Source organism: Squalius cephalus (assembly GCF_949319135.1).
Source record: "Squalius cephalus genome assembly, chromosome: 19".
Taxonomy (NCBI): domain Eukaryota; kingdom Metazoa; phylum Chordata; class Actinopteri; order Cypriniformes; family Leuciscidae; genus Squalius; species Squalius cephalus.
Window position 1 is genome coordinate 5,151,962 of NC_137140.1, and position 143,506 is coordinate 5,295,467.

Below are 143,506 nucleotides of genomic sequence, written 5' to 3' on the forward strand. Positions count from 1 at the left end.
TTTATCAAGTTTGTGTTTAATTTCTGCAGGTTTGTGTCTCCATTTTTTGTGTTTACATATGATTAAATAGTAGTTAAAAACGTGCTAAAGCAAGTGCGCGTCTTTCTTATTTACACTCGATCCGTCAGTTTCGACGCCGCCCAAAAAATGACCCTATTCTACACTACAAAAGAGCCCGCCCCTCGAGCATGTTCTCGAATCCCATTGGTCAATCCACTTACAAGCGTACCGTCGATTGGTAGTTTTGCTGCCTTTCAAACACAATACGGAAGAATACAAGGAAGTAAAACGGTGGTTCGTGATAGCGAAGAATAGACATGCTTTGAAAGAACCGCTCCGAAATTCCACTGCTTCCATATATTACCAGGTAATTGTTACCGTTTTCATAACCCAACGTTTGCTTTTATTTGTCTTTGTTTCAACATGAAAAGAAAGAAAGGGTACATATATATATGTGTTAAGCTGTTTGGGGCCAGCAGTCTCTCACGCCCCTGCGGCAGATAAGCAGGATTAATTACACACAAACGCCAGCGACGCCCTGCTGGACCTGTAGTATGTTAATCCATTATGAGCAATTACAGTTAAGTGGTCAGTAGTGTCTGCTTTTACAGTCTGCTGTTAGTTTATGGTTTCATGTATAACGTGCTCACACCTCTGTGTGCACCATGCATTATTGTGTTCCTTAAAACATTAAATACACAAAGCTTGTTTTTATATTTGGATTATTTATTTATTTATTTATTATCATTTAAAACAAATACTCAAAAGAACGTGTTACATGAAGTGGGGCTGTTTTTTTTAAAATTCTGTAAATGATTGTCTGTTTTGTTACTGATTAAAAGGAAAGTTTAGTTAGATTGTGCATTAACTGTCTGGCACTTTGATATTGTCCATTCAAATAAGAAAGTCAAATTTACAGTCTTGACTTTAGAACTTTTCTCTGAATGTTTGGTTTCAGAATGTCAACCAATGAGAGGGACGAGACAAATGACTCTCAAGCAGGACCGGCCTGTAAAGCATCAGAGGGCGACACTGACAACAACCATCACAGAGGCGTTACAGAAGGACCGCCTCAACCTAGCGATGACACATCCATTGTAACGGATACAAGTACTGTTGCAGATAAGAACTTGGCTCTGCTCAAAGCCCACTCCTTAGATGTGAAGTTTGAAGTTGGCGAGGAATATGACGTTATTGAGACCATTGGCACAGGTGCTTATGGTGTGGTCTCATCAGCCCGAAGAAGAGACAATGGTGAGGTGCCAAGATGCATGTGTTTCACAATCTAACTGATTAGACTAAATCTCTGATGTTAGAATGTATTATTATTATTACAGCATTATATTAATATTATTACAGCATTATTGATATATTATTATTGGGGTGGGGGAAAAAAAATCAATTCACATATAAATCACGATTCTATCTTCTGCCGATTTGCATCGATTCACAAATTTCAAAAATGTATCTTCTAAAGTGTTACATTTCTTAAAGTTCTCTTTCCTACTTAAAGTTATTGACACATTAGAGTGTTATTAATCACAATAAGCCGTGAAAAAGGACTCTATGAATGAACACACAGCCAAAGCGCGCACATAGAATCCGCCTCTCAGATGCATGCGATCCCGAATTCAGTTCTCTTTCACTGCTTATGGCGCTTGAATGATCAAATACACACACAATTATGTCAAAATGCACATCATGAGGAGTATTCACGTAAACACAGCCTGTTATGTCCTACGCAAACATAAACAGTTAGGAGAAAATCAGATGTCTAACAGTATATTTGATCTGTGCGTTCATTCTTAAAGGGACAGCAGCCTAATAAACCTTTGCTCTCTGTATTGTTAATTTAATCACAGAAATCACTCACTGCTTTTGACTGAATCACTTTTGAATCTTTGATATGTATCAATGTATATTGAATTCATACAGTGTAGACTATACAGTTTTATTTTTACATTTGATTATTCAATTTATGAAGTATTTCTTACTACATATTAAATAAACCTTGGCTACTGTACCTGAAAAAAATATTGTTTTTCTATTGTTTTTCTACTATTGTTTGTAATTTGCATCTTTGTTCCTTTAAATAGAAAAAAATGAAATAACTTGGGTGTAATGACTGCAGTCAGCTTAATGGCATTTGTTTTATAAAATGGGGTTGACTGGTTTACATTTAATTGAGTGGGATTTTTTTTTCTTCAAGACCTTTTAAACTGTCTACCGCAGTCAAATAGGAAAGGTAACACAAAACAGTAAACTAGAATCAAATCTATGATATCGAATCGAAATTTGAATCGAATCATGAGGTACCAAAAGATTCCCACACCTAATTATTATTATATATTAATGCTGTTGTTGTTGTTGTTGTGGTAATAATAATAATATATTAACAATGTTGTAATAATGCTGTAATAATGATATTAATAATAACAGTAATTATTGTTATTATTAATATTACCAAAGACATTATGTGCTGTTTATTAAAATGCAGTAAGTATATTTTGTATAATTATTTATGCAAGTAGTATATTTTTAAGATAATGTATTATATTTAGGGCTGTGAATTTAACACGTTAAATTAGTGGGATTAAAAAAAAAAAGATTTAGAAAATAATAAACACAATGTCCTGTGACCTGTATGTAAATTCGTAATATGGGATTTGCTTACCATTGAAGAAATTCAAGCTCCACCTTCATATTTTTGCTATGCAATAAGTACACAGAAAATAATTTGGTGTAGGATTTACTTAAAAAAAACACACTCAGAAATAGCACACCTCTTATGACAAAATATCAAGGAAATGTTTGTTCAAGGTTCAATTCATGACCCCTTTAATTCTAATGTTATTTATGCATTCAGGCCAGCAGGTGGCAATAAAGAAGATCCCTAATGCCTTTGAGGTTGTGACGAATGCCAAACGCACGTTGAGAGAGCTGAAGATTCTGAAACACTTCAAACACGACAACATCATCGCCATTAAAGATATTCTCCAGCCTGTGGTCCCTCACTCGGCTTTCAAATCAGTGTAAGCTTGAGTACGAGGTATCATGCGATGCATATTCTCTCTTCATATATGACATGCTAAAAGTGTCTCTTGTTCTTTAGGTACGTGGTTCTTGACCTCATGGAGAGCGACCTGCATCAGATTATCCACTCCCGGCAACCTCTGACTCCAGAACACACACGCTACTTCCTGTATCAGCTGTTAAGAGGCCTGAAATACATCCATTCGGCCAACGTCATTCACCGCGATCTCAAGCCGTCCAACCTGCTGGTCAATGAAAACTGCGAGCTGAAGATCGGGGACTTTGGCATGGCACGGGGATTGAGCGCGTCCCACTCGGAAGAGTCGCGTTCCTTCATGACCGAGTACGTGGCCACCCGCTGGTACCGCGCTCCTGAGCTCATGTTGTCTCTTTACCACTACAGCTTGGCCATCGACCTCTGGTCTGTGGGCTGCATCTTCGGCGAGATGCTCGGCAGGAGGCAGATGTTTCCGGGGAAAAACTATGTGCATCAGCTGCAGCTGATTCTTTCGGTTTTGGGCACGCCACCCGAGAGCATCATCGGCTCGATAGGGTCGGACCGGGTGCGCTGTTACGTGAGGAGCCTCCCTTTAAAAGCGGCAGAACCGCTCGCAGCACTGTATCCACAGGCTGAGCCCAATGCGCTGGACTTGTTGGCCGCGATGCTCCGCTTTGACCCTCGTGAACGGATCAGTGCGTGTCAGGCACTAGAACACCCCTACCTCAATAAGTACCACGACTCGGACGACGAGCCGGTGTGCGTTCCCGCCTTCGATTTTGAGTTCGACCGGCAGCCCATGGGCAAAGAACAAATCAAAGAAGCTATACTAACAGAGATCGGGGACTTCCATAAGAAGAAGCAGGGTGTCAGAAAGAAGATCCACTTTAAACCGCTCCATTCTTCAGGTTCGGCGGTGGTCGGCGTCTCCGGTAACACGCTTTGCACGACTCCACAGTCTCAAAACCTGACTGATACAGCACAAACGTGCCAACAGCACAATCTCAAGTACAAACCGACAGACGGTACACAAACTCAAGCGAATGCGAACTCGTTTCAAGCCCGACATCATCTCGCTCAGATTTTCCCACATTTGGCTCAGTCGGTAAGCTGCCAGGATGTGGACATGCTCAGCGCCAACTCCGACGGCCAGCCTGAAACCATCGATCTGACCACTCCCACAGACAAGGACACTTTTACTGAACCAGTCACGGACTGCACAAAGGACGAGCTCGTCTCGTCCAATCACTCTCTTCCCAAACAAATGGTTCCGCCCCATCCCATCTCTCAGACTCCGCCCACTTCGAGTCTTCCGCTGTCTATCCCTTCTCTCTCTCTCACACAGTCCCAAGCTCAGTCGCTCTCTCAAAGCCTCACTCGTTCCCTTGGAAAAGGAGGGAAAGCGACAACCGGGGAAGGCACGAAAAAAGAGGGAGCAATTTCAGAAGACACAAAAGCAGCTCTCAAAGCTGCCTTGCTCAAATCAGCGCTAAGGCAGAAGGCTCGAGGTGAGAGAGTGTGCAGTGTGTGTATGTGGCCATAGACTACTTAACATTTATGCCCGGTTTCACAGACAAGGCTTGAGTCTAGTCCCAGACTAAAATGCGTGTTTGAACTGAAAGCAACTTCACTGACAGATCTTAAAATATGTCAGTGCCATTGTTTTGTCTAAAGATGCACACCAGTAATGTTTTAGATGTCCTAATTGAACTAAGGTCTAATCCTGGCTTAATCTAAACCCTGTCTGTGAAACCAAGCTTTAGTGTTTATCAAACACAGGAAGCCACTTCTTAAAATATAAAATCTAACTAATTCATGTATAAAGATCCATTTTACTGAGAAAAAAATCTGTATAGATTTTGTATTTATACTACAGTTCAAAAGTTTGTGGTCTGTAAGGTTATATATATATATATGTTTGTGTTTGTGCTTGAAATTGATATTTATCAAAGACTCAAAAATAATAATAAAAAGAAATGTTTCTTGAGCAGCAAATCAAGTAATGATGCTGAAAAATAGAAAATATTAAATTCGAATAATATTTTACAATATTACTCTTTTTACTGTACTTTTGATCCAATAAATGCTGCCATGAGAAACTTCTTTCAAAAACAATTAAAAATCTTACGGACCTCAACAATTGCAACGATAGTTTATTTTATATTTTATATTTATAATAAATAAATATTATGAGTACAATTTGATCTGGTAAATATTTAGTTTCTATTAAATTGACACTTTAGAGAAAATTCTGTAAACTTAACCTTGTCTTGTCTTATGATATATATATATATTTTTTTTTTTTTCTCTTATCCATGAAAATGTCAGGTCTGCTCATGATAACATTCACTGATTCTTTCTTCCTCAGATGGAGGCTCTGCAGCTCTTGGTCTAGATTTACTCAGAGGAGCTTCTGCAGGTTTATCCTCGTCGCTCTCCTCCTCTAACTCTGGTCCAGAGCATAAGAAGCCAGTCACGGCCCAGGAGAGACAACGAGAGAGGGAAGAGAAGCGGAAGAAGAGGCAGGAGCGTGCTATGGAGCGAAAGAGGAAGCTGAAAGAGAAGGAGAAAAAGGAGGGGAAACGAGGAGAATCTTTAGGCGGCGTTTTGCTCAGCGACAACGACAAGAAGCTGTTGGAGCGCTGGGGGCGAATGATGGACACCCGAGGGGACAAACCGCAGACCGCAGAAACCAACGGTGCCAAAACCAATGAGAGCAAGACAGTCCAAATCCAGCCAGCAACAGGAAGCAACCTCGTAAAAACAAACTCAGTTGGGGGGGAGTCAGTGCCGCCAAAACAACCCAACGAAGTGCCACAAATGCTGCCTCAAATGGGACAGTGTGTCACAGCTGGAATATTCCATCCAACTCCGACCCATAATGCAGCACCCGTCGCTTTAGGTCCGTCTCAGAATGGGGACGTTGGTTTAGTTGCAGTAGGAGGAGGCGGAACTGTTGGAGGTTTAGGTGTGGTAACGGGCCCGTGTGCCTTTGCCAAAAACAACATATTAAAATCTCAGTTTCTGAGCGTTGGAACAATGTTCACCGGTCTTGAGAACTGGACAGGAACATCTCCACACAAAACCCAGCAACCTCCACTAGAACTGAACAATCCTGCTCACACGGGCTTCGCGCACTTGCAAACCCAGCTGAAGCCCGTCCCACAGTCCAACGCTCACATCCAGCTGCTGCCGCTGGAACCCTTCATGACTAAACCACCAGCCTTGAACCCCGGCATTGGCGTCTCGGACACCAGCACGAATCCAGAGACCGGCGATGGTCCTCAAGCCTTGGACAAACTTTGCGTTCTGGGGGACAGACAGAACGGCTCTCATTCACAGGGCCCTTCAAAACAGCCTCCAGGAGCCGCAGCTCAACCCTGCCTTAGTCTCACTGACACGGGACAGTCGACAAACAGCATCCCTGATATCCACACAGTCACACAGCAGCTCTCAAAGTCACAGGTGAAGTTTTAGCCATAATGTTGGACTGTGGGCCGCCTTTAAATATCAGATTAATTCTTGGGTTTTTTAAAACGAGTTTCATGAAAGTCTGATCGCTTAGAAAAGTGATACCTGTTGTCAACAGGACACTTAATTTGAGTTATGGATTTATCACGATTAATGGATAACCTGGAACCATTAGGGAAATTTAAAATGGATATTTCTAGGCCTGACAAAAAATGGAAACAAGTCTTAAAATGTCATGGAAATTTCTATAGTTTCTACGTTTTTTTTTTTAGTCGTTCTCTGCTCCAAAATATTACATGAGCAAGATATAAAGTTAACCGCTAGTGATCGCAAGCCATAATTGAGGGTCTTATTGTACACAAATAAATATAATATAATCATTATATATAAATATAATAATTTTAAACTATTAATTCGCCATTATAATTATAATTAGGCCATTATAAGACAGAGAAATGGAAATCAAGACCAACAACCTTTAAACTTAAACTAAAAAACCTTTATCCAGTAAACACAAACTAAGGTTATGGATATAAATAAAAATGTAATTTTAATTAAAATTATTTTATAATAATAATTAATTAATAAAGTTTCATTAATTAATTAATTTATATACATATATCATTTATTTATTTATTTATTTATGAATTATTAAAGAAACTGTAGTAATAATCATGCATGGAGGCCTGTTTCTACCTCAGGGTAATGAAGAAAAAAAATAATTTTGAGATAAAGCAAAAAAAATAATGTCACATTGTAATATATAAAGTCACAATTGGGAGAAATTAGAATTAGTTACCTTTTATTTTTACTTTGTGATTAAAATTGGCATCCACATTTATGTGATCTTCATTATGTTTGGAAAACATAATCACTGCTTTACACACTGCAATGTATTTCTTATTTATTTATATTTGATTTTGAGCTTTGTTTCATTCTTCTCTTTAATCTCAACTTTGTCCTTTTCCCTGCCAGGTTGAAGACATTTTGCCGCCGGTTTTCTCGGTGACCCCTAAAGGCAGTGGAGCTGGATACGGTGTAGGCTTTGACCTCGATGACCTCCTCGCTCAGTCTCTTACCGAACTCCAGCACTCTGACCTCAGGGAAAGGTCAGTTCAAATCTCACTGACTGCAGAGTGCACACTCTATTTGTAAACTCTACGTCACTGCAAATTACGATGCTTGACTCTTATGTACATACTAGTCATTGGTTCTGTGATGAATTGCTTATACCCATCTATTGTAGGTCACTTAGGATAAAAGTGTTTGCTACATTTCAGTGGTCTCCTTTCTCATTTTCATTAGTCACAATGACTTGGCCCCCCTGTCTGCATCCCTGCTCTCTGATTGGCTCGAGGTGCACCGCATGACCCCTGCTGACATGGAGTCACTTCAGCAGGAGCTCCAGCTCGGATCTCCCATGATCCTCTCCGACAACTCAACGCTTCCTGATACCTGATCAGTACCTGCATTCCTTCTCCATCCCCTTGTAGAACCGGTTGAGGACCATACACAGAGGAACTTGATAGCTGTATTGTTTACCAGTGTACTAGACCTAGAGTCAGTAGAGGGAATATCTTTGAGGCTCCAAATTATTAAGGTCTTACCCAGAAAAGTGCCTTTATCTTTAATGGGTTCACATACATTATTTATTTGTGCCAACATTAAAGTACGATGCTGTTCGGTTCTTAAGGGGGTTTCCATTCTCGGAATTTCAGTGCCATCACAAAGCAATTCAGATCAAGGGAAGAAGAGTTGACTTCAGCTGTGCTAGTGCCATTGATTCACCAGCTGGTTTTATAGAATATTCAAGCCAATAGCAATGAAATAGCAGCTGTTTTGAAGACCAGAGTTTAAAGCTATTTTCTAGTACACTACAGTAGGAGTCGCCACCAGGGCAGCAGTATTATGATGATGAAACACGATAAAGGAAGCAGATCACGTTGGCATTATTACTGCAGACTGTAGAAAGTAGTGCTGAGTAGAAAAACATTTCATTTGATGTTGCATGAATGTCTTGTAGAAAATAGTGATACTTGCTGCACTAACATGCAGATTTGCTCAGTTTTACACCAGCAACGAAAAAAGTATTGTTGTCTTGAATAAAGCTATCAAAGGGATATTGTCGTATTATTTTGCAATGTTTCGTTTTTTGTTTACATACTGTAGAAGGTGCTTAGTAGCAATATGCAAATTCACCTTGACTAAGCCCTTTGTTGTTATTGTAGGATTTCCAAAGAAAACAATTACTGCTTGTATCATCTCTGGGTACCTTATAACACTAGTATAATTTTGATCATTTTTTTGGGATAATTTCTATAAAAATTTATGTTTAATCCTCTGGTACTGTTCGCATGTCAGTCAAAAATGACAGATTTTTTTTTATTTCAATGAAATGATTGTATTATATTTTAGTTTGATAATGTTTTTTTTATTTAATATCTGTATTTTTAGGGGATTTTATGGTACTAAATTATATTTGTGCAGTAGTTATAATCCATTTATTCACTTTTTGAGCATAGATATGAAAATTAAATTTCCAACTCAAACGGTTATAAATCTTGAATGCTTTGGAGCACAGACTTCAGTTTGGTCTCTTTTCAAAGATGACACTTGGCAGATTATTGCTGAAGTGAAAAAAAGTTTAAAAAACTTAAAGCTATAGAATTTTATATTTGTTATGAAAAGATTTTATAATATAAGTATATATTTTCCAAAACACATTTTACTTTAATACTTTGAGAAAATCAAAGCCATAAATCTAAACAAGTTGTGTTACAAATGAAGTTGATATCTAGTAAAAAAATAAATAAAAGCTTTCAGTAAGAATTTGTTTGGCCGCCGTACCAAACGTTTCCAAAAGATGAAATTCGCCTCCCATTCATTTCCAATGTGGCCATTTTTGACCACAAACAATACAAGTGACTTTTCAGGACCATCTAACCTTTTCATGTTTTGTTTTTTTGGGGGTTCATACACTAAGTGCCAAAACCTTTACCAAGTTTCGTAGCATTCAGATGAAGTAAAAAATTCAGATGAAGTAAAAAAAAAAAAAAAAAAAAAAAAAAAAAAGAACAGCACCAGAAGGTTAAAACGCATATCTTCCATAGACTTGCATTAAACGACACAGAAGCTTGTCTGAGAAAATGCCAGACGGCAACAGTTGCTATGATAGGATTGGTCAGTAATGTTTACCTCTACCATAAATAAGCATACAAAATATCAAAAACAAAAATCACTTTATTACAAAGTTTTATTTACAACATTTCAAGAGAAACAAGTTTGGCTCAATTGTTAAGTGGCCATTTAAATTTTAGTTTGCATCATGACTGTCAAATCTCACAGATCTGTTCATCTGTTTTAAGTGGATTTGAGTTAAATTACGCAGTATAAATCATCTGTGTTAATCAGTACACTTGCACAAATTTCAGATAGTAACAAGATTATAACAATCAAGTGAGCAGGTAAAAAAAATCTTATTTCATATCATTCAGTATGTCTGTTTGTGTAACTTTACTATAAACAAAATAGGAAACTACATAATATAGTTGTTTAAAAAGAATTATTAAAAAAGCCACTTATGGCATTAAAATCTCTGTTTATGTAGGACGGTATTTTGGGGTGGGCTTTCCGCTTCTGCAAGGATAAATGTGCATCTATCTCAGAATCTGTACCAATACCAGCAGAGTTAGAGTCCTGATGAGCACCATGACCCGGTCGGCCCAGTTGTGACTCGATGCGCTCTTGAGCTGGACTCCTCCAACGTGGCCTTTGATGAAGTTACTAAAGCTGGACACTTTAGCATAGACTCCGGGTCGGTTTGCTTTAGCACAGCTGAGACCGAAGCTCACGATTCCAGCTTGCACCCAACTACCATCACTGATCTCACAAACCAGAGGGCCGCCGGAGTCACCCTGAAAAAGCACGAGAACAGAAAGATATTATGAACATGAGCAATGCACAAATAAGGTGCAGTTGCATTTCACACACCAGCGCTCGATGCTCCTCACCTGGCAGGAGTCTTTGCCCCCTTCTGGGAAGCCAGCACACATCATGTCAGCGCGGATGTCGACATTCTCTGAGGGGTTTGTCAGATACATATCCTGACAAGTCTTGGAGTCAATGATTGGCACTTGGACTTCCTGCAATGGGCCGACCCCCTGTAGTGAAACTAAAGGAGATGAGAAAATCATTTGAAATTGCTTTTGCGTCTCCTTTTATACCTTTTAAAGACTATAGACTAATAACACCAATAAATATTTTTCATTTTAATTTCAACCCTCATCCTTCCATCGGGTCATTTTGACCCAAAAATAATTTTCAAAAAATGTTCATCAGAGGGGTCCAAGACCCTAGGACTTTTGAATGGATTCGAGGAGTTTTGTGGTTGAAATTTAAAAAAGTAACAAATCCTTCCCTCACAGGGCAAACTGACCCCCATAGGAATGAATGGAATGCTTAAAAATGCTCAAAATTCAAACTAAAACTGCTAAAACTTTACCAAAAAAATATTTTATAATGTCTACATGTCAGTGGCGTAACTTTGTTTTAAAAAGTGTGTGGGACAGGTGGTGCTAATACAATGCTAAATCAGATATGTACAATAACATTACGATGTCCAGCAATCGATTTAAACAGTAGGCTACATTTGTTGTTTAATGATATCGGGTATCTTAATGGTCCAGTGGTAGAATTTTCGCCAAGCGTGTCAGAGGTTCTGATTTTTTTTCTCGTATAGTTTTTTTTTTTTTCCTCATCAAAACAGATTATGTTCATCAGTGGTTGTATATCAAGCAGGGGTATGTTTGTGTGCATTATGTTTTGTGATTTCACTAGAACGAATAGAGTCTCCTCAACGGATTGAAGCGCGCGTCGAGTGAAGACAGTGCAGCGTGTGCGCGAGCCACACGAGAAAACACTGTATCCGCGGCAACGGGCACTTTGATCACTTGATTTAAAAAACACATTTCAGCGCTAGAACGTCTCTTATTTAAAAAAACCAATGAAATGAATGCTCTGCCAGTTAACTGGAGATGTTTTATTTATTTGTAGAATTGGTACATTCGTGCTGCGAGATGTTTTAAAAGTGGTGGGGACAATATCGACCCTGGCAAAAATTGGTGGGGACATGTCCCACCCGTCCCACCCGCAAATTACGCCTATGCTACATGTGTATCTGAATGCATCCTGAATTGAACTGACTTCAGGACCCAGCGGAAACTGATCATTTGCTCCAAATAGTTCTATAAGGCCAGCTAGTGGCAAGAGTCAATTTTATTTTTCACAAGAGGTCGGCAAAGACACCCAATGTATAATTTGAGCTGAATTAAAAGGGTTACGCATGAAATTGTGAGTTATTTTGAATTTAAGTTGAAAGAATGTGAGGAATGTGCTTAAATAACTATGCATTTATTATTTATTGATCAAATCTAGTAATTTAAAAGGTAAATGAAATAAGATAAAAAATTGCATTAAAAAATAGAAAAAAAATATTATCAAAATGAAATAAAATAAGCTTTCTGGGAAAAAAAATAAAATAATTTTGACCCGCGAGGGAAGGATGAGGGTTAATTTTTTGATGCCTAAATTCACTTGACACAGAGATTTATTCTTGAAGGAATGATTACCTAATCATTTTCTTGAAGTCATACACATGATGTACAGTTAATCTATGCCGTGCATTAATTTGCAGCTATAATGCGTGTGGCTTGATGCAGCGCAGGAGATGCAGATAACCCAGTCAAAAATGCTGTCTGCAGTGCCATTACAAAAATGTTCTTGACCCTTAAGAAACTAATTAATGCTGACACGTAACATCTGTAAAATTAAACGAATTGCTATTTACAACATTGAAGTAAAAATATAAAGCCTGTACTAATACTAGAAATCGTGAAATAGTGGAAATAATTGGGAATCATGTAGCAAACAGTACATTTCATTTATCTATTATAACTTTTATGTCGTTTTGGTCGCTTGGTTGTTTCCTTATAAAGGTCCAGAAATTCAAGGTTTTCGTCAGGTGTGTGATGTTCCTTTTTAATATGTCATTACGTTGCTGTCTTGCCGCCCGTCAATCGCTGCATTGCTGGTCATGGTTTCGAGTATTGATATATCTGCCCTTTCCAATGAACACAAGAATGCGCAGTAATCTCAGACAACTTAATCCAGACATTTTAATCACATCCGCAAATTTGTTTGAAGAACCAAATTAGCCAGAGATCAGTTTTCACGATTAGAAGAGCTGGCATCTGTCAAATCATCTCAGATGTATTAAGCGAGGTACGAAGAACGGACCCCAGTACAGGGTTGATTTTAAGCTCCTTGAATGGGTTAGCATCCTCCTACCAGTCAGAGCTCTTTAGGAATTTAAGGTCTTCTGACCAGTCTGTTTTAATTGTTCATTGGACTAGGTATAAGTGAAGGAGTGATCGGGCCTTTGCAGTGGCAGCACCGAAGAGACGGAATAGCCAACCATCTCACATTAGACTCGCTCCAACTCTAAACATTTTTATAAGACGTCTGAAGGCACATCTTCTTTGTCTAGCTTTCGAGACTGCAGTGTGTTGAGGCATTGGTTTGGTTTGTACTGTTTTTAGGTGTTTTCGTCTGTGTTATGATGTTGTTGTTTTACTTTATTCGGAAAAAAAAAAATTGTCCAGCACTCTGGTCAACGCTCTGTTGTTTTAATAGTGCTTTATAAATAAACTGAACTGAAAGCACGCTTAAATAACTGTACTCACTCACCTCCCTCTCTGATGTCACCCCATCCGGTGACCATGCACTTCATGTCGCTGCTGAACTCCACATTATCATATGGCAAGCACACAGGCTGAACGCGGTCGGACCACACAACAGGTGGGTTTAGCTCTACTAGAGCAATATCCTGACCGAACTCAGGGTGCGTGTAACCCAGCGGAACCACCACACGACGGATACTATGGCTCGACTCGTCCGGGTTCCAGCCGTTCAGCTGCAATCGGCCCGCGTAAATCGTGTAGGAGGAGATGTCATTAGGGCTGGACAGAGAGGAGAAATTGTTTATTTGGACATAACTGTATAACTATATACACACACACACACACACACACACACACACACACACGTCAACATTTGAAGTGGATCAAAAAAGTTCAAAGACAAGAACAGGTATTGTTCAAAATTCATGTATAACTTTGATGAAAGGTTTTGATCCACATATATATACACAGTACAGGTCAAAAGTTTGGAAACATTACGTTTTTTTTTATTTTTGAAAGAAGTCTCTAATGCTTATCAAGGCTGCGTTTATTTGATCAAAAATACAGAAAAAAAAAAAAAAACAGTAATATTGTGAAATATTATTACAACTTAAAATAATAGTTTTCTATTTGAATATCCTTTAAAAAATAATTTATTCCTGTGATGCAAAGCTGAATTTTCAGCATCATTACTCCAGTCTTCAGTGTCACATGTGACATCCAGTCTGTCATGATCCTTTAGAAATCATTCTAATATTCTGATTTATTATGAGTGTTGGAAACAGTTCTGCTGCCTAATATATTTGATGAATAAAGCGTTAAAAAGAATTGCATTTATTCAAAATAAAAAAATATTTTCTAATAATATAAATCTTCTTTACTATCACCTTTTATCAATTTAACACATCCTTGCTGAATAAAAGTATTGATTGATTTCAAAAAAAGAAAGAAAAAAAATTACTGACCCCAAATTACTGACCAGTCGTGTACATTGTTGTTACAAAAGATTTCTATTTTTAAAAAAATTGCTTTTTTTTTTTTTTTTTTTTTTTTTACTTTTTATTCATCAAAGTATCCTAAAAAAGTATCACAGGTTATGAAAAAATATTAAGCAGCAGAACTGTTTCCAACTTTGATAATGAATCATCATATTAGAATGATTTCTAAAGGATCACGTGATAGACTGGAGTAATGATCCTGAAAATTCAGCTTTGCATCACAGAAATAAATGATAATTTAAAGTATATATATATATATCCAAAAAATAAACAAACAAGGATTAATTGGGTGTTGAAAAAAAGTGCACCGAAACTTACTTGGGAAAGCAATGTGCAGCAGACAAGACCCAGCTGTCCGAGATGATACTTCCTCCACACACATGTCCTTGAGTACTAGTCTGTATGTACACATCAGCCAGCAATCAGAGGAATATCAATAAAAAACAGATTCGACAGACAATAGACCTTATTCGAGGTAAAGCCCTGTTTAATTTTTGACAGGAATGAAAACAAGGCTGTGAGGGACAGAAGTACAAAGGATTCTACTGTTATTTAATAACATACCGACTGTCCAGCTGACGAAACGTCTTTCCAAAAAAAACGGTGTAAGTTTTGAAAATCATGTGATCTTGCCATTGTAAAGAGTGTAAGTCTATCCTTCACAGCCGCGTTTTCTTCAGCGTTCAATTCAATATGCCGCCAAACCTGACTAAGGTCAATTCAAAGCGTATCCTAAACCTTGCCCTTAAAATAATAAGAACATTGGTTTGACTGAAATTTGGATTCAGTCAAGATCCAGAGGCTGTTTGTTTGTTCGTTTGTTTATTAAAAAAATTAGGCAAGGACAAATATAAATCGCCAAAGGGTTAAAATGTGGAATGACTGTGGCAGGGAATTTAAAGGGGTCATGAACTGGATTGTTTTATTATTTTATATTGTTGCCTGGGGTGCCCTTATAATGTTAGTATGATTTTTACATCAAAAATTGTCATAATTTATAAATAAAAGCCATTTTTCCAAGCCTGATTTCAGCTTCAGATTTGAATGTGCGTTTTACCATTGCTAAGAAAATTCCCGCTCCTCCGTGAGCGATGCGAGACCCGGCGCGTCTCAGTAATGATGCCACCGGCCTCGCGCCGTTCTCCCGCGGCCGTCAGCCTCGTCCTGCTCGCCACAGTAAACATGATGAATGGCGACTGTAGAACGCAAAAGCCGAATCCCGGACATTTTGGCCGATCTCTAAATCACTGGCAAACTCATCACGTAGGCTAGCCTTGTTGTTTTCAACTACGCACTCTTACCGGTAGGCGTGGCCTCCTAAGGCAGCGAAGCAAGTGCATTCTGGGAGTTGTTGTCTTTCATCCACATAAGCCAAAAATACATTTTCTGGCTTTTCTCAGTCTAGAAAGCTCCAAATTCAAAAATTTCTTCACATTTCTTCTACTTAAATGACCTATTTTAAATACACATTCATCTTCCCAGAGGTGAAGTATCCCTTTAATTTTAGTTATGTATAAAGGTCTTAAGTAACTGTTTTGTTTTTGTATCTTTTGTATAGTTTAAATTTAGCTGTAAAACTGAAGCTTTGTTTTATCTACCCTTTTGCCATAATACACGTGGAAAAATACTATGGAATTCAATGGGGCCCATCAACTGTTTGATTACCGATATTCTTCAAAATATCTTCTTTTGTGTTCAGCAAATGATGATGAGTAAATTACAGAATTTTCATTTTTCGGGTAGCTATCCCTTTAAATATCTTGTCTAAATACATAGCACTGTTAAAACATCCAAGGTTTAACCAAAGTGCTTTACATAAAAGTTCTAAAATAAGTTGGGATGCACCGATACAAAGATTTTGGCCAATACCAATAACTCTTTATATTTGAAAGCCAATAACCGATATATTAGCCAATACATCTAAATATATCATTTTTGAGAGCCTAGTTACAAAAACAAAAGTCTTACCATTAAAGCCATGTTTAATCCACACAATTTTTGTAGCTTCAATCATATTTCAAGCAATTCAAAACCATCATGCTGAACAGTGCACATCTGAAGGAAATAATTCATTATTTATCGGCTTTAATATATCGGGCAAATTTTCTTATTGGCCCGATAACATTAAAAATGACCAGCCGATACCGACATGGTGCATCCTTAAAAATAAGGACACACATTGACCAATAAAATGACAACATATAAAACACAACATTAACCATTATACGCTACCAACATCTTTCAGCACATTCGACAACGATTTGGCAGACCTGATAGGTAACGGCAGCTCTTTACACAGTCTCTGCGCTATTACAACAAAGGCTCGATCGCCTTCATGTAGGCGATTGGTTGTAGGCACTACAAGGAGTTTTTGACTCTCTAAGAGTAATGTTCTGGAGGCATTATACAGGATTAAAAGGTTTGCCAGATGCGGTGGGGCCTGCCTGGTTATTTAAAGATTTATACAAAAACAATACAACGTTGTACCTAATCAGAGACAATTTATATAAGAGACATGCCACTTCCTCAATCCTCAATACAACTATATAAGGAAAACCCGTAACGGCAAAGATGGCGGTTGTGTGCACATGTCCCGCCCCTCCCGCTGGAAAGCCAATCATCTGCTTTTAAAAGTCAGCAGCTGACCACTAAGCAGCGAATGTACAGTGACGTGACATAACTGCCATATTCAACCTGTGCTTTCGCGCTGTGGCTGGCGCTGAGCCAAAGACGGACGCGCTCAGCGCTTGTCATAGGCTATATCACAACTGCTCAGTGTTTTTAACCACATAATGTTTATTTTAGGTTTCAGACATTTAAATATAATTGTTTAAGTGCTTGGCACAACACCGGCATTCTGGATAGAGACGTAAATGAAGTTGGTGTCGTGAACGTGAACCCTTGCGCATGCGTAGTAAAAGTATAACCTGTGGGGGAAAAGGCGTTTTAAACCTTATTTTGGGGCAAAGTCATCAAACTTTTTCAGCGATTTTTATCATATTTTACTGCTGTTTCTATATATGCAGTTTTTATGTCCCGGTGACCAGTGAAAGTGCAGTTCTGACTCTCTGCCCATTCATTTAGATAGGAGCCTGGTCTTGTTAGTCCGAAATAGCTGCCCGGAGGCGTTGCCAAGATGGCGGCCGAGTGGCACGACTTGCCTAAAAGGACTTTGACCTAATTCTAAGATGGACAGGGAGCCATTTTAGAGAAGCTAATACAGGTGTAATTGATTCGTGTTTCTTTAGCCTCCTTAAGAGCCCCGCCACAGCATTTTGCACTTACTGTAATCGAGACAAAAGTGCGGAGGTGATGCCAGAATACAGAGAGTTACAGAAATCCAGCAGCGATTAAATAAATGTATGAATTACTCTTTCAAAATCTGCATATAATAAAAATGGTTCAGTTTTAACTAACAAACTCAAATTATAAAAACAAGCCCGGACCACTGAGTTAATTTGCTATTCCATTTCTAGGATATCAATTAAAAAACCTAAATCTCTTACTGACATTTTCGAACATGATGCCAGGGGACTCGAATCTAATAGAGCTTTTAAGTTATTTGGGAGGCCAAAAACAATTACCTCAGTTTTATCCTGTTTTTCACCTACTCCAATTTTGTATGTTCTTAAAACACTAAAAGTGACTCAAATTAATTGGTAGAGTGCCTGAGTGGTAGATACGTTTGAATGCTGTCGGCGTAACACTGGAATGACACTCCATACTTTATAAAAATCCAACCCAAAGGGAGCAAATTTAAAGAAAAAGGTGTGGAAGAATGAATAGCATCTTGCAGAACCACTCAAGGAAGACGTCTTTTACCCGAGGTCGCATTACATTTGGCTTTATGTCAAATTGTGTATAGAACGGTGTATGAGGACCAAAATAAAAAACAAAATGATGATGATTTTGCTTTAAATTAATACTGTTCTGATCAGTTCATGCATTCATGATCTTGCTGTTTCTCGACTGTCTGAGCTACAGGAATGTATGCTGTATGTAAATGAACTCGTTTTACTTTCAAAATGCCTGCCATTCTTACCTGAATATCCACCTGCCAAGGCCAAGCACCTTCTGACGCAGAAGAACCTCCAACAATCCTGTTCATCATTGGTGGCCGACCACATTCTGAGAAAAAGACGTTGATTCTGTTGACTTGTTTGCTTTCCTCTCACAAAACAATTCACACACAACAGGGATCTTAAAAAGAATATATATGTAGCCTATCACACAAAATATTGGCCTATTTTACAAACATACAATTTTGTACACACTTTTATACGTATTTTAACTATATACTTAAGTGTATAAAATGATATAATAATATTTTAAGTATAGATTTTAGCTAGCATGTTTTCCTCATACACAACGTTAGTACAAAATTAGGTCAATTTCCTACCTTGAGCCTCGCCCGTCCATAAACCTGAATGGCGCCCGACATAAAGCAAAACAATGAAGTTACAATCCAACATTAATTATCAATCCATTAGCAAAAAAAATAGATATATTCTTATTATAAGGAAAGTTGTGCACCTACCAATCAATATGACGAAGACAGTCCAACAACATTCGGCGCACCGCATCTTATCAAAACACCTGTATTCCGTGGCGTCTTCACAAAAATCCAACTTTGTTGATAATTCAGCGGAGATCGACGACGCAACTCTTTAAAACGCTGATGTTTCTAGAAATAGCCTCCTCACTGCCTTGGTCGACGAAATAAGGCGAAGAGACGATTCGAAGACGTCGAAAGTTTCGCTCAAGAAAAAAACATTAACGGTGATTTGTTCTTCAAAAGTGGTCTTCCTACCTGTCCTACAATGACCAATCGGGAGCGTTCGTCTCACCCAGAGTGAGTATTGGCCCCGCCCACTTGTTCACCTCTAGCAGTTTTGGTTTCTCATGGTTTGTTTCGGGAATTTCTCCGAGAATGTGGTAGGGCAAGTTTGGTAGTGGACTAATGAATACACGTTTTAAAATAGGCTCTCAGTAAACATGTGTAATCTTAACAACATAGTAAAGCTTCAAGGTCTACTGTTCTGCCTTGTGGTGGCTTTGTTGATTTAATTGTTTCCCATAAACGCTACAGACTTTATCTCTGTCTATGGCATATCATATGTCTTCTAAAACTGCTGTGTGGTTTGAAGGTAGGCTACATAAACAAGTTTTAGCAATCAGTCTCTTCTTCTATGCACATGACTGAGAAACTGGTATAACAGGTTTAAACATTGGCCTCCACACGTAATGCCAATGAAGTTACTGACAACAAAGAATCATTACATTTAGTTTATTTGGTGATCATGACTTTGTAATTCTGTGGTGTGCACATGTTAAAGTTTTAAAATTAATTTGGAGTTCACAGCTAAAAATGCAATTATATATAATTATTATAAATTCTAAATAAAGTATTTAAACAAACAAAAAAACAGGTATTTAAGAATAATTTATAATATTACTGTTTCTTTAGTATTGAAAATAAACCCTCACAAGGTGATCAGGACCATTGAAGCACATGATCTGATAAACAGCTGACTGTTCATTCTCTCATGAAGTAGCTATGCAAAAAAAAAAAAAAAGAAGGTATAAATAAACAAGCATGCAATACTGATTTAAGATAAAAAATATTTCTGTGTGTAATATGAGTGACATGAAACCAGCAGTGCAGGAGATTAGTTCCCAGGGGTAACAGTCATAGAGTTTAGCAGCCATATTACAGGGGTCATGAATTGAGAAATCAAATTTTCTTTGATCTTTTGACACATAAGAGGTCTATAAAAAACACACTGTAAATTGAACTGAACCCAAACTTTATTGTTAGTCCAAAAACTGTTGTCATTGAAACCAAGCTAATTTAACTGTCGTCATCATCACACACACGTATGTTTGTGTATTATATTATGTATGTTATGTATGTATGTACATTATGTATGTGTGTGTGTGTGTGTATATATATATATATATATATATATATATATATATATATATATATATATATATATATATATATACCTATATATATATATATATATATATATATATATATATTCGTCTTTCTAAGTTGAAGCAAAAAAAAAAAATTTATTTGAAAAAAAATGGTACAAGACAATTAATGGCTTTAATTAGGAAAACAACTACAATCCCACAAAGCATTGTAAATGACCCAATAAAAAATAAAAATGATAGATGAATATAAAACTATTTATTTAAAGATGCTGTAAACAATATATTTTAGGTGCATTTATACACAAACATTTTAGTAGTTTGAAATCGTAGGAAGTCATTGGCTGCATCTGAAATCACATACTTCCCTACTATATAGTAAGCGAAAAACAGTGTGTAAAAAAAGAAGTATGTCCAAACTCACAGTACTCATAAGAGTAAGCAAAATATCCCCTGATGACCTACTTCTTCCGGCAGATTCTGATTCCGGCAGATCACTTTACTATCCCATGAGGCCACAGGAGAGGGTTTATGAATGACTGTGAAGCAATGCAACTGAGGCTTGAAGGTCACATGATATTGACAACATGGCGGATGTAGTACATCCATACTACACACATTCATACCATATAGAACATACTTTTTTTAGCGGTCTTATTACTTATTCAAAATAAGAACCTACTCAAGAGATAATGCAGAGGCAGCATTTTTCAGCCAAAGAGTCAGGCTGCGTTTAAAAGCTGAGCGGAGGAAGAAAGACAGCATCCGATGATGTCACATCCTGTTTACTGAGATACCTTCATCTATACATGATGAAAGGCAGCATAGATGTATCCTTCACTGTCTATCATATTCCACAACTCATCTGAAAGTTGTGGTTGGTGGTCAGTTTATATATGTAGCCTATGTTTTTGACCAACATTTTCCTTTAAATGCCACGTCTAGTGACAGTAGTAATTAAATATTTGTTTATTATCATCAAAGCTCTCTCTATTCTGTGTTATAAATCATTAATGCTGCCTCATGTGGAAGTCAGGAGTTTAGGCATCAGGTCATAGATGATTTTTTTGTAGATCATCTCTCTGCTGACTATCCCAGGAATCCTGCTGTTACACACAATTAAAAAAGAAATAATAATAATAAGTTGAAAATAATATACCACAACAACAACAACAAAAAAGATTGTGAAATGAATTATTTTCTGTTTGAAATTCTCGGAACTGGCAAAAGATGGCGCTAGCACTTTTATAAATCGGTCAAGCGGCCAGATGCAGATCATCACTACATGACTCCGTGTTCACATTCCCCTGCCTCTTCTGTTAATAATAATACAAATAATAATAATAATACATTTGATTTATAACGCGCTTTTTTCACATTTTACGCCCTAATGTGCTACTGCTGTGCGTGCGTGTGTGTGTGTGTGTGTGTGTGTGTGTGTGTGTCCCTCTCATGCTCTCTCTGGCCTCGGGCTCTGTGTCTGCTTCTACAGCACGATTGAAGGTGACAGGGACAGAGAGGAGGAGGAGAGAGAGGAGGATGAGCCACGGTGTCGCCAGGAGCAACAAACACTAGAAAAAAAAGTAGAAAGTAGAGCGCGCGAAACAGAAAACAGGATAGACACGAGTCAAAAGGTGTTGAAGGAAGCCTCGGTTCCACCAAGCAGCAAGAACACATAAGCTCAAAATATGGGAAAGATTCTTTTTGATAACCAGAAGAAACCCTGCAGGCTGAAAACTGTTCTTTCTCTTACGTAGTGTGTTGTAGTAGATCATCTCTGCTGGCTGTCCCAGGATGAGCTACACGAGTTATTTGATAAAGCTGCTCTGCTCGGCTTTGTTTTAAGGACATGATGAATATTTGTCTTGGCATTGTTGCTATGGTGACCATCCCTTCTCTCGTCATAGCCCCCTTTAACGTTTAACCCCCAGCGCTAAGAAAAGAGCTAGAGAGGGATGGAGAGATGGTGGGGTGGGGTGCTAGTTAAAAAATGCATGCCCTAAAGCTATGAATCTCAGCAAGAAATTACACGCGCGCGCACACGCACACGCACACACACACACACACAGGCTTGTTCTCACAAATACACACAAGTTGCACACACAGTCACATAGTAAAAAAAAAAACAATGCATAACTGTACTTAAGACATAGGCTATTTAGCCTACCAAAAATCTGAATCTAATTTGTATTATAAATTGATATAATTCTAACAGGCTATGTATTATAACTGTACATAGGCTACAACATAAGACTAACACAACCAAAAGGTTGACTTAACTGTATGTTTCTTATGATTTAAAAAACATTGATCTAAAGACTTATGCTTAAATAATAATCATAATTATAATAACAGATTTATTATATCTGAGGGGAGGGGGCATCATAATGTATTTTTTTTATATCGTTTTATTAATAAAATAATGTTAAAATTAACAGTAAATAAATATTTACTTACTATTTATGAGGGGGTCATCTTACCCCAGTCCTTATATTTAAAAAAAAAAAAGTGTAAAAATTATAAATGTAATAAAATTATAAATAATGTAAAAACCTAAACGTATTATATATTGTACAACATCATGGCATTAACAGAGTCAAAAGGCTGGACACACTTGATTTAAATGTATGTTGCTAATGATATGAAAATCATTGATTCAAAGATTAATGCTTAAATAGGCCAATGCAATTTAATATTGTGTATAATAATTTGATAATATTGGTATTAGTATCAATAATTATACAATATTAAAATTAACAATAAGTATTATTATTAAAACAAATGTATTCATTTACTTACTCGTCAGCTTATGGTTCTAACTTTAATTTTCCACTTAAAAAAAAATATTTAAAAAAACATATGCTACTGTACATGTGTCACTCATAGAAGGGAACAGGCAGATGGTAAGGTGAAATGGTTTATTCAAGTAAAAGCAGAGTGATGGGTCAACAGCAGGAACCAGACGATGGAGACTGAACCGGCGATGACTGAAGTGGAAACTCGGTGCAGATGAAGGATGACTAAATCTGGATAGGGATGACAGACAGGAGCCAGGCGGAAGAAAGAAGACTTGACAATCTCAGGTGAGTGTTCAGGTAAGTCTGACTGTTTAGCAGAGACCAGACACTGATGTGAGGGTGATGCAGGTTGATATAGGCTGTGTTGATGGTTGATATCTGGTGATGATCAGCAGCAGGTGTGGTAATGGCTGAGTGCAGGTGGCGACCAGAAGGGATGCTGGGAAATATAGTGCAGACAGGTTACAGAGTTGGTGACTGAGCTGGTGACTGTGACAACATACATCGTGACATTACCATACACAGTCAAAATAATAATAATAATAATAATTGTTATTATGAATAATAATATAAAACATTTATTTATTTACTAGCTATTTCTGAGGGGGTCATCTTACACCAAGTGTCTAACTTTAAAATAAATAATAATAAAAAAAACTCCCTATTGTTGTCTTCTTTTTTCCTTCACAACCTCTCTCTTCTTACTTATTTTATTTTATTCTTTATATTTTATTGTAGCACTTTAGAGCACAGCATATGATTCTAAATATAACTGCTTAATAAGGAAGAGTGTATGAGAGAGACAGAGAGGTAGGGGATGTAAAGTCTTGTCAACTGGAAATAAAGTAATGTGGCACCCCTGTTCTCCAACCTAAAGTCACACACACACACACACACACACACACACACACACACGTTTAATTACCCTCATCCAACTCTCATTGTGCTCTTATTCCTTTCTCAACATATAATTAGAAAATTTCACATAATTCTCTCTTCTTACTGCTGTAATCTATCTCTCAATATGTTTTTCCCTCTTTTGAAAAGTCACAGAAATGCTTTCATGGATTATTATTTTTTTACGTTAAAGTCTTTGACGTTAAAGTCATGTGATCGTGATGTAGCCTATTTAGTTAGCCTACGCTTAGCTTTTGAATTCTGCTGATTGTATTTACGCTTCAAAATTCATAAAAGTTGTGTTCATTTGTGAAGATTATCATGATGAACAAAACGAGTAAGAATCATAAGCTTTTGTTTGCCACAGATCTTATTTTCTGCAATTATCCAAAAGCTAATGGAAAAATCCTATCGGGTTTTTTGTTGAGGGCACCAGGGTGATGCTAACTTAAAAATACGCTAACCCTGCACCACTCTATACAGTAGTGTATCTGTATTAACACAGGCATCATCTTTCAGAGGGGTAAAGTGCAATTGGACTAGACTATTTACAGCACTATTTAGAAATGTTCACATTAAATCAGTATTTATTATTTATACGTCAATGACCTCACATTTCCCTCCCAGATCCCACTTTTCTTTTAACGTGTGCAAGCTAATTAATATTAAACTGTGCTCTTTGCTGCCATTCCCCTCTTCGTCTTTATCATCACTCCATTATCTCTCGAGGGTTTTTGCTGCTCTCTCTCTCGCTGGCATTAAGTTCAAACTTGACACTGATGTTGACTCGCTGTGTCACTCTTCTCTGCTCTCTCTCTCTCTCTCTCTCTCTCTCTCTCTCTCTCTCTCTCTCTCTCTCTCTCTCTCTCTCTCTCTCTCTCTCTCTCTCTCTCTCTCTCTCTCTCTCTCTCTCTCTCTCTCTCTCTCTCTCTCTCTCTCTCTCTCTCTCTCTCTCTCTCTCTCTCTCTCTCTCTCTCTGGACAATTGTGCCTGCAGATGCATCTCTGTCACTCCATGCACACAGGTCATTGTTAACAAAGCAAGTGGGAAGTAAACCTAAATAACACTTCAAGAGGGATAATATTGTGGACGTGCTGCTCGTAATGTAACAACTGGTGAGTCAGATTTGTACTTTGTACTTTCTTATAATTGTATTAACTGCTGCACTGAATCCACAAATGTTGGTAAAAACAACAGTCAGAACATCTGAGTAACAGAATTCAAGCTTTATCTTTGAACATGGGCTAGTTTTTCTCAGAGTACACTGTAAACAAAATGTTTGTTAATGTTTAGCTACCAAAAATAAAATAACACTGTTAGAACCTGTAAAGAAACCTTAAAATAACATATCATGCGTCATTTTACTGTCATGCTCATATACTGTCAAATATATGTTTTTAAATTAAAACCTGTATAATTATAAATATAAAGTTACTGTATAATTTACAGTTTAAAACAATAAAAGGATGTTCCCTGCATGACACATATGGTTATATTTTAAATGAATAATTACGTTTCTTCTTATTTTTGTTATCCGTAATGTGCATTAGGGTGTTATGTTGTTAGAGAATGTTTACTGCATTTATAGTAAAGCCACTTATGATGAACTCTGATTTATCATGTGACTTTCTAATTTACCAGCTGTATTATCATTAACAAGCATTTTTTGGTTATTTATGTATTTATTTTTTACTATGAATTTATGGCAACCAGGTGACAGTTTTTACAGCAAATGTAATGGGATATTTAGGTTTATTTTTTAAAGTAAATTTCTGTGTCAGCTTAAAAAAAGCTATTGAACATTTTCTCTGTTATTGCCCAGGAAAAAGGTACAGTTCATTGAGCACTTGTGTTATTATGGGAACTATAGAAACCTGCTATAAAGAAAGCCATTAAGAAAAGACAGAATTTTAGACATTTCAACCCTTTTTTTTAAACTAAATCTAAATAATAAAAAAGAGCCTCAAAATAATTTGTGTAAAGGCAGAAATGTAAAAGGAAACTTTATTATAAAACTTGATTAGAATCTGCCTTTATTAGGCCTATATCGTTGACCATCTAAATGCATGTCAGTGTGTTTTTGATCTGGGCAAGCAAAGGACGAGGAGAAGTGAATTAAAATGCAACACAAAACATTAATTAAACAACTAAAGCAAAGAAGGCAATACAATATGAGGGCTAAACCTTTACTGTCTATGGCTAAAACGTAATAATTTCACACTTAAAGCCGACACTATGATGGGCGCTTTCACACTTCGTGCGAACCAGTGATTCACATTTCACAGCGCGTATCAAACTATCAGTAAACCCTTCGTTACGTCATAACTATTTCGAAACATTTCGCACATCACAATGGTTCACCGCAATTAACCCATGAACCATTGTCTATGTTTGTTGTTGTTGTTGTTGACGTCATTTTAGTTACTTATTGGACTGATTAACCAAGCTCTCCATAAATTATTCCACAATAAAAAAACAACAAAAAAACATATTATACTGACACTTCATAAGTATATTGGATAGTTTGTGAATTGCACTTAATAGATACGTTTTCATTAAAACATTTGCAACTGGTTTGCAAAAAGGTGTTTTTATATGAAGGTTTTCGTTGCATTTACACCGTTTTGACCAGCAGGAGTCACCGGCAGGTGGCGCTTCGAGCTCTTCAAAACAGTGAATCATAATTCAATTGATTCAAATTTTCGAAAAAGCTTCGTTCCTCCCATAACTACCAAACAAAGGACTGAACAAACTGCATGGGGGTCTATGATAAAGAGGAACATAACAAGAATCAGGTGCTCAACATAACCAGTAATTATAGTAACGAACAGGCAACGCCGGGAATGTAGGGATCAAAGGAAATAGGAACAAAACAAAAACAAGCACATACAAACTAAAAGTCTGGTAACACTTTACATAAGGTCCCATTAGTTAACCTACTAAAAGCATTAACAAACATGAGCCAACAATGAACAATATATTTTTACAACATTTATTAACCTTTGTTAATGTTAGTTCACAGTGCATTAAAGCCACAGTATGGAATTTTTCTCCACTAGGGGTCGCTAACCTCTTTACAATAACAAAGGCGTAGTTTGATGACGCAACACATGCTAAGAATTATGGATGTTGTCGTCAACGTCAAGCCGACCGATCTAATAATGTTTATGGTTGACTGAATACATCGATGCTTTTATCATGACTGTGATATGAAGCAGTTCGGGATTGCTAAGAGACAGCTTTCAGCTCCACACGCGACGCGAGTCCCGCGGATATAAAAGGAATATGGACATTTCATTCTACCGAACTATACACAGAATTACAACTCACAGGTCAGTTTATTAGACAAATTAAACTTGTGAGGTAACACAGTGCTGTTTCACTTGCTCTAACATTACACTATCACACTAAACTGCATTTGAATGTGTTGAAATAGTTTGTCTATATGAGACTAGCAGTAAGCTAGATCAACATTAGAATAACATACAGATCATATTCTAACATTTTATCATTGTTGAACTATATAACATTGATTAGTTTTATGTAAATGTGCTCACCTGTTTAATAAAGTACATGTAGGAGCGGTCGAAGTCTCGGACATGATGGAGCTCTCGTTTATATACTGTCGCTAGGCATCTCGAAAACACCGCGCTGATATTGATTCTCCTTTTAGTTCTCATTTTTTATCCAAAGTCTGCTTGCCATGGTCCGTAATGTTTGAACGAAACAACAACAGCGTGCAAATAGACATTGCGAACTCCACAGTTGTCTGCGTCTGTCGCTTTGGTTAATCAGAGGGCTCTGCTCATAGCTCTGGTTACCAGGCAGTACGAGTGGAAATCATAGGCGGAAACCAGGGACAACGCGGATATGACGCCATTGACTGCGACAAACCGGAAATAAAGAAACGTCCCGTGTCTAAAAATTAAATTAAAATTTCTCCTGGTTTGAAAGTTGTTGGAAACAGTCGGGATAATGTAAGTACACAACTAAAAAAAAATAATAACATAGATATAGTGATTTTTGCTAATTTTAAAGCAAAAAAGTTACATATTGTGCCATTTTTTTGTACATTTGGAGTGCTGTCAATACAGAGAACAAACACAAAAATCGGTGTTGCCTACACCGTGTTATCCTCTTTTTAAAATTTGCACTTGTTTTTTTCGACCGAAAACAGGATGTAAATACAGGTATGTGCGCTGGCTGAATAAACATCATTTTTATTCATATCTTTCACATCTACTGCAGTCCGATTGACCCGCGTTCACTCCGAAGGAATCACTCACATGACCTGTGCACTTGTAATAACACATCAAGGATGTTAAGAGGCTAAAAGCAGGTTTAAAACTTGCCCCATTGAAGTCAACAGGGTGCAAATTTTAAAAAGAGGATAACACGGTGTAGGCAACACCGATTTTTGTCGTTGTTCTCTGTATTGACAGCACTCCAAATGTACAAAAAAATGAGCTCAATTGACCGGAGTTCTCCTTTAACAAGATAACAAGGGGGCGTGGTTAATCAGAAACACCTGGGGAGACTAATCAACATAACAGGGCTGAACACGGGACAAGACAGAGGAACACAGACATGAATCATTGCTGTATTGTTCATGATTAGTTCATGTTACCTAATGTAGCAAATTAATGTTAACAACAATTGTAAAGTGTTACCAAAAGTTCACAAAACTAAACACTGAATCTAAACTAACCGTTGCACCGATATCACATTCACACTGACAGAGCTTCTCTGTAATAATATGGAGGCATACAGTAAACACTCCTAATGTTAGATAACATATTATAATATATAAAAATATAGAAATAATACAAACCGTCTGTGATTATTAAATGGTGCCGTGTAATTACAGACAGTGAACGTATTATTTTTAATCCACTTTTTTTCCCCCCGAATGCACAAATCTGAACTGCACGGATATAAATAAATCAATACTGCTATACAGTGTACTATCAACTTCATGTAACAGACTCTTTCTTTATATATAGAATGATGGTACTGTAGTTCACTTTAATGTGTGTGAACTCATGCTTCATCCTCGCACAATTTGATACTCTGTCTCCGTTGTTCAGGGTCAAAAGAGAGTCTAAATTAAATCGAAACAGCCTCTTTCCATTCTGAGGCTGTAGTGGGCAAGCGCATGATGTTTGAGAGGTTAACCATGCTGAATCTCCAGAACACTTCAAACTGGAGTGGATCCAATGACTGGTACCATCAGCAGAGCAACGGTCCCAGCCAGCAGCACAGCACGGGTGAGAGGAGCTAGGCCTGGTTGAAAACACTGTTTTACCTCCTCTAGGCCATATTAGGTGGCCTATATGTACATATTATATATACATTAAAATGTGTGCGTACAATTGTTCATTTAAAAATGAGTAATTTAAACCAACCTTCCTACCAGTTAAAATGTAACTTTTGGTTACATATACAGTAAATCCCATACTTCTGCTATTTCTTGGTTTATATGCTTTAATGTTATTGTAAAATAGTAAAATGTCAAATCAAGTCACATTTATTTTCTGCAATGAAAATTCCACACACACCCATATGCCGAAAACCATGTTTTTGAAAATGTATGTTTCTAATAAGTAACTAGATAAGGCAGTTTGGGGTGTGAGTGTGTGTAGTTTACATTGTATAATGTCAAAGTATCACCAAGTTATGTTTACCACAGGCTTTATTTTACTCATAAATTGAAAAAACCCTTTATAAAACCCTATATAGGAAAATCTTGAGGGACCAGGGGTGAATTAGTCTTCCGGGTTTTGACGTCATACCTGCACCAGATTGTTTCAAAGCAGCTTCACATTAATAAACAGGAAAATATCAGTGTTAATGTTGCAAAATTTGTCAATTTAATCTGTAAAGCAGAAGAAGACAATAGAGTTGTTATTCAGCTCAGGTCAGTTCAAACAACAGTGTCAACGTTGCAAAGTTACTGTCATTATCCAGCTCCTCAGCTTATGAAAATATATTCTAAAAACATTTAGCTAAAGTTCCCATGAAATTATGAAAACGTTATTATGTTCACTCTCAGAAAAAAAGGTACAAAAGCTGTCACTGTGGCGGTACCTTTTCAAAAGGTACACCTTTGTACCTAAAGAGTGCATATAAGTCCCTCAAAGGTACATATTAGTACCAAACGTGTACATATTAGATCCAAAATGTACATATTAGTACCTAAATGGTACATATTAGAACACTTTTGAAGGGTACTGTCCCAGTGACAGCTTTTGTACCTTTTTTTCTGAGTGTTCAAAACATCCATTTTCAAAATGGTGATATGAATGTTTAGGAAACATTCCATTTTATCATAATGCAAACATTATGGAAATGTTACTTTTGAATGTTCTCTGAACATTCTAAAACAAATAATATTGAAATATTTTAAATATTTCGTTCAATGAATGATGTAGGCCTATGAATAATGTTTTTTGTGCTAACATTTTGAGAACAATATTAAAGACCACATCACTTTGAATTAACTTTCTATTAACATTACTGGAAGAACATTTGCTCGTAATTTTGAGAGAAACTTGCCACAACGTTAGCTAAAGTTCTGAGAACGTTCCCTGTTGGCTGGGCCAATTCAGTTCAAATTTTGTTCTCATCCAATAGTGTCAGTGAGGTTAAATCGATAATATTGTCTTTTAATCCCCAACGGAGCAAGCCAAAGTGGCTATGAACTATTGATTATTATTAAGAATTCATAAAACCACACTTTCAGCTTTGTGAGGTCAGCAGTGCACCGAGCAATTGACTTAGATCTAAACATTTATGTATTTCTGTTATGCGTTCTCGATCGGTAACAGTTTTTGTTCCGTTTCAGATGACTGCCTGGTGGACATGGATGGGCGGATGGCAGGAAGAGGAGGACACGTAGAAAGAGTTGAAGGAGAAGAGTCTCAACTGAGACTGCAGTTAAAGAGAAAACTTCAGCGCAACAGAACCAGCTTCACAACAGAGCAGATCGAGGCCTTGGAGAAAGGTGAGAAAATAGACAATAAAAGCTTAAAAAAGTATTGCATTAAATGAAAAAAACTTATAAAAGCTGTCACTTAGAGGATACCTTTAAAAAGGTTCTAATATGTGACCACAAAACCACTCACAGGGGTCAGTTGGAAATTGAGATTTATACATCATCTGAGACCTGAATAAATAAGCTTTCCATTGATTATATGGTTTTTTAGGACAGGAGAATATTTGGTCGAGATACAACTATTGAAAATCTGGAATCCGAGGATGCAAAAAAATCGAAACATTGAGAAAATCTCCTTTAAAGTTGTCCATTTATGTTGGCGATTGTGCTGCATTCACTCACAAAAATAAATGTTTTATATATTTACAGTAGGAAATGTACAAAATATCTTCACGGAACATCTTTACTTAATATCCTATTGGTTTTTGGCATAAAAGAAAAATCGATAATTTTGACCCATACAATGTATTGTTGGCTATTGCCACAAATATACCCGTGCGACATGTGACTGGTTTTGTGATCCAGGGTCACATATGTACCATTTAGGGACTAATATATACACTTTTGGTACCAATATGCACTAATGTGCACTCTTTAGGGACAAAGGTCGCACTTTTGAAAGGGTACGAAGTCACAGTTTTTTTTTTTTTTCTGAGAATGTGACATTTATTTTATAGAAAGATTTAAGTACACTCAACTACTAAACTTCATCTAACAGAGTTTGAGAGAACACATTACCCGGATGTTTTCGGACGAGAGCGACTTGCGAACAAAATCGACCTTCCAGAGGCACGGATACAAGTAAGTTACTGTCCTGGAATAGAATAAAATGCTGGAATAGATCATTTCATATATTCTTTCTCTGGACCTTGATTGACAGGTGTGGTTTTCCAATCGAAGAGCCAAATGGAGGCGCGAGGAGAAGCTGCGGAACCAGAGGCAGACTGGAGGCGGGACGTCCTGTGCTCAAACACACGCTCCACTGAACACATCCTTTAATTCATCCGTCTATCATCATCCGCATGGCAACAGCGCAGGTGAGAACGGACATTTACATTGTAAAATTTGCATACTGTACTTGCCGCTTAGAATAGGATCCACCCCCCCCCCCCCCTTCTCGTGTTCTTTGTGTGACTGAATGTTTCTAATAAACAAAAATATTCTTAAATGTTTAAAAATAATTTTGACCTATGGTTGCATTTGAATTTATCTCAAATTACATCAATTTATACTTTTCATACTTAAACTAAATTGTACTAAACTTTACCTAACTAAATTGTTATTTATTTACTTTTAGGATTTTTTAATTGTGACTTTGAAGAAATTAAAATTGAATTTTGGTTACTTACATAATTCCCACTTCCCTTTGTGTTCTTTCATGATTCTGTTGTTTTAATGTTACTGTAAAATAGTAAACTAATTCTATGAAATAATGATTATTCTTAAGAATTCATAATACTCAATGGTTGAGGTAATCTGTACTTACAGATGTTTTTTCCTATTCTTCTTTTATGTGTGTGAGACTGAATTTATGTTTCTGATTAACTTAAAAACATTTCGAGGAAACCGTGTGCTTAAACGTTTGAAATGAATTTTGAAATTGTACCTGCATATACATTTATTTACATAACTCAAATTTATAATATGTTTTTTTATACTTTTCAAAATGGTATTGACTTTGAAGAAGCTGACGTTTATCTACATAATTCCTGCATTTCATTTGCATTCTTTCATGGTTTTGATGTTTTAATAATGGTAAGGGTATAGTGCATACTGTACTTGGCGCTGAGAATATAATGTTTTTCTCTCATCTTCTTTATTTGTGTGTTTAGCATCCATGATCAGTCAGAGTGACACAGCTCTCTCCAGTTATAACTCTCTCTCAGTCTATACTGGGCTCCAGGTGAGACTGCTCATTTCATGAGATTCATATTCATATTTAGCAAACCATTGCAATGCCAGTTTATACTGCATATGTACTTGTGTGCTGTTATGTATTAGTGCCCTCTCGTGGTGACAGTTGAACTGTTATCAGTGAGCACTAAAAAATCTGTGTACTCACACCAGGATACTGGCTGACTTACTGAAGATGCACTGCCTGCTATTTTATACAAATAAGCAACATTTTAGGCTTTATTCAATGATTAAGGTTTCAAAGAGTACTGCATTGTCACATGACATCGAGTTATTTTTGTATAAACATCGTTATTTTACATTTTTCTTTCAATATTGCATAAAATGTATTAATTTTTATCAGTCGAATGAAATAATGAGTAAAGAAAAAGATTAACCTGTTAACTGTCACCCCCCTTTTTGACCATAGATCTGAACTTAAATGATTGTAATGCATAAATGATTTGGAAAACAGATCTAGATTCGTCTTTTTAAAAACCACTCACCGGATTATTTGCAGAAGGGAAAGAAATTAAAAATAATTTGGACTCTAAAATTGCTAGAAAGTCAGAGCCACATGTCTAACCAAGTTGTATTCTGATTTTGAAGTTGATATCAAAAGAAACTGAGCCTGCTAAAAGGTTTTAAAGTAGCCTACTGTTTCCATAACAAAATGGCCAATTTTGAGTGAAATTTGAGATTTCGAATGATACCAGATATGTGATAGGGAAGAGAGGCAATAAAAAAAGCATGCCAAGAGTCCCGCTACTATTGGGACACTAACAATTACCAGGATAGTTAATCTCACTGGAAATGGATTTGGAAGGTCGAGTTTAGTGCATTTCATTGGGGGACATGCAGTTCTTATTTTTGTACATTTTGGCAAATATAGTTGTATAGTGATATATTATAGTATGTATACTGTGCAGAGTACATGCGTGTACTATGCTTCTGTTCTTCAATGCATTTGAACACTATTTTAAATGAATGATTTTTTTACATACACTGTGTCTGGGTGTTGTTGTCTCCCTCTACTGGTGTTTCGTGTGCAGTCTGCTTCATCTCCATCTTCCTCCTCGTACTCCTGCATGCTGTCTCCGTCTCCGTCATACTCCTCTCCTCATCTGACAGCTCCTCCTTCAACCAACACCAGCACAGGTCAGTCTGAGAGCTGGTCCAAGATCCTAAAAATATCTTTTACTTTTATTTGCATTATTTATTTACTTATTATATGACTTATTTTTACATATTACAGTTTTTTCCAATTGCTAAACGACAGTGTGCACAACTGGAGCTACATGTGCAAAACTCTAACTACAGTCTGCACTACCAACAGTCACCTGAGTTAAACACTTCACATCACCTGCAAAACTCACTCCAAGCAACACAACTCTTAACACATGGCTCAAAACAGGCTCAGTGCAGCTAAACACTATGCACAACCCTCACTGAGATAACACACACTGTCACTCAGAACACACTGAGAGTAAAAACACTAGCATCAAACACCAATACAGAAAATACAAACTTTTCATCTTTACAGTTTGAACAAGTTCAGTGACTTCATACAAAGTAATATTTTCTTCAAAGAAAAGAGTGACATTCTTTCACATGATTTATTTAAATTTTTAGAACATAACAATTCTTTAAGGTAAATGAAAATGAGCAGTTTGCTTCAATAGTCTGTAGTAATTTACGGAATTACAGTAATGAGAAAAAAAGGTAGAAACTAAAAGTACATACTGTAATTCGAACAAATAATTGAGGGGCTAATCCTGAAATTGCAATCAGCAGTGTTTGAAAAGCACAAGGCTGAAATCTATTCTGTTTTGAATGTGTGGTTCACAGTTTTGACAGCAGTGTGTTAGCATTTGAACAAAGTGCTGTAAATCCACAGTGTTGTGCAGGTTGTGGTTAAAGTCATGGGATAAGTGTGTAGAGTTTTGAAAACTGTGTTCAAGCAATGAAAAACGAACTAGAGTTTGGTCCACATGAACTGCTGCTGTGCAGACTGTAGTTAGAGTTTTGCACATGTGACTCCAGTTGTGCTCACTGTCGTTTAGCAATCGAAAAAAACTGTAATTACTTAATTATGTATTTATTATTTACTTTTTACTTATTACTCACTTATTATTAATATAATTTTTTTTTTTTTTTTTTTTTTTTTTTTACTATGCCATGGTCTGTCTGAATACTCGATTCTGATTGGTTGGAAGGTATGCAATAAAACAGTTTAATGCACAGGTAGTTCCAGTCAGTTTAATCACGCTCTATATTAATCCACTGTTTTCACTGAAGTGCACACACTCGTACTCGTGCTCACGATGCACACACACACACATACACATACACAAAAACATTCAGGAGCACAGAAACGTGTAAGGCTGGAAGCTTACGCTGCTATTTTTTAACTAATAATCGGAACAAAAGGTAGTTGAAGGATGATGTGTATAATTCAAATATTTATCTGACTCCAATATAATTAATCTGACTCCATTAAAGTTGTTGTTATTCTTTAACCTCTTATTCTTTAAAGGTAAAGGTCTTTCTTAGAACTGATAGGAAAACGTAGGATTTAACCTGAACGTTTAGATAATGAAAGTTATAATCACTTTAGCTTTCAACATCATCAGTGATAAAAGGAAAGATTCTCAAAGCCTTTAAAGCAGGCAAAGTCATTTATTAAGTTACATGTTTAAATACAGTGCTATGCATACGTTTAGACACCCATGCTAAAGTTGACTAAAAAGAGGAATAAAAAATCATCTTTTGGAAATTGAACTTAATGCCTTAATTAAAAAAAATTAGGAAAAATCCAACCTTTAAGGACATCAATTTTCTTTGCGAATGAATAATGTATCGTAAATAAATAAATGTTCTTCCTTAAAATAAGGGTGCATAAGTCTTGACACCCCTATGTTAAATTCCCATAGAGGCAGGCAGATTTTTATTTTTAAAGGCCTTTGGAATTAAAATAGCCCCACATCATCACATAGCCTTCACCATACCTAGAGATTGGCATGGTTTTATTTCAGTTAGCCTAATAGCTGATTTGATTTGCATTGAGAGATGATCTTATGGAAAGTACCCCATGCCAATCTCTAGGTATGGTGAAGGCTATGTGATGATGTGGGGCTATTTTAATTCCAAAGGCCAAGGGAACTTTATCAGGATGCATAGTATCCTGGATCCATGAAGTAACTAAAAATCTTAGGCCTTTAAAAATAAAAATCTGCCTGCCTCTATGGGAATTTAACATAGGGGTGTCAAGACTTATGCACCCTTATTTTAAGGAAGAACATTTATTTATTTACGATACATTATTCATTCACAAAGAAAATTGGTGTCCTTAAAGGTTGGATTTTTCCTAATTTTTTTAAATTAAGGCATTAAGTTCAATTTCCAAAGAACCGGTTCTCGGCCAGGAAAATTGGTTCCAAATCGGCACCAACTCTTTGCTGGACTAGAACCGTTCTTTTACCACATCATGCTTACGTTGGGGGCTGGGGGCGGGGTTATTGTTGAACTTCTTCTCGAACGTAACCGTCTATAATCCAGATGAGCAGCACAAATGTGTTCTAAACGTCTTATTCTGACCCCAAAATAGGATCGCAAAGCCAGGAGAAACATTTGCAGAAAGACGATATAGTCCAACATTGTAATTGTTATGCTTGAAGTTGGGAAAGCTAAGACGTATGGCAACCTACACAGTGACGTAACAACGTCGTTCACTGGGCTCTCTAGTCAGTGGAAAAACAAACAGGTTCTGAGAAGGTTCGCAAGTTGAACCAACTTTGAACCAGCACCAGTTCCGAACCAGTTCTTTTTGGTGGAAACCAAGTGTGTGTCTCTGTCTCTCTCTCTCTCTCTCTCTCTCTCTGACAGAATGCTTGATCTAACAACAAGCCATAACTGACGTAAATAACCGCTATTTTTATCCTTCCAGTCAAATTTTGCCCTGCAAACATCAATAACAGCTTTGAGTTGTCAATGCTGGCAAATGACCAGGCATAAGTGGGATAATCCGTGGATTCAATAAAGACTGAATAAAAATAAATAAATTCAATCAATAAAGAATTTAAATTCAATCAAAAAAGAAATGTTGAAATTTTTGAATACATTATTAAATACATTATTAATGTTAATAAAACAAAATCATATTAATTATTAAATCACCAAACAAATAAAACAACAGATCTTTTACTGTACTATGCTGAGCCATATTGTGATGTGAAAAACACAAACTAGACAAACACGCTTAAACTAGAAAGACCAAAGTAATGGATTTTGATTGTCCACTATTGTTGAGTGACGTGCGGACAACCGAAACTCTGCTGAGACTGAAAATTAAATGCCATTAAATGAAAAAGCAATTAAAAAAATAATAGTAAAAATGTAATTAATATATATATATATATATATATATATATATATATATATATATGTATATATATATATACATTTTATTTGAATATTTCTCCATTTATTTATTTAATTTTGAGTAATTTGTCCTTCCATAATTATTTACTTATTACTCACTTATTTCTATATTTTATTACATATTTATTTATTTACTTACTTATTATTTACTTATTAGTTATTGATATCACTGTTTTAACACATTAAATTTTTCTCCTTATTCTGCTTTAGGTCTGATTTCTCCAGGTGTTTCTGTACCTGTCCAGGTACCGGGAAATGATCAAAATATGTACTGGGCCAGACTGCAGTAAGAAAAGGGGAGGGAGATTTTGCTTTAGAATATGAAATATTTATGTTTACAAAAGGTAAAAAACAAAACAAAAACCTTTAGAACAAATTGTTCTCAACTCAAAGGAAAGCGATCCTCTATTGGTTGAACCTAAAAAACAAAACTCAAAATGATTATTTTAGCCATATTTTTTTTTAGATCTAATGACAGTGTGTCATATTTGTTTCCATTCAGTTTCAGACAATCAGGAATGTATATGATTTATATGATGATGCATTGTGCAATGACTTGTGTTTTTAGAATTCTGACTCTGATTTCCTGTGAGCAACTTCTCTAAACTGGGAAGCATTGTATGTTTTTTTAAGAACATGATTCTGGTTTCAATTTCTTTTATAATTTCTCAATTCTCCACTGTAATCTCACTCATTATAGTCATTATTTTGTTGTGATCATTTTTTATAATCAGATATATGATAACACTCAGTAAGCTTGTGACAATCAAGGCAGGGACTGAGACTCAATCATGTGATTTGCACTCAAGACCAATGAACAAATCAATGATTTAAAAGGCCATCAGCAAAGCGAGGGTTTAGTATGCAACATTTTTTGCCAAAACAATCTCCAGCATAAAGCTCATCTGCAAATCCAAAGTGTTGTTGTTTAAATACAGTAGTGTTGTGTTCAGTTTCTCTTGTGTTCTTCATTTCTTTGTTCAAATTTATATTGTCATACAGCAAATTTATGAGGAAATATGTTTGAATATTGGGAAACTATATATCTGTACTTAAACTATAGAGTGTGTGTGTGTGTGTGTGTGTGTGTGTGTGTGTGTGTGTGTGTGTGTGTGTGTGTGTGTGTGTGTGTGTGTGTGTGTGTGTGTGTGTGTGTGTGTGTGTGTGAGAAAGAGTGAAACCACAAGTGAAATAGCGTCTGTCTTCATTCCTGTTTAATTTAACTAACACACACACACATTCTTCTACATCTATCTATCTTTATGAGGACATTCATTGACACAATGCAATATCTAGCCGCTTACCCTAACCTTACCCATCACAACTAAGTGCCTAAACCGAACCCTTACCCTAAACCTACCCTTAACCTCATTATAACCTTATCCCTAAAACCAAGACTTGACCCTCAAACAGGACTTTAAAGGCTCTCAGAAAGTGAGGACCGGCCAAAATGTTCTCACTTTACTCTCTTATCCTCACTCCAGTGGTCAAAAACTCAAACTGGTCCTCACAAAGATAGTTGTACAAGTACACACACACACACACACACACACACGCACGCACACACACTTTGCTTACAAAATTACATTTCCATGAAAAGTTGAACTGAAAAAATTAACAGAACATCTTTGTATGTCTACCTTTTTCTTTAATGTCAACAGCATCTTCTTTAAAAAAGTCCTAAAATATTGTTTATTTAAAAAAACAAAACAAAAAAAACAACCCAGGTTGTGAATGTTCACTTGCTCCAGTCAATCCTTTTCATTTATGCATTAAACCCTTTAATAAAACATTTATCTTGCAATCATGTAGCCTACTGTGATTTGTAATAGTCTGAAATGCAAAATATAGCATCATCCCAAATGATTGACCATATTATTTTAGTTAATTTAACCAAATAATTAAATATGAAAATTAATTTGTTAATATTTTTTGCTCATGGTTTTACTTGCATAAGGGACTGCAAAACACCAATCATGTGAATTTTTATATCTATCGATGCATGTCCCTTTTTACTAGCTTCATATCTGAGTGTTAACGCAATAAACTCAGTCTAAAACAAAGCCGCTTGATGAGTACACTATATATTAGCTTTAGTTAAAGTGAAGCAGAAATTAAGCCAGATTTTCTGACTCTCTCTCTCACTCTTCTTTCTTTCTTTTTCCCTGTCTCTCTCTATCTCAAGGCATTAGCGATCCCGTGTCATGTCCCACTAATAGCACTTTCAGATGCACTCTGCCAGTAGGGGGTGGGGGAGTTGGGAAAAGATGGGAGAGAAATACAGCTGATGGTTTGCAGGCACTTTCATGAAACAACAGGAAATGAGCATTCAGGCGCTCACAGATATGATCATGCATGTTTTATACTGTCTGGTGTGTTAATAACTTTGTTACTGAGTATGTCTGAGTCATGTATAGGCTAACTGTAACAGAGGTGGCAGGAAATTACTTTTGCCGATACAAAAAGAAAGATGGAGACTGATGTGATGTGAAGTCAAAATGAAGACATCAAGTCTCACACATTTAGGCCATTTATATCCACTATAAAAATAGCAGCAAAATTTCCCCTAACAACGGTAAATGTGACGCACTTACTGTAGCCTATATTGGGAACAAACAACACTTTTGCTATATAAGGACTAAAGTGTGGTATATTGCTAAGTCGAGTTTTGCATCGTTTACCACGTTCATGTGTCTGACAGTCAGCGAAGGGCAGTATTTCAGATACATGTATTTAAAATACATATTTGAAATACAAAATACTATTTTGTATTTTAAAGCCTTTGGAAAAAATATAATGTAATTTGTATTTAAATTTAAGATGAGTATTTTTGTATTTTCAAAATACATAAAATAGTTTTTGCCTGTCAACCTCTTTATCAAGTAGCCTACTGATTTCGTGCATCAACTAGTTCAGAAACACCCCCTCCCCCCAACCTCAACATTCATGTGTGTGAGCTGCTTTAGCCTACAACTCAACTCAGCATTGGGTCAGCGATTTTTCTGGAATAAGGTGAGGATGTCATGATCAATTCTAGTTGTTGATTAAAGTTAAAATAGTGCATTATTCAGATTTGCCTTCAGTTAACATTAAAGAATAAAAGAGCACAGGCAGAAATTGGCTTTAGCCAATCAGTCTTGATCGGTTGTTGTTTTTTATCAACTATCTTGTCAAATGTGTTTAAAGCATTAGTGCATGTTAGGGCTGGGTGATATGACACTACATACAGTATCATAACGATGGTATAAAGTGTGAATCGATGGAACTTTTTCTAAATCGTTTACATAGATGGGCCTATTTGTGGGGTAAGCAAATGTATCCGTGCAGCTTTTAGTGGGCAGGAATTATTGGAATGTTGGAGTGGAAAAAGAAGCACTGATGAATGATACACCACAAACATCTTCAGCTTTTAGTTTTATTCATAAAAAAAAAAAAAAAAACTTGAGGTAAATATTGTCAAATGAATTCTAATTTTAAATTTTAGATAAACTTTCTGATTTGAATAAACTTATAGAAACAAATAAACTGTACATAAAATCAAATTACTAAAGGCTACTTAAAAAGCATTACTACCTGCAAGAAGAAAAAGAAAAAAAGGGCCTCAAAAGAGTTTGAAATTCAGTTTTTGCTGTGGTATCAAAACTGATATTGTGAATTGTGAAACCATGATATATTTTGTTACTGTGAAGTAAAATTAAGATTTTGGTCTTATCGTCCATCCATATTCTTTGCTAAATAGCAGAAAAGGTTCCCACATACATACAGTATGAATATTTTAATAGTGTTCACCACAAGTAATAGACTACATTGTAACCTGGTCAGAAAGAAAGTATATAAATGGTTGCTATTTTGCATACGTTTATTTGTAATTGCCAGCCAGAAAGAAAGAAAGACAGAGAGGGCAGAGATAAGGTTAGGAATTAAATGTCAGTAGGCCTATGTAGTTTCTTCATTCATTGTGACCTATACCTGCACTGGATGGCCAATTTCACATGTATTTTGTGTATTTTCAAAATAGAAAATACTGTATTTGTATTTAATAGATTATTTTTTTTTTTCATTTTATTTTAAATACATTTCCATGTATTTATGCCCATCTCTGCTGACAGTGACATACTTTGAGCAATAGGCTTTTGTTGAAATGTGTCCTATGGCAAGTGTTACAAAACTACTGTGGAACTGCATCTTACATAGATTAGTGCGACACACTTCAGTTAAACACACTGAGACCTTAAACTTCAAAGTTAGCGTCATGAATTAATTCTTTTTTTAAACACATGTGTACATTTCCTGAACCCCTGTGATGTTATTTTCCTGCCACAGCGTCCGGTCACACAATCACATTTAGGCAACATTATTTCAAAGTTTTTTTTGTGTCATTGATGTAGGCTTGTCCGCAAATGATTACATGATTTATTTTTGATACATTATTGATACATGATCATTAAAAGTAGCTTTCTTGCACAACTAGAGTGATAATAGATTTTCTCTAGATGTTGTAAGCAATATTAACCTACATATTGAAAATAAAAGAAAGAATAATTGTAATTGTTATCATTGCAGTGTTTGTTTTAATGAGGGTGACAACTAAAACAGAACAATATTAGTGTTGTAACAGTAAAATTGAAACATCCTGTGGCTTTCAGTTATGGGTGTAACCACTGCACCTTATCCTCAGTTGTATTTTGTGGTGTTTTTTTAACTGATTTTTTAACTGATCTTTTGCAAAATCTGAGAATGGCAAAGCTTAACTTATTTGAAATAAAGGCATAATTGAATAGTTAATGTTAACTGCCTGAACTTCGTATTTCATATTTTGAGCACTTCTTGCGTCGTTTTTTGCCTCTTCACGATGACGCGCTTAATTTAGTCCTAATTTGTAAGTCGCTTTGGACAAAAGTGTCTGTTAAATGACTTAATGTAAATGTAATTATGCATTTTAATACAGTTAAGTAAGTTCAGCAGGGAGTGCGAGATTTTTCAGATACTGTATTTCAGATTTCATCACAATGCAGAGAGAGAGAGAGAGAGAGAGAGAGAGAGAGAGAGAGAGCTCTCATCGATTGGTCTGCCCAGCCTAGTCCTTAGAGAGATAAATTGAAAGTAGAGCAAGAGAAACAGAGCAAATAACGGTATGAGGAGATAAGGGCAACATTAACTTTAGAATAAAGGCAGATCCTTTTAATTGTTGGCAGCTGTTTGTTTTTTAATCCGTCCATGCAGATGATTTCCTCAGGATGTCTTTGCTTGGTTCACCTGACCTGCACTGTGCTTGTGTTTATCTCTCCGGTTCATTTGGCTCCGATGCCGGACCAGTACTCTCGGGGTGTGGTAAGAGGAGCCTACTCTGCATTACTACAAGTTAAACTCTTTTTAAAAACAGAAAGAAAAAAAAAAAAACATTGTGCCATATGTAGAAAGTGTGGTTGTTCTTTGTGTTTTTTGTTTCATGTGCATATGTTAATTTTGTATATGTGTAAAATCCCTGTGAGACAGATGTAAATAAATTATCAGTGGAATTTCAGGGATTTTTTTTCTAGAGAAGTGGTTCATTTCTACGAGAACAGGGATTTCCACACCACAACAATACATTATAATGACACAGAAGGATGAAAATCTTTTTCATTATTATCTTTTTCCAAATGATGAACGATGATCATCATATTTTATTGTACGTTGGTGTGGATGCTAATATAGTTACTGTTATAGTAATTGTTCTTATTGTGAACTGGCCTTTAAACTTTAAACGAAAATGATAAAATGTCTCTATTCATGTGTATATTTGACTAAGTTAAGGCGAGACACGGCAGGCAAAAACATAGTTTTTTTTTTACTGGTCAATTTTGAGATTTTTGGATATTTGTCTTCTTTCAGACTTGTGGTGAAAAAAAGTCAGAAATACACATTTAGGTCTTTATTTTACTACACTTTGTCTGTTTGCGTCTGTAGATTTCTCATAAATTCAACAAAAGTTGGCGTTAAATCATCCCGCTGCTCCACGATCGCTGTCTGCACTCTGTCATGACATACACCATTAGAAAGCTCTCTCTCTCCTGTATAATGCTGTCAGATTTAAATATGGTCATTTCCTTTTTATCAGCAACCAATCGTGAAAGTAAAAGGGCTGAATGCGCAATCTCATTGGCTGATGATAAATCTTTAAAGCCCGTTTTCTCAAAATGACTTTTCTCTCACACTCCAAGTCCGTAATCTCCACTTCAGTAGCACCGATATACACCAAACTTTCCAGTCTTGTACCTAGTTATATTATGAAGACATTTACAGGGGGATTTGTAAATATATTATTCCTAGCCTGATTAATATAACATTTTATTCCAAAAAACATGGCGAAAATAATTTAAGGCTATTGACAGTATATTTTGATTTACAGGATAACAAAAGATATCCATAAATCCCTCTGTAATTTTTTCCCATCTAATACGTGAACAAAATGAAAAAATAATTTTTAACCTGGCTTTATCCAATACTCAGATTTCGTTTTTTAAACTATATGCAAATTAGTGCATATTTAAATAGATATTGCCAAATTTGCATATTTAAACATTAAATTACAGATAACTTGTAATACATTTTTTTCTCATCTTAATGTAGGTAATCAACTGCAAGTTTCATGGTGATATCTGCTAGTTAAAAATTGTACCCTATTCACCTGTAGTGTCTCGCCTTAAATGAACATTTAGTGTGTGATTTCTCTTAGGACTGGTTGAGCAGGTATGGGTACCTGCCCCCCCCGGACCCCCGCACAGGGCAGCTGCTGACGAAAGAGGGCATTGAGAAGGCCATCAAAGAAATGCAGAGATTCGCTGGCCTCAAAGACACGGGCAGACTCGGTAAATGCAGTGTGTGTGCCTCTCACAGAAAGTACTTCATCACATGCAGGAAATGGTCTAACGGCTTTGTTTCACAAAACTTTGAGAAGTCTTTTTCAGTGCCTTTTTTTTCTTCATTTATTTGTTCTTTTTTGTTCTAGATTTCCCTGCTTTGTTTCTAATCAAATTAAATCAAAACTCCATCCCAGCTAACAGAAATATGTTCGAAAAACGTTTTAATAATGTTCACATTAAGTTTCTGAATGTTCTCTGAACGCTCAAAACATCCCGTTTTAAAAACTTTTCTTGGTTCATTCTTGCTTATGTGAACGTTAAGGGAACATTACATTTAATCATTTTGCAGACATAAAGAGACATACATACATACTTTTGAATGTTTGAGTAGTAGTTACATTTAAAAAACGTCATGAAAACATCCAACCAAATGTTTCAGGTAGGAACATTCCATGAACAATGTATAAATAATGTTTTTGTACTAACTTTTTAAGAACATTATTAAAGATCAGGGGCCGTATTCACAAAGCATTTTATCTTACCACTAGGAGTACTCCTAAATCGCACTAAAAGATTTTAGCTAGGAGTTTTCTCTTAAAAATTATTCACAATGCCTTTCAGACCTACTCTTAGTAAAGAAAAATAACAACTAAACTAAGAGTGAGTCTTTGTTGCTATGGGGATGACGTCATTACTCATGCACGAGCTTGACTGAAGTGACCACCTTGATTGGCTGATGATTGTAACGTGGGAATGATTCCTAACACCTCCCCTACGATGATGAGTGACAGGTGACAGGTCTGAGAATGCGTGTGCTACACAAGTAGTGCGAAGGACATTCATTTTTAGTGCCAAAATTCAAGATGGCAGACAATATATGCAGAAAAATCACAGAAAATAAAATATATAATCTTTTCACTTCTATAAAGGCTTTAAAATGGTAAACTTTTTGATGAATGTATTCCTAATAAGGCAGACAAGTGAGACACAGACTATTTTCAAAATATTTATTGGATCATTTGCCCCAAAAAAAAAAAAAAAAAATCTGCATTTTGTTTCATTATTGAAGAGTTCAACAAAACAGTCAGTCATTGTCACTCAAGTATTTATCCTCATCACTCTCACTGTCACTGTCTGACTTCTCAATATTGGTGCATGTCTCCTCAGAGCCCCTCACACCTGCAAAGTTGCGTACATGGTAAGTTGTTGCTCTTGCAAGAACACCTTCTACTGCATTGGCTGGCAAGACAAGAGCACTTCACAAGCTCCACAACAGCCTCTGGTGCTGGTGGAAGTTTTGACAGGACAGGAGCCCATTGCCCATCATCAATTTCCCTCCATCCCAGTGATAGTGCGTCAAGAATCTTTGGAGCAGGCACTGTATCTTGTGCCCAAACATTTGCTTGCCAGTGTACTCTCAGAATGTGCTCTGTAACTGCTCCTGAAGTGGGACATAGTTTTTCCACTCCCTGGTTGGGTTTTAGAGTTTTAAACATGTTCCACCGAAGGGCTTTAGCTGTTTCATAACCAGGTTTGAAGAGCTGACACATGAATTTCTCACATCCAGCTAACACGTCTGGAGAGGGATGAGGACCTACACCAAGCCTACAAAGTGCATTAATGGCATCATCATCTGTCTCCATGAATGACTTGAAACAAGAAACCTTTCCTTTCCCACGGATATGGCCTGTGGTATCGCAACCTGTGAGTGCATGGAACCCTGGTAATGCTGCTGCACGCTCTGGGCCAAGAGCCATGTAAATAGGTTGGAGTTGTATCTTTCGTCGATGATCTCCAGTGCCCATGATAATGAGACTGTCTTTGTTGAGGTCTGGTACCCTGCGTAGGGCAAGCACCAAGACATCTGTGTTCTATGCTCTATGCACTATGCTCACCATGTTAACTTTTGAGGCCATAAGGAGGAGCATTCTGCATGAGAAGCTCACAAGAAGAGGCGGACACTCTACTGATCATGTACGCAGTAGCAGTAAGTCATTTTGGCAAAACCCCACACATATCTACACATGTGACACAGATGTCTTGGTGCTTGCCCTACGCAGGGTACCAGACCTCAACAAAGACAGTCTCATTATCATGGGCACTGGAGATCATCGACGAAAGATACAACTCCAACCTATTTACGTGGCTCTTGGCCCAGAGCGTGCAGCAGCATTACCAGGGTTCCATGCACTCACAGGTTGTGATACCACAGGCCATATCCGTGGGAAAGGAAAGGTTTCTTGTTTCAAGTCATTCATGGAGACAGATGATGATGCCATTAATGCACTTTGTAGGCTTGGTGTAGGTCCTCATCCCTCTCCAGACGTGTTAGCTGGATGTGAGAAATTCATGTGTCAGCTCTTCAAACCTGGTTATGAAACAGCTAAAGCCCTTCGGTGGAACATGTTTAAAACTCTAAAACCCAACCAGGGAGTGGAAAAACTATGTCCCACTTCAGGAGCAGTTACAGACCACATTCTGAGAGTACACTAGCAAGCAAATGTTTGGGCACAAGATACAGTGCCTGCTCCAAAGATTCTTGACGCACTATCACTGGGATGGAGGGAAATTGATGATGGGCAATGGGCTCCTGTCCTGTCAAAACTTCCACCAGCACCAGAGGCTGTTGTGGAGCTTGTGAAGTGCTCTTGTCTTGCCAGCCAATGCAGTAGAAGGTGTTCTTGCAAGAGCAACAACTTACCATGTACGCAACTTTGCAGGTGTGAGGGGCTCTGAGGAGACATGCACCAATATTGAGAAGTCAGACAGTGACAGTGACAGTGAGAGTGATGAGGATGAATACTTGAGTGACAATGACTGACTGTTTTGTTGAACTCTTCAATAATGAAACAAAATGCAGATTTTTTTTTTTTTTTTTCATTTTTTTTTTTTTTCTTTTTTTTTTTGGCAAATGATCCAATAAATATTTTGAAAATAGTCTGTGTCTCACTTGTTTGCCTTATTAGGAATACATTCATCAAAAAGTTTACCATTTTAAAGCCTTTATAGAAGTGAAAAGATTATATATTTTATTTTCTGTGATTTGTCTGCATATTGTCTGCCATCTTGAATTTTGGCACTTAAAATGAAGAAAAAAATCGGAAACAGGTTGTTTTGTATTCAGTGGGGTCCTAGCAAGTAGAAAAATACCAGTTGCCCAGGCTGGAAAAATAATTTCCCTCTTCCTGCAAAAGCTCAAAAGTTTCATTTTGTTTATCGTTTCCTAGTAACAAGGGCTGGCTATCTTTCCCATTGGCTTCATGTAATCCATTCTCCCCAATAATTTTCCATGTCATCTGATTGTTAACAGAATTATTGTGGTGAGCGCAGAACATTATTTTAATTAAAATGATTATTAGGTTATATGAAGGAAACTTTTAACCAGTCAATGTGTTTTTCCGGGTATGCCAATAAATAGCATAATGGTGGTTACACCCATCATTGGTTGATAATCATGATAATTGATGTTACCCATGGTCGTATTTATTACCTAAGTCATTCAATTAATTAGAAAATGTATGTATATAATGATATACCTAACATATATCCATTTGAAATGTTTAAAAAGGCGATTATTTGCTATTTTTGGTGATATATCCGCCATCTTGGATTTTGGGCCTGTGGAGCCCGGGAAAAAATCGGAAACAGGTAGTTTTGCAAACTATAGGGCCTGAAGAAGTCAAAAAACATAATTTGCAAAAATCTATATGAAATGTTCCAAACACTTTATTTTGCTACATATGGCCCTGCACTATTTGCAAAGAGAAGAACATTTTAATTTGATTCACAATGAAACATTACAATTAGTTTACATGCAATGAGTAGCCTAGTTTTGGTTGTTGTTGGTGGCGTTATTGCATCCCTAGTTATGCCTACAATGCAAAATTGTTCCCTCGCGATTGGAAGCTCCTGTAGCCGCCGCATACGCATTTCAAAACATCGCAACGTGAAATGCCACAAAAAGCGGTTTGTGAATAGGTCTTAAGGCCCGTTCACACCAAGCACGATAACTAAGATAACGATAAAGATAACTATATATGCGTCCACACCAACGACCGATAACGGTCTAAGCACGCGCGCGCCCGGATGATCCAGATCCATTTTAAATGCGCGAGACCTTTAAATTAGAATGGATTCTGATTGGCTGTCAGTGTTTTATCGTTCGACAGCTGGAAAAAAATCGTTCTGAAAGTGATCCCAACGATATCGTTCCTCATATCTTTATCGTTATAGTTGTGGTGTGAACTCTGTTATTCTTTAATATGGAGAACGATTTTTAGAATTATATCTTTATCGTTATCTTTATAGTTATCGTCCTTGGTGTGAACGGGCCTTTAGTGAGTTAGGAGTCCTCTCGACTTCTTTTAATCTGTCCCAGGCTTAGGTGCTACTTTTAGGGCTAAAATGCTTCGTGAATTACTCTTAGTCAAAAAAATTAGGAGTCCTAAAGTTACGAGTGACACGCCCATTATTTTTAGGAGTTGCTCCTAAATTCGCCAATTAGGAGCTACTTTTAGCCTTAAAATTCTTTGTGAATACGACCCCTGATGATTTTGAACGAACATTCTGGTAGAACATTTGTTGATAACTATGAGATAACCTTGCCACAACGTTAGCTAAACTTCTGAGAACATTCCAGGTTAGCTAGCTAGTTTTCAATTATTGATATATGCAAGTGTAATGATGAGATTTAGAGTGACTTTTTCCTCATGCTGTGGTTGGTGGGTTCAATACATTTCCTCTAGAGAAAGAACTATTTCACTGTCCCTCCTCCTCACATGGGGTTTTATTACATGTACTGTAATGGGCTCTGTATCTCTGAAGTCTATATATTGATCTGAGACCTTCTGTTCTGTGCTTCTCTAGACAGTGACACCCTGAAACTGATGAGCACACCACGATGTTCATTGCCGGACATTATAGGGTTCGGGGACTTGCTGAAAAAGCGAAGGAGGAAAAGAAGATATGCCACCGTTGGACTCCGCTGGAAAAAGTCTGACCTCACATGGAGGTCTGCATCGCTAGACACACATGCCTAGCTAACAAAACATGCCCAGCTCATAGTAATGTTAATAGAATGTTTGTTCACAGTTATCTGGTGTTTCATAATTTTCTCAAAATGTTTGCATAAAAACAGAACAAAGTTTTCCATTCCACTGCGCTACTTTTCCATTATTTTTCAATGTAAACATGCACTAGATGGACGTCTTCAACCGTTGCAGTGTCTCGCGCGGCATTCTAAAAACACGGCGCTCAAGTTAAAATGAGTTCAACTTTTTTTAAAACTTGAGAACTTTTTTCTGTTTTTTTCACTGAAGAAAAATGCTTAAAAATATAGTTTAAGTCAAACTAAGTGAAGTCACATTTATTTATGTATTACTTTATACAATACAAATTGTATAAAGTTGTATAAAATTGTAATAAGTGTTAATATTGTCAAATTCATCAATTATGAAACATGATATCTTATTATTCAGCTCAGTTTCAGTGTTGTTTCAGCATTGCAGCGTCTCGCGCATGACACGGCATTCTATAAACCGTGGCGCTCAAGTTAAAATTAGTTCAACTTTTAAAAAACCTGAGCTTTTTTTGTTCCATCGACCTGCGTCTCGCATTTTTAACAGCAAAAACACATTCTGTGTGAACCGACCCCAACAGCCTTTTTAAAACGTTTTAGTTGAACTTTGTTCCAGAATGTTGAGAACATTCAAAAGTAACTTTTCCATAAGGTTTGCCGGATAAATATTTAAAACAACTGGACATTTTGAATGTTCAGAGAACATTCAGAAATAATGTTATCATAACTTAATGGGAACATTAGCAAAAGGTTCTTAGAACATATTTTTGTTAGCTGGATGGTCACTGCCGAGCGTAACAACTTACAATAACCCTTTTAAATATGCAATCACTAACTTATCTCCGTTTTGCCTACTAGCATCCAGAATTACCCATCTCTCCCTCCATCCCTTAAACCCATTGCTGTACAACCTATAATGGGCTATGCCTTTAAAGCCTGGAGTGATGTCACCAACCTCGAGTTTCATGCTGCTTCCTCGAGCGAGCAGGACAGAGCCGATATTAAGATCTCTTTCGTCCGCTCGCTCCACGAAGACGGATATCCATTTGATGGGAGGGGAGGGACGCTTGCTCATGCCTTCTTCCCAGGGGAGTATGATCTTGCTGGAGATACACATTTTGATGATGAGGAGAGCTGGACCTACGGAGGCAAGATATACAAGCATTACCAAATATTCACTGATTGATTGATTTATTTATATTTTACTTTATACAATACAAATTGTATAAAGTTGTATAAAAATGTATTCATATTGTCAGAGGTGGACAGTAACAAAGTACATTTACTTCAGTACTGTACTTAAGTACACTTTTTGAGTATCTGTACTTTACTTGAGTATTATTTTTTCTGGAAACTTTTTACTTTAACTTCACTACATTTGAAAGACAAATATCGTACTTTTTACTCCACTACAATTCTGTCAAGGTCCTTGAGTAGAAAGTAACATCAGTCCGTGGATGATTCTGGTTGCAGGGGTTGCATTTTGGTTGAAAATGAAAGTCGGGTTGACGTCAGAACCCTGCATCTGATTGACATCAGAACCCGACGTCAGATTGACGTTGGATATTGATTGAAAATGAAAGTCGGGTTGACGTCAGAACCCGACTGATGTTGGTTTCTGACGTCAACCCGATTTTCATTTTCAACCACAATACAACGTCTGTCCAACGTTGGAGATCAACGTCAATCTGACATCCCTTACGAAAAAAAAGTATACTTCAAGTTCATTTTATGAAGTGTACTTGAGTAATGTTCAAGTATATTTTTAAGTATACTTTATAGTAAGTATACTAATGTCAATATGTACTAGTAGTAAACTTGTAAGTGTACTATTTTAATACCGCTTGGGACTAAATTGGCCCACTTGAAGTATATAAAAGTATATGTTTAAGTGTACTATAAGTGTAACAGTAGTAAACTTTAAGTGCACAACTAGTTCATAATTATGTTTCTCATTTGTACTGCAAATGAACTTATGGGTATACTAGTAGTTTACTATTTTAATACTTGTAGCAACTTTGAAGTATACTCTCAGTAAACTACTAGTTTAGTAGTTTTATACTACAAGTTTTCTTTAAGTGAACTTAACATCATACTTATAGTTTACCATTTATATATTATTTTTACTCTTTTAGTGTACTCTCAGTAAACTACTAGTTTAGTAGTTTTATACTACAAGTTTTCTTTAAGTGAACTTAACATCATACTTATAGTTTACCATTTATATATTATGTTTACTCTTTTAGTGTACTCTCAGTAAACTACGAGTTTAGTAGTTTTATTCTACAAGTTTTCTTTTAATGTACTCTCAGTAAACTACTAGTTTAGTAGTTTTATTCTATACATTTTCTTTAAGTGAACTTAACATTATACTTATAGTTTACTATTTATATACAATTTTTGCAGTTGCAGTAGGCCTATACTACTATGTTCAAATGTTATTTTTTATACTTGAAAAATACCTTTAACTCTAGTTTTAAAAACATTTTATTAGCTTCATGCATCCTTTTTTATCAACACTTGAATGTCAGTAAGTTTCATAAAGAAAGGCAACATTTTGTTAAAATGTTGAGAAAATAGTTGAGAAAATCACATTTTTGTCAAAGACTACGCCTTGATCAGATCCAGAACGATGATCAAAACACAGGTGGAGTAGATCGAGTCCGACACCCCCAAAGCTTCACAGTCGTTTTCTCTTCATGGGTTAGGCCTACGCTTCATTTCATTTGGAAACATTAAGCAGTTTTGATTTACAAGCTGTTTAATGTTTGATATCACATTATTTTACATTTGAGTGAGCAATCTTCTATCACATGTTTCAGGTTCTTCTTCTCCTGTGTTTTGATCCAGAGATTCTGTACTTGAAGATGTGTCATAGCGCCCCCTACCGTATACCAGTGAAAACATGGATAGCTGGAAAATTCAGTCAATGGTGGGGAAAAGTTTAATTAAAGTAAATATGTACACTACCAGTGGACTAGCCTATCCAAAAATTCAGATACGCAGAATTAGAAACATATCTGTTTTATATCAATATTTTAATCAATATTTTCAAACAATGTAAGTTTCATAAGACTGTATATGAAAAACTATGTAAAAAAAGTATATTTAATAGGCTACTCGATCAAAAGAGTTAACTACAAGCCAAGTATACTTTGAATAATTAAAATTTTAAGTATATCTCGATCAAAAGATTGAGTACAAGTATAGGCCAAATATACTTGGACTTTTCTCTCAGTATAAGTCAAGTACACTTAAGTGTAATTAAGTATATTTTTGAGAAGTATATAAAATGTAGACTGAAAGTATGCTTTCTTCTTTTTAGTTGAAAAGAAGTATACTAATAGAACACTTGAATAAACTTATTTTCCATGCTTATTTTATTTACTCTATAAGCTATTCCACCCGAAAGTTTGTTACTATATAAAGCTGAACATGTTAGTTTATAAGACAGTATGTAATATTATGTTTTTAAAAAAGTATTTAATAAACTACTCAATCAAAATAGTAAACCCAAGTACAAGCCAAGAATACTTAGAATACTTAATTATACTTTTAAGTATATCTCGATCAACAAGTATAGGCCAAATATACTTAGACTTTTCTGTCAGTATAAGTCAAGTATACTTAGGTGCAATTTGAAGTATATTTCTGAGAAGTACATAAAGTATATTTCTGAGAAGTATATAAAAAGTAGACTGAAAGTATACTTTCTTATTTTTAGTTTAAAAGAAGTATACTAATAGAACACTTGAATAAACTTCTTTTTCGTAAGGGATTGGATTCTGACATAAACCTGATTTTCATTTTCAATGTTGGGTTTGGTCTTCTAAATGCGAATTTTGTAACTTTTTTGGAGCACACTAGCTTATAGATAACAGTAAGGCTAACATATTCCTACTAAAAGCCAAAAAACTTTAAATAGGGCAGTATTTGAGGGAACAGCCATTTGGGTGTCCGAAACCATTGTGAAGAATTTATTCAATCTCACAATCAATCCCGCTACTGGAACTGTGTTCTAGAAATAAATGTGATATTGATATGAGGGTAGGTATGCAGGCATAGATTCAGAGGCATACAGTACTTTAAGTATTACATACAACAATGTAACAATAATAAAACAATGCATTAACATTTACTTTTTACTTTTGATACTTTAGTGTTTTTAAAAACGAGTGCTTCTGTACTTTTACTTAAGTAAAAATAGCTCTTTACAACTTTTACTTGTAACGGAGTAATATTTGACCAGTAGTATCTATACTTTCACTCAAGTAAGGAAGTTGTGTACTTCGTCCACCTCTGCATATTGTTTCAAAGCAGCTTCACACATTAATAAACAGGAAAATAACAGTTAATGCTCATGAAATTATGAAACAAATGACATTTAAGCTGAAAAGAAGACATCTTATTATTGAGCTAAGTTTAGCTCAGTGTTGTTTCAGTTCAGTTCAAGTGTAAAGCTCATCAACAATGAAATGAGTTCAGCTATAAGCAGCTCTACAGAAGACAATAGTTTCATTATTCAGCTCAAGTCAGTTCAATGTTGATTCATTTCAGTTCAATAATGGTGTCAATATTGCAAAGCTAGTGTCATCATCCAGCTTAAATCAGTTAAATCAATTTGTTCTCATCTGATGGTGTCAGTCTGAGCAGTTACTGAATACTAAATGAAGTTCATGACGTAAGTTTGAGCAGATGGGTATAAGCAGCATCTTAGCTTACATCTTCTGATGACGCATTCTCTAAAGCATCCCATAAGCCTTTTTTTAATGTATTTCTCAAAAATTGATTTAAGAACAAACTTTCAATCATGGACAGCAAGCCAAATCTGTTCACCTATGCCGTATGATTATATGATCAAACAAACTCGTGAATTGTATTTTAAACCCAAATATATAGAATAGAAGCCCTCTTTAAAATGATCTTTTTCCCCCCCCTAATTTTAAGTGTTACAACATTAAATTCTCCCTAATTTTGGGGCTTATGAGTTGCCTAAAATGGCATATTTGTATAACAAAGGAGTATTGCTGTAATTTCCATCATGCCAAGAATTTTAGAAAACATTTGACGGAAATGAGAAGTGAAGCACATCTCCTTAACATAAACTTTTTTCAGGTTTTCTTGCTTTCAGAGCAGTTTTATGAGGTTAATATTTGAAAATTGTTTTTATTTGAATATTTTTTAATCTATATTCGTTTTATACGTTCAGTTTTAATAGACTGCTAGCTAACTTATGTTAAAAAAGTCCCAAGACCTGGAGAAAAAAAAAGGAAATGTTAAAAAAAAGGAAGTTTGTCAAGTGATTGTCATTACCATCACTTCATCTTTATTGTAAGACATGTGATACTAAATCCTTTAGATGAAGTTTTTCATGCTTTTAAGTAGTCAAAAGTGTCCTTCATTGACGAATCATCCACTTATAAAATGTCATTATACATGAATGACGATCTCCTCTTATTCTCTCAATGTTTTCAGATGACAGCGGCACTGATTTGTTCGCGGTGGCTGTGCATGAATTTGGTCATGCCCTCGGTCTCTCTCATTCTTCCTCTTCTCCTTCCATCATGCGCCCGTATTACCAGGGTGCTGTTGGTGATATTGCATCTTACACTCTTCCAGCTGATGATCGCTATGCCATTCAGTCAATCTATGGTAGGAATATGCTCTTAATAAGCTTTGTGCACCTGCTCTGGAAGGGATTGTTCACCCAAAATTGAATATTGTGTCATCATTTGCTCATCTTATTTGCTATTATTTTCTTTCTATGGAACACAAAGAAAAAACAAATCACATTCCTTTTCTCCATACTAAACATGAGGACAAAATCACAAAACATATCACAAATAATACAGTAGCTTAATGTAAAAAACAAAGTGATTTTCTTTTTTTTGTTTGTTAGTGAACTATTTATTCAAATAAGAACATATGTTAAGAATGTAAAGTTAAATAAAATGTGAAATGTAACACTTTTTAAACTGTTAGCTGCTTTGAATTCATTATCTGTAAACCAATCTTTCCAGTTATTCGCCTTAAAGGGTTAGTTTGCACAAAAATGAAAATTCTGTCATTAATTACTCACCCTCATGTCGTTCCAAACCTGTAAGACTTTCATTCATCTTCAGAACACAAATTAAGATCTTTTTGATGAAATCTGAGTGCTTTCTGTCCCTCCATTGACAGCTACACAATTGACACTTTCAAGCCCCAGAAAGGTAATAAAGACATTAGTAAAGTAATCCATGTGACTCCAGTGGTTTAACCTCAATATTATAGGGTTCACCAATCTCGGTCCTGGAGGGCCGCTGTCCCTGCAGAGTTTAGCTCCAACCAGCTCCAACACACCTGTTTGAAAGTTTCTAGTATGCCTAGTGAAACCTTGATTAGCTGGTTCAGGTGTGTTTAATTGGGGTTGGAGCTAAACTCTGCAGGACAGCGGCCCTCCAGGACCGAGATTGGTGAACCCTGTTATAAAGCGAAGCAAGTGCTTTGTTTGCGAAAAAACAACATAATTTACCACTTCTTCTTTTTTTTTTTTTTTTTTTTTTACATAACATTAATCTCAACACGTGTTTACGAGAGCACAACGCATGCGTGTTGTGTTGACGCGAGAACGGATGTTGTTGCGTGAACGAGCGTTGGAGATAAATATTTAGTAAATAAAGTGGTAAATTATGTTTTTAATTTTAACTTATTTTTTGTGTGGAAACAAAGCACTTGCGTCACTTCATAAAATTGAGGTTAAACTGTTACATGAATTACTTTAATGATGTCTTTACTACCTTTCTGGGGCTTTAAAGTGGTAGTTGCTTAGGATGTCAATGGAGGGACAGAAAAATCTCAGATTTCACCAAAAAGATCTTCATTTGTGTTCTGAAGATGAAAAGTCTTATGGGTTTGGAACAACTTGAGGGTGAGTAATTAATGAATTTTATTTTTCTAGAATTACATTTTTTAGGTGAACTAGCCCTTTAAGCCGAGCTGACCATATCTAAAGTTGTGGCTGTGGTTTTGGCTTGTTATTTGACAGGAATGAAGAAAGGCTCGCCAACACCATCACCGAATAACCCAACATCACTCTTACCCAAGCCACCAAAACCACCCAGTCCCAAAGTACCATTACAGTGAGTCATGTTTACCGAGACACATGCAATACCGTTCAAAAGTTTGAGGTCATTAAGATTTTTTTTTTTTAATTATACTTTTATTCAGCAAAAGAAGCATTACATTGATCAAAAGTGACAGTAAAGACTTTTAAAATAATCAGAGAGATTTCTGTTTCAAGCAAATGCTGTTCTTTTGAACTTTATATTCATCAACTAATCCTGAAAAGAAATGTATCACGGTTTCCACAGAAATATTAAGCAGCAAAACTGTTTTCAACATTGATAATAATCAGAAATGTTTCATATTAGAATCACATGACACTGAAATTCAACTTTGCATCACAAGAATAAATTACATTTAAAAATAGATTCAAGTAGAAAAAGTTATTTTGAATTGCACAAATATTTCACAATATTAGTGTTTTAATGTATTTTTTGGTCAAATAAATGCAGCCTTGATGAGCAGAAGAGACTTATTTCAAAAACATTGAAAACTCTTTCAGGCCCCAAACATTTGAACAATAGTGTAGATACACTGCCATATCAGCTACTAATAACATCTCCAGCACTCGATGAGAAGAAGTTCAAATTAAAATCTCTGTTTGTCTAGACCGGATCCAACAGCCCAGAATCGTTGTGAGGGAGGTTTTGATGCGGTGGCGAACATCAGAGGAGATGTTTTCTTTTTTAAAGGTACAATCTACTATGCTGTCTAAAATCTTTACAGATTTTGCCTAGCTTAAAAGATTATAATAAAGCTGCTACATTTAATATATTTGTAGCTCTTTATTTGATTTCTTTTAAGTTCATTTGTTTTTGTTTCATTTCCTCTGCTTCGGTCAGGTCCATATTTCTGGCGAATCCAGCGGTCTGGATCTCTCGTGTCCTTTCAGCCTGCTCTCATAAAAAACTTCTGGATTGGTCTTCCTCCTGGCACTGACAAGATAGATGCAGTTTATGAAAGAAAGAAGGACAGCAGAATCATCTTCTTCATAGGTTAGTTTCTTTTTCTTCATTTGGTTGCACAATGGAAGAACAAATACAAAGTTCTGTAATGAATCTCTAGATGGTGCAGGCTAATAGGTCCTTAACTCAAATGCTTGCAATCACATCATTCTCTATAGGGCGCAGCTGATTGGTTCCTGCTGCATCAGCAGCCAATGAGCTCGCTGCTCAACTTTCATATACTTGGTTAGCATTTGCCTTAGCAGTGCAGCGTGCTTTCATAAACCCTCCAGCTTCCCCAGCTCTACCTGTATAGATCTGCTACGGGTAATTCATGTGCACTATATTGTACAGCAGAAGCATGTCTTATTTGCTCACAGCAGCGTGTCGTGTATGTATTGGCCATAGCAAGTCAAGTCAATTCAAGTCACCTTCATTCATATAGCGCTTTTAACAACATAGATAATTTCAAAGCAGCTTCACAGTGATAATAGGAAATGAAAGTAACATAGATTGTTCTGGCTTTACAGCAGCTCTAGAATAAAGTTATTGTCCAGCTAAAGTTAGTTTTAAAGTTAAGTCCTGTACTTGTTGCAGCTGCAGCAATAACAGCAGCAGCGTTGCAGATCTATTTCACCAATATCAACATTGTGGCAACACACTCTGGGAGTTGTCATGGCAGAAATCAGTTTGAAAATGCTTGTTTCTGTAAGTGATTGCTTGTAAAAAAAAATTTTTTTTTTTTTTTTTTTTTTTTTTACATAGGCTCACAGTACTGGGAATTTAAAGACACCGTGGCGATTCCTGGTTATCCACGTCCGTTGTCCGACTGGGGGCTGATCTCTCGAGGTAGAAAGGATGTGAAGAGGGTGGATGCGGCCTTCGTTTGGGCTCATAATGGAAAAACCTACATCTTCAGCGGTGAAGAGTTCTGGAGGTTCGATGAAGGGACTGAGAATCGTCGTCTAGACGCAGGTTATCCCAGACTGTCCTCCCTCTGGAAGGGTGTGCCCGCTACCCCTGATGACATCATCACCTGGGGAGAAGGTAATGTAGAGAACGTCTGTTTACCTTAAGTGCATTTTCAGCTTAGTATACAAAAGAAGCTTTTGTTATCATTCATATCAATCTGTAGCGGTCAGTGAAACTGTTTGCAAGAGAGCGCTGAGTGACACAGTTTGCAAGAGTGCGATTATAAACACAACAAGGCTATGAAAGCGACTAGTGAGTAGATTATTTTACTGTACCTGTTGATGATGTTTAATGTCTCAGACAACCTCTGTAGACCCATTTAACTACTTGTTAGCAACCGCCTTTTACAAGACAAGTGAAAGCTTAAAAAATGTCCAATGTATTTTATGTCATAGAAAATATCTTGAGCTTGTGTTCACCACAGACCTTATTTTAGGCGTGTAACCAAAAACCTATTAAAAAAAAACAATAGCTGCGTCTGATGTCGCACTCTCTCTTGAGTAGGTACTTATTTTGAATAAGTAATTACTTCACGATCATGTGACCTTCAAGCCTCAGTTGCGTCACTTCACAGACATTCATAAATCCTCTCCTGTGGCCTCATGGGATAGTAAAGAGTCCATCATATGCACACTTCAGAATCTCGCCGGAAGTAGTAGGTCATCCGGGGACATTTTGCCTACTCTTATGAGTACTGTGAGTTCGGATATACTTCTTTTGTCAAATGCCGTTTTTCGCCTACTGTATATAGTAGGGAAGAATGCGATTTCTGATGCAGACTTCAGGACAATGGAACCGGATTTGCAAAAATGCCCCAAATATATGGTGATGGCGTCAGATGCCCATCTTAATTTTTGTTCTTGATCATAGATGGCACAAAATCTCATTTTAACACATTTAATGAATGTCAGTGCTTTTCTTAATTTTGTCAATCTGCATATCAGAGGGTTTTCTATGGAAGCTTGTTTCCGCCACTGAATAATAAATAAATAATAATAATTGCGACTTTTTATCTCACAATTGCGAGTTTACATCTCGCAATTCTGACTTTATTTCTCAGAATTGTGAGATATAAAGTCAGAATTGCGTGAAATAAAGTCGCAATTGCGTGTTATAAAGTCAGAATTGCGAGATAAAGTCAGAATTGCGTGTTATAAAGTCAGAATTCTGACTTTTTTTCTCGCAATTGCGACTTTATATCACGCAATTCTGACTTTATAACACATAATTGCGAGTTTATATCTCGCAATTCTGACATCTTTTCTCAGAATTGTGAGATATAAAGTCCGATTCTAAGGGGATAAAAATAGACTTTTTTTTTTTTTTTTTTTTACCTCAGAATAGTTTATATCTCACAATTCTGACTTTAACACGCAATTGCTACTTTATATCATGCAGTTCTGACTTTATATCTCCCAATTGCGACTTTATTTCTCAGAATTGCGACTTTAATATCTCGCAATTGCGACTTTATTTCTCAGAATTGCGACTTTATATCTCGCAATTACGACTTTATTTCTCAGAATTGCGACTTTATTTCTCACAATTCTGACTTCATATCTCGGAATTCTGAGAAAAAAAGTCAGAATTGTGAGATAAAAAGTCGCAATTATTATTATTTATTTATTATTCAGTGGCGGAAACAAGCTTCCATAGTTTTCTCTTCTTAAATCTGAATATTAACATATGTGAGATTTCGTGAGCAGAAACTTAATACTGTAGATATTTGATGAAATTTTCTGTCTCTGGACATGACATCTGGACACTGATATTGTATTATGTTAAAAATGTGTCTATTTGTTAATGAGGGATTTGTGGACTTATTAATATCTTCAAAATCGTGGAGTAAAAGATATTGTTTTACTTGAAAGTGAAAATATAAAATGAGACCCTTGGAGTAAGATGCCCCCTCAGAATTGGCACATAAGACCCCAACTGGCATGTTGTTACTAGTTTTGTTGTTTTTCTTTTACATTTTATATTAATTCATGGGGTTATTATTCAATAATTCCTTGAGTTACATCTCAAACATCACTATTCATTTACCCATAGGCTAACTGAGGGAAATCATTCAAGTTGAATTTATAGTGTTGCCATTATATCTAATATGAACAATTAAATATGTATTCATATCGTTTCATAATCATAGAATAAAATTACCTTAGATGAATCTCTTTTACTGAAAAACTAAACTGGCAAAATTCATTATTTGATTGAAAAAACATTTTATTTATGTCCTCTTCCTGAATGTTTCATAGAAGGCAACTTTTTCCCATCATGCCTATGATCCATCTTCTTGCTTTGCCTCTCAGGAGATGCCTATTTCTTCAAGAACAACTCGTACTGGGTGCTGAAGAGCGGAGAATTGGACCAAGACATTGTCAGTCCCGGATCGACCGCAGTTGATTGGATGAAGTGTCCGGAGCCAACTCCAACCAAACTTCCAGACAACCCACGTCAAAAAGGAGACTGTAACTGTGGCCTCAACGGAGCCTCACAGATGAGTGCTTCATCGTGGTTACTGTCAGCCATAGTACTGCTTTATCCAGGTGTCTTCATATAGACCTCGACCTGCAATAACTCATCAGCCTTATTTTACATGGACTGTCTCAAAGCACTTAAAGTGATATCAAATATCCAAAGATTACTTAAGAGCAGATTCACATAGTAAAAGACATGGTTTGATCTATGCAGGTTTAACGTACAAATATATTAAAATAGATTATTTTTAAGCTTTTTTTTTCTTTTAGAATAAGGTTCAAGGTTGTAGTCAAATTAATTTAACTAAATGAATTTATTATTTATATTTACTGTTACCCTATTGCATTGTTCTGCGACTACAGGATAAAAATATAGAGTACGAAGATTTATCTAAATGAATTCTTTTTTATCATGAAGGCAGCTTGAGATATGCCCATGTGATCTCTAGCTGCAATGACAAGTAGGATCCACTTGTGGGCATTAACACACACCGTGGCAGAGCTTCAATAGGTTAGCTGTGTTATCTAAGCAGGGTGTCAAATTCAGTTCCTGGAGTGTCGCTGTCCTGCAGAGTTTAACTCACCTGAACCAGCTAATCAAGGTCTTCAGGATCACTAGAAACCTCCAGGCTGGTGTTTTGGAGCTAAACTCTGTGGGACAGTGGCTCTCCTGGAGCGGAGTTTGACTCATGCGGGGCCTCATTTATAAAACGTATCACACATACACATATTTGAGAAATGATCATAAGATCAAATGTAGGATGGTTTCTACGCAACATTTTATAAATGAGGCGCCTGATCTACGGCCTTGCTTAAATTCACAGGGCCTGGAATTTTGCTGGGACATTTTGATAAAAGTATATGGGTCAGAGGCATGATGCTTTTTTGTCTGGATCGAAATATTTATTAAAACATTCTTACAAATGCAATTCATAAAAGTAATGCAACTGTCATCACAATGAAGAGAAAAGGCTCATTGATTAAGAATAAAACTCATGAAAATAAGTTATTATTGTATTATTTCTATGAAAAACAAAAACCGCATTCACTTCTTATTTGAAAAACTTTTTCTTGCGATTCAATGCAACCAATGTGCAGAAACACAGAAAATGTGTCATGGTTAATTGAGTTTCTTAAAATATCAAATAATATAACTTTTTTATGACAAGGCAAGATACTGTGAGTGTGTTTTAAACAAGATTTATCTTTTTTTTTTAAATCTGACAGCACAGCCCACCTCAATATCTTTAGCAAATTTAAAGAGTCCAGATTTAATTATTGCTAATGACTTAAATGTATGTACTTAATAAAATCATTTTTCAATCCAATTTAGTATTACTGAGATAATATTACAGGTTACACGTTCTTTTGAAGGTCCCCTTCAGACATTCGGTTGACTAACTAATATTCTAATGAGAGTTAATTGACATTCAGGAGTAACATTACTTACAGTCATCAGAATGTCTGAAGGGGACCGTCAAAATAAAGTGAAACCATAGTTTAAATATTTTTTAATTAGTTTTTATTTCTGTATTATCTGTTTTCATTTTAAATGTAAAGTTTTAGTAATTTTAGTGTGTATTTGTCATTTTTATTATTGTTTTTTAAAATAATTAAATAATTAAATCATATTTGTTGTGTGTAAAATATTTATTTCACTTAACGTTCATTTTCTTTCAAGTAACAAAGATGTTATGGTTTTAGTCTTAGTAAATAACCCTGCTCAGAGCTTGTTGTAGGTATGAAGTTTGACAGGTGAGTGTTTCAGTCATGACGTTAGTCAATAGAACTGGAATGTTCAATGTTCACTTCCTAGACACAGTTTAAATGGAGCTACAGTTAGATGAACATTGATCCGGAAAGACTAGTTATTGTTTGATTTACACCTTTAGGCAAAACTGAGTATAATTTATTTAACAATGTTTGCATGCAGAAAATAATTGGATTTCAAAATGAAACCAATGAATGATACCAAACTAAAAATACCAAGACATGCCAAAGACAAGTGGAAGCACTGAGAAGATGAGATTAAAAAAAAAGGTATTTCTAGCATTCTAGAAATGTTTTTATCATAAAGTCAGAAATACCAGCTGACTGAAACCACGACTGTTGTGTTATGAGGGTAAATGTCTTCCAATACTAGTAATACCATGTGTATTACTGTGCGTACGTGTGTGTGTGTGCGTGCGTGTGTCAAACTTCTGACTTACACTAAAATAAATAAATGGCACAAGACAATGAATGTATTTGAACATTTGACTTAATTACAATAAACACACTAATAAAGGAACTGCATATTACATAAGATCTTAACAATAGGATTACATTTCTGTGAGATGATTTATTTAGGTATTTTAAAGGAAGAAATCAGAAAGCTTTTTTGTTTTTTTATTTTTATGTTTAATCAAATGTAAACTTTTCCCTTTATACAGGAGCATGTAGACAGGACAGTGGAGGGGGAATAGTGATGCACTATTAGTCGACGCAGACCAGAAACGTATAGGACCCGTTTGATTTCTACACAGAATGCTGTATTTTAAAGCGATTGAGGAGATTAGGAGGAGAGACGGTTAGACAGACTCTACATTTGAAACAACACTGACGAGTAGAAGAGATAAAATGCACCAACATAAATTACACACTTTTCAAACTACACATCCATTGTGTTCACAGTTTTGCTTTAGTTTCATATTAAATCTAAAGGGGAATCTAGTAGACTGTGGCTGTCATATAAACAAAACTCGATTGGCTCAGTGGCGTAACTTTATTTTAAAAAGTGGGTGGGACAGGTGGGGTGGGGGTTGCTAATAAAATGATAAATCAGATATATGTACAATAACATTACGATGTCCAGCAATCGATTTAAATAGTTGGCTACATGGGGTTTAATTTGTCGTTTAATGAGATGTAGCCTAATATATGTTGTCAGTGGCGAGAATTTTCGTGTGTATAAATACATAGATCCGCCTAGTTGACCAACGTGTACCTTAATGGTCCAGTGGTAGAATTTTAGCCAACCGTGTCAGAGGTTCTGGGTTCTAATCCGTACTCGTATAGTTTTTTTTATTCTCATCTAAACCGATTATGTTCATCAGTGGTTGTATATCTAGCAGGGACACGTTTGTGTGCATTATGTTTTGTGATTTCACCAGAACGAATAGAGAGTATCCGCAACGGATTGAAGCACAGAACCGAGTGAAGACAGTGCGGCGTGTGCGCGAGCCACATGAGAAAACACTGTATCCGCGCCACTGATCGCAGCGGCAACGGGCACTTTGATCACTTGATTTAAAAAACATATTTGAGCGCTAGATAGTCTCTTATTTAAAAAACGAACGAAATGAATGCTCTGCTAGTTAACTGGAGAGGTTTTATTTATTTGTAGAATTGGTACATTCTACATGATGTTCATTCATGCGAGATGTTTTAAAAAGTGGTGGGGACAATATCGACCCTGGCAAAAAGTGGTGGGGACATGTCCCACCCGTCCCACCCGCAAATTACGCCTATGGATTGGCTATTTTAAAAAAGGGGAGGAGCTGCTCGATATGTCCCGCCCTGTCTTCCTGTTTCAGTGGAAATTACGATCTTTAAGGGTCACCCAAAAAAAAGAAAGTTCTGTCATCATTTACTACGTTCCAAACCTGTATGACTTTCATTCTTCTGGGGGACACTAACAATCTTTTGAAGAATATTTCAATATTTAGGCTAAATAGTTTTTATCCATACAATAAAGTCAGTGGGGTCAAAAGAACACTGACTTTCATTGTATGTACAAAATAACACACAAAAAACACCCTACTGAGAATTATATAAGTTTGAAACATAAGGGTGAGTATGATAACATCCCTTTAACAAACAAAAAAATCCCATGAAATATATTTATATTATATATTTACTTATAAGGATTTTATATTTTAAATAGTGTTTTAATATGGAATAGTGTGATTTTAGTATTTGTCACATGAACATTGTTTTGTTTTTTCCACAAAACTGTGTCTGCTTAGTTTGCCTGTGTTCTTATTAGAACTCCTTGGCATTACCCTCTTGTTTGTTACCATGGTTACTAATTAGTTCCCTCTTTGCTCCACCTGTGTTTTTCGTCTTAGCTGTTGTTCTCCATTTTACATTTAAGCTAAGTTTGGTTTATGGTTTATCTTCTGTTTATTTGTTAATAAAATCATCTTCGTCTTATTGGATTATCTACCACACCTTGCTACTTGAATATTATTATAGTTTTTTGTTCATATTTTGAATACATTTTTCTGTTTTCACTTTAATTTTAGTCATAGTAAATTAGTTGTGCATTTATTTTTTATTTTTTTATTTTTTAAAAATGTCTAAACAGTTCTTATTCATTTTTATTTATTAGTTTTAATTTATTTAGTTTTAGTTATTTTAGTACCTCATTAAACTGAATGAAAATGTTGCCATGGCAACTATCTTAAATTATATAGGCTAGTTTTAAGTAATGACAATGTTTTTATGGTTTTAATTAATTATAATAACCATGGTATTGTCATTATAATTATCAAAATGTCATTATTTTTCTGTTTATATAACAGTATTGCAACTTATATAACAGTATTGCAACTTGTATAACTGCCGTGATAAGATTATTTTTCGTTTGAAGGTTGATGGAATTGTCAGTGCTAATATCACATTACTGAATGGCACTCTTTTAAATGGATGAAGGAATTTTTTTGAACAATAAACACGATCCACAAAGGATTTGTGAAAAAAAAAGCCCAAGTGTGACAGTAGTTTACACCCAAATTTATGGCACCCGAAAGCGTAATAGAACATTTTGTCCTTTTTATCGCCTTTGAAATGGAAATGGTTCAACAATCAGCAAACCTGAAATTCACACCCTCTGGATTACATTTCAGATATGTTTGAGATAAAGATTGTGTAACAATACACTTAATTTAACGTTGTAAACACTCCCTTCTTCAATAAATGTTTGATGAAATAAATATCTAATGAACACTTTCAGTAAATCCCATCTTTGTTCTTAAATCGAGACCTTTACAGTTTAATTAATAGGCCTCAACTGAAAATTAGCTTGAATTTCAATCAAGGACATATTTGGACGAAACTTCACACAAAGAAAACCTTGTAAAACTTGTAAAACAAGCTGAATTGTAATGCCGCAGCATTGTACTGCACCAGTAAAACCATTTCTAGAACATTTTATCCTTACACAATCAGCCTTTATGTTTAAGACTTCATGCTGTGTTATTTATACTTATCTTATTAACAGTTGGAGATCATATTCAGGTTTTAGATTATATTTAACAAGTATTCATTCATTTGGCCACACCAATTAAATGAATCCTTGAAAAGAGGGACTCATAACTTACTGAGGAATTGGAAATCATTGAACTCTCATGCGCAAGGGGAACTAGTGCGCATGTCAGTTAATAACCACTTAAACTTTATTCTGTCACACACAAAAAGTAATCACATAGCTCCTGTAGATTAGTGAATGAATAATTGGCTACTTTTTGACATCCTTTTTGAAACCGTAAGCTTTGGACCCCATTCATAGTAACTGCATGTCAAAGAGCGAACTGCGCATTATTAAAATATCCTTTGCAGAGGTGGAAAATCATCTTTTGGAAGAATGTAGACCTTCGAGACCTGTTATGGAACAAATAGTCATAAAAAATGTTCCGTTTCAGAAGCAGTAGAATGTACAGTATTGGAAGAATGTGGATCTTGTGCGTCTTTTAAAGGAAACTTTTTTTGAGGCATGGTCAAATTAATTCATGGGAATTCCGTAGGGTGTTGAGAAAATGACACAAACTTGTGTGTATGTCATAGGTATGCCATATTTGTATTGCACTTCTCCCATTCATATTAATATGAGTCCACTGTTTTTGTAAATTGTGTTTTCTCTCCTTATCTCCCTCTCTCTCACACACACTATTTTACTTACACTTTCTTAGTCCAACCAACATTTCATGGTGGTAAGCCCCAATGTGGGTCTTAGAGGGATAGTTCCCCCCAAAATGAAAATTCTTTAATTAATTACTCACCCTTATTTCGTTCCAAACTCGTAAGAACTTCGTTCATCTTCGGAACACAAATTAAGATGTTTTTGATGAAATCCGATGGCTCGGGGGGGCTCCATTGACAGCCATTCAATTAACACTTTGAAGGCCCAGAAAGGTAGGAAAGACGTTGTTAAAATAGTCCATGTGACTTCAGTGGTTCAACCTTGATTTTATGAAGCAACATTATTTTATGAAGAGACATGAATATTTTTTGTGCGCCAAAAAAACCTAAACGACTTTATTAAACAATTTCCTCTTTTCCGTGTCAGTCTCCGACGCGTGTTCACGAGAGCACCACTACTCTCGTGTGTATGTGTGTGTGTGGTGATAATGCAGGAGCTGGCGGTCTGATATATGACCCAGAAATGCAGGGCTGTGTTTACAAGCAGAGGAAGACGCACGCTCAACATAAAAGTTCATAACTATGTAGATTTCGACACAGAGGATGAATTGTTTATTTTGCACAACTTTACTTATTTGAACCAGAACATAATAGAGAACGAACTAAAAGAGATAGAGGCTGCAACACAACCACAGCCACAAGCTTCTGAAAGGCAGAGAGCAATGGAGAGCTGGTGGTGTAGATGTCATCAGTGCCAAGCGATGCCTAATGAACAGGGCTGTGTTTCCCGAAACGTTTTTAATGCTACGTCGTTCTTAAGTTACACCTTAAGCTATACCTTATCGTTAATATGTGTTTCCCGAAACTTGCTTAGTTAAGTATACCTTTAGTAAGTCATCCGTTCGGAAGGTTGGTCTGGACCACTCTTAGCTTTACCTCATCACTGTTGCAGGTCTATACGAATATAATTCAGAAGTTTGAATACACCCAGACATTGTTCAATTAGGCGAATTCAAGTGTTTTCATGCAAAGAATAAAATTGTCATTACACTGATTGTTGTTAGATTTTTAATTATATTATCCAAAGGTACATCCGCTGGCAAACCATTAAAGGCTTAATAGTCTATTTAAAGGGAATGATTGTGGTGGGGAGTTTGCTTAAACTATGGCACCGATACAGAGAATAGTTGTTCTAAAAGACGGCGCCGTCTGCGGAGTGCTTTCAAAGGCCAGTGAAAGCATACTGTCAGTTAAGTCCTATTCAGGCGCTAATATTGTTTCTCATGGGCTCGTCCGGTATTTTAAACATTTACAGGGGTAAGTCGGTGATTTTAGTGCCGTCCGAATCCATAATGTTAGTGTTTTTTCACACCCAACACGCGTAAAAATCCCTGGCCAAATTAGTACCTACTGTTTTTTGACAAACAGGTCGTGTGGTAATTTGATTGCCGTTTGAATCCACATCTCTGAGTTTACAAGAAGAGATTCAAAATTCACTGTTTAAATCCTTTTTGATCACTGCCGAGCACCGTACGTAAGATGTACACTTTTATTACTGAAATGCTGGAAAGTATTTACAAGAACAATATTTCATCGCAGCTCCACCTCAGCGAACAAAAATGGGAAAGAGAAGAAAGCACGTAAAAATGACAGAATTTTCAGAATTTTTGGGTGAAATACCTCTTTAAAAGGGTTTGTCCATAGGGTCCATGTCATCTGAATTAGCCCTGTATTGGCTACTTCAGCAGACGTACCTCAAGCCCATAATGTTGCCTACATTGGCCATACAATGAAAAGTACATAATTTTTTATACTGTTCAAAATATTTTTTTATAATAAACTTTTGTTTATTGGAACTTCATGCTATCATGAGAAAGCAAGCAACCCTTACATAACATAAAAACTGCTTAAACATGAGGGTGAGTAATGAATGATAGAATTTACATTTTTGGGTGAACTAACCCTATAAATGCATTTGCATTTAATAAACCCAACTGACTGTCAATCCACTGGTTGCACATTCAGCATTCTTTGTTGACAGATACTGTATCAGTTGATTGTGTAACTATGGTCACCCTCAAAGGTGGCACTACTGTATTAATACAAAAGGCATACAAAAGACATCACTGGCGTCATTGTGTGGAATAATCAAATTGCCCACATGAGTTTAGAAACGTTTTCCTCTTTTGTAATGAGTTTCGACCTGCAGTAATAATGTGGCCATATGAAACCAGATCAGCTGTCAAAGAAAGTTTATGTAAAGGCCGACCCATTTGAGCCACATGGGAGGGAAATGTAATATTTCAAGTGGCCTTTATGTTCAACACCCACACATCTCATTCCAAATGTTATCTATTCCTCCTGACACAATTTGAAAATTGTGTATGCACTATTCTATGCCATTTTGTAGTAAACAGTGTGAGAAGTGTATAAACACTGAAAATTCCAAAAAGAAAATTCACCAGATGCTGCATTTAATTTTTTTATGTTAAGATGTAGGACACTTCATGCAAATTAACTTATTAAATTCACATTCTAGACTACAGAGTACATAAGAACAATGTCATTTGGGACGCAGTCTTGAGACATTTTAGAAGATGGGCCATAATTTTATTGGTCATTAGTTTAAAACATCTGTACATTTTAAAATATTTGAAAAAAAAAAATCAGATGATCACTAGAAATGTCCTTAAAGGGACTATAAATGTAAGAATTTCCATGTATTCATCGCTTTTTTATTGCCAATAAGACTGGAAAAACTGGAAGAGAGGGTAACTCTGAGAGAACAAAGGAAATTTGTAACTCACATTCGAGACATTGCTGTGCACCATTCGAGAAGTCTCACCTCAGAATCATCCTAATCTACATATATTTCCCTCTTCCCCCATTCCTTCTCTCTCATGCTGATATCACCAAAATTCACAAGAATCTAAATGGTTTAATGTGAATAATTATCCTACAGTATTACACATGTTTGGTCTCATTTGAAATGTCTCAGTGCGACTGGTACAAAAGGTCTCATTCCCACAGAAGTAAACCAAAAAGGTAATAAGGTGTGGATAGTTTAGAGATATCTTGTTAACTGCTGTGGGTGTGCCCCCATGTAAATCAACTCCTGTCCCCAGGAAGTCTGGGTCGGTGATTAATGCAAATTCCAACTGTGAACTTATGTTTACATTTGAAAAGAGGTTTCTGCCTTGGTCTGTGATCGTGAGACCCCCGTAAAACAGAAGGCGTGAGGACCTCAAAAGCGACAGTTTCCTAATCTGAGCGGGTAAAATAACTAAAGAGTCAAAAAGAATAAATCAAACATTCGCTTACTTTTAATGATGCTCCGATATCATTAAAACCTTTTTTCATTTATGGAGTCAGATGAAATAACGAGGTATAGGCTACTTGATATGAGAACGTATTTCATTTCATCTTGTGTTGCGTAAAAGGAAAGACAGTAACGCGCAAAGACCTTCACCCGTAGGCTATTATTGGAAAACCGCCATTGGACCGATAAACAGGCTTACACCAATGCGTGAGCTTATAACATAACTTAGAACATGAGACCTTCCGTGACTTCCAAGGTTGTCTTTAAAAGCCTGTAAACCGATTTTTATGTGAAGTCCTTTTTTGCAGGGAATAATCAAAAGTAGGCTGTGACATTTATGAGCGCACCTTTGAGCGATTCATTCAAAGTATAGTCTAAAATATCCAGATCTGTATAGTTTTAAATGTACTTTATAATTACACAATCATAAGTGTAATTTTAATTAGCCTACCTCATCTGTGTACTGTGTCTGGGTGTCTTTAACAGTAGGCTACAGCTGCAAAGGTATTTCCAACTTTTTCCCCTCAAGCGAATAGCGAAAAATAACTTTGACGCGAGTTAGTAGGCCTATAGCCTACGTGGCACTGAAATCACCTTCAGTCTATTCAGTGTCACCTCAGTGTATGTACTTTGTGTGCAAGCAGTAAGTTGCTGGCTGCACACTGTAACAATTCTGTACAAATACGGCACAATATAGCCTAGCCTACCATATAAATTTGAAAGATTTTTCCGTATTTGTCTTTTACCCATATTTTGAACTACACGTTGCTTTGTGGGAACAAGAACCTGATCGGTGTGAAAAGTTTGAGACGCAAGCGCCATTAAAAAGCAACTTTGGCCGCGGTCATCTGCATGTGTAAAGTCGGATTTCAGATGTTTGGAAGCCATTCTGATACTTGTGGTAAAACCTGAAAATTATGTTTTGCTAAATGTCAAATAAGCTGTTAACGTAACGTTATTTAGTTGCCATGTTAGGCAAATTAATATCGGAGCTATTATTTGCTACCAAAAGATACGCTATAAAAATAGAAATTTCTGTATAAGGATTATCCGTGAATAGTAGCCTACAGAAAAAAAGACGACTAAAACTAATCAAATTTGATACAATTAGTAACTTTAATGATTTTTTTCCCACCTCAATACAATAGTAGGCCTAATATACATTTTAAAAGAGTAAAAATCTCAAATGACTAGTTGAATACGGCACTGAAGCATTTTGACAAACATTCACATATTACACTGACACTTTTGTAGAAGGGACTGGGGAAAACAAACAAAACCTTGTGCACTAACTCGATCTCATGAAATGCGTCTCTAAAGCACACATTGTATAAACTGCACGATAAATACAATGTGTGCTATAGAGACGCACATGAGATTTCATGAGATCAGCCTGGTGTACTAACAAATCCAAACTTTATAGTGAAAACCTACAAAATAGCCATGAGTGAAACTCAAAAGAACCTTTTTCTGGGGAGAAAAAGGATTAACAGTCTTTTTCCTCCTAAAGCCAAGTTTAAAATTCAATGTAATGTCCTTCACCCTCAGCCTGTTGCCTACATTCACCGCTTTCCATTTCAAACTGCAAAGCTGCCACTGTAGTCAAATATTAAAATAAGTGCATTTAAAAGTCCAAACACATGCTCAAATGTTTTTCAAAACTGTGCACCAAATCAAACACTTCTATAAAACACCACAACCGAAATGTTCAAGACCTTCAGTGCACAACTTGGGAGACATCCACACTTCCGTATGAAACCATTGCAGGAAACAAGCTGAGAGCGAGGAAACTAGCATTAAGCTGAAAAACACTGAAATCTTTCCACAGCAATATTAAACCTTGACAATAAGAACAATGCATTAAACCAGACAATTTACATGGATGTTTACAATGTGCTTTTTTTTAAACATCTGTAAAAATGTAAAGGGAATATTATACCATCAGATCTAGAGACATCAGTTCAAAAGTACCTTAATTTCGTCGACCGGTTTTAGAACAAATGTAGGATGCAGTACAGGAGTACGAGACTCAGAAGTGGGCGCACAAGAGCCTGGGATGGGTTTGTTGCCATTGATGTAGTTGTTTTTGCAGTTGATGTTGGTTTAGTTGGTTTTGTGGTTGATGTTGGTTTAGTGGTTGATGTTGGTTTAGTTGGTTTTGTGGTTGATGTAGTTGGTTTAAGTTGGCCAGAAGTTTTGGAACCTGCTACCTGTGACATCACAATCCTGCCATTGATGGGCTGAACACCCCGGAAAGTGTTGGTCATTAGAGAAGAATTGGTGGCGTTGTTGATGTAGACAGTCTTAGCGAAGAGGTCAATCTAGATAATACAAAAGCAGTTTAAATGCTGAAGATGCTGAGAAAATATGTCTCAAGAATTGAGGCCTAAATTAAGAACTTACAGCTAAAGAAACTTAATGTGATGCAGAGTCAGTTATACCAAATATATACTATATAACACATCTTAAGGCACACCATGCAAGTTTTCGCCTCTAGAGGTAGTTTATTCATAAAGCAAGCTTGATGACGCCTTGATTTCGAGGAATCATGGGAGTTATCTTCACCTCTACAGCTGGTGGAGAATACCATTATGTCTATGGAGAATATGATGGGACTCGGGCAGAAATCATATTCATGGATGACCGGTAATGTATTAAAGATTTATTAACGTTACAAAAGCCATTGGAGCGGAACAAGGCCGCTGGAGCAATTGCTACTGAGAGACGAGCGTGAGACACGGCTGGAGAGCAGTGGAGCTTTAATTATCCCACAGTCACCGCTTCTTCCGGTCATGCGTATGTGGGGTAGCGCAGCACTTTTATTATGTTAGATACATTTGAGTGTTGAAAGTTATGAAGCTACTCTGTGCATTCGCTCGGTGGCTACCATATGAGACACTTATTGCACACTGCAGTGAGCTAGATCGATATTAGACATGGTAAATATGGTACTCGCGTTAAATCAAGAAAACAAGACTTAAACAAAGACTGTTGAGCTATTCAAAACGAGCTGACGCTCGTTTCTACGTTAGATTGATAAATGAGGCCCATTGATTCTAAACTGCCGAAACGAGTCGTCAGCAATTCCAGTCTCACTTCCTGTTACAGTCCTACGTGACATTGTAACAAATTTGCATAATGCCAGCCTATGGTCTTCATTTGCTGCCCTCGAACAATGTCTACTTTGACCCGCCCTCAAACACTGTAGTTGTACTGGAAGAGTTTGGTTCGTTTTCTCAATATGTCAAGACGACGCTGTTTTCAGTGCCAAGAATCCACTAGACTTACCAAATTTTGGCTGACTTTGACCGGGTCTTTAAAGATGGTCCACACAACACCTTCAGTGCAGTTTGGTGTGGTTATAGAGCCCATATAACGGTAATATTTCGTCCTGTCCACTCCAGGAAGTAGATCATTCATGGAGATATTGTGGGAAATGCGTGCTACATCACCTTAGACAAAATGAATACATTTATGAACATTACCAGCATATTTTATACAACTACTTTACTCATACTCTAGGATCATGGCCAAACCTGCATTGGCAATTTTCTTAAGATAAGATGTTAAGGTCTCCCAGCCCGTCGGTTTCCCAATGTCATTAGAGGCCTGTGGGTGACATTTCAATTAAACATTCTGTTGAAATAGTTTTTCTCCAAATATGAGAGAGGAAAAGGCAACGTACCTCAATAAAGAAGCCAAGAATTGCCATTTCTGGATCACCAGACATGCTGCCATTATGCTCCGCCTCATTTACGACATGCAACTGAGACGCAAGACCTTTCATAAGACCAGTAATAAAAACAAAGCTTTATTGTATTACATTATATTCATACCTCCATAGGGTATCGTTTGCCATCCACAGTGTGTTCAGATCCAGGCATGGCGCTGCCATTACCCCAATGGAGATGAAAATGCCTGCTGGTAAACAAGCCTGGCAGATCACCTCCTTCCACATGCATTCTCGTGCGATCAAGTGTAACTTTAACTGAAGAGTAAAACCACAAATTGAACAGTGAGATTCTGTTCCAAGCCAGTTTCTCTCTTGTATGACACAGCAGTCTAAAAACACAGCGATAAAGTTAAGTTTAACTTTTTTTAAAACATCTCTAGAACTTTAGCTAAGTTTGCCTCAAGTTTTGCTGAATTGTGTTGGAAACGACAGAACTATAGCTGGCGTTGGGAAACACACCCCTGAAAAAAGCCTGTATTGCACAAAACTAGAATAAAACAGTTTAAGACAATAAAGAGATCTACTCACTTGTCTTGCCAGTGTTTTGAATCTCAGTCAAGTTCATTATGTCATCGTAGCCAGTGAAGTTTAAAGGTGTCAGATTAGCATTAGTCTGGACATCGGCGGATATGATGTTTATTGGAGACTGTTTAGTGCCATTACAGTCTTTACTTGCAATTCTGGGCCAAGTGACATCACCTGAAATGAAAAAAACTAATTTAAACATCCTCACCCTGTTAACAGTGAAGTATTTTGTTAACTTGTTCAGATTTCATCATTGAACACCACATTTTAAACTTATAAATATCTTTGTTGTAGCTATAGGCTTACCCTACAGCTTTAATTTAGGTTAAGGAATGGGGGAACTTACTGCAGGATGGCCTGTCATAGCACCACGCTTAAAAAAAAAAAAAAAAAAAAAAAAACGACATTAATGTTTGAAACATACATAATCTACAGTGACATTTATCAGAGGAATGATGAACAAACACTTACACACAGAGGATGATGCAGTGTGCACCATCAGCCACAGACAAGCAAGGCCGGCCATGAAAGCATTCATCTAAAAAAAACAACAGAAGTAATGCAAACATTCAGTTCTGTTATGTAGCCTAATTTTCAACTAAATTGATTAATCAAAGCAAAGTTCTTTCCCAGAACAAATCAATAACATTTAAGCATTACACAGATTACACTTGTTATACGTGTTAACTTTTACAGTACATTTTTATGAATGTTTTATCTTACCATTTTAGTTAGTCAAAATAACTTCACCAGTCCTTAAATATTACAATTGGATGCCTGTCTTCCGATTAAAGCCAAAACCTGGTTCCTGTATTGAAACTGCAAAACCCTGTTGGAAAACCACCGTGTATGAAAGCGTTATTCTCAAAGACTTTTAAAGTCCTGAAATGTGCAAAGACACACCTATGGATGGTTATCAAAATGATTTAATTGAGACAGGTGGTACCAGGTGTGATTAAGGTCCATTTGGTTCAGGTGTTTTATGATGTCAGCTATTACACTCCTCCCCCAGACAGGTAAATTGATGTCCAGTTTCTTTCATGCATGTCAGATGTAACAAACTTATGAGTATTCATTTTTATCATAGAAAGGAATGTTAAAGATACTCTGCGTTGTATTAAGTATCCAATCATCATATTTAAGCATAAGTAAATATACTTTTATGGATATTGACTCAAGTAAAGTTAAAGTAGCTTATTGGAAAAACACTAATGGTACATTTACACAACAATGACGTATTAAAAACGTAATAAATTTTCCTTGCGTTTTTCCGCGTACAGATGACAACGCTGCCAAACCGATCCCGTTCACATGGATCCGCAAAAATGACTAAAAATGCCAGTAGTTGATGTTACTCTGTAAAGAAACACTATGCAAATATAGACTGAACTCGTAATACGCATGCGCATGACGTCACCATTTTCACAAATTTGTGTTTTTGTAGTTTACACGGAGACGATAATGGTATCGTTCTCATGTAAATGGACGGCCAAAACGCATTAAAAGTTTCCTGATTTTAGAGAATGCATGTTTAGAGAAACTACATAAGTATTAAAAGTTCAGGTACATTTTATAATGAATGGCACAGGTGATTGTATCAATGAAAGCTGAGTGGTGTGTTGCTGGAGTCTGTTTTAGGAGATTTAAATCGTAAATATCGTATATAAAATAAGGCGAATATCATAATCACATTAATGCTACATCACCCAGATTAATTCACTTAGTTAAATATTTACCATACCAATAAAATGTATATCTGACAATGTTGCCTCATATGTTTGTTGATAGTCAAACTTTTAGAAACTTAAGTTTAGAAACTTAATACTCAGCTAAACTATTCATTAGGATAAAAATTTGTTCAAACTCAAATATATATATATATACACTGACAAATACAAATCATAATTGAAGAGAAATTGTTTAATATCCCTCACACACACAAATAATAATTACAAAAATAATAGATGGTATTACCATGGTACTTATATCATGAATTTATTTTGAAAGACTGACACCTAGAACTTGAGTCTTTGAAATTAGTGCAAATTCAGCTTTCTTCCATTTTAAAATGGAAAGCCTGGCATCTGGATTGACAGGGTTTGGTTTGGATTCAGGTACCCTGTAGGTCAGTGGTCTCAAACCGGTTCCACGGAGGGCCTAGTGTATGCAGGTTTTCTCTTTTACCTTGAACCAAACTGATTGAGTAGGTCACTAATTGGTTAAGATCTCCCCTCACCTGGTAGTCTAGGTCTTAATTGGGCACTAATTGAAGGGAAAGACCAAAAGCATGCATACACTAGGCCCTCCGTGGAACCGGTTTGAGAACTCTGCTGTAGGTCTTGAAGAGCTAGTCTTGACTCCAAATACTAACAGAATTAAGTTAAAATGCACAAGTCCAAAACTATTTTAAGTTATTTACAGTACCAGCACAAAGGGCATCTTCTAGACAATATTTCCTTATTCTAGGCTGTGCCATGACTCTCAGAATCTTCCCACATCACTCCATTAAGCATTACAAGGTTGCATTTCATAAGTGGAGCTTGTTAGATGAATGAAACTTGCTACCTCACTGAGAACATGACAGACCTTTATTTATCCAAACAGAACAAACATTTAAAAATAAAGCGAATAAAAAGGTTTACAGATTAGTTGAATGGAGTATGAATGAAGGCAGTGTTTTGACAAGGCAGTCACATGATGCATTGCCTAAATAAATTACCATTTAAAGATAAGACCCAAGCCCTTGTGCATATACTGTACATAAAGGATATACCAGTGTAAAACTCCAGACCAGTGATTCCTGCAGGAGGAGAAAAACTGACTAGACAAGATAATGACAGTCAAAACAAGCACCAGTTACATCTGCTAAATTGAGATCACTTGAATTACTCCAACATGACAAATTGAGAACCACGTTTAAAAACCAAATTCAATATTAGCTCCTGTACACAATACATTTAATCTACAACTCTAAAAGCTTAAGTGGTTTCATTCTAAAGTGCAAAATTGACAATGTCTTAATGGCAATTGTAGAGTAAAACGATAGTGTACGTCAGACATGTTTTCAAGAGTATAAAAAAAAAAACAGCCATAAAACAGTAGCTAGTGCGCTTTAGTTGATAAGTAACTTGTTGGACAGATAAAATACATTAACTAGGACACCATTTAAAAAAATAAAAAAAAAACTGGAAGTTAGTTACTTTTTTCTAATTTGTTAAAATATTACTTGAAAATAATTGAAAAAGACACTTCATAACATTGTCCACCCTCCCACTTGAATCCTACCAGAATTCATCAGTTGGGAATTCAAATACAGGGTAAGGTTCAGGGGTATGACACTCAGAAGAGGGGTCTAGAAAGTCCATGTTTGATGCCATTTGGGTTACAGGATCAGTAGCTGTGGTACCGGCCACCTGTGATGTTATGATCCTGCCATTGACTGACTGTACAGCTCTGAACGTGTCCACCATTAGGGGAGAGTTGGTCGCCTTGACGTAAACCCTGGTGCTGAATAGGTCAATCTAGAATTGGAAAAATAAAATAAATGCATGAGACCAGAAAAACCAAAACAAAAGTTCCATTAATAAACTACCCAAAAATCAACTTGTCTATTTGCAACCAAACCCAAGATATTGAAATACCAAAATATAACTGATAAGAGTGAGTTTTTTTTTTGGCTCCCCAAAGAACCTTTCTGTGAACAGTTCTTATGACCCCTTTCTTTACTCAAAAATAAAGGCTTTTGATTAGCATCTGTGGATCCATGAAGAACCCCCACTTTTGAGCTTTTATTTTTAAGAGTGTAGATTTAATGTTCTTAATACTATAACCAATAAAAGGTTATTTGGGGAACACAAATGGTTATTCTATGACATCACTGTGAAAAACTTAAGGGTTTAGTGAAGTTAATTTTAATCTGAAGAACCTTTAACACTATAAAATTACCTTGCCAAATAACCATGGACCTTAAAGGCTTTTCATGGACCCATGAATGCCAATAAATAACCTTAATTTTTAGTCTCTAGACTTACCAAATCCTGGCTGACTTTGACCGAGTCTTTAAAGATGGTCCACACAACACCTTCTTTGCAGTTTGGTGTAGTCAAAGAACCCATATAACGGTAATATTTCGTCCGGTCCACTCCAGGAAGCAGATCATCCATAGAGATATAATCAGTGATGCATGCTTTATCATCTGAGAAGCAGGAAGGCCATTAGAAAATGTTATTTTAGGAGGAGGTCACATCTGACAACAGGACATAATGCACACAGAATTTCAGTCATGGAACAAAAGCAACAAGCATGTACTTGAAGCCTGAGACTTGCCTGCATTGGCGATGTTTTCCAGGTAAGATGTCAAGGTCTTCCAGCTCTCTGGTTTACCAGTGTCATCAGTGGCCTGTTCATAACAAAAGAAAAAACCTCAACTAAAACAGTCTCAAACCATTTATTGGTAAGAAACATACCTCAATGAAGAAACCAAGAGCAGCCAATGTAGTTGACCCGTTATGTTCAAACTTATTCACTATGTGCAGCTGAAACAGATGGGCAGGCCAAATGATGAGTGATAAAGTACAAGTACAAAAAGTTGTACTAGTCTGTACAATCTTCATACCTCCATAGGGTATTGTTTGCCATCCACTGTGTGTTCAGATCCAGGCATGGCGCTGCCGTTACCCCAGTGGAGATGAAAATGCTTGCTGGCAAACAAGCCTGGCAGATCACCTCCTTCCACATGCATTATTGTGTGATCAAGTGTAACTTTAACTGAAGAGTAAAGCCAAATTACCACATGCATGTTATTTGTATGTCATCTTGACTTGCAGCTCATTTTATTGTCATCTACTCATTTGGACATGTACTCACTTGTCTTGCCAGTGTTTTTAATCTCAGTCAAGGTCGTTTTATCATCGTGGCCAGTGAAGTTGAAAGGGGTCAGATTGGCATTTGTCTGGACACTGGTATGATATCTATTGGAGACTGTTGAGTGCCATTACAGTCTTTTTCTGCAATTATGGGCCATGTGACGTCACCTGAGATGCAGAAAGCACATTAAAGCAAAACTCACTGACTTATTCTGTGCCATGAAAGGAGTCATAAAACAATAACCTGTTAAAAAGGATGCAAGAAAAACTTACTACATGAATGCATGTGATAACACCAAGCTGAGAATAGCCCAAATACAGCAAGATTAACACACTGAATTACATATATTTTTTGACAGTAGAAACCTAAAGAACATAATTGAATGGCATGAGTTTGGAAACCAAGTCACATGATCACATCTTACCCATAGATATTGGTGCGCTGTATGATACAGACAACAAACAAGCTGCAAGGCAGGTCATAAACCAGGAATTCATCTTGAAGGAGAGGAAATGTGAAAGGATAGTGTTACAAACTCTACCTATTAATTTAAATGTTTTAGATTTACATTTTTAGCCAAATCTCAAAGATTCAATCATTAGGGAGTTATCCCACACTTATCTTACCATTTTAGTTAATTAAACCAAAACCAAGTTCTCTATGTATATTGAACCTGCAAGAACCTACTCCAAACCTACTTTAACTTTACTTTCTTCTTTAGGGTTTTATGGCGATTGGCAACCAACTTAATAGGAGCATTACCACCACCAACTGGGCTGGAGTGTGGAACAGGTAGATCGGATCAAATGAACAAAACAATAAAAAAAATAAATTACATCCTCTGGGCTAATCCAGTCTCTTTGAGAAACCTGAGAACAAAATGATATATGTGACTAGATGCCTTACCCAAGATGCCAGATAGACTAAAACTGTTGTGTTTTACTGTGCTTAATGACTGACAAAGGTTTCTTCTTTCTTCCTCATACTGTTTGCAATGAAATAAAACATGCTCTACTGTTTCTGGATGGCTACAATAATCACAGTTTCCTGTGTGATGCTTACCTATTATTTTAAGTGTATAGTTAAGTCCTGTGTGACCAATTCTTAGACGGGTTATCAGGTTCTCATCTTTCCTGTTTCTACCTTCCATTCTTCCTTTGTCCACCTGTTTTTGGATGTTATATAGATGCCTACCCTTTTCATTGTTACTCCAAAAACATTCCACTCAAAAGCTTTAAAAGCAGCAAACAAGCTTAGGGTGACCTCAAATACCAAACACTGACAGCTGTTGCCCTTTAGGGTGTCAGATAGTTAATTAAGGTCAGTTTGGTTCAGGTGAAGCATGTAAATCAGGTCTCCACCCTCAGAAGACATGCAGCTTTGATGAATAGCATGAGTTCCAAAAGCAATTAATGTAAATTCCATGAGTTTATTGATGATTTATATATATTAAGCAGCAAAAATAAATAAAAAAAAATATATATATTTGAATGTATTGGCGTATTAGACAGGTTTCTGATGGATCATGTGACGCTGAAGACTGGAGTAATGATGTTAAAATGTTGCTTTGCATAACAGGAATAAAAAGTTTTAAATATGTTCATATAGAAAACATTTTTACAAATATTTTACAATATTACTCTTTTTACTGTATTATTGACTATATAAAGGCAGCCTTTGACAGTTACATAAACAGTAATTAATGTTTTAACTTTAATAACTGAGGTCTATCATGCTTTAGAAACTTAAAACATAAATCCTCTTAAATACTACAGAATCATCTAACGTTGAATATAATTACAGATACTACGCGCTTCATATAAAACATTAGCAGTCTATATGATTTCATCAGTTTTAAACTGTGTTTTGGATAGAAACATAATTGATTACAGCAAACTTCAACCTTGATCAAACACGATCAATAAAAATGGCACAATGTACAAGAGATATAAATTAATAAAATAAGCTCATACATTCAAGTCAAGATATATTTATTATAGCACTGTATACAATACAGATTGTTTCAAAGCAGCATTACGGAGATAAACAGGAAAATATGATCAATTATGCAATCAATAAAATTCTGCTGTAAAGTAGATCTTTAAAAAAAGTGTCATTATTCAGCTGAAGTCAGTTCAGTGTTGATTCAGTTTTGTTCAATCACTGTGTAATGTTCATTAATTATGATATTAGTTGTAAATGCTGTAAGGAGCACTACGGAAGACAACTGTGTCATTATTCACTTCATCACTTCATCAATTCAATGATTCAGTTCCATGTCAAATGTTGCAAAATTCGTCAATTATGAAAAAGTGGAATCAGCTATAAAGCAGCTATGCAGAAAACAGTGGTGTTAGAACAAACTTGACAAGAGAAGAACTGTGATGATAGATATAGTGGATGTGGCCGCAGATGAAGGTGCTGCGGAGGGCTGTGATGTCACAACTCTGCCATTCAAGAGCTGAACTCCTCTGAAGTTGTTGGTCATCAACACCGGACTTGAACTGCCCACTGGTTTGAAATTGAGTATTGTGCTGAAGCGGTTGATCTGTTTGGAGGAATAAATTCAATTGATGAATGTTGCCATCCAGTAATAGACGAATATGATTTTTATGAATTACTCTACTATAGAGTTGCCTTGACTTACCACATCCTGGCTGACTTTGATGGTATCTTTGAACACAGTCCAGATCACAGCTTCATTGCAGCTGGGTATGCTAAGAGAGCCTTGGTACCGGTAATATTTAGTCCTGTCCACCACTTCAAGCAGACTGTCCATTGTGATTTGATTCATGGTTGAGGTTGAATTACCTAAATACACAAAAACGTCAAGAGGGTGTTAGGAAACTACTTGGCCGTCTTCAGTTTGTTGTTAAATCATATTGATGATGAAGAGAGATTAACTAAATATAGCATGTTTTAATGGTATGAAGTGCACAAAAGACCCTCCATACAGTTGATAAAAAAGTTTAAAGATTCACTCAAAAATGAAAAACCTGTCATCACTGTCGTTCCAAAACATTCTTCGATATATATTATTTTGAGTTCCAATAGGGGTGGATAGATTTGGAATGACATGAGGGTCATGAGTAAATCATGACAAAATGTTCATTTTTGTGTAAACAATCAATAACAAACTACTTCTTTACCTGAATTAGGGATGGAACTCAACACGGATGTTAGATTATCCCATGTATTTGTTAGGTTTTTTGCTCCCTGTTGGATAAATAAAAATATAATACAGTCATGAGCACACAACCAAGCCATACAGTAAATATACTTTAAGGTTTGCGCTTGACTCTGGATATAATAGACGTGGTCTTGCTCACCTCAATGAAGAAACTGAAAACAGCCAATGCTGTGCTGTCACTAGCATTAAGAGCAGCTGTCAAATTCCCGTTGTATTTTGAATGGACATTCAGAATTTGCAGCTGAAAAACAGAATCAGACATTTAAAGATAATTCATTTTTGGGATAATGTGGTGCATTTGCAGGGAGAATTAATTATAAAAATGAAAAATTAATTCATTCATACCTCCATTGGGTATTGTTTGCCATCCACAGTGTGTTCGGAGCCATTCGAGGAGCTGCCGTTACCCCAGTGGAGCTTGAGTTGTATGGGATTGTACAGACCTGGAAGATCACCTCCTTGCACTGTCATTTTACTACTATTCAGGGTAACCACCACTGTGAAGACAATGGACATATATTAGGCACTGTTTACACCTGGTATCAAGATGCGTTTTGATCGATCGGATCACAAGTGGACCACTCTAAGTACAGGTATAAACGGGGTATAAAAGTTTTGAGCTTGTCCACTTTCGACCACTTCTAGAGGTAGTTGAAAATGCTTTTGACCAGATTGCTTTCATAGTGTAAACGCTCATATGGTCGAATGCGTTCGAGTAGCCACAAAATTCCACCTACTCTCCGCCTACTGACCTGGTGCGCAAACATTATGGGAAGCGCTCTAGCCAGACGGGATTTAAACTTTGTCGACTAAAGACCCAAGTTGGTTTGAAGATGAAAAACGTACCAAGCACAATGTTCTCTCTCTATTCCTGATTTCTAACACACACTCACAGCGTTCGGCTGGTCTTGCGGCTGTCAGAGCAGGAATTAAATCTGCTGCTCTCTTTATGTTTTTCAGTCGTCCTCGGGCACATTCATATGTAAATTGCGTGAGCTTATTTTGTCCATTAGATTGAAAGATCTAAAAAAATATATACATTTACCCGCTCATAGACCCTCCCCTCAAAGAAATCAGGACAGAAGTGGTTGAAAGTGGACAAAAGAGACGGATTAAAACACCTGGTGTAAACAGGTATGTGTCTCCCTCGTCTACTTGTAATCCGATAGACCAAAACACATCGTAATACTAGGTGACAATACAATACAATACAATACAATACAATACACTGACATTGTGCATCACTGATGCTTGATCTGCACACTACAACCTATTTTGCCAATTTAAGTTCCCTCTATGTAGTTTGTAAGTCTCATGGTACAAACAAAAAGAGGAATCAAACTTTTATCACTTAGATCTCTGTGCTTGCACATACTTTTGTATTTTTCTGAGCAATTCTGAAACTTTCTTAGTAGGTGTTCCTCATTTGGAAGCCACTTTGAATAAATCTACTAAATATATGATTTTAGCAACTACAGTATAATTTGTAAAGACAAACAAATCCCGAGAAAAGAAAATCAAGTTTTTTTCTGTAAAAAATGCAGATAATATCAGCTGCATACCAGGGGGTGGTTGCATAAACTGCTTAGACTAGTCTTACAAGTTAGTCATCTTATTATTTTTTTTGTCTTTAAGACCGTTCATAACTTTTTAACATCAGTTACATAAAAACGTAAACACGTTTGATACCGAAAAGAAAGACTAACCCTCCCTTGACTAACTGCTAGTGTCTTTACAACATAATGGCTGAGTTTATGCAACTGGCCACAGGAATTCCCAGTGCTCCTTACCAGAGTCCTCACTGTTAGCGATTAACGTGAAGGTGGAGTTGTCATTAAAACCAGTGAAGTTAAATGAGGTCAGGTTAGGATTTCCCTGAACACTTGTAGTCACGATATTAATGGGAGATTGCCTGGATCCATTGCAGAATTGTGGAGCAATTTGTGTCCAGTTTGTAAAATCTATTACAAATCAGGGGTAAAAAAAACAAGTTTTAAATATAGAAATGTTTATAATAAGATTTATATAAAGTTTTACGCAGATATTAAGTTTTAGTGGCATATTTTATAATATAATAAATAAATCACACTTACTGCATGCTGGCACATGATAGCACCATTCTGTTTAGGATGAAATGACAGCATTAATAAATACAACAAATGAAACGGCAGAATTTCCAATCAAAAGGTTTCAAGAGCCTTTAGTGCCTACTTTAAGAGGATTCATAAAAAATAATACTAGATATTCATTGAGTACATGAAGTTGAACTTGAGTTACTCACCCACTGAAGAGCCTTGGACGTGGACGGAGGGACACAGGAGAGCAGCAAGGCAAGTTACCAGCAAGACAATCATCTAAATCAAACAAGAAATCATTACAATGGAAATCAATGCTGCTAACAGAATTTAACCTTATTATAAGTGAACTGAATTTGATATGAGAAATGAAATCAATCAGAATAAGATAGTTAAAGTCTTACGGTACCTCTTCGACTTGATTCACCTGTCAGTATTCAGAAAACTGATGAATGGATTCATTCTCACCTTATATACTCTTCAGCTCACCTTTAATACACTCGGATAAATTCCGTTCAAACGCATGTGATCACATTGCTAGGTGTTATTCATCCTGCTTTCCAGTACATGGCTGTCAGTACTTGATAGATCACATTCTTACCTCTCAGCATCACTCCTCTGAGGTCACAATCTCTGTTAATCTTTTTTGGAGAAAAGCACAGTTCATGATTGTGATTTCCTTTCCAACCTTTAAAATGAGTAAAAATGTTTATTAGCTGTCGACTTCCAAAAGTTGTGACCATATATTTGGATTATATCAACAGGTAAACACTTCTGGGTGTTGAATTTCTTTTATATATAAGGTTTCATAAAAACAAGAGTCAATTAGTACTGGAGCAATAACTTCAAACGATAACAGATTTATTGGCACCCCTGGTAAATATAATCAAAGATAAATTTGCATTGTTTATCCTTTTGATCTTTCATTCAAAAATTTCACAAAAATCTAACCTTTTATTGAAGTAAAAGAATAGAAAGTAGGGGGTTAATCACATTATGAAATACATGTTTTTCTCCAAAACACTTTGGCCCTAATTATTGGCACCTTTTTATTAAATACTTTTTGCTTTCCATTTGCCAACATAACAGCTCTAAGTTTTCTCCTATAATGCTGGATGAGTTTGGAGAACACCTGACAAGAGATCAGAGACCATTCCTCCATACAGAATCTCTCCAGATCCTTCAGATTCCCAGATCCATGTTTGTGCTTCTTCTCTTCAGTTCAGCCCACTCATGTTCGATAGGGTTCGGGTCAGGGGACTGGGGTGGTCATGGCAGAAGCTTCATTTTGTGCTCAGTGACACATTTTTGTGTTCATTTTGATGTTTGTTTTGGATCGTTGTGCTGATGGAAGATCCAACTATGGCCCATTATAAGATTTCTAGCAGAAGGCGTCAGGTTTTGATTTTTTAAATCTGTTGGTATTTGCTAGAATCCATGATACCATGTATCTGAACAAAAAAAATCAGCCAAGACTCATTAGAAAAACGTTCCTGAGGCATCATTTTTGCAAAATGCGAAATACGTTGCGTTGTGCAAGTTTCGCAAGAGTTTCAAAGTGAAATGTCCAGTGAGTGGTGCTAAAAGCGTGTTTAGTTTTTTTCCGGAACACATGAACGTGAATATGGCAACGCTTTATTAAGTTGGAGTTTGTATGTATCTCCGCAGTACTAAATTGAAACGTCTGGTGAGTGGCGTTAAAAGCTTAATGCTCCATTTTAAAATAACGTACACCTACACTAAACCCTAAACCTACCCGATAGTGTTAACAAAAACAAATGTGACATAACAACACAATCTTAATCATGGCATTTTAGCTTGTTTTTGAACTCTTGTCTTTGAGCTCTCTTATCGTGACTCGTCTTTTATGGGATTCATGGGATTTTTTTCAACGCAGGGTCATTGGAAAAACTTAACTGTATCATAATTTTGTATGAAAATGATCGAGTGCTTGCTGTTTTACTGCCTCTAGTGTTCATTTCTTTTGGAAACTGCAGTGATTTGTATGTATTGTTAAAACGTTGCCACAGATACGTTTTTTTTGTGTTGAAAAAAATAGGCCCACAACATTAAAGATCCAGCATTATATTTAACCGTTGGCATGGGGTACTTTTTAGCCCTGTTTGCACCAAAACCATCTGGTTTGCTGCCAAAAAGCTCCTTTTTTTTTTTTTTTTTCATCTGACCATAGAACCCGGTCCCTTCTGAAGTTCCAGTCGTGTCTTACAGCTGAATATGCTGGAGTTTGTTTTTGGATGAGCGAGGAGGATTTTTCTTGAAACCCTCCCAAACAACATGTGGTGATGTAGGGTTTGTTTTATTTTTTTAGGCTTTCTGACCCCAAGACTCAACTAATCTCTGCAATTCTCCATCTGTGATCCTTGAAATTTGTGAAGATCAACAATATTTTGTTGTACATCAGAACTACATTCTTAGGTTTTACTCAATGTGATGGATGATTACGGGAATTTGGCCTTTGTGTTTCCTCATTTTTATACTTCTGTGAAACAAGTCATAGCTAGACAATTTCATGTTCCCAGTCACCCTGGTGTGCTAAAAAAAAAGTAAATATTAATGGCAATATATTTCAGAGATATTTTACTCATAAAGTTTTTTTGTCTGCCAATAATTGTGGCCAAACGTGCTTTGGAGAAAAACATTTCATAATGTGGTTTTCCCCCCACTTTCAATTCTTGTTCTTCAATGAGAGAGAGAGAGAGAAAGCTCAATAGCCTGTTTTGCCACTGTGAGTCATCCTCATTGATCATTCTGTATAGGTGACTGTAAAGAGCGTTTCACACAATGTTCAGATGAATGACATCAGTTGATTGGTTTCATAGCTGATTTATATCCTTCTTGTCTGTTTAATTTTTAATTAACCTCTTTAATTTTCATCTTTTGATGTTTCTTTCCTTTTTGTTTTGGCCCCTCAAAGAAGTCAATTTTCAACTCGAACTCATGATAAAACGTCAATTTTACTGGGTGGCGATTTCACAAGAATTTGTATGCTGTGATTCCCACGGAAACATAGAATTTTTAGAAAGATGACAATGGTTAAAGCTCCTATACTTTAGGTACTTTATATTAAGCCAGCATATATCAATCTAAAGTCACTTTTGACTTTTGTATGAGCTGTACGAGATATCTGAGATACAAAAGTGGTATAGTATGTATTACGACATATGAAAGTATTCATATATAAAAGGAGGTTTAATTTATCAAGAAAGGAACCACGTTGTCATTATTACTGTGAACACAATCCTTTAGCATTAATTACAGTTGCTAATTTTAAGGATAAGGACAAAATTCCACAACGCAACTAGAATGTACATTTCCTGAAGAAAATGTGAGTGGTGCTTGCAGTGGCAAAACTCGCCACTCAGTTGCTAGGGTGTTGTACATGATTGCAAACAAGCCAAAAACCATGTCTGTACAATGTTGTGGAGCTGAAATGTGGCTTCTATATGTTGCAATATGGTTGCTAGGTGGCTCTTAACGGTTTGTAGGGTGTGGTTACACAGTTGCCATGGTGATATTTAGGGCATTGCTAGGCAGTTGCTATGGTGTTGCTAGGGCATTGCTAAGGTGTTCTGGGTGGTTGCTATGGTGTTGCTAGGTGGTTGCTAAGGTATTATGGGTGGTTGCTAGGGTATTTTGGGTGGTTACTAGAGCGTTTCTAGATGGTTGCTTTGGTGTTCAGGGCGGTTGCTATGGTATTTTTGGTGGTTTCTATGGTGTTACTTGGTGGTAGGTGGTTGTCACAGATGGTTACAATGGAGTTTTTATAGAGCTCTTAATCTTTAGTAAGTGCCTTTAGCACTATGGCCGAATCACAGCCGTGCTAATATACAGCGATATCGCACGGCTACGAGTGTGATATTGCTCATTTAACATTTAGTTAGTGGTTTGGGGTGGTTGCTAGGGAACTTTTAGTGGTTGCTAGCCTGCTAAGGTGTGGCTATGAAGATTTTATGCCATTACTTATTGGCTTCTTGATAACATAAATCCTCTGAGGGAGAGAGAGAGGGAGAGACGCAGGGCTGTCAGGCCCTTTGGTGTCTGTGTGTGTGAAAAGTGACAGTTGGATTTGAATTTCTGAAAATACCGCAATGTTAAGTCAATGGGACTTTTTTGGTCGCTTTTTCGTCCGCTGTACGAACATCATACACCCGATCGCTTAGATATAGCACACGTCTCCTCAATGAGCCGCACGATTTGACACCTCACTCAAGGGTCTGTGACAAACGGTGCGGGAGGAGTTACGCGCCAAACTCTGGAATAATAATAATAATTAAAAAAAAGAAGAATAATAAGTATGAGCAATAACAATAGTAATGCCTTGCCTTTGGCAAGCACCACAAATTTAGCATGTCACCATAATTTCAATTCGATTCATGTCCAGAGCTATACTGCATGTTCCATGAAACTAAACTTCGGGAAACGTAATCATGAAATCAAGAGAAATCAAGAGAATCAAGAGAAAAAAATGCAGGCTCACCCAAGTCATCATTTATCAGCCTCTATCCTACCCTTAAAACATATTATTCCCACTATTAAATACCCATTAGGAACTTTATTTCCACTTTTATAATATTTTCTTAATTTTTATTTAACCATTGTAAAAAAAAAAAAAACGGTATACAGCTTTTGCATTTGCGGATCTGTTCTGTGTGAACAGCCCCTTCCTCTCCTCACCACTGCTTCTGTTATCAGCAGGATTTCTATTGTAATTTTGTCTGGATCAATCAGACAATGGTGATGGAGTTAGTGTTATTAGCCTCTGCCAACAAGGCAGCTATCCGCACTTGGTGCATTAATAAAATATAAATGACAAATGACAAATCTTAATTTTCTACTGCTGGAACCTCATAATGACAGCATAGGTGTTATATGCGGCCCTAAAAATATGCACATAATCTTGTGAGATGAGATGACTGACACATCTCATTAGTGCCAGTTTCGAGGCTGACAGTCTAAAGATTTACTGTAAGAACATCAGGGCTTTAGGCAAGGGATGTTGGCAGGATGCCACAAGCAGATATTAAAATGCCTGTTGTCATGTGATATTGTGCGCAACATTAGTAAGCAGTTCCAGTGCACTACGCGCTCTATAGTCACTGGACTTCAGGTCAGGACTGCTGAAAGCAGAGCTCAAATCAGTCAAAAGCTCTTTTATGTGTTTTTTTTTTCTCTCTCTCTCTCATTGTTCTCAATACCTACTGCGTTCTCACATTTTTTATAATTTTTTGGAAGCTAAGATAAAATCCAGTGGAGTTGGAATTGTCTGGTGAATTTATTTTCACAAAGTAATTTTAAATTTGACAGAGAGAGCGTTATTGCATAAATGTGTATATCGTTTGGGTGAACTGGTTTGTAATGCTATCATAATGTTTTTAAATACTTTTTTATTCGCCAATTGTTTTATTTAAAATTACTTTTGTAAAATTGTCAAATTTGTAAGCCCTAAAGTTATTTTGAAAAGGACTCCTCTGATTTCCTCTGAGGATTCACAACAAAAGCAAACAAGCTTGTGCTATGATGTAGTTTCAGGATCTACCAGCAGGGTCTAAGAGGCTAACCAGTCGATTCCTGACCCGCTGTTCTGGATGAAGGGGAGAAAATCTTTATGGGGTGTTTCACTTATTGAGCACTATCCCTTTTTTTTAAACATTTTTTTTTACTTCTTGCCTTTGTTAATGCCATACTTTTGTTTTATATCCTTTTAATTGTTTCCCAGCTTATCTTGTTTTGTGGGGTTTCTGATTCTTGTTTTTCAAGGGACACTTCCTGTTGAGTTTCTTTCCAACATACCTCGATCAACAAATAAACAAATACATATTTGTAAGTTTCAGCCAAAGCATAAAAACTAAGATCTGAAATTCCAAGAATGAGGAAACCTGTTATTTCATGTTGACACGAGGGGCTTTTTGGACTGACAAAGAAGATTGGTTGGATTTGAATATGCCCAGAACATATACTTTCATAATAATAACATTTTTATGCCCTTCATGTCAGTTTTTTTATGTCAGAGTTAGCATTTACAGCAATTGGATTGCTGCCAAATAAAATACACTAAGTGGCACTTTTGGCACTTAGCACTAGTGTCAGTGTTGGGAGTGAGAATGTGTTTAAACCTATAGGATGAAAAAATAAAATAAAACACAGAGTATACATTTACACCAAGTGCAAATAGGCTTGTGATTCAATGGTCCATTAATATAGACAGCCACTTGATTTTTATTCCTGAATGAATCATGTTTTGGTCGATGACTTAATGACTCATTAATCAAAACAATGACTTGCTGCCACCTTCTGGTTACTTTCATAATCCAATTATTGTTTCATTTTGTCACTTATTTCATATTTCTGAATGCAACTTCATATGCAGCTTCTGTGCCACTTCTGCAGTGCAAAGATGACTTTGGCTGATACTAATTTAATTGGTAACAGAATTATATTCTAATTTGATTAACTAAATTTAAGAATTTTACATTACAGATGGCATATATATTCAAAAAGATTAGAAAATACCCATGAAAATCAATTAGAAGGGCCCCTTATGGGGAAATTCATACAGACATACTATTTTTATCTCTGGCTTTATTTTTCAAAGTGATATTTCAGGGTTTTGATATCTTCTTTCTCTTTTTTGCCCTTTTTAATGTGTGATGTTGCAAACTGGCGTGTCAAACGAGTTCACCTTCTTCATCAAATCACTACATCAAATTCACATTTCAATATGTCAATCACTGAAATAACAGTGCCACTTTGAGGATCTAATAGCATGTATTATATACATGTGTACCATGGCAGAGGGATAATGACATATACATTTGTATAAAGTTCTCTCTGAAAAAAACAACAACCTCAAAATAAAATAATAAAAATAAATAAAAAATAATAACCAAAACAATAGATGTGCTGTGGCAGCAAGGCTATACTGATATGAAATGCCTATATATCTTTTCATTTCTGTCATATCATTTCAACTTTCAAAACTTGGCATGTCTAAAATAAAAGTTACGACTGCTACGCATTTATACTTAAATCACAACTAAAAAGCATTCAAATCTTAGATGTTTACTACGATCGTTCTATTATCTATTGAATCCCACAATGACATTTAAAATATATAAAATCATCATTTATTGGGTAGGGAGGTGACGCAAATATCTTTGCGAGGGAACGCAAAACTTTGTGTGGGAACGCAAATATCTTTGCGAGGGAACGCAACGTTTCTCGGGGGAACGCAAAAGATTTGAAAAAAAAAAAAAAATCTCCCAACCTAAAATTTTTTCCACCACCACGTCCCTTTAGGGGCTCCATAATATCATGAAACTTTATGTTAAAAAAAAGTCCATTGGCCGAGACTGACTACATTTTTGATCAGGAAATATTCCTGTGTCCCTCTCTCTCATAGCCACATGGTGAGTAGATAGGCCCCATCATTTTGAGGTAAATCAAATGTGTTCAAAAGTCTTCAAATCTGTGTGTAACTTTAAGGAACGTCATACCAAACACATTTTTACTCCAATTAAGCAAACTTTTTTGGGTGTTATTTCCTAACATTTTGTTTTAATGTGTGTAGCCTACAACTGTTCAAAACTTTGCTAGGTAACCACCCAGCAAACACAGAACGTTGGCGCAACGTACCCAACCTTCTAACAACGTTTTAACAACGTTTTAACAACATGGCCAAAAGGTTGCTATAACTACGTTGTGTGGTGAAGGTTGTTACAGCGTTGTCACAATGTTGACATTGAACTACCGTTCAGGGGTGCGTTTCCCGAAAGCATCGTTGGCCAACTATGCAGGGGCGTGTCTAGAGGGGGGGCACGGGGTGGCACCGGCCCCCCCTGGAATATGATTGGCCCCCCCTGGTGCCCCCCCAACATCATTGGGCTAGATTTACTGTCAACATGACAATGCCCAACGCCATTGGATCAGAGCGCTGTCAATCACTGCTTGATTTGCGATTCGCAAAGCAGAATCTCTGGTCCGCGTTTTTCAAACAGGAGTCAGGAGAGAGACACCTCGACATGTCACTGTTTATGGTATGCACACTCAATTACAGTATTATATTGTTAATTTCGTTGACGAAAAATGTTCGCCATTATTTTCGTCAACGGCATTTTTCACAGACGAACACGAGACATAACTATATCAAAAACAGTTTTAAATGACAACTATGACGAAAATGTATTGACATTTTCGTCAATAGCCTACATTTATTTATTCGTTGACGAAAATGTATTGACATTTTCGTCAACGAATAAAAAATAGACTAAAATGTTAGGGAGGGACGATTGGGGAAGAGATCCAGTCAGAACTGATTTGCGTTTGTGGTAGATGCGCACATTTGAATTGTAACGTGCTGATACCCAGCGGCACACGAGTTGGAATGCGCTTGATGCTGCATGTCTCACAAATCGTTCAAAAATGTAAACGTCTGGGAGAAAGAGAAGGGCAGACATATGGACAGATCTGAATAAGAGTGACGACGCGAAAGAGAGCTTTATTCGGTATGTTTTTCTTTGCGAACACACACACACGCGACCCGAAGAGTGCAGCCCTGCATAACGTTAGACAGCTAAGCGCGCTGCGCGCAAAGGACTGAATTGAGCTCTCTTTCGCGTCTGAATGGACAAATACACACAACATGTCCGTTTTTGAGAGTATTCACGTAAACACAGTAGGTTATGTCTTTACAGAACGTACAGTTGTGAGAATATCGGATGTGCATTAGCAGTGCAATTGGATCTGCACACTCGGTCTTAAAGTGACAGTGCGTAATAAACCTAATGCCTTCTGTACACTTAATATTGTTCAAACAACAAAATAAAAAGAGAAAAGCATTCACTGCTCTTTAATAATAGCTTTAATAAAGATTAATTATATTTAATTCATACAAATAAATATATCTGCTTGAAAGAATAAACAATGATGTATGTAAGACTGCATAATCATTAATTGAAAAAAAAAGACTGTTCTACTTTAGGAGAAGTTTTTCCAGTTGAATTTTTTGATTTCCCATGGGCCCCCCCCCCCCCATCCCCCCCCCATCCCCCCCATCCCCCCCCCCCCCCCCTCATCCCCCCCCCCCCCCCCTCACTGGTTCTTGGTCCCCCCTGTGCCCCCCCATTTATAAAATCCTGGAATCGCCCCTGCAACTATGGTCGCAAGTTCATCGCAATGTCCATTGAACTATATTGGTAACGACGGAACTTGCGACCATAGTTGGCCAACGATGCTTTCGGGAAACGCACCCCAGGGCCATTGCTTAAGGTTGTGCCGAGGGTGTCTGGACAACCCTACATAATGTAGCCTACTCGTCACTGCCCTGAAGCGCGAAAATCATCATTTTAAATTCCAACCACCTGTTGGGCTCAGTGTGTTGTCTCGATCTTCATCGAGCAAGGATACGTGAGTATTGCGTTTAATTTAGCCTACCTCAGCTATCAAACACAACCTACAACTTTAATTTCTAATGTGATTAATGTAGCCTCGCTCGCACTGTTTAGTTTTTCATTTGATTTTTCCGCTATTTAGTCTCATGCGTTTCTTTACTCCTCTATCGTCCGGCTTTCGGCTACTGTCTGCCATACAGACCCGTATGGAAGTAAAATAATGTCAAATGTTTTTGAAATAAAAAGCCTGTTGAATTGCACTACTTGAAAAAAATAGGCATTGCATTAACAATGCTTGCATTTTAATGCATTGTATTTTTAGGGCTTGCATTTTTATGGGCTGAAATTCAACATGGTTGTATATTTAAGCTGTGAATATTTCAATTAAAAACATTTCAAACACATTTCCATTATTAAAAATTCAATAATCCATATTCACCTTTCATATTTCACTTCCAAAAATACAACCTATAAAATTCAACAGGCAATTTTCGGTCCATTTTATTTCGCTTTGAAAATTCGCTTCCACAAATTCAGTGGTTCAAATTCGACAGTAAATTCAACATTGACGTCCAGGAACTGCAGGAAAAGCAATAGATTGCCGAGCATATACTCTCCATCTGCTGTTAGTCGACCTCACCAGCAGGAGGTGCAAAAGCGTGTGTTGTTGACGAAGACCAGCAACAGTTAGAGCAAGCCATTCATTCATAAAATGAAAATGATTATGTGTCAGTATATATGCAGAAAAGATGTTAAAGACACAAAAGCTGTGTTTATGTTTCATTCAATAACTTCATTGTTACTTTCCCTGTGTAGCCTACATGTGATCAGCTTTCTCTACCATGAACAGGATTATTTATCGGTTTCCCTCAATACCTCATACTCAAGGATTCCCCTTCTGTCGGGACAAAACGCTTAACGTAGTTTATGGACTAATACAGTGATATAAAAGACCAAACTAGCACCTAATTGGGGATGTAGGCTGTAGGCTACTATATAGGCTAGATGGACTAAGAATATGAACTATATATATATATATATATATATATATATATATATATATATATATATATATATACCTATATATATATATGCCTATATATATATATATGCCTATATATATATGCCTATATATATATATATGCCTATATATATATATATATATATATATATATATATATATATATATATATATATAGGCTATGCCTACGTGTATTAGCTTAAACTGGGAAGAGTCATAGCACTTGCATATTGTTGTCCTCCTTTTGTTAGTTTAACTGTAAATCGCTTTGGATAAAAGCGTCTGCTAAATAAATGACTAAATGTAGCCTAATGTAAAATTGGCTTGACATTGGACATTCGCACATTTAGGGACCGTCTCAAAAGTTGCATACAACATTGGCATACACGTTTCTAACTTCAATAGCAAACTTTAATTTATTTGAATAAATATCAAAAATCCAAAGGGTGCGCATTATGCCTGACACTACATGAACACTTTACAGTTGGTTTTATGACTGTAAGTCGTTCTATTCACATGCTATTGAAGTTAGAAACGTGTATACCAAAGTCGTATACACTTTAGAGACGGTCCCTAAATGTGCGAATGTCCAACGTCAAGCCAATTTTGCCAGTCTATCACTGGGAAACGCTCAGCATTAAACTTTGCGCGTTATTCTGAGTCCATCTGCTTGCCTGCGAGTTTGGTCTCATCACTGTAGTCCATTAAGCCACGTTAAGCGTTGTATATGTCCAGCAGGGGAATACTGAAGTATTGAGGGGAAACCCTAAGCCTGCATGCAGGCAGCACATCGCCACAATATAAACAACCAAGAGAAATATATGTCAACCTCAAAAATGTAACATTGGATCTGTATATCCGCATCGGGGAATAACATTATAATCTTGTTCACGGTAGAGAAAGATGCATGTAGGCTACACAGGAAAAGTAACCATGAAGACACTGAATTTAACATAAAACCGCTGTCATAATAATCACAAATACACTTGCATTGCTGTTAAATTAGGCTTTCCTGTAGCTCAGTGGTAAGAGCATTGCGCTAATAACGCAAGGTTGTGGGTTCGATCCCAGGGGATTGCACATACCTATGTATAAATGTATAGGATGCAATGTAAGTCGCTTTGGATAAAAGCGTCTGCCAAATGCATAAATGTAAATGTAAATGAGTTTTATGAATGAATGGCTTGCTCTAACTGTTGCTGGTCTTCGTCAACAACACGCGCTTTTGCACCTCCTGCTGGTGAGGTTGACTAACAGCAGATGGAGAGTATCTCGGTAATCGACTGCTTTTCCCTGAGTTCCGTAGAATTTACTGTCGAATTTGAACCACTGAATTTGTGGAAGCGAATTTGCAAAGCGAAATAAAACGGACCGAAAATTGCCTGTTGAATATTATAGATTGTATTTTTTAAACAGTTTGAATTTTTTGGAAGTGAAATATTAAAGGTGAATATGGATTATTGAATTTTTAATAATGGAAATGTGTTTGAAATGTTTTTAATTGAAATATGCACAGCTTAAATATACAACCATGTTGAATTTCAGCCCATAAAAATGCAAGCCCTTAAAATACAATGCATTAAAATGCAAGCATGGTTAATGCAATGCCTATTTTTTTTTCAAGTAGTGCAATTCAACAGGCTTTTTGTTTCAAAAACATTTGACATTATTTTACTTCCATAGACCCGGTTTGGTTCATTAAATGTTCTGATCTGCTTTTGCTTTTTATGTTTTATTTATTATACTTAAAATAAATTTGTATATTCGTTTATTTCTTTTTTTCCTTTTTTCACAAATGTATTACTTTTGGAAGTGCAATTTGATTACCATATGCAGTTTTAATAAAGTTGAATTAACGAAACCTTCTACACTTGCAGGTGTTGATAGCCCCATTAAATAATAATATAGATAAACAATAAACAATAAAAAGTATATAATTATCTAACAAAATGCTAAATGGGGGATATAGCAGCATATAAAAATATTGTCAGAAGAACGTCGTCTCTCAGTTGCTGAATGTCGCGCAACAACGTTGCTACAGCCCTGTCGCGTCTTACAATTCTACGTTGTTACAATGTTGCGAGCACGTAGACAGCGACGTTGCCATAGCAGAAATGCAATGTGCTACAGACGTTGCCACAACGTAAATGTGTTTGCTGGGTAGCACCCATTGCGTTTTGGAGAGTATACAAACACGAGTAAAAAGTTTTTTTTTTTTTGAACTACAAAATATGGCGGATATGCGCGACCGACGATGAGAGGTTTAGATAAAGGGTTGAGTGACTAATCGTTTAACCTGATATTAATGTTATCCGTGTTATATTTAATCTGCAATAACAACGGAGACTTTTATAAAGATCCGTTTGGCCATTAACTTTTAAATGCATCATTATGCATTAATATGAGGAGAGTTGTCCGCATGAAAGATCAACGTGCTTCTGCATTTCTCTCTGATAAGATAGGAAATGAAACTCACTGGAGCAATAGAGACGTACTCGCATAGCTGTGTCTCTTGCAAACTCCAGCTCTCCATAGGCGTCTGTGGGGTGTTCGGAGGAGTGCTGTCGGAAGTTATCGCCCAGGACCGCTGAGGGGTGTGTCTCTCGCGTGGACCCACACACTGACACAGACCACCATTGCTACAAAACAACAGATGGATCAGAAGGAATCTAACAAGACATACTGAATACTCAACAGGTCAGACATCTTACCTGAAAGAGTCCTCCACACCTGTTGTGCACACTCTCTTTTAAAGAAGTCTGAAAACTCTAAAATCAACAACATAGGCTTACTTTAAATTAATGATACTGTAGATGTGGTCTTCGACGTATGGTGACAGTCACCAAGTTACAAGATAAAGTTGCTATATTAATGCAATTTGCAATGCAATTTGTAACACTTTATCTTTTCTGTTTTGCGCAAAGTAAGGTTAGAATGAGAATCAATCACAAAGGTAAACGGCTCACTTTACCCCAACTCCTCTTGTAATTCCATCATTACTTTAAGGTGCCTCATCAATTATTTTGATCATGAACTTGTGGGCTTTATGTTTAGTTTCCCCATGACAGTGCACACTGGAAGACCAAAGCAAAGTTAGATACATATTGCAGAACATCTTTAAATTACTTACATATTTATTTAGGTATTTACCATACCCATACACCCATGCAGATGTTAATAGCCTACTGAACAGATTTAGTATATGAATTTGTAAATTACCAAAAAAACAATGTTGTGCATTATTGACTGAGATTACTATTTATTAGGCTATAACTATTCATATTTAGATGTATTTACACTGCAATTAGAGTTGTATGAATACGTTTTGTAAAAGTGTTTTAAATAATTTAATATAGAAATATGAATGGTTTGAATTGTAACGATAGCTCCATTAGGTGGCGGCAAGTCTTAATAAGAGAGTAAAAGAATCGTTCATTCAGTGATTCGTTCAAACCGGCTGATTCATTCATTCATGAACGAAACACCACTGCGCTGCTCGCTTAGGAACTATTTTCTTAAAGGTGAAATAGATTAAAAACGTGACATTATGTTTAAATATTTTAGTTAATATCATCTTATTGTTAATTGAACTGTTGTATTAAAATTAATAACTATTACATTTGAAATCAAGTTGGTAATCGGGAAATTAGCACTTTTGCTTGTGTGATATGGCTTAACTATATAAAGATAAAAAACAAAATCTCATGCAGGGACCATTCATATCTTGAATTTGATTAATTTTGGTGCTGTTTGCTATTTTACACCAACACAGACTGGCTTGCTAAGCTGAAGAGGCTGGCTCTATGTATTTTAATAGTGGTTAATTTAACAGCTTGACAAAGCAGTGAATGCTGCTCTGTTAGTTTTGCGTGGTGGCACTTAACTTAGCAACTTAATGATAAATGTACACAAAAGGTTGATCCAGGGTGACTGTTAACCACTAAAAGCATCTGCTAAATGACAGCTTGCTATTAACTTAGCCTACAGGCTACATCTGGACATTAATTATATAGGCTATTCAACTCAACACAGTAAAATTCAACCTATTAAGATTACATTGATTTGAAATTTAATTGATTTTAATTTAATTACTGAAGTAGAAAATGGAACAAACTAAAATCTTTTTATACAATTTTTTTCATCATATTTTTTACATTACATTTTTACAGCTTACAAAGGCCTGTCACTTTTTACACAAAGAACATACATGGAACCTTTCAAATGCACAAAAGGTTCTTTAAATTATAAAAATATTCCACACACACTGACGTTTCCTGAAATTATGGGTCATGTGACACCACCTGAGACCGAGGCCCACACTCAGCCGCCTAGACGAATGGTTCCTGCCATGGGCGCCAGCAGGCCCCTCGCCAGCAAGCAACTCTGTTCTTCCCTGAAGTTCACGATGCACTCACCAAGTCGTGGCGCACCCCCTACTCGGCCCGCCTATGCACTACTACCTCCACCGCCCTCACTACTATCAACAGCGCTGTGGAAGAAGGGTACGAGAAGCTGCCTCCTCTCGACGAAGCTGTGGTTGCACACCTGTCCGCCCACTGCAATCGGATGGAAGGCTAAAGTCGCTCACCCCTCTAAACCCTGCAGGACCACTTCAGCCCTCACTGGCCGAGCCAGGCTCTGCCCTTACACCATAGTAGTCCTCCAGGTGTTTCAGGCCAAAATCCTTTGGTCTATGGACGAGTCTGGACAAGACCCAGTCGCATTCAGGGACTTTGGCAGCGATACAGACCTGGCCTAGTGGTGTTGGAGAACCATCTGTGGCTCAACAGAGATCAAGGATGCAGACAAGGCTGCCTTCCTCGACTCTTTGGCCCTGCGGTAGAAAGCTTTTCTGAGTGCTTCACTGCTGCACAGAAGTCTTTGCAAGCAATGAGCCACTTTCTGTCAAAGCGCTCCAGCTCTGCAGCTGCTTTAAGTCCCCAGAGAACCACACAGACTCAGTAGTCAGCGAAGCGCCTGTGAACGCTCAGCCCAATCCAGCGCCTGAGCCTCGTCAGCACCCCCAACCCTCCAAGCTCTTCCTTCCTAAATATAAAGGAGATATCCCTCTCTGGCCTAATATAATGCTGGATCCTGAGCCTCAAAAGCCACCCTGAACCTCTAAGAAGGAAGAGAGGAAGACAATGTCTTGTGTTTACCTCCTAACACCCCGTTTAGTTCCAGTTGTTGGAGATGATGTTTTTATTGCAAACACTGGGCCCTTTCGAGTTCACACACCCATGCAATTGACCGCTGTTATAGCGAACACAATAAAAAACAAAAAAGAGTACCTTTCTTCTTCCCAATACTATGGGCCTCAGTCCCCTGCCCCAGTGCAGCGGCCTGTGCCCCAAACTTATTCAGCCCCTAACCACCCATGCCAAGGCTTGGGAAGCCATCCCAGGAGTGTCGAACTGGGTTCTGAACATAATAAAACTAGGTTCCTTGCTTCAATCCGCTCACAAACACCCCCCCACGCCAGGGGCGTGGTCAATACATCTGTAAGGAGCAACATGGCACACGTTCTCCGCGCCGAAGTAATGAGTTTGGCAGCAAAAGGAGCTGTAGAAACAGCTCCACCGCCCCACAGCGAGTCGGGCTTCTACAGCTACTATTTCCTCATCCCCAAAAAGGATGGTGGTCTCAAGCTCATCCTAGACCTCAGACTGAACCGGCCGTCCAAGATGTTAACATTGAAACAAGTCCTATCGCAGATACGACCAGGGGATTGGTTTTCTCAGTGGATCTGAATGCTTAATTTTATAGTAGGGAAGTATTCAATTTCGGATGCAGTGACTGACTCACTTGATTTGTTCATAAATGCTAAATTCCTTAACGAAACACCACTGTTGCTCAGGTATGCGCAATGGTGGCTTTGTTGGGAGCAAAAAACAGACAAAAGTGTCTCAAAAATGTTAAGCACTCAAAAGCTTACGGCAGGGAGAGGCAATGCTGGTTCTTGAGTGTTGCCCTGCGTCTCAATGTCCATACTATCCATCCTAAACAGCATGTGAGATTAAAATAAGTGTGTCCCAAAGCATAGTAAGTTGAAAAGTGTATGCCAGAAGTCCCCGGATGGTCTACTATTTCCTGTCATTTTTCGAAGTGTGGATCCGTGCACGCTCTAAAGGCTAATATTGCCCACAACCCATTGCGCTTTGGAGGAGGAACTACAAACCCGAGTAAAAAGTGTTAAAAAACTACTAAACATGGTGGATATGCGCAGGCCCGTCGCGACAAGGCAAGCAAACCAAGCAATTGCTTGGGGCTCCGAGCTGGCCTGGGACCCCAAGACAACGACTGGTTAAGAATAAAATGCAACGACAAACTGTGTGAGCGCCCCTTTGATAGTCAATGCAGTAAAGTGCAATGACACTGTTATCGGGATCCCCCTCAAGAGGGCCCCTCTCAGTAGTCGCTGACAGCAGCCAGCCAACCACGTGATCTCTGCTGCCGGCAAAATACAAAACCTCCTCGGCAGTCATCATGAAGCGGAATTATGCTTCAGGAAGCCAGAAAAGAAAGAAGAGAAAGGAAGAGGAGGATAAGAAAAAACAAGATAGTGGTAAAAAGTGATAAATTACACTGGATAAAATAGCTCTACTTGTCTTGTACAAATGGTGTAATTTTGCAGCAGGTAGGCTAGAAAAAATATGTTTATGTTAGCTACCTGACTGACAGCAAATGCAGCTTGTAACGAACAGTTAGTGCAACTTTTTTTTTCGAATGGACGGAATATGGTTGCATACTGTAATATGTTTTTTAACGGGATAAGGAAGATGCAGATCTGTTCCAGAATCACTGTTTATCGTATTTAATGACATGACATAGCTTTGTAATAGGTTTTGATGAAAGTGGCATAGCATGCTATACTAACTATTCCACCGTGATAATCTATTTACCAAATGGGGGTTAGGAAAACCACACAATAAATTCCGTGCATCAAACATTAGCTTGGGATGTTATTAAGCATTGGTAGTTGTGAAAGCAGCTGCATCCCTTCCCTTCTAATATCAAAATATGGAAATGCTAACATATCTTTTCGGTAACAGTTTATAATAACCATCATTAATAGATGGTAAATTGTTAGTTATTTAATCTTTAGTTAATTGTCATTTAACTGTTAGCAAACAGTCTTTTTACTTAATAAATACTTTGTAACCCATCTATAAACATTATTTAACCAGAAAGAGGCAGAGGAACATGATTTTTTCATAGCTTATCTTAATGTGCTAGTGTCGGGATATACGGTAGTGACAGTTTATGCAAATATGACATTATTTTTATAAGTTACCAATGGATCTTGAACAGTTACTTTATTCTGTGTGGCAATTTTTACACTGTTACATTTTGAAGTACAGTATCAGTATACCTCCATGTCCATTTTGCTTGGGGCCTCCAAATTCCTTCAAACGGCCCTGGATATGCGCGACCGACGGCTAGGTTTAGATAAAGGTTTGAGTGACTAATCTAAGTTTAACCTGATAAAAAAATATTTATTTCATGTTATCCGTGTTGTATTTCATCCGCAGTAACAATGTGGACTTTTATGATCCGTTTGACTGTTAACTTTTAAATGCATCATTATGCATTAATATGAGGACGAGTTCTCTGCATGAAAGACCCGCGACTGCAGATCAACGTGCTTCTGCATTTCTCTCTGATATGGTAGGAAATGAAATGTGGAGGATTTTAACTGTGACAAGATAACTCGGGGAACAAGAGGTTTGGTTTCTAAATTATATAATTTTTTTCTGGAAAAAATGCATCCTCCTCTGACAATAGACTCTTCATGGCGGGCAGATATTCCGGACCTTTCCCCCAGTTTTAACTGGGACAGTGTTTGGGTGATGGTAATGCATGCCTCAAGGAATCCGGATCATCAACAAATCCATTTTAATTTTATTCATAGGACTTATATGACTCCCCGTAAACTCTATAGTATGAAGCTTAAACCTGATCCTAATTGCACACTGTGCCATACAGGGGAAATTGGTACTTTTTTTCACATGATTTGGGAATGCCCTGGGGTTGCGTACTTTTGGAATATGGTTAAAGAAAGTTTGTCCACTTTATTGAATGTTTCGGCCCCTTTGTCCCCATCTGTTTTTATTTTAGATGATCTTTCTGATATCCAACTTAACAAAACTCAGAAACGAGTGTTTTTAGCTGGTTTGACAGCCGCTAAGAAAATAGTAGCAACGAGATGGAAACCTCCACATTCTCTTAATAAGCAGTATTGGGTTCTCACATTTATAGATGTGGTGTATCTCGAATTGTCCACTGCACGCATTCATGGCGCAAGAGAGGACACCATTAGACTCTGGGCCCAAACATTGGAAAAACTCAAGGGTTTGCTGAGTTGAATTAATACCCCCTCCCCCTCTCTCTCTCTCTGGTTTTATGGTCATTTTATTTTTATTGTTCTTGTTCATCTGGTTAATTTATTTTTCATATTTTTCATTAATCATATATTTCAACTGTCGTAGATTTCTTTCAGCTCTATTCTTCTGTTCTACCTTTTTTTTTTTTTTTTTTTATGGATATTTTCTAACAATTCTAATAATCTGTACTTATATATATTTGTGTATATTTTGAAGTATATTCTGTATGTTTGTTTATTATTTATTCATTATATATAATTTTTCTGTATCTTTGTTATCCCACTGATATAGTGCCCTATATATTTTTATTTTTTATATTTTTTAATCTTAATTATTGATTTATTTATTTTTATTTGTATCTTTTTTTTTTTTTTTCATACTGGGGTAATTGCTGATTGTTTGTCTTCGATATGTCATGTTTAAACGATGTTAAAACAATAAAAATTTGATAACAAAAAAACTGTGACAAGATGATTGACAGACCACATCAAGGTGACAGGATGCGACAGAGAGCAACTGTTAAAGACGCAATTATGACCTGATAGTATGTCCCAAAGTTTGTCTACTCTACTCACTTGCTACTCACTCAAAAGCATGTACTTTTTCCTCACAAAAAGAGTAAATACTTTTAGGGCGTACAATAAATAGGCGCATTAGGATGCAGAAAATGTTTACAACGGAACTAAATTAACACTGAACTGACTTCAGCTGAACAATGACACTTTTTTTTTTTTTAGAGTTGCTTTATAGCCAAATTGAACTATGTTTGCATCATTGAATCATTACTTTACTGTTGTAAAGCTGCTTTGAAACAATCTGTAGCCTATTGTATAAAGCACTTTAAAAAATAAAGGTGACTTGACTACACTCTGCAAGACATTGGCTGTCAAGGAGGTGACTTGACTACACTCTGCAAGACATTGGCTGTCAAGGAGTGGAGTTTGACACATGTGCTTTAGGCTGTCAGATAATTAAGGTAAGTTTGGTTTTGATGAATTAGGTGTAACACGTCTCCACCCCCAGAAGACATGCAGCTTTGATGAATAGCCTTCCAAAAGCAATTAATGTCAATCAGAAATGTTCAGGCGCGAAGCCTGCTGGGGCCAGTTGCATAAACGTAGCCTCAATGTTAAGACCGTGTCTTAAGAACTAGTTTGACCAACTAGCAGTTACACAAGAGATTATCTTACTCACAGCTCCCTGTTTTATACAGTTCATATGATCTCATTCACAGGTGTCTTCCTTTTTGGCTCATCTTAAAACTCTCACCATAATTATTTCAATAACTTCTTGGCGTTGCTATCTTTTTCTCACTAAATGTTATATTACTTCACTTTATATGATTATACTTAAAAAAGTTTTCTAAAATTGATAAAGCATACATATTAAAAGGAATACATAGCCCACATGATGTAGGCATTATATCCCTGGTACAATGGAGAGGCTGGTTTGAATCTCAACAGAAGAAACTAAAATATGTAAACAAAATGCTAGTTTAGTTTCTAAAAAAAATGCTTAATGTTAAATGTGTTTCTGTAAATAGGTCTAAATGAAATCTGTTAATATAAAGTGAAAATTCAGAAAATTTGGACTAAACCTCTCAATTCATATGGATTAGTTTTGCGATCTCTTTATTAACTTTTTGAAGTGTCAAAGTGTCAGTTGTGTAGCTGTCAATGGAGGGACAGAAATCTCTTAGATTTCATCAAAAAGATCTTCATTTGTGTTCCGATGATGAACGAAAGTCTTAGGCTACAGGTTTGGAACAACTTGAAGGTGAGTAAATTATGACAGAATTTTCATGTTTGGGTGGACTATCCCTTTAAATGGTAGTATACACGCGCACACACACACAAGCATTTTGACTGGGAGACATTTTGTTATTAAACAGCAAACATTTATTGATTTAATTTGAATAACTGAGGTCTGTCATAGCTGTCATGCTTTAGACATTTAAAACATAAATCCTCTTAAATACTGCAGAATCATCTAATGTTGAATATAATTACAGATACCATAAGTTTCATATAAAACATTAGCAGTGTTTTGGGATTTTATCCTATTCTAACTCTAGGCCTCATGTTATTGTGACAGATAGCAAATTGTGCGTTTAAAAATACAATGGGTAGAATTACGAACAGTCAAGTATCATCAGAATAAGACGATACAAGTGACAAAATTAAAATATTAAAGAAAACATCAACCATGAAGCTGACACATAATGTACAAGAGAAATTAATTAAATTAAACAAGCTCATATTTGTGTGCACAAAAACACAAATGTATTTTTTACAGCCAACACAAACTTGACAGGAGAAGAACTGTGATGATAGATATAGTGGATGTGGCCGCAGATGAAGGTTTTACCTCCTGTGATGTCACAACTCTGCCATTCAAGGGCTGAACTCCTCTGAAGTTGTTGGTCGTCAGAACTGAAGGGCTTGCTTTGAAAAAGGTAGTTGTGCTGAAGCGGTTGATCTGTTTGGAGGAATAAATTCAACTGAGTGACTTTTAGGTTTTAACTCAGAATATGAAAAATGTTACCATTTAGACGTATATGATTTTTATGAATTACTCTACTATAGAGTTGCCTTGACTTACAAAGTCCTGGCTGACTTTGATGGTATCTTTGAACACAGTCCAGACCACAGCTTCATTGCAGTTGGGTGTGGTTAGGGAGCCTTGGTACCGGTAATATTTAGTCCTGTCCACCCCTTCAAGCAGACTGTCCATTGTGATTTGATTCATGATGTCTGTGGTTGTAGCACCTAAATACACAAAAACGTCAAGAGGGTGTTAGGAAACTGTTCAGTCGTCAGTTTGGCCGTCTTCAGTTTTGTGCTAATTTGTTGTTAAATCATATCGGTTAAGAGAAATTAACAAAATATACCATGTTTTTAATGGTGTGAATTGCACGACTCTTCATACTGATAAAAAGATTCTGTTACGTGCTTGATGTTAGAGGTATGATTGCATAACATTTAAGTGAGATATAATTGCTGCAGCATGTGCAATAAACAGAAACAACTAATAAAAAGAATAACGTACAGAACTGAGTACAATTTATCAGAAAAAAATGCAGTGTGTGAACAAGTTACAAAACAATATAAATAAAATAGAATACAAACATAAAAAAAACAAGTGTCACCAAATTGAAGAGATAAAAAAAAAAAAAAAATTCCCGTAACTGATAACCCAAAAACCACAAAATTAACTAGAAATTGTAGAAACAAAACCGAAATCTTCAGTGTATTCGACGCTTTACATTAACTACGCTAACTAAAACCAAAAATACAAAAAGAGATCACTCTTAACCTAACGAACAATGAAGATATAACTGTAAATGTTTGCAAATTGCTGTAAGAACACCAATCGACAGAATTAGAAAGTGGCACAAACCGGCAACATATAGTAGTAAACAAGTAGTAAATTCAGAATTAGGTAATTAACAAAACAAACATGATCAAGTGGCAAGACCACAAACACACCACGTTCGTAACTGGCTAATCAAGGACAAATACTACACGAATTTAGGCTCTGATAATGTCTGATGTTGCACTTAACACAAGACTCAATTACTAACACTAAATCAGTGAAGACTGTCAAACTGAGACAATATTTGCAATAAATATCGTTAACCAAAGTACGAAGATCACATGGCAAACACATCGCTTTCACAGAATTGAGTGAAGTCTGACGCTGATCTGGCTCACTACTCAAAAATGAAAAATCTGTCAACATCGTTGTTCCAAAAACTTTGACTTTCTTTTTTCTGTGGAAAACAAAAGAAGGTATTTCTCTATGATTTGTGCCTGAATGCCATTGTTGTTTTGGACCACACTGACACTCAAAGTATGGACAAAAACAGTTGAAAAATTCTTCAAAATATCTTATATTGTGTTTCAATGCGGAGCGACATGAAGGTGAGGAGTGACAAAATTTTCATTTCTGGGTAAACTATCAACAGCAAAATATTTCTTTACCTGAAATAGAGATCTGTGTCAAAAAGGATGTTAGGATATCCCAACTTTTTGTTTTGTTTTGTTCATTGGTTCCCTGTTGGTTAAATGAAAATACATACACATGAGCACACAACTAAGCCATGAATATACTTTAAGGTTTGCGCTTGACTCTGGATATAATAAACGTGGTCTTGCTCACCTCAATAAAGAAACCAAGAACAGCCAATCCTGTGCTGTCATTAGCAGCAAGAGCAGCTGCCACACTCCCGTTGTATTTTGAATGGACATTCACAATGTGCAGCTGAGAAACAGAATTAGACGTATAAAGATAATGCATTAGGGAGAATGCTATGTGGAATAATGCAATGCATTTGCAGGGAAAATTAATTAATTCATACCTCCACTGGGTATTGTTTGCCATCCACAGTGTGTTCGGAGCCAGGCGAAGAGCTGCCGTTACCCCAGTGGAGATGGAATTGTTTAGTGTTGTATAGACCTGGAAGATCACCTCCTTGCACTGTCATTTTATCATCATCCAGGTTGACCACCACTGTGAAGACATTGGACATATTAGATACAAGGTCCAGGCCATGGAATACAGTGACGTTGTGCATCACTGATGCTTTATCTGAGCCCCATCCACCTTATTTTTCAATTAAGAACAGACGCGGCCATTTGTAATTGTAATTTTAACGTGTCTAAGGCTTCCGGTATCATTCGCTTCAGGCTATTTTTAGCTGTACAGATCGTTATGCTGCTTGAAATTGCAAACTGGTATTTCTTACCATATTATTTTAAAGTATTGTATTAACTATAAACATGCTGGTTGGTTGCAAACAGCTTTACAGTTTACTGAGCTTTGATATAGCCTACAGGTATATTATTTCCTTATAGTGGCTAATAAATCGGAAGTCTCGCACATTCACAGAAAACACATTACTTCTGCATTGAACAATAAGGTGAATACCTCTTTTACAACTTTAAAGGGGTCCTTGATTATGATTTCACTTTTTTAACTTTAGTTAGTGTGTAATGTTGCTGTTTGAGCATAAACAACATCTGCAAAGTTACGACGCTCAAAGTTCGAAGCTATAACCAGTTTACCAATCACAGCACATTTCATATTTCGGAAGGAGGGCCTTCATCGAAAACGACACGTTCAACCAGGGGAGAGAGGAGCTGTAATAATTTAAAATGTGTGAAAAATAATGTTTTTTTTTTGTTTTTTTTTTTTTTTTAACAATCAAGCATGAAAACATATTCTAGTAGCCTACACCCTAAAAACAAAATCAAGACTTTGTAAAAGGGCATAAAAGGACCACTTTAATTTGCCTCTATGTAGGCTAGTTAGTGAGTCTCATGGTATGAACAAAAAGAGGAATCAAATAACTTGTATCCTTCTGTTGTCAGTTTATCACCTAGTTCTCAGTTTTGTATACTTTTCTGGAGCTTTTTAATGTGAAACCTCTCATGTTACCGTCTCTTAAGGATTGATCGCTTTTGTTAAAGGCTATAGTAGCCTATGTTCCTCATTCGGAAGCCCATTTGAATAAATGTGCTAAATATGTTGCAACTATATTTTGTGAAGACGAACAAATCCTATAATACATATATATTTTTAAATCAAGGTTCCCATGTGCTCCGTGCCCCTTACCAGAGTCGCCTGAGTTAGCGATTGATGTGAAGGTGGAGTTGTCATCAAAACCAGTGAAGTTAAATGAGGTCAGTTTAGGATTTCCCTGAACACTTGCAGTCACGATATTAATGGGAGATTGCCTGGATCCATTGCAGAATTGTGGAGCAATTTGGGACCAGGTGGTAAAATCTATTACAAATTAGGGATAGAAAAAAAAATCTACTTCAGAACAAGTTTTAAATATATAACATTTTATAATAAGATTTATATTAACTTTTATACAGTGGAATATTTTATAATATAGTAAATCACACTTACTGCATGTTGGCTTGTGATAGCACCATTCTGTTAAAAATAATAAATAATAATAAATATAACCAATGAAACAGCAGAATTTCCATCAAAAAAAAAGTTTAAAGCGCCTTTAGTGCCTATTTTAATAGGAGTAGTCCTTTTTAGGAGTAAATTAAGTTGAACTTGAATTACTCACCCACTGAAGAGTCCGCGCTGTGGACGGAGGGACACAGGAGAGCAGCAAGGAAAGTTACCAGCAAGACAATCATCTAAATCAAACAAGAAATCATTACAATGGCAATAAATGCTGCTAACAGAATTTAACCTTAAGTAAATTGAATTTGATATGAGAAACGAAATAAATCAAGAATAGGTAGTTATGGTCTTACATCTTCTACTTGATTCACCTGTCGGTATGCTGAAAATGAATGTCTTCTTCCCCTCCTTTAATACTCTTCTCAGCTCACCTGTAGTGGGTGTGTCACTTTCATGCGTTTCATCCACTCTGCTACATTCCAATCAAACGCATGTGATCGCATTATCATTGATCTTTTACTTTTAAATAGCAGTCAATAGGCCACTTGATTTATCTAGTCGCGTTCCTATCTTCCAGCAGCATCACTTCGGTCACGTTCTCCAACTCTCTCGTGATGACGGGAGAAAGCACGGTTTTGCAATCTCGGGAATGATCAGATGAATGATGTCAGTTGATTTATATCCTACTTGACTGTTTAAATGTGTTTTACTTAAACTCTTTAATGTTCATCTTTTGATGCTTCTCATTTTTAACACATAATTGGTCATTCGTTTTTGCCCATCAAAGCAGTCAATATCCAACTCGGTAGATCTTAGAGAAAACGTCATTTTTCGATGCGATTTCAAATTTGTGCAACTGTGATAAAAGATCCATTTTAAATTCAAAATATCTGTATAAAATAATTTAACATTTGCGATTCCTATGTTTCTTGCAAAAATCTGAATAATATCATCAGAAAATATCAGATATTTATTTGTTCTGATAAAATATCATCAGAATAAACAGATACTTTTGAATGAATGTCAAAGGTGAAAGATGCTTCCAGAACCAAATGGTGGAAGTCATGATATCTCTGGGCTTAATGGGACCATGCAAACCAGAAAAACCTTAAGAGGTAAGCCTAACAATAAAATAAAGGTCAGGTAAGAGAGGAGGCAGTGCCAGTGCAGGAAATCTTATGTAAGAGACAAAGATATTATGTAAGACGTTTAGAACAAAATGAATGCAAATCCGTCAGTGGTGAGTAAGCAGATCGTATTCATATTCATACTAATTCTTTATTGTCCTCGTTAGAGGAAATTTGTTTTCACAGACTATACCAGGAGCAACATTCAACACACATAACATGCACATACCACACAAAATTTTGTTCACATAAATAGACATATTGCACAAAAAAATAACTTAAAAATACATTAGATAAGTTAGGCATTCTTTGAATTCAGCGCTCTTACAGCTGAAATAACAGCATTTTTTTATGGGGTAGCTGTCTGTATCTGTGGCCTGAGGGAAGAAGGGTAAAATATGAGTTTTGGCTGGAGGGTGGCTGGGGTTTTGCACAATGGTGTTTGCTCTACGAATGGTAGCAGTGTCAATGAGAGCTGGCAAGTTGGGTGTGGGAAGACCAATTATTTTTGAAGAAGTGTAGGTGATTTTAAGGAGCTTGTTTCTATTAGTGAGAGAAAGTGAAATAGCAGGTGGCACAATACAAGAAGAGGATGGGTTCAATGATACTATGGTACAAAAGAAGAAGAAGGTGTGGTTTGACTGAGAAAGTCCTGAGTTTACGTATATGACAAATAGTCTATGTTGGCAGCGCCTATGAATGTCTGTGAGTGGTTGAGAGTTTCTTTGCCGTGTGTCCAGGATAAGTTCCTTTGTTTTAGTAATGTTCAACGCGCGTCGACCATTGCCGGAAGCAAGATATTTTCATTTATAAAGTTTTAAATATGTATATTTTTCGACAAAACCGCACGGATTACCTTCAGAAGGCCTTCGTTTATCCCCCTGGAGCCGGATGGATTACTTTTGTGAAGGATGCATGCACATTTTGGGACTTGAAGGAGGTGGACCCCATAACTTCACATTATAACCACTGAAAGATCTAAGACATTTTCTAAAATAACTGAAAATGTGTTTGTCTGAAAAAATATTGACATATGCATCTCGAACGGCTTGAGGGTGAGTAAATCATGGGTTAAATATCATTTTTGGCCGAACTATCCCTTTAAGGAGGAGATGACTGTCTGTAGCCTACACCAATGAGTGAAATGGGCAATGAATGGGAGTATATTTCACCCCCAGAATCCACTTTTCTCAGGATGTAATTTTTTGTCAAGTAATTTGAAAGTTGCATTCAAAAGGGGGGGGGGGGGGGGGGGGGGGGGGGGGCTAAGATAATACACTCAGCTGAAAATTGCATTTTTAAGTTCACTTATCTGTTCTAAAAATCTGTTCAAAAAATTTGATGACGTCACATATTTTCATACTGCCAGAGGTGCTGCTTTATGCTCTCCAGTTTTTGCCAACATTCCCTCCCAGGTGCAGCCCTCCGGTAGCCTATGACCATTTATACAGGAGCAAGAAAGAACATTACCTTTTTTGCCCTTGGGGAATGAAAAGAAGGACAATCCATTCCCAGTGTTGGAACAATGTATTGCTGCACACCTACTACGAGGCATTTTCAATCTTTATTTCTATTTTATGCTATGATCAATGAAATGTTATTGAGCGGGATATTGACTGGATTATTTAAGGTTGTCATACAGTACCATGTATTAACACATTGAACATTGAACACAAGAATAGAAAAAACACTCAAATTCCATTTATACCCATGTACTTTTTACAATACATAATGATATGAAAATAAAAGTGCCCGCAGGAAAATATAAATACAGTACACAAAAATGAACTTCAACAGAAAGTCCTCCTTAAGATAATGTTTCTCATTCTGCTTTAGCTTCAGGTGCCATCAAACGGGGTCTCTGGTCGTAATCAGTCGCAAGTCCGTCACTGACCAATCAGCATTCATTAGCAGAATGCTAGCGTGTTCCGGCCAACAACGGCCCAACCTGTAAGAAATGGAAAGGACATACGTACTCATTCATTCGACTTTTGGACTATATAATCTATATTGAATTTGCGGAATCAACAATAAAATCTACGTTGATTCAATGACAAGCAGGAGAAAGATTTAGCCGTCTAGCTCCATTAGACTCCCATTCAGTCTGCGCTCGCCCGCGATCACCTCCAGTGGAATCCTAATGGAACTGCAACCAAGATCGATACAATGGGGCTAATAGGAAGTGCCAAGGCTCTCCGTAGACGGGCTCTGGCGGAGCCTAGTGGGGGGCTGCACACGAGCAGTATAAGCATTGTTTACGTCCCCGTAGCACAAATTCAACACATTATCTTTTCTTGTGGGGGAATCAACATACTGCTTAAAGGATGGGAGGACACCGTCCAACTTGCAGCTTGCATAATAAACACCAGAGCCTCAGGATATTTATTCAACATAGCATGAACATTCTGGGCCACTAACTCAGCTGCCGTGTTGGTGTTAAAGCTACACTGTGTGATTTTTACCCCCATCTAGCGGTGAAATTGTGTATATGACTACCCAGTGAATATTAGCTTCTGTTCCTCTCAATTCCGAGGGCGTTTTAACTCCTACGGTGGCCGTATTATTCCAAGATTAACATGGCTTCCAGTTATCGACTTCGTCCATGACAATAATAAACAATACGTCTAAAATGAATAAAACTACAGGACAGATGTCAGGAGGTAAACGTCACCCTTGGAATCGGCTATCCCAGCATAATCAGATTAGGCTAACGTTACAATGTGTACAAAGTAAAAGCAATTAAAAATAACTAAAATTTACAGTGTCCTTTTTTTATATAGCTTAAAAAATTGCGCCTTTAAAACTATTCATCACCTGTGATCCGTCGCAGCACAGATTTATGTTACAAGGTAAACAATACTTTTTCACCATTGACGCGAGGATGAAGTTATACTAGAGGTCGTTCTGGCGTTATGCACAACCATGCTATGGTTAGACAAGCAACTACAAAACTTCGAATTTACACAAATGAATTACAACAGGCTGAATTACCTGTCGAGAAGAAAGCAGGCAACCTCGGCGTCCGTTTTAAAATCTTTTCTCCTCATGAGCTCTTACCATCTGGGAAAAGTTACTCCAATATTGACTATGGTCTTGCTGATTTGCCTGTCGCGTTGACGTTTTAATTCTCTCTTTCAAATGTGAGTACGCACGCACACACACACATACCACACTATCTTTCAAATCTGCCGGCACTCGAGAGCTCGCGAGTAATCTCCCCCTCGCATTCATCACGGTGTCACTGAGTGAAAAACGCAAAAGGCGAAGCTTGAATTTACCGGCATGTCCCTCTTTGGCTAATGTAGTTTCAAGATGGAGGGGCAACATGGCGACCGGCATTCGAACCCCTCACCCGTATGTACTTTCAATGGCAGATTATAAACTTAAGAGAATACTTTATTACTTGAAAGAAGTAAATATACATTAATGAGCACATATATTTTTGAAAGAACTAAGTGTTTTTTGCTAAGAATCAACTAAAAAAGTTACACAGTGTAGCTTTAAAACACAGCTGATAACCAGCGTGGGAAATTCCAGAGGGAGATAGAAAACGTATGAAATGAGATCATACGAATTTATACGAATTCGTACGAAAACGTATAGCCGTCTTTCCACTGCACACGACATTCGCATACGATTGAAAAAAATCGTAATAAAAAACTGGTAATTCTATCTTCACGTTCATAGTTTTGATTAGAATACATCACATCCGGTCGACCGGTCGCATACGGTCTAGCCGCAGATATATTCAACGCATCTACCGCATACGCATATGATCGGAACTCCACAGCTCCCGTACTAGCCTACTATGTCCAATGGAAATGAATGACTTCCGGTCCGACGGCTGTCGTTTGTCGTGTGCAGTGGAAAGGCAGCTTGAACGAGATCATACGAATTCATATGATGAATTTATAATCCACCAATTCGCCATAACGTACCCGAGGAGTAGACAGAGAGAATAGATGTAACGATGACAATGGTCAAATACTGAAATATTCCGCATACTTTGGGCATCCAGGATGCAGCATTCATCTAAAGTAGCTACAATAACCACTTTTTACTTTTGTATGAGTTGTATGAGATAGGCTACCTGAGATACAAAGGTGCTATAGTATAACGAGTGTATTCATATAGCCTACAAAAGGTTTAATTTCTCAAGAAATGAACCACATTGTCATTATTACTGTGATCACAATCCTTTTGCAGTAATTATAGCTGCTCATTTTAAGGATAAAACATTCCATAATGCAAATGTGTCCCACCTCAGACAAATCCGATGTGTGTCATAATTTCAATTTGATTCATGTCCAGACTGATGCTGGGATGGTCTATGAAACTGAACTCCTAAAAAAGCCAGAAATGCAGGCTCACCCAAGTCACCAGCCTCTGCTTGTCATTATTGTCATTAAAACACCAGCCAGTTAAATGCTGTGTATATTCAAATTTTTTTTTTTTTTTTTTTCAGTTAGCTATGGTTAATTTATTTTTATTCGTTATCCAAATCTGAATCCATTTCTCTCTTTTTGCCAGTTTTAGTCATGCAGATATACAGAACAGAAAATGGCAGGATGAAAAGGGGGACAGAAAAGATTCTTACCTTCATTGTCACAAGCTTAACACATGATTTTAGCTACATGCCGCTCTGAGTCACTATCTAACAGTTTGATCTATTTCAGTCTCTTGACTTATCGACAACAGGTTCTTATGAAATGCATGACTGACTATTTCAAATCTTACATACGATCTTTGATAGCAATCTTGCATGGCACTGCCTTCTCTTACCTGATTTTGTAAAGTTTTTCTGCTTAGATGGTCCCATTAACCCCTGTTGATATACGTCATAACTCCCACCATTTAGTCCTGAAAGAATCTTTCACAACCATTTAAAAGTATGATAACACTTTAGTTTAGGGTCCAATTCTCACTATTAACTAGTTGCTTATTAGCATGCATATTTCTAGGATATTGGCTGTTTATTAGTATTTATGAAGCACATATTGATGCCTTATTCAGCATGATCATATTCAACATCCCTTAATCCTCCCCAATACATAAACGTAACAACTACTTTACTAACTATTAATAAGCAGTAATTAGGAGTTTATTGAGGCAGAAGTCATAGTTAATATTAGTAGTGAGAATTGGACCCTAATCTAAAGTGTGACCGAAAGTATTTGTGTGAACTGATGATGAAATACTTTTTTTTGTTGTTGTTGCAAGAAACCGATATTTAAATATCAAATATTTCATAATTTAATACAGATTTTTTAAAATGTAAAATGGACCTATATTTTCTCTGTCTGCTGCCTTTTACGTCACAGCTCAAGATAGGCTCTAATAAAGGGTTTGGGACTGTTCGCATTCTTGTGAAGCTATCAGCCAATCAGTGAATCAGTGAAGTTATTTGCTCAAAACACCTACTGAGCAACTACTACAAGATGAAAATGTGTGATAAATGACCTCACATTCACATTGAGCTCGAAAGAGACAAAAGTGAGGCTTTCTTCTGAAACTTAATCTGTGTTAGACACTTGATGAGCGCTTTACACTCTATGTGATCTTATATCTTGTAATATATATATATATATATATATATATTTTGTCTGTTTTTTTTTTTCATCCTAAATGTATTTTCTCACTCCCAAGTTGCCACTTGTGCAGGAGGCCTATGCACCACTATACAGATGCTGAAAGCACTGTTTGGCAGCAGCTATTTGCACAAAGTGAAAAAAAAGTATTTTCTTTACACTAAGTGCAAATAGCATTAAAGAGATTCACTAGGTGTAATGTAAAAATTTGTTAGATGCTATTTAATATGCATGAAAATTACCTCTAAAATATATTTACATCCAGGCTCCAAAATTAATCTAAAGTACAATGACCACTTTTGACTTTTGTATGAGTTGTATGAGATACCTGAGATACAAAGGTGCTATAGTAAAACGAGTGTATTCATATACAAAAGGTTTAATTTCTCAAGAAAGGAACCACATTGTCATTATTACTGTGATCACAATCCTTTTGCAGTAATTATAGCTGCTCATTTTGAGGATAGGCAAAACATTCCATAATGCAAATGTGTCCCACCTCAGGCAAATCCGATGGGTGTCATCATTTCAATTCAATTCATGTTCAGACTGATGCTGGGATGGTCTATGAAACTGAACTCCTAAAAAAGAAAGTATAATACAGCCAGAAATGCAGGCTGTCATGTGTCAGTGTTTGTTTGTATTTTCATAGTCACATGTCTTCCTTTGTTCTGTTTTCCCGCCAATCATTTGTTTACTTGACAACCTTTTCATCTGTATCACCTGCGTCAGTTCATCATCATCATCTATGTCACCTGTGTAGCCTGTCTGTATCTGTTGGAATTATATTGTAAGTAAAAGTTTGTATAGGAGCTTTTGACTCTTCGTCTTCTTCTGCCTACACCACACCGTGACAGAAGAACGGACCGCCCAAAATGGACGATAGGGCCAGAATAATCGTCCTGGCTCAGGAGAGCCCTAACCTTTTTTCATTCGTGAAGAACTTTATGTGTCTTGCCGCCACCAGCGCCCTGGACGTAGAGACCCTAAAGGCCCGTTCACACCAAGGACGATAACTATAAAGATAACGATAAAGATATAATTCTAAAAATCGTTCTCCATATTAAAGAATAACAGTGTTCACACCACAACTATAACGATAAAGATATGAGGAACGATATCGTTGGGATCACTTTCAGAACGATTTTTTTCCAGCTGTCGAGCGATAAAACACTGACAGTCAATCAGAATCCATTCTAATTTAAAGGTCTCGCGCATTTAAAATGGATCTGGATCATCCGGGCGCGCGTGTGCTTAGAATAAAAAGACCGTTATCGGTCGTTGGTGTGGACGCATATATAGTTATCTTTATCATTATCTTTATAGTTATCGTGCTTGGTGTGAACGGGCCTTAAGAACCCTGTTCTGGATCGGGGCAACTTTCCACCACCATAGTGACCTCACAGACACCACAGGATTGGACTGGAAAGAGACCGTCAATAGGTGTCTGGAGAGCGTCGCGCCCTGATCCAGAACACTGCCTGACCAACCTGATCTTCATGTCAGGCCCGCCATGCCTGAGCCCTCGTCTTCAGCCAAGATGGCCGCCACCTCACCGGCTGAGCCCTCAGCCAGGATGGCCGCTGCCATGCCAAGACCTGTTCCTGTTTCCCGTTCCAGAGTCTCGTCCCACGCCGAGACCGCCAGTCCAGAGTCTTGTCCCGCCGAGACCGCCCGTCCAGAGTCTTGTCCCACCAAGACCACCCGTCCAGAGTCTCATCCCACCGAGACAGCTCATCCAGAGTCTCATCTCAACGAGACTGCCCGTCCAGAGACTCGTCCCGCCTAGACCACCTGTCCAGAGTCTTGTCCCGCCGAAACTGCCCGTCCAGAGTCTTCTCCTGAGCCTGTTCCTGAGTCTGCTCCCGAGCCTGAGCATGTTCCTGAATCTGTTCCAGAATCTGCTTCTGAGCCTGAGCCTGAGTCTGTTCCTGAGCCTAAGCCTGTTCCTGACCCTGTTCCTGAACTCCCACCCAGCCTCCCTCTCCCACCTCCTCCCATCATCCCTTCCTCAACCATGCTGTCACCACCTCCTGCTAGCCCCACAGCTCACCTCCACCTTACACCTTACCACATGCCACCTTAAGTGAGGTGAGCTCACGGGTCTACCGGTGTTCAGCTCCAGCATGGTCGGTGGATCCCCGGTCTTCACCTCCAACCGCCGCGACCAGGACTCCACCTCAACCCGTAAGTCCATCAGCTCAACCTTGGCTCCTACCTCCCTCAGTTCCACCGTGGCCCATGAGTCCACTAACTCCGCCGGGCTCCCTCGTCCCCCCAGCTTCGCCTTGGTCGTTCCTCGCCCTGCCCTCGCTTCGGGACTACACTCCTCTGGCTTCACCTCGTCCCTTCGTCCCTCTGGCTCCGTTGAGCTCCTCACTCCCTCCAGCTCCACCTTGGTCCTCTGTCACACCGGCTCCACTGCAGCCTTCTGTGCCCCCTCCATGGCTCCACCCTCCGTCAGCTCCGCCCTGGCCACCTGGACAGCCAGCTCCACCCTGGCCGCCTGCACAGCCTGCTCCACCCTGGTCCCTCCTGCCTTCTGTCTGCCCTTCACTTGCTCTTCGTCCTCCTCCTGAGTTCCCTCCCTCCCTCCGCAGTTGGTCTACGGCGCGAGGACGCACCTACCGGGAGGAGGGAACTGTCACGTGTCAGTGTTTGTTTGTATTTTCATAGTTACATGTCTTCTTTTGTTCTGTTTTCCCGCCACTCATTTGTTTCCTTGACAACCTTTACCAGTTCATCTGTATCACCTGTGTCAGTTCATCATCTATGTCAAAGCTAAGGTCAATTTCTTTTTATTCGTTATCCAAATCTGAATCTATTTCTCTCTTTTTGCCAGTTTTAGTCATGCAGATATACAGAACAGAAAATGGCAGGATGAAAAGGGGGACAGAAAATATTCATTGTCTTCATTGTCACAAGCTTAACACATGATTTTAACTACATGCCTCTCTGAGTCACTGTATCTAACAGTTTGATCTGTTTCAGTCTAGACTCTTGACTACAGGTTCTTATGAAATGCATGACTGACTATTTCAAATCTTACATACGATCTTTTCATAGCGATCTTGCATGGCACTGCCTTCTCTTACCTGATTTTGTAAAGTTTTTCTGCTTAGCATAGTCCCACTAACCCCTGCTGATATACGTCATAACTCCCACCATTTAGTCCTGAAAGAATCCTTCACTAGTTAACTAGTTACTTATTAGCATGCATATTTCTACGACATTGGCTGTTTATTAGTACTTATAAAGCATGTATTAATGCCTTATTTGGCATGATCAAATTCTACATCCCTTAATCCTCCCCAATACATAAACTTAACAACTACCTTACTAACTATTAATAAGCATGAGGCAGAAGTCTTAGTTCATAGTTAGTAGTGAGAATTGGACCCTAATCTAAAGTGTGACCGAAAGTATTTGTGTATTCTGATGAATTACATTTTTTTTTTGTTGCATACATAGAAATATTTCATAATTTTATACAGATTTTTTTAAATGTAAAATGGACCTATATTTTCTCTGTCTGCTGCCTTTTACGTCACAGCTCAAGATAGGCTCTAATAAAGGGTTTGGGACTGTTCGCATTCTTGTGAAGCTATCAGCCAATCAGTGAATCAGTGAAGTTATTTGCTCAAAACACCTGAGCAACTGCTACAAGATGAAAATGTGTGATAAATGACCACACATTCACATTGAGCTCGAAAGAGACAAAAGTGAGGCTTTCTTCTGAAACTTTATCCACCTGTGTTAGACACTTGATGAGGGCTTTACACTAGGGCTGGGTAAAAAATATCGATTTCTCGATTTTAATCAATTCTCATTTTTACGAACCGATATCGATTCTTAAATCCCAAGAATCGATTAGTCATCCTGTTTTCAGTTGATGAATGAATGTAACATTGTAGCGCGCATCCCATCCAATAAAATCGCAATAATCTTTGTGCTTTGTTACTATTGATATGAAACAAAGTCTCAGATTACAAATTACGTCCATTTTCTTACGAAATTCAAAAACATAAATACCGTTTTGGCGCTGTGGCATGAGATCGCTCTGGCGCAGCTCAGCTCAAGAGCAGCAGCAGCGCGGAGCGCACGTAATCTTCTCTTCCGCCTTAATACCAGTTACCGCGCGAAATAAACATGATGTCACAGTGCCTGGTTGGTGTTCCCTGGTTGTCCTCTAGAGGTCTCTCCCCATACTGTCACCACATCTTCATGAACTGCAATTCCCACAATCCTTTGTCGGCACTTATCACTATCATTGCACTCAGCTGTTCTCACTTACCTTGTCAGTATTTGTGTATTTATACCCTGCCTGTTGTGTCATTTGTTCTGGTATCCTTGTATTGTGTCACCCGCTTCTCTGTGTTTCATGCCTGTTTATTTTCTGTGTTTTGGACTGCTATATGGATTTCGACCTTTGCTTGTTACTGGATTATGATACGGATTACCCTAAATAAAACTACACTTGGACTATTGCCGTTTCGTGTGCGTGTCGTGACAGAAGGATACCAGCACAATGTATAGATCCAGCAGTACAGGTTTTCATATCTGTCCCCCAACCACTGAGAAGGAGAGGAGGGGACGATTTAGTAATATAATGGCTTTACGCCAACAGGGCCAGTCGGTGGGTGGACTATCTCAATTTTTTTGGAATCTCTCGAGAGGTTTGGGGTACAATGATGTGGCACTAAAAGACCTTTTTAACATCTACCTTTACAACCCTTTACCTCGATGTGAGATGATGGGGCTGGAGACTTTGGACTTTTGGGGGTTCACAAATTACTTGCTGAAGCGTAGCCAGTGGATTACGTCAGACCCGTTGGTTTCTTCTAACAGGAAGGCTGAGTCCTTGACAGGAGGACGGACCCTGCGCCTGTGTCCCCGGACAAGATGGCCACCGCCGAGCCAGTGTCTCCGTCGGCCGCGGAGCGTGGCCCACCGCAGATCGCACCATCAGCCAGCACAATCACTTCCATTGGAACCATCCGATGGTGGAGTGCACTGGTGTCCAAGCTGGCCGATCTGCCACTGAGATCTATCCGAGCAGCCAATAGCCTGAGATTTTCACGAGTCTCAGCGATATCTATTCCCCAGAGCGCCAGGACAGAATCTCGCTCTGCTGAGACTGCTGATCCAGAGAGTGTTCACGTCACGTCTGCCGATCCAGAGAGTGTTCATGTCACGTCTGCCGATCCAGAGACTGTTCACGTCATGTCTGCCGATCCAGAGACTGTTCACATCACGTCTGCCGATCCAGTGTCTCCGGACAAGATGGTCGCCGCCGAGCCAGTGTCTCCGGACAAGAGCCGGTGTCTGTTCCTGAGCCGGTGTCTGTTCCTGAGTCTCCGCCATGGCCGCCCGAGAGGTCGTCTCCGCCGTGGCCGCCCGAGGGAAAGTCTCCGTCCTGGCCGCCCGAGGGAAAGTCTCCGCCCTAGCCGCCCGGAGGGAAAGCCTCTGCCTGGCCACCCGAGGGGTCGTCTCCACCCTGGCCGCCCGATGGACTGGCATTTCCGCCCTGGCCGTCTGCACAGCCTGCTCCGCCCTGGCCGCCCGATGGGTCGTCTCCGCCCTTGCCACCCAATGGACTGGCGTTTCCGCCCTGGCCGTCTGCACAGCCTGCTCCGCCCTGGCCGCCCGAGTGGAGGTCTCCGCCCTGGCCGCCCGATGGACTGACATTTCCGCCCTGGCCGTCTGCACAGCCTGCTCCACCCTGGCCGCCCGATGGGTCGTCTGCTTCGCCCTGGCCGCCCTATGGACTGTCTGCTTCGCCCTGGGCGCCGGCTAAGCCATCACCCCCTGTTCCTGTTCCCCTCCATGGACCTGGCCCCCCATCCCTTCCCCTGATCCTTCATTGTTCCACCTCCCTCCTGGACTCTTTTGTTTTTTTGTGTTTTTTTTTTTGTGTGTCTTGGAGCGTCTGGTAGCCGCTCTTTAGAGGGGGGGTACTGTCACAGTGTCTGGTTGGTGTTCCCTGGTTGTCCTCTAGAGGTCTCTCCCCATACCGTCACCACATCTTCATGAACTGCAATTCCCACAATCCTTTGTCGGCACTTATCACTATCATTGAACTCAGCTGTTCTCACTTACCTTGTCAGTATTTGTGTATTTATACCCTGCCTGTTGTATCATTCGTTCTGGTATCCTTGTATTGTGTCACCTGCTTCTCTGTGTTTCATGCCTGTTTATTTTCTGTGTTTTGGACTGCTATATGGATTTCGACCTTTGCTTGTTACTGGATTATGATACGGATTACCCTAAATAAAACTACACTTGGACTATTGCCGTTTCGTGTGCGTGTCATGACACATGAATGAGCATCTGAAAGTGTGTTAAAAGGTAGAGTACAACTTATCGAAATCCGTATCATGTGACATGGAATCGCTCAATCAGTGTTTCAACCGTGGAAAGATGTCAGTAAATCAGCTTGTAAACAATGTCATGTAATATCACATTTACCTCAGAAAAAACCCTCAGTGGATATAAAAGTCTCCTGTTAAAACAGCTGTTTTTTGTGATGTAAAAAAATTAAACAAAGATAAATCATATCAGAACATTTGCACCTTTAAATGTAAAAATAACAACCTATGCAATGACTCTGAAAACCAAAGTGAGGCATTACAGAGAAAAACAATTTTTTTGCATAAGTGTGCACACAAGTTTATAACTGGGTATGTGGCTGTGTTCAAAATGAACAACTCATAAAGCTCATCCCTGCTGAAAAATCAGGCTGGTTTTGTCCAGGCTGGTTTACACTGGTCCACTAGCTCTCCTGCTTCCCATGCAAAGCACAAACCAGCTGGTCCCTGTGACGGATGACAGACAGGATGTATATGCAACAACGCTCTTTATTGAAAACACACAAATGGTCAGAACACAGAACACAGATGGTCGCCAACACAGCAGGACAGGTGGGCGGACACAAACGCTGGTGGTATGGTGACGCAGGGACCTGGTGCTGGTGCTGTAATCCAGTGATGATCCCTCGTGAAAGTGCTCGATGATTCCGTGAAGAGTGCAGGTAATCCAGAAAGACACGACGAAGACACGAGAATCCAAAATGGCACAAGGAACACAGGAACAGGCACGGGAAACACACCGGGAAACCACAACGATCTGACAACATGAGACACCAGTTACTGAGCTTATAAAGAGACATACAATTGAAACCAGCTGGCGCTACTGATCACTGATGTTCAGTGACCAAGCCCACAGACACACACACAACAGCATGTTAGACGAGAGAGAGACAGTGAATTCATAAACCGTGACAGTACCCCCTCCCCTAGGAACGCCTCCTGGCGTTCCCCGACGGACTTACCTGTCGATTGTAATCATCGATAAGGGAGTGATCCAGAATGTCTCTAGCAGGAACCCAACTTCTCTCCTCCGAACCGTAACCTTCCCAGTCCACCAGGTACTGAAATCCGCGTCCCCTCCTTCTCGAGTCCAGAATACGGTTAACCGAATATGTTGGTTCCCCATCTACGAGACACGGCGGGGGGGGAACCGGGACTGGCGGATTAATGCGTGCATGAAACACAGGTTTAATCTTTGACACATGGAAGGCGGGATGAATTCTCCTGTACGCAGGAGGAAGTTTGAGTCGGACTGCCACCGGGCTAATGATCTTGGTGACAGGAAATGGGCCGATGAATTTGGGAGCAAGTTTATTAGAAATGGAGTGGAGAGGAATGTTCTTAGTTGAAAGCCACACTTTTTGACCAACGACGTATACGGGAGGCTTCGACCGGTGGCGATCAGCCTTAGCCTTGGTGCGCGCCCCCACTTGGAGTAGAGTCTCACGGGCTCTAGTCCAAGTGCGGTGACACCTCTGGACGAAGGCGTGAGCGGAGGGGACCGCGACTTCGGATTCCGTACTGGCAAAAACTGGTGGCTGGTAACCTAAACTACATTCAAACGGAGTAAGGCGTACTCCACCATAGAAAGTTGTTGACTCCAGGAGGAAGGATTCTTGGAAACCAAACATCGCAACACTCTCTCCAGATCTTGGTTGGCTCTCTCCGTTTGACCATTGCTTTGGGGATGAAACCCAGCAGAGAGACTGACAGTCGCCCCCAGTAACTTACAAAATTCTTGCCAAAATTTGGACACAAATTGGGGTCCCCTGTCGGAAACCACGTACATCGGGAGGCCATGTAAGCGAAAAACGTGATCTACGACAGTCACCGCTGTCTCCTTGGCTGAGGGTAATTTGGGCAAGGGAATAAAATGAGCCGCCTTCGAGAACCGGTCCACGACAGTCAAAACGACCGTCTTGCCCTGGGAGGGCAGGAGGGCGGTAATAAAATCTAGAGCAATGTGGGACCAGGGTCTCGAAGGGACAGACAGCGGTTGGAGTAACCCATCCGGGGGTCGATTGGAAGTCTTGCCAGTGGCACAAACCGAGCAAGCCAAAACAAAACTGCGGATGTCGCGAGCCATTAATGGCCACCAGAATCGTTGCTTCACCAAAAAACTAGTGCGATTTACTCCTGGATGACACGCTATGCTGGAACAATGACCCCACTGAATGACGTCGGACCGACACCCCTCTGACACAAACAAACGATTCGGTGGGCAATCAGGCGGAGGCGTTACCCCTTCTAAGGCCTTTATGACCTTCGATTCAACCTCCCATCTGAGAGTGGAGACCACTAATGTCTCGGGTAAAATACACTCGGGAGTAGACGGGCATTCGGATTGGTCAAAAATACGAGATAAGGAATCGGGTTTGATGTTCTTGGAACCCGGGCGGTACGGAAGAGAAAAGTCAAAATGTCCGAAAAAAAGTGCCCACCGAGCCTGCCTAGAGTTGAGTCTTTTGGCGGTTCTGATATATTCTAGGTTCTTATGATCGGTCCATACGATAAAAGGTACCCCTGAGCCTTCTAACCAGTGACGCCACTCCTCCAGCGCTAACTTGACTGCCAACAACTCTCTGTTACCAATGTCATAGTTACGTTCGGAAGGTGATAAACGATGAGACAAAAACGCGCAAGGATGCATCTTGTCGTCTGTGGAAGAACGTTGGGAAAGAACTGCTCCTACCCCCACCTCTGACGCGTCGACCTCCACCACGAACTGACGTGATGGATCAGGGGCAACGAGGATGGGAGCCGAAATGAAGCGGCTCTTAAGTTTGGCGAATACAGCTTCCGCTGTATCGGACCACCTGAACGTCGTTCTGGGGGAGGTCAAGGCAGTCAGAGGCGCGGCTAGTTGGCTGAAGTTGTGAATAAAACGCCGATAAAAATTGGCAAACCCCAGAAACCTCTGTAGGGCCTTACGGGAATCTGGACTTGGCCAATCTATCACAGCCTTAACCTTGTCAGGATCCATACGCATTCCCTCAGACGAGACGATGTACCCTAGAAAAGGAACAGACTGTGCATGAAAAACACATTTCTCCGCCTTGACAAAAAGCCCATTCTCTAGCAACCTCTGAAGCACTCGTCTGACGTGCTGAACGTGTTCCTGGGGAGAAGATGAAAAAATCAATATGTCATCCAGGTAGACATATATGAACTGGTCAACCATATCTCTCAGCACGTCATTGATGAGTGCCTGGAAGACCGCTGGGGAGTTGGACAGCCCAAACGGCATGACCAAGTATTCAAAGTGCCCCCTGGGGGTATTAAATGCGGTCTTCCATTCATCACCCTTCCTTATGCGAACCAAATGATAAGCGTTACGTAAATCCAATTTTGTGAAGATGGATGCTCCCTGTAACCGCTCGAAGGCTGAAGACATCAGAGGCAAAGGATAAGTATTCTTTACCGTGATGTTGTTCAACCCTCGGTAATCAATGCACGGTCGCAGAGATCCATCCTTTTTCCCCACAAAAAATGCTAGAGAATCAGAAATATATTTCTCCATAGCCTCCCTCTCTGGGACAGAAAGTGAATATAACTTGCCTTTAGGCGGAGACTCACCTGGCACTAAGTCTATGGCACAGTCATAGGGACGATGTGGAGGAAGAGAAGCAGCACGAGACTTACTGAACACTTCTCTCAGGTCCTGGTACTCCCCGGGCACGTTAGACAAATTCACCGCCTCCTCCTGGAATACAGACACAGGTACAGACGAACACGCAGACACTAGACATGACTCATGACACGTATTAATCCACATGGAAACAGAATTGTGACCCCAATCGACTCTGGGATTGTGTAGTGTAAGCCAGGGATGACCGAGTACGACAGGTGCGAGAGGTGAGTTCATGAGGAGGAATGATATTGTCTCTGTGTGGTTGCCAGAAGTGATGAGAGTGATAGGTTCAGTGGTGTGTGAAATGTTAGAAAGTTGTTGTCCATTTAGAGCCTTGACAGAAATCTTGTACGGAAGAGGGGAAACCGGGATGTGAAGGTGGTGAGCCAGTTCTGAGTCCATAAAATTACCTTCTGCCCCCGAATCCAGTAAAGCCTTGGTGTCGTGTGTGTGGGTTGCCCACCTTAGTCTTACCGGAAGGAGAGTAGATGATGATGGTGATGATGAGGTCTTCTCGGCGGAGATCCCACCCGATAGTAGCCTCATTGTTACTACCGGGCTTGATCTTTTAACAGGCACGAGTGGATGAAGTGGCCCGCCTTCCCGCAGTATAGGCACAGTCCTTGGGACCTTCGCCGTTCTCTCTCCTCCCGGGAAAGCCGAGCTCTACCCACCTGCATGGGCTCGGGATCACAAACGGGACTGACCGTGTACAGGTTCTCAGAGCGCGGGTTCTCCATGCCGCGAAACGGAAGGTTCTGTTGGAAGCGACCCATTCTGCTCAGCCGAGCATCCACCCGTAACGCTAACTCAATAAGTCCATTCAGACTGCGAGGAAGGTCCAGCATATAAATCTCCCTCTGGACACGGTCAACCCATGCAGGAATCTATCCCACTGCGCCTCCTCGTTCCATCGGCACTCTGCAGCCAGGGTGCGGAACCGGATGGAATATAACCGAGCCGTTACCTTGGCGGAGATCAGCGAGTAGTCTGGCCGCCTCCCTACCCGCCACCGCATGATCGAAGACCCTTCTCATCTCCTCGGAGAGTGCCTGGAACGAGGCGCAGCATGGGTCTTGATTCTCCCACACTGCCGTTCCCCAGAGAGCCGCTTTGCCGGACAACAGCGTCAGCACAAACGCCACCTTGGTCTGTTCTTGATTGAACGTCAGTGGCTGTAATGAAAAGTGCATAGAACATTGGGTCAAAAATGCTCTACAAAACTCCGGTTCACCTGAATATCCCTCTGGTGTCGGTAGTCTCGGTTCGCGCTGCTGGGGCGGCTCTGGTGGATTGGGCTGAACGGACAGTGTGGGCGGCGCAGTGGGAACTCTTAGCTGTTGGAGTTGTTGGGTGAGCTCGGACACCTGCGTCACAAGCGCTTGAACCGCCCGACCTGTGTTGGAGATGCTCTCCTCTTGGGTGTCCATTCTCGCGATGCTTCGAGTTGCAAACTCGTCCCAACTCGTGGCGCCTGCTACATCCATAATGTGGTCAGATTGTTCTGTGACGGATGACAGACAGGATGTATATGCAACAACGCTCTTTATTGAAAACACACAAATGGTCAGAACACAGAACACAGATGGTCGCCAACACAGCGGGACAGGTGGGCGGACACAAACGCTGGTGGTATGGTGACGCAGGGACCTCGGTGGGCAACTGGTGCTGGTGCTGTAATCCAGTGATGATCCCTCGTGAAAGTGCTCGATGATTCCGTGAAGAGTGCAGGTAATCCAGAAAGACACGACGAAGACACGAGAATCCAAAACGGCACAAGGAACACAGGAACAGGCACGGGAAACACACTGGGAAACCACAACAATCTGACAACATGAGACACCAGTTACTGAGCTTATAAAGAGACATACAATTGAAACCAGCTGGCGCTACTGATCACTGATGATCAGTGACCACGCTTACAGACACACACACACAACAGCACGTTAGACGAGAGAGAGACAGTGAATTCATAAACCGTGACAGTCCCAGCATACAACAAAGCAGAACTTATGCTGGTGACCAATGCTGGATTTTCGGGTGTGAAATGGTACACACCTGTTTTCACCTGAAGTGACTCTGATTAACTCCAAATAAATCTAATCTGTTCTTGTAAGATTGGTTGTATGCAATAAGAGCTGGCCACAAAGATTCAAATATTTCCGAGGCATTAGATATATCAAAGAACACTGTGAAGACAGTCATCAAGTGGAGAAAGTAGGCTATGGCACAACATTGACTTTTTCAAGAACAGGGCGTCCCTGATCGGAAGACAGAGAGAAAACCGGTCTGGGAGGCTGTTAAGAGGCATACAGAGAGAAACCGAATTGCAGAAGATTTCCTTGCCCTCCATTTGGAAGATAACATGCTGCAAGAACTCCCAGGTAGAAGCACTGGTTGGGGTAGTTCAAGTCAAATACATAGAATACTTTGAAGCATACATCAACAGCTGCAAGCAGAGTGCTTTGTTCCAAAGCTTGTCCATTGATGATGACAAAAGATTGCTATATCTGCTGGGCGTTTCCCATGGCCATGACAAAGGGATGAGTTTTTGTGGACTCTGCCCGGTTTAGAAATTCCACCATGTTTGTTCCAACCTATAAAAGAAAAATACAATAAGCGTGTGTGTACACGCTTAAGGCGGGCATACACTGTGCGATGTCTGTGCGATTTCAGCAAGGTACCTAGTCACACTGAACGAATAGATCGCATGCGATGTAAAGCCAAAGCTCAGGATTTTCGTGCTCACACTATACGGTCCGAACGTCGAGCTGCGACTTCACTGCTCACACTATATGTGTGAAATATGCGCGAATCAGCGCAATAAACCCTCGTGCTGGGTTGCGCCTATAGACAATATCATGTATCCAGAGATATTTTCAAAACAAGCATCAGCTATCAATTTCAAGATGATTTAGTATTTCCAATTTATGTATTAAATTATTATTATTATTATTATTTTATTATTATTATTATTATTAGGGAAGGCCTAGGCTACTTTTATTATTAAAGTGATAGGCTGTTAATTAAATTGCCACGCAATAATTTCATAGCGCATCACCGCATAACCAATGCGCTGTGAGGATAATAAAATATTACATAGAAGCTTACTCCTCATTGAAAATTGTCTAAAACATTTAGGTCGATTACATTGAATTATAGGCATATAATTAATTATTAACAGTCTATAATATGTCCGAACACTACAATAATTCATCAATGAAAATTAAAAACAGCTTTATTTCAAAAACATTGTTAAACAAATTAATAAAAGAGGCAAAGTGTACATCGCAGGTGGCTTGGAAGAAGTGGGTAATGGTTAATCCATTTTGCAACACGAACTGGAGGTAAGCAACAGTAATTTGTAGCTAGTTTGATCTACAGAAATTAAAGATCTCCCTTTTTTTTTTTTTTTTTTGCAGATGAAACTTCTGTTTTCGCGCAGGCGCAGTGAGGGAAAAAACACTGAGTTTAGGGCAGTCGGTTCGTAGCTCTGCAATATAGTCACGAGGAGCGACCAAAATTTCTAACATGCCAGAAATTCATCCGACAATCTGATTGCCGGTCAGGAGAGGTTAATCGCCTCTCATTTCCCCCTGTACACTGCACGACAAACGACGCACAACAAAGTTGAAAATCGGCCCGACCTGAAAAAGAGTCGCACGAGTCAGAATTCGGCTCACAATCGGACGAAAATCGCACAGTGTATGCCCGCCTTTAGTGTGTGTTCGTGAAAATGTCCCGCCCCTCCATAACTGTGAGTTCTGCTCTAGTGTAAATATAAACGATGGCAGCAATTTCAAACCAATTCGAGCTCGATTCAGACCCTGAACAAACAAGAGGATCATCCAGAACAGATTTTATGCACGGACTTTGCAAGCACGGATTTCACAGGACGTTTTAGAGTGGTATGTAATTTTCTTTTAGATGCAATGTTATACACGATTTAATCATGATATTTGTCGGAAAACTATGGTAATTCAAACAGTAATTGTGGCAAGGGGGCGTGATTCAGCGAGGTCTGTGACAGGAGATAGGATCGGGAGACAGGTGCGGTGTAAGTGTGAATGACAAACACCTGCGTCTTGTTTTAGTAATTGGCGTGGGGAGACCGGATAAAAGCCAAGAGAAAATGAGACCACAGGAGAGAGAGACAAACGGGAGACCTGTGGGTGATCGCGCTACCAGCAGCACAGTGGAAAGAGTTTTAGAAACGCTACAACGCCGAGCGCGAGGACGTCTTGAGTGATTACGGATGTAGCATGCCTCACAAGGATGATACTTTTACTGATGGTTTTATGATGTTTAATCCTTTATGAACCTTAATCCATTTACCATATCACCAACGTAAGAGCTGAAATGTATACAAAACATGTAGCTAACATGGTTCACATTCACATGGTGTCTTACATTTGTACAAAAACGAACATATTAACAGACAAAATGCTCATATCTCAACTGATTTAATTAGGCCTAACACACCTTTTGCCTCTTCGGAGGGGCTGCAATTATGAAATTCGACGTTTACCAGGTCTCTGTGTCGAAGCTATTGCCGTATTTGGGATAAAAAGCTATAAACTGCGCTAACTTGGGAGCACGCATTCAAAAAGAAAACAAAAGCGCGTAGCTTAAGACCGGAAGTCAACCATTTCAATACAAAAAAAATTCAAAATAAAAGACAATCACCTTTTCTGTAACAAAATATCCTTATGGTTATTTACAATGGATTTATTGGACTGAGTTTGAATGCTGCAGCACCGTGTGCGTGACTTTGTTTTGTTCTGTTTATTTTGAATAAATACCCACAGTCTCCACAAGCCGACCCTGCCTCTTCCTTCCCTACTTACTGAACTCTTGTAGCAGGGTGGAGTAACTCCACCTATTGGGAGATCGTGCGCATGCGTGTGGCTTATTGTCTGCCCTTGTATGGAGTATAAAAGAAGTGGGTTTGGGCGACCGGATATGCGTCTTGGTATTGCCGTGATGTCAGGTCATCTGTTGCCGCCGAAGGTTTAGACTGTGTTCTTGTCTTCCTGTCTGCTGTGCACTCGCTGTCTACTTATCACAGCGGTATGTTTCGGATCGAGCGGCTGTATTCCCGCATGGTGCGCGACCATGAATGGTTTGTTTACATTGACCATCCTGCGATCTGAGGGTCCTCACTGCCTACTCAATGGGATTGAGCGTCAATATTAAATCGTGAAGCGTCTAATTGTGACTACGTTGCTGTTTTGCCTCTACGTCTAGTTTATAGTAACTGCGCACGTTGCGGTGTCGTTACGCGCCTCGATCGGGGCTGGTGCGGCTTGCTGGCTGGTTCGTCTTCACCAGCTGCTACCTGCTTGATCCTTTGATTGTGCACCAGTATATTGAGTCTATTTTTATGAATGTTTATTTTTTCGTTATGGTTCATAATTCACTCTGGGCATTGTAATTTATAACTGCTGAGAGTCTGAGTGGAGTGTGTGCTTTTAATTTGTTTTTTTCTTAAGATAAGTTTATTTGTATTTTGTGTTTGATTTCTTTTGTTGTGTTATACTTATTTTGTCTTTTATAAGTTTGTTGGTTTTGTATTTTTTTTCTTTGCAGGAGCTGGGGGTTTCTGGAGTGGGGAGGCTAGCTGTTATCATATGGTGTGTGTGGTGATTACACCTAGTGCCGTGTGTTTTCTTGCATCCAATCCTCACGTGTGTGTGCAGGCATGTGTTTGGGTTACTGGGGTTCTTCTAATTGAGGCAGCTAGCCCGTGTCTCCAGGCACCTCCGCTGCTGGTCAACTAGCTCAACTTAAATATAGGTTTGTGGTTATGTGTGTCTGGTACAGATTGTGCACGTTACTGTAAAATTGATTCTAAGAATCTTGCTGTGATGTTTTAAATATTTATATTTTCAATGTTGATAAATTAAAAGTGTACATCTTTTTTTCCCTATATGACTCACGTCTCTTTACCCATCCTCTTGATCAACGAACCTGTGCGCCCTTAGGGCTGTTATTCCCCAGTATTCTGGGGTGGCGTAGTCGACCATTGTTGCCGTTATTGGCGTCTCCGCTGGAGTCGCCACTGTCCCCCGCTTTGCCACACTCTGTTACAGTAGTAAATCACAAAAACATTGTGTGGCACGATGGTGAGGCGGAGAGCAAGATGATAACCAAGATAAGCAAAAGCTCACATGAAGATACTCAAAGTCTTAACTGTAGCCAACCACGCCACCTAGGGACTTTCACCCCAAGATATACTAGTACTCAAATCTAAACCCCAGGTTCGTTCTTTCCAGAGAGGACTGAGACAGTTCTGCCAATTAAAACAATTTTTTTAAATTAAAATATAATGCACATGACAGTCACTAATAAGTACCTTCAATACATTTACCTTTTACATTACCGACACATACAAGAAAAAGGTACTTAAAATAAAGAAAAATAAAGATTTAAACACTACGGGCAGCACTTGGGTCGTCAAAAGACACTAACAGGGAAAGAGAATCCTGCCCCACCTCAAACAGTAATCACTCACTACAACCAACCACTCACACTGGTGTTGCACACTAGAAAGGGAATGAGAACCTCACACCCCAAAAAGAGAGGTGGGCAAAGTACCCTTTTTTACCATTGGCCACAGGAGACCCGAGCGCTTACATTAATTACAAATAACAGAAAAAAAAAAAAAAAAAACTTTATAAATCAACAGTTGCTTGTTCTTTAGTAGACTTTCCTCAATGGGAAGCACTTCGTCTACAAAATACAAATTATATAAACAAAGAAAGAAAATCAAATCACACAGATTATAACAATTACTAAAAAGAAAATAACACAAAACAAAAACATTAATGAAAATAAAACATTCAAAATAGAAACGAAACAGCAGCGTAATCCGGGGCCGTGCGTCTTGCCATTAAAGATAAGCTTACACCGCTCAGAGCTGGAAGCAAGCCTGTTATGAACGTTCCTTCCGACCTGCACGCACGCACGCACACGCACACGCACACACACACACAGCAGTGAAATTTACTTTATAAACATGAAACGATCCACCAGAAAAGAGATCATACTCACTGCTTTCACAATGATTCTAACACGACTGTACAGGTTCTCGCTGCACTCGAATTGTGTAGTGACTGCAGGACACAAGCTTTAAAATTACACACTAATATTATAAAAAAATAAAAAAATAAATCACACTCCATATACCACTCATTCACATACCTGATCAAACAATGAGCAGAATAAATGCCCCGAACCACACGACTCCACTAGGAACAGGCAACCAGGATGCAAAAAGTAACATCCCCAGCCATTTGAAGGCTGCATTTTTATTTAGAGCGCAATCATGGTAATTAGTCGCCAGCCGGTTACCGGACACCACTAACTCTACTGGGCAAATAATTCAGTTCTCCACCAGCGGGAGGAACGAAGGGAAATACCCAGTCTGCTACAATCCACCCCACCCATTTGTGTCGTCGTGTCGTCGTCCCGACGATGGACCACTAGCCCACGAATCTCAGCTCCAGGGTCTAAAAAAAATAAAATGGTATTTAGACACAATCATCAGGGAATTCATAGCTCCTCTCTCTCTCCCCATTACACCCTCTGGCAAATGGCCCATTTTCTAAAAATGCCGTACACCACCCTGTCAGTGGTCAGGAAGCCAGTAGAGAGAACACTGAGGGCCAGAGCATTACTACTTGTAGGGCCTACGGCTGATGCTTGACGCAGGCGTACATTATCTGCCTGCAACCGGCTACCAGCTCCTACAATTGTTGCAAGTCCTCTGCCATGACGGCTGCACAACGAGGAACATAATAGAGAGACACTTGTTGCAAGTCCTCTGCCATGACGGCTACACAACGAGAAAGACAGTAGAGGGACACTTGCTACAAGTCCTCTGCCATGACGGCTACACGAGAAAGACAATAGAGGGACACTTGCTACAAGTCCTCTGCCATGACGGCTACACAACGAGAAAGACAATAGAGGGACACTTGCTACAAGTCCTCTGCCATGACTGCTACACGAGAAAGACAGTAGAGGGACACTTGCTACAAGTCCTCTGCCATGACGGCTACACGAGAAATACAATAGAGGGACACTTGCTACAAGTCCTCTGCCATGACGGCTACACGAGAAAGACAATAGAGGGACACTTGCTACAAGTCCTCTGCCATGACGGCTACACGAGAAAGACAGTAGAGGGACACTTGCTACAAGTCCTCTGCCATGACGGCTACACGGGAAAGACAATAGAGGGACACTTGCTACAAGTCCTCTGCCATGACGGCTACACGAGAAAGACAGTAGAGGGACACTTGCTACAAGTCCTCTGCCATGACGGCTACACGAGAAAGACAATAGAGGGACACTTGCTACAATTTCCTCTGCCATGACGGCTACACGAGAAAGACAGTCGAGGGACACTTGCTACAAGTCCTCTGCCATGACGGCTACACGAGAAAGACAATAGAGGGACACTTGCTACAAGTCCTCTGCCATGACGGCTACACGAGAAAGACAATAGAGGGACACTTGCTACAAGTCCTCTGCCATGACGGCTACACGAGAAAGACAATAGAGGGACACTTGCTACAAGTCCTCTGCCATGACGGCTACACGAGAAAGACAGTAGAGGGACACTTGCTACAAGTCCTCTGCCATGACGGCTACACAACGAGAAAGACAATAGAGGGACACTTGCTACAAGTCCTCTGCCATGACGGCTACACGAGAAAGACAATAGAGGGACACTTGCTACAAGTCCTCTGCCATGACGGCTACACGAGAAATACAATAGAGGGACACTTGCTACAAGTCCTCTGCCATGACGGCTACACGAGAAAGACAATAGAGGGACACTTGCTACAAGTCCTCTGCCATGACGGCTACACGAGAAAGACAATAGAGGGACACTTGCTACAAGTCCTCTGCCATGACGGCTACACGAGAAAGACAATAGAGGGACACTTGCTACAAGTCCTCTGCCATGACGGCTACACGAGAAAGACAGTAGAGGGACACTTGCTACAAGTCCTCTGCCATGACGGCTACACGAGAAAGACAATAGAGGGACACTTGTTACAAGTCCTCTGCCTTGACGGCTACACGAGAAAGACAATAGAGGGACACTTGTTACAAGTCCTCTGCCTTGACGGCTACACGAGAAAGACAATAGAGGGACACTTGCTACAAGTCCTCTGCCATGACGGCTACACGAGAAAGACAATAGAGGGACACTTGCTACAAGTCCTCTGCCATGACGGCTACACGAGAAAGACAATAGAGGGACACTTGCTACAAGTCCTCTGCCATGACGGCTACACGGGAAAGACAATAGAGGGACACTTGCTACAAGTCCTCTGCCATGACGGCTACACGAGAAAGACAATAGAGGGACACTTGCTACAAGTCCTCTGCCATGACGGCTACACGAGAAAGACAATAGAGGGACACTTGCTACAAGTCCTCTGCCATGACGGCTACACGGGAAAGACAATAGAGGGACACTTGCTACAAGTCCTCTGCCATGACGGCTACACGAGAAAGACAATAGAGGGACACTTGCTACAAGTCCTTTGCCATGACGGCTACACGAGAAAGACAATAGAGGGACACTTGCTACAAGTCCTCTGTCATGACGGCTACACGAGAAAGACAATAGAGGGACACTTGCTACAAGTCCTCTGCCATGAAGGCTACACGGGAAAGACAATAGAGGGACACTTGCTACAAGTCCTCTGCCATGACGGCTACACGAGAAAGACAGTAGAGGGACACTTGCTACAAGTCCTCTGCCATGACGGCTACACAAGAAAGACAATAGAGGGACACTTGCTACAATTTCCTCTGCCATGACGGCTACACGAGAAAGACAATAGAGGGACACTTGCTACAAGTCCTTTGCCATGACGGCTACACGAGAAAGACAATAGAGGGACACTTGCTACAAGTCCTCTGTCATGACGGCTACACGAGAAAGACAATAGAGGGACACTTGCTACAAGTCCTCTGCCATGACGGCTACACGGGAAAGACAATAGAGGGACACTTGCTACAAGTCCTCTGCCATGACGGCTACACGAGAAAGACAGTAGAGGGACACTTGCTACAAGTCCTCTGCCATGACGGCTACACAAGAAAGACAGTAGAGGGACACTTGCTACAAGTCCTCTGCCATGACGGCTACACGAGAAAGACAATAGAGGGACACTTGCTACAAGTCCTCTGCCATGACGGCTACACGGGAAAGACAATAGAGGGACACTTGCTACAAGTCCTCTGCCATGACGGCTACACGAGAAAGACAATAGAGGGACACTTGCTACAAGTCCTTTGCCATGACGGCTACACGAGAAAGACAATAGAGGGACACTTGCTACAAGTCCTCTGTCATGACGGCTACACGAGAAAGACAATAGAGGGACACTTGCTACAAGTCCTCTGCCATGACGGCTACACGGGAAAGACAATAGAGGGACACTTGCTACAAGTCCTCTGCCATGACGGCTACACGAGAAAGACAGTAGAGGGACACTTGCTACAAGTCCTCTGCCATGACGGCTACACAAGAAAGACAATAGAGGGACACTTGCTACAAGTCCTCTGCCATGACGGCTACACGAGAAAGACAGTAGAGGGACACTTGCTACAAGTCCTCTGCCATGACGGCTACACAAGAAAGACAATAGAGGGACACTTGCTACAAGTCCTCTGCCATGACGGCTACACGGGAAAGACAATAGAGGGACACTTGCTACAAGTCCTCTGCCATGACGGCTACACGAGAAAGACAGTCGAGGGACACTTGCTACAAGTCCTCTGCCATGACGGCTACACGAGAAAGACAATAGAGGGACACTTGCTACAAGTCCTCTGCCATGACGGCTACACGAGAAAGACAATAGAGGGACACTTGCTACAAGTCCTCTGCCATGACGGCTACACGAGAAAGACAATAGAGGGACACTTGCTACAAGTCCTCTGCCATGACGGCTACACGAGAAAGACAGTAGAGGGACACTTGCTACAAGTCCTCTGCCATGACTGCTACACGAGAAAGACAATAGAGGGACACTTGTTACAAGTCCTCTGCCTTGACGGCTACACGAGAAAGACAATAGAGGGACACTTGCTACAAGTCCTCTGCCATGACGGCTACACGAGAAAGACAATAGAGGGACACTTGCTACAAGTCCTCTGCCATGACGGCTACACGAGAAAGACAGTCGAGGGACACTTGCTACAAGCCCTCTGCCATGACGGCTACACGAGAAAGACAATAGAGGGACACTTGTTACAAGTCCTCTGCCATGACGGCTACACAACGAGAAAGACAATAGAGGGACACTTGCTACAAGTCCTCTGCCATGACGGCTACACGAGAAAGACAATAGAGGGACACTTGCTACAAGTCCTCTGCCATGACAGCTACACGAGAAAGACAATAGAGGGACACTTGCTACAAGTCCTCTGCCATGACGGCTACACGAGAAAGACAATAGAGGGACACTTGCTACAAGTCCTCTGCCATGACTGCTACACGAGAAAGACAATAGAGGGACACTTGTTACAAGTCCTCTGCCATGACGGCTACACGAGAAAGACAATAGAGGGACACTTGTTGCAAGTCCTCTGCCATGACGGCTACACGAGAAAGACAATAGAGGGACACTTGCTACAAGTCCTCTGCCATGACGGCTACACAACGAGAAAGACAATAGAGGGACACTTGCTACAAGCCCTCTGCCATGACTGCTACACGAGAAAGACAATAGAGGGACACTTGTTACAAGTCCTCTGCCATGACGGCTACACGAGAAAGACAATAGAGGGACACTTGTTGCAAGTCCTCTGCCATGACGGCTACACGATAAAGACAATAGAGGGACACTTGCTACAAGTCCTCTGCCATGACTGCTGCACGAGAAAGACAATAGAGGGACACTTGCTACAAGTCCTCTGCCATGACGGCTACACAACGAGAAAGACAATAGAGGGACACTTGCTACAATTTCCTCTGCCATGACGGCTACACGAGAAAGACAGTAGAGGGACACTTGTCACAAGTCCTCTGCCATGACGGCTACACAACGAGAAAGCAATAGAGGGACACTTGCTAGAAGTCCTCTGCCATGACTGCTACACGAGAAAGACAATAGAGGGACACTTGCGACAAGTCCTCTGCCATGACGGCTACACAACAAGAAAGACAATAGAGGGACACTTGCTACAAGCCCTCTGCCATGACTGCTACACGAGAAAGACAATAGAGGGACACTTGCTACAAGTCCTCTGCCATGACTGCTACACAACGAGAAAGACAATAGAGGGACACTTGCTACAATTTCCTCTGCCATGACGGCTACACGAGAAAGACAGTAGAGGGACACTTGTCACAAGTCCTCTGCCATGACGGCTACACAACGAGAAAGCAATAGAGGGACACTTGCTAGAAGTCCTCTGCCATGACGGCTACACGAGAAAGACAATAGAGGGACACTTGCTACAAGTCCTCTGCCATGACGGCTACACGAGAAAGACAATAGAGGGACACTTGCTACAAGTTCTCTGCCATGACGGCTACACGAGAAAGACAATAGAGGGACACTTGCTAGAAGTCCTCTGCCATGACGGCTACACGAGAAAGACAATAGAGGGACACTTGCTACAAGTCCTCTGCCATGATGGCTACACAACGAGAAAGCAATAGAGGGACACTTGTTACAAGTTCTCTGCCATGACGGCTGCACAACGAGAAAGACAATAGAGGGACACTTGCTACAAGTCCTCTGCCATGACGGCTACACGAGAAAGACAATAGATGGACACTTGCTACAAGTTCTCTGCCATGACGGCTACACAACGAGAAAGACAATAGAGGGACACTTGCTACAAGCCCTCTGCCATGACGGCTACACAACGAGAAAGACAATAGAGGGACACTTGCTACAAGCCCTCTGCCATGACTGCTACACGAGAAAGACAATAGAGGGACACTTGCTACAAGCCCTCTGCCATGACGGCTACACGAGAAAGACAATAGAGGGACACTTGCTACAAGTCCTCTGCCATGACGGCTACACGAGAAAGACAATAGAGGGACACTTGCTACAAGTCCTCTGCCATGACGGCTACACAACGAGAAAGACAATAGAGGGACACTTGCTACAAGCCCTCTGCCATGACTGCTACACGAGAAAGACAATAGAGGGACACTTGTTACAAGCCCTCTGCCATGACGGCTACACGAGAAAGACAATAGAGGGACACTTGTTACAAGCCCTCTGCCATGACTGCTACACGAGAAAGACAATAGAGGGACACTTGTTACAAGCCCTCTGCCATGACGGCTACACGAGAAAGACAATAGAGGGACACTTGTTACAAGTCCTCTGCCTTGACGGCTACACGAGAAAGACAATAGAGGGACACTTGCTACAAGTCCTCTGCCATGACGGCTACACGAGAAAGACAATAGAGGGACACTTGTTACAAGCCCTCTGCCATGACGGCTACACGAGAAAGACAATAGAGGGACACTTGTTACAAGTCCTCTGCCATGACTGCTACACGAGAAAGACAATAGAGGGACACTTGTTACAAGTCCTCTGCCTTGACGGCTACACGAGAAAGACAATAGAGGGACACTTGCTACAAGTCCTCTGCCATGACTGCTACACGAGAAAGACAATAGAGGGACACTTGTTACAAGTCCTCTGCCTTGACGGCTACACGAGAAAGACAGTCGAGGGACACTTGCTACAAGTCCTCTGCCATGACGGCTACACAACGAGAAAGACAATAGAGGGACACTTGCTACAATTTCCTCTGCCATGACGGCTACACGAGAAAGACAGTAGAGGGACACTTGTCACAAGTCCTCTGCCATGACGGCTACACAACGAGAAAGTAATAGAGGGACACTTGTTACAAGTTCTCTGCCATGACGGCTACACGAGAAAGACAATAGAGGGACACTTGCTAGAAGTCCTCTGCCATGACGGCTACACGAGAAAGACAATAGAGGGACACTTGCTAGAAGTCCTCTGCCATGACGGCTACACGAGAAAGACAATAGAGGGACACTTGCTAGAAGTCCTCTGCCATGACGGCTACACGAGAAAGACAATAGAGGGACACTTGCTAGAAGTCCTCTGCCATGACGGCTACACGAGAAAGACAATAGAGGGACACTTGCTAGAAGTCCTCTGCCATGACGGCTACACGAGAAAGACAATAGAGGGACACTTGCTACAAGTCCTCTGCCATGACGGCTACACGAGAAAGACAATAGAGGGACACTTGCTACAAGTCCTCTGCCATGATGGCTACACAACGAGAAAGCAATAGAGGGACACTTGCTACAAGTCCTCTGCCATGACGGCTACACGAGAAAGACAATAGAGGGACGCTTGCTACAAGTTCTCTGCCATGACGGCTACACAACGAGAAAGCAATAGAGGGACACTTGTTACAAGTTCTCTGCCATGACGGCTACACAACGAGAAAGCAATAGAGGGACACTTGCTACAAGTCCTCTGCCATGACGGCTACACAACGAGAAAGACAATAGAGGGACACTTGTTACAAGTTCTCTGCCATGACGGCTACACAACGAGAAAGACAGTAGAGGGACGCTTGCTACAAGTTCTCTGCCATGACGGCTACACAACGAGAAAGACAATAGAGGGACACTTGTTACAAGTTCTCTGCCATGACGGCTACACAACGAGAAAGACAGTAGAGGGACGCTTGCTACAAGTCCTCTGCCATGACGGCTACACGAGAAAGACAATAGAGGGACACTTGCTACAAGTCCTCTGCCATGATGGCTACACAACGAGAAAGACAATAGAGGGACACTTGTTACAAGTTCTCTGCCATGACGGCTACACAACGAGAAAGACAGTAGAGGGACGCTTGCTACAAGTTCTCTGCCATGACGGCTACACGAGAAAGACAATAGAGGGACACTTGCTACAAGTCCTCTGCCATGATGGCTACACAACGAGAAAGCAATAGAGGGACACTTGCTACAAGTTCTCTGCCATGACGGCTACACGAGAAAGACAATAGAGGGACACTTGCTACAAGTCCTCTGCCATGACGGCTACACGAGAAAGACAATAGAGGGACACTTGCTACAAGTCCTCTGCCATGACGGCTACACGAGAAAGACAATAGAGGGACACTTGCTACAAGTCCTCTGCCATGACGGCTACACGAGAAAGACAATAGAGGGACACTTGCTACAAGTCCTCTGCCATGACGGCTACACGAGAAAGACAATAGAGGGACACTTGCTACAAGTCCTCTGCCATGACGGCTACACGAGAAAGACAATAGAGGGACACTTGCTACAAGTCCTCTGCCATGACGGCTACACGAGAAAGACAATAGAGGGACACTTGTTACAAGTCCTCTGCCATGACGGCTACACAACTAGAAAGACAATAGAGGGACACTTGCTACAAGTCCTCTGCCATGACTGCTACACGAGAAAGACAATAGAGGGACACTTGCTACAAGTCCTCTGCCATGACGGCTACACGAGAAAGACAATAGAGGGACACTTGCTACAAGTCCTCTGCCATGACGGCTACACGAGAAAGACAATAGAGGTACACTTGCTACAAGTCCTCTGCCATGACGGCTACACGAGAAAGACAATAGAGGGACACTTGCTACAAGTCCTCTGCCATGACGGCTGCACAACGAGAAAGACAATAGAGGGACACTTGCTACAAGTCCTCTGCCATGACGGCTACACAACGAGAAAGCAATAGAGGGACACTTGCTACAAGCCCTCTGCCATGACGGCTGCACAACGAGAAAGACAATAGAGGGACACTTGCTACAAGTCCTCTGCCATGATGGCTACACAATGAGGAACACAAGAGAGACACAAACAAAACACACAACAACTTGCCCGACCTAATGGAGCCTACTGCTGTGCGTTTTGCCATTAAAGATAAGCTTACACCGCTCAGAGCTGGAAGCAAGCCTGTTATGCACGTTCCTTCCGACTGCGTTCACAATGATTCTAACATGACTGTACAGGTTCTCACTGCACTCGAATTGTGTAGTGACTGATCAAACAATGAGCAGAATAAATGCCCCGAACCACACGACTCCACTAGGAACAGGCAACCAGGATGTAAAAAAGTAACATCCCCAGCCATTTGAAGGCTGCATTTTTATTTAGAGCGCAATCATGGTAATTAGTCGCCAGCCGGTTACCTGACACCACTAACTCTACTGGGCAAATAATTCAGTTCTCCACCAGGGGGAGGAACGAAGGGAAATACCCAATCTGCTACAATTGTTTATTTAGCTAAGGGCTGGTGAACTGCCTTACAAAAGCGAGAGCTTACAAAAGCTACAGTAAACAACTATATCAACACTTTTGGCTAGCAGGCAAGTGTAGCAACAACATAAAACTTACAATTATAATAGAAAACGTAACCACAAATAATAAGACATAGTTTACAAATTGTGATCCACAAACAATAGATTGTCCCGACAAAGTGTGCTCTGCTCCATTTCAGGAAAAGCTTTTGTGCGTAGCCTGCATTGTACTCTCTTAGTTTGCTGGAAGCTGTTCTCTGTAAAATGTGATAAACATTTAAACAGATAAACATTGGGATAATGTTTAGGAATGTTTAATACATTTTAACCACTCTAAGTTTGTGAGCCTTAGGAAGGTCAAACAATAAGTTGTGGAAAAACACAGCGTCTCTTTGGCATAGCAGCTCTTCCAGGCCTTGTCCTTTATTATTTAATTGAGTAACATTATGACTTCATAAAGCTTGACAAATCGAGTTGTATTCCAAACACTCCATTTTTATGCTCAAACAGCAACATTACACACTAACTAAAGTAAAAAATATGAAAAAGCATAATAGGGCCCCTTTAAGTAATTCTCCACACACACATTTAAATCTCTCATCATTTACTCGCCCTCATTCCGCCCCAGATGTATATGACTTTCTTTCTTCTGTGTAAAACAAACAGAGATTAACCATAACATAGTCCCAGTGGCGGCGCGAGACCTTAGCCCCACCAAAAATTAGCTTAGCACCGGCGCATTCACACACGTTATAAACGTCAAATAATATAGATTTGAATATACATTCTTGCACTTTGTTCGCCCTAGCTAGCTAGTGATGAAAAAAATAAAGAGAAAAGGTTGTTTTAGATCTAAACACATATATTAATGCGTTAAACAAGCATCTTTGACCATTATTGCATCTCTTCTGCTTTTACAGTTTCTCACGCCATGTTTATGCTGTGTCAAGTTAAAAGTTCAACTTTTGTAAACACATCTCGATACCCGCGCTATTTTCCATTTTCTTTGCGTTTTAAAAGTATAAGCGCGTTCCTTACTTTAGCTGGCTCCTTACACTAACATGGACATTTACGTTGCTACGCCTATAGGCTATGCCTATGGGACTGCAAGTCGACAAGTTATAGTATATGCCTGTGTATGGACTAATTACATGCTTGATTAGTGATATTAAAGTGTACTTTATTTGTGTTACAAGCACATTACAAATTCATTACGAGTGTCTTCGAAACATACAAGCCATATACCATAAGTGTAAAAAGTATAGGCTATGCTCAGTAATCCTTTTGGCTTAAATTCCAAATACTACAAATTGCTCACTTTGTCTTCAATAACAAATGCACATTAATAAACAAATATTACTTAGCTATACTTTGTACAATTTACTATTGTATACTATAATGTATTTTGAAAGTATACTTCAATGCATTGTTACAATGATCATTTTCATCACACAGTTAAAAATATACCTAAAATATATATTTATATA

General features: G+C 38.6%; 7 protein-coding genes and 1 long non-coding RNA gene across 11 annotated transcripts; 3 read left to right on the forward strand and 5 right to left on the reverse strand.

The window, feature by feature from the left end:
• Nucleotides 1-262: 262 nt before the first annotated feature.
• On the forward strand, nucleotides 263-9,076 carry mapk7 (mitogen-activated protein kinase 7). Its single transcript, XM_079851515.1, has 7 exons — nucleotides 263-367; nucleotides 959-1,254; nucleotides 2,867-3,032; nucleotides 3,113-4,539; nucleotides 5,400-6,496; nucleotides 7,478-7,611; nucleotides 7,808-9,076. Exons 2-7 carry the CDS (start codon nucleotides 960-962, stop codon nucleotides 7,959-7,961), a joined length of 3,273 nt encoding a protein of 1,090 aa, XP_079707641.1. The 5' UTR covers nucleotides 263-367; nucleotide 959; the 3' UTR covers nucleotides 7,962-9,076.
• Nucleotides 9,077-9,724: 648 nt separating this feature from the next.
• Nucleotides 9,725-19,091, reverse strand: LOC307147079 (serine protease 33). Its single transcript, XM_079851554.1, has 7 exons — nucleotides 18,775-19,091; nucleotides 18,637-18,660; nucleotides 18,280-18,365; nucleotides 14,556-14,635; nucleotides 13,247-13,518; nucleotides 10,513-10,673; nucleotides 9,725-10,416 (listed from the first exon to the last, which is right to left on the reverse strand). The coding sequence occupies exons 1-7, from the start codon at nucleotides 18,818-18,820 to the stop codon at nucleotides 10,159-10,161; spliced, it is 927 nt and encodes a 308-aa protein (XP_079707680.1). The 5' UTR covers nucleotides 18,821-19,091; the 3' UTR covers nucleotides 9,725-10,158.
• Nucleotides 19,092-24,838: 5,747 nt separating this feature from the next.
• On the forward strand, nucleotides 24,839-39,005 carry LOC307147025 (paired box protein Pax-6-like). 2 transcript variants are annotated; one of them, XM_079851475.1, is made up of 8 exons: nucleotides 24,839-24,987; nucleotides 28,960-29,139; nucleotides 30,717-30,875; nucleotides 31,585-31,667; nucleotides 31,747-31,903; nucleotides 32,699-32,769; nucleotides 33,812-33,917; nucleotides 37,410-39,005. In XM_079851475.1, the coding sequence occupies exons 2-8, from the start codon at nucleotides 29,028-29,030 to the stop codon at nucleotides 37,487-37,489; spliced, it is 768 nt and encodes a 255-aa protein (XP_079707601.1). In that variant the 5' UTR covers nucleotides 24,839-24,987; nucleotides 28,960-29,027; the 3' UTR covers nucleotides 37,490-39,005. The 2 variants fall into 2 exon arrangements, with proteins under 2 accessions (XP_079707601.1, XP_079707600.1); XM_079851474.1 differs by lacking the exon at nucleotides 24,839-24,987 and adding an exon at nucleotides 26,590-26,717 and having other exon boundaries at nucleotides 37,410-37,564.
• A 1,143-nt stretch (nucleotides 39,006-40,148) lies between these two features.
• Nucleotides 40,149-61,947, forward strand: mmp25b (matrix metallopeptidase 25b). Of its 2 annotated transcripts, XM_079851488.1 has the most exons (11): nucleotides 40,149-40,211; nucleotides 42,423-42,530; nucleotides 43,918-44,050; nucleotides 48,911-49,055; nucleotides 49,980-50,269; nucleotides 54,597-54,773; nucleotides 56,149-56,242; nucleotides 56,835-56,917; nucleotides 57,068-57,220; nucleotides 57,935-58,216; nucleotides 60,454-61,619. In XM_079851488.1, the coding sequence occupies exons 2-11, from the start codon at nucleotides 42,423-42,425 to the stop codon at nucleotides 60,702-60,704; spliced, it is 1,716 nt and encodes a 571-aa protein (XP_079707614.1). In that variant the 5' UTR covers nucleotides 40,149-40,211; the 3' UTR covers nucleotides 60,705-61,619. The 2 variants fall into 2 exon arrangements, with proteins under 2 accessions (XP_079707614.1, XP_079707615.1); XM_079851489.1 differs by lacking the exon at nucleotides 40,149-40,211 and having other exon boundaries at nucleotides 42,289-42,530; nucleotides 60,454-61,947.
• A 9,811-nt stretch (nucleotides 61,948-71,758) lies between these two features.
• LOC307147417 (carbonic anhydrase 4-like) lies at nucleotides 71,759-79,039 on the reverse strand. The gene is made up of 13 exons (XM_079852150.1): nucleotides 78,966-79,039; nucleotides 78,715-78,866; nucleotides 78,426-78,498; nucleotides 78,131-78,294; nucleotides 77,384-77,620; nucleotides 74,571-74,637; nucleotides 74,446-74,472; nucleotides 74,103-74,273; nucleotides 73,678-73,829; nucleotides 73,527-73,607; nucleotides 73,378-73,450; nucleotides 73,130-73,293; nucleotides 71,759-72,162 (listed from the first exon to the last, which is right to left on the reverse strand). Exons 2-13 carry the CDS (start codon nucleotides 78,838-78,840, stop codon nucleotides 71,833-71,835), a joined length of 1,665 nt encoding a protein of 554 aa, XP_079708276.1. The 5' UTR covers nucleotides 78,841-78,866; nucleotides 78,966-79,039; the 3' UTR covers nucleotides 71,759-71,832.
• A 24-nt stretch (nucleotides 79,040-79,063) lies between these two features.
• Nucleotides 79,064-79,467, reverse strand: LOC307147088. Its single transcript, XR_013819215.1, has 3 exons — nucleotides 79,390-79,467; nucleotides 79,238-79,264; nucleotides 79,064-79,132 (listed from the first exon to the last, which is right to left on the reverse strand). It is a non-coding gene; the product is annotated as an uncharacterized lncRNA (long non-coding RNA).
• A 1,685-nt stretch (nucleotides 79,468-81,152) lies between these two features.
• Nucleotides 81,153-84,778, reverse strand: LOC307147078 (carbonic anhydrase 4-like). The gene is made up of 9 exons (XM_079851553.1): nucleotides 84,640-84,778; nucleotides 84,437-84,509; nucleotides 84,249-84,275; nucleotides 83,946-84,116; nucleotides 82,501-82,652; nucleotides 82,295-82,396; nucleotides 82,115-82,181; nucleotides 81,613-81,776; nucleotides 81,153-81,513 (listed from the first exon to the last, which is right to left on the reverse strand). Exons 2-9 carry the CDS (start codon nucleotides 84,507-84,509, stop codon nucleotides 81,319-81,321), a joined length of 951 nt encoding a protein of 316 aa, XP_079707679.1. The 5' UTR covers nucleotides 84,640-84,778; the 3' UTR covers nucleotides 81,153-81,318.
• Nucleotides 84,779-96,448: 11,670 nt separating this feature from the next.
• LOC307147072 (carbonic anhydrase 4-like) lies at nucleotides 96,449-109,404 on the reverse strand. 2 transcript variants are annotated; one of them, XM_079851545.1, is made up of 10 exons: nucleotides 109,324-109,404; nucleotides 109,131-109,203; nucleotides 108,959-108,985; nucleotides 108,659-108,829; nucleotides 107,403-107,554; nucleotides 107,204-107,305; nucleotides 107,026-107,098; nucleotides 105,644-105,810; nucleotides 105,410-105,520; nucleotides 96,449-97,297 (listed from the first exon to the last, which is right to left on the reverse strand). In XM_079851545.1, the coding sequence occupies exons 2-10, from the start codon at nucleotides 109,201-109,203 to the stop codon at nucleotides 97,055-97,057; spliced, it is 1,119 nt and encodes a 372-aa protein (XP_079707671.1). In that variant the 5' UTR covers nucleotides 109,324-109,404; the 3' UTR covers nucleotides 96,449-97,054. The 2 variants fall into 2 exon arrangements, with proteins under 2 accessions (XP_079707671.1, XP_079707672.1); XM_079851546.1 differs by having other exon boundaries at nucleotides 109,342-109,373.
• Between the last annotated feature and the right edge of the window lie 34,102 nt (nucleotides 109,405-143,506).

Excerpts from the sequence above, each read along its gene's own strand:
- LOC307147025 (XM_079851475.1), top strand. The coding sequence starts at position 29,028 with ATGATGTTTGAGAGGTTAACCATGCTGAATCTCCAGAACACTTCAAAC. Across the intron at positions 30,876-31,584 it reads GATCGAGGCCTTGGAGAAAG|AGTTTGAGAGAACACATTAC; the intron begins GTGAGAAAATAG and ends TTCATCTAACAG. Across the intron at positions 31,904-32,698 it reads TCCGCATGGCAACAGCGCAG|CATCCATGATCAGTCAGAGT; the intron begins GTGAGAACGGAC and ends TTGTGTGTTTAG.
- LOC307147072 (XM_079851545.1), bottom strand. The coding sequence starts at position 109,203 with ATGATTGTCTTGCTGGTAACTTTCCTTGCTGCTCTCCTGTGTCCCTCC. Across the intron at positions 107,306-107,402 it reads GCAAACAATACCCAGTGGAG|CTGCACATTGTGAATGTCCA; the intron begins GTATGAATTAAT and ends TCTGTTTCTCAG. Across the intron at positions 105,811-107,025 it reads GACACAGATCTCTATTTCAG|GTGCTACAACCACAGACATC; the intron begins GTAAAGAAATAT and ends TTGTGTATTTAG.
- mmp25b (XM_079851489.1), top strand. The coding sequence starts at position 42,417 with ATGCAGATGATTTCCTCAGGATGTCTTTGCTTGGTTCACCTGACCTGC. Across the intron at positions 44,051-48,910 it reads CAAAGACACGGGCAGACTCG|ACAGTGACACCCTGAAACTG; the intron begins GTAAATGCAGTG and ends GTGCTTCTCTAG. Across the intron at positions 56,918-57,067 it reads AGATGTTTTCTTTTTTAAAG|GTCCATATTTCTGGCGAATC; the intron begins GTACAATCTACT and ends TGCTTCGGTCAG.
- LOC307147079 (XM_079851554.1), bottom strand. The coding sequence starts at position 18,820 with ATGCGGTGCGCCGAATGTTGTTGGACTGTCTTCGTCATATTGATTG. Across the intron at positions 14,636-18,279 it reads CTTGGCAGGTGGATATTCAG|ACTAGTACTCAAGGACATGT; the intron begins GTAAGAATGGCA and ends GTGTACATACAG. Across the intron at positions 13,519-14,555 it reads GCTGCACATTGCTTTCCCAA|CCCTAATGACATCTCCTCCT; the intron begins GTAAGTTTCGGT and ends CTCTCTGTCCAG.
- mapk7 (XM_079851515.1), top strand. The coding sequence starts at position 960 with ATGTCAACCAATGAGAGGGACGAGACAAATGACTCTCAAGCAGGACCG. Across the intron at positions 4,540-5,399 it reads GCTAAGGCAGAAGGCTCGAG|ATGGAGGCTCTGCAGCTCTT; the intron begins GTGAGAGAGTGT and ends TTTCTTCCTCAG. Across the intron at positions 6,497-7,477 it reads AGCAGCTCTCAAAGTCACAG|GTTGAAGACATTTTGCCGCC; the intron begins GTGAAGTTTTAG and ends TTTCCCTGCCAG.
- LOC307147417 (XM_079852150.1), bottom strand. The coding sequence starts at position 78,840 with ATGCATGTGGAAGGAGGTGATCTGCCAGGCTTGTTTGCCAGCAAGCAT. Across the intron at positions 77,621-78,130 it reads TCAAAGTCAGCCAGGATTTG|ATTGACCTATTCAGCACCAG; the intron begins GTAAGTCTAGAG and ends TTCCAATTCTAG. Across the intron at positions 73,451-73,526 it reads TTCTTGGCTTCTTTATTGAG|GCCTCTAATGACATTGGGAA; the intron begins GTACGTTGCCTT and ends TGTCACCCACAG.
- LOC307147078 (XM_079851553.1), bottom strand. The coding sequence starts at position 84,509 with ATGATTGTCTTGCTGGTAACTTGCCTTGCTGCTCTCCTGTGTCCCTCC. Across the intron at positions 84,117-84,248 it reads CTATCATGTGCCAGCATGCA|ATTTTACAAACTGGACACAA; the intron begins GTAAGTGTGATT and ends GATTTGTAATAG. Across the intron at positions 81,514-81,612 it reads TCAAAGTCAGCCAGGATGTG|ATCAACCGCTTCAGCACAAT; the intron begins GTAAGTCAAGGC and ends TCCTCCAAACAG.